The 144179-nt window shown below is 40.3% G+C and overlaps 1 long non-coding RNA gene across 1 annotated transcript; it reads right to left on the bottom strand.

Annotated features, from left to right (window-relative positions):
- Positions 1–11190: 11190 nt before the first annotated feature.
- LOC128194948 (uncharacterized) lies at positions 11191–13868 on the bottom strand. Its single transcript, XR_008246421.1, has 2 exons — positions 12926–13868; positions 11191–11930 (listed from the first exon to the last, which is right to left on the bottom strand). It is a non-coding gene; the product is annotated as an uncharacterized LOC128194948 (long non-coding RNA).
- Between the last annotated feature and the right edge of the window lie 130311 nt (positions 13869–144179).

Genomic DNA, 144179 nt, shown 5'->3' with positions numbered 1-144179 from the left:
TTTTTGCAATTATCAGCTAGAAAAAGTACTCAAACATTATGGAGTGAAACATAAGGTAGCTGCACCTTATCATCCACAAACCAATGGACAAGTTGAGGTATCTAACAGAGAAATAAAAAGGATCCTGGAAAAAACAGTGACTTCATCAAGAAAGGATTGGTCACTAAAGCTTGATGATGCTCTTTGGGCTTATAGGACGACAATGAAGACGTCTATGGGATTATCACTGTTTCAATTAGTCTATGGAAAAACATGTCATTTGCCAGTAGAGTTGGAGCATAAAGCGTTGTGGGCTTTGAAATTTTTGAATTTTGATCCTCATGAAACTCAAAGCACATGCAGAAGGCAGATTCTGGAGCTTGAAGAAATGTGATTACATGCATATGATTCATCCAAGGCTTATAAAGATAAGATTAAATTCTATCATGACAGGAAGCTGGTAAATAAAGTTTTTAATCCAGGACAACAGGTACTATTATTCAATTCAAGATTGAAGATATTCCCTGGGAAATTGAAGACAAAATGGTCAGGACCATTTGTAGTAAAAGGAGTGCATCCACATGGAGCAATTGAAATATTTAATCCAGTCGCTGATGATCCACAGAAAAGCTGGGTGGTGAATGGTCAACGTCTCAAGCCTTACTTAGGGGGAGAAGTGCAACAATTGTCCACAATGATGCAGTTGGTTGATCCTTGAGATTTTGGGTCAGGCTCATGACGTTAAACAAGCACTACCTGGGAGGCAACCCAGTTGATTGATTTTATCTGTATTTTTTGTTTTGATCTTGCTTTAGTTGCATAATAGGGTTGTGCATGACTGATCTGAGAATTTTATTGCAGGGAGCCAGTGAGAGGTATGTTTAGGACGCATTTAGGTTAAGCTAAGGAGAAGGAGAGCACTTCCCGTAAGTGCCGCTGAGCGGCAAACTACCGCTGAGTGGTAGTGTCGCAGACTAGGCTTAGGTTGCCCCTCAGCGGAACCCGAGCCCAATAGGGTATTTTTATACCCTAAGCTGTGCCTTGGCCTCTCCTTTTAGATTCTTCTCTGCACACACATTCCTACATACTTTTCCAAGGTTTTCTACAACTTTTCCCTCATCCCTTTTTGAGAAAATTTCTTTTCCACTCACTTTCTTACTTGTTGTCCATCTAAGTTTGGGGTTGGGAGAGAGCATCATTGATGGGGAGGAGTTTTTCAAAGCACTAGAGCAGGATTTGTTTTATCATTCATTTGTGTTTTTAGAATAGGGTTTGATGGACTCAATTGGGAACTGTATCTGTTATGATGGTTTGCTTATGATTGTTGTTGTTTGATAAGTAATGCCTGATGATGCTTTGATATGGATTGATTTTGAGATGTGTACATTACATGCTTATACAGGTGGTTCACAAGCTTTGTGAACAAATGCAAGTTATTGTGATTGTGATTGCGAGATTAAGCAGGATGTGTATGTCAAATGTTAATGAGCTTATATGTGAGGTTTTGAGCTCCAGAGTTTTTGTGAATGAATGCTATTACTTTGGAAGCATGAATAACTTTGCCCAAGTTTTCTATGATTGAATTACTTGTTTGTTTGCATTATATGATCAAGGCCGTTTGTTGGAAACCCTTATATTAGCCAAATTGCATGAAATAAGCCACTAAAAGAGAACAATATGTGTTCTATCCTTTGAACCCTTAGCCTTGAACATAAATTTAAAACCTTTGTTGAAAACTTTACCTTGAGTTAAGTAGAAAATATTTTGTGGTATTGACAAATGTTCAAGTTTGGGGTTGTTGGAAAATAGAAAGGGAATCTGAAAGCATTGAGCTAAGAGCTAAGAATTAAGTATGTGAAAAGAGAAAGAAAAAAAAAAGAGAAAGAAAAGAAAAGAAAAAGCAAAGCTCAATGCAAAGGAAAGTTGGGAAAGTGATAACAGTTGAAAAACTGTTATTTTCATGCTTAATATTGATACTAAAAGCAACCTTTAGACTTAAAAACTAGCTTGAAATCATGCAGTTTATCTATATTTTCATAAATAAGAGAGCTGGACAGGTTTATGCTTGATTTAAGTGTTTTTGTGCAGGTTTTGAGGTGAATTTAGTGAAAAGAGTGAAGAAGGAGAGAGATGACATTAGAAAAGACAAGAAAGAGTGCAAAAAGAGAAGTCGAAGGCACCGCTCAGCGGCATTTTACCGCTGAGCGGCACTCAGGAGGTTGCGGGAGTCACGCTGAGGGGCAAAATGGCCGCTGAGGGGAAGAAACGAGTCACGCAACCACCGCTGAGCGGTATTTACCGCTGAGCGGCACTTTTTGGGCTTGGGCTTTTGTAATCTTTTGTAACTCTAGAATAGTATATAAGGACTTGCACGTCCTAGGGTTAGGGATCTTTGGCAGAAACGAAGCAAACACTCTCTCTTCCACCCCTTTGAAGGAGGATCTTGGATGCTCAGGCTACCTCTTCACCTTTTTAGGGTTTATTCTTTCATTCTTTCATTGTTCATCTAGGTTCACCATGAATATGGTGAACTAAACCTTGTATGTTTGTTGGGGAATCAATGTAATCTCTTGAAGCTCTCATATATGGAATTTATGCTTGCATCTTAATCTAAGACTTATGCTTTCTTTCATCATTAGTTAGGGTTTTTCCTCTTTGCTTAATGCTTGCATTGTTTAACTCATTCTATTGCATGATTATTGGTTTTGTCGATACGGACACGTACGGGGAAGTCTAGATCCGGGGAATTTCTCCCAATATTATACTGACAATATTATATTGGTTGTCGTTAAGCTCCTGCACTCATGAACTAATCATTAGGAATGCTAGGAATTGTATGAACTATTTGATTAGGGAGAAGCCATCTAGAATGGTACTTTAGAGAGTGGCATTAACAATGATGATTTGAATGTTGAATTCCTAAAATGTATGAGAGTGGATGAGATGAAATTGACCCCCAACAACATATTCATTCATATAATCCATTGAAAGTGTTTATCTTTTGTCTTTGCCATTGATCAATTCATGCATACATGTTTAGTTTTCGTTTTGCATAATATAATCCAATTATTTCGTTTGTAAGTCTTAGCTAATCAACAAACCACACAACTAAACTAGGCCGTGAGTCCTTTGGGAAGAACGATACTTGGTCTTACCAAGTTTATTACTTGAACGATTCGGTCATACTTGCCGATTGTGAAACAAGTTTGTGACATCATATTTTGGTGCTTACAAATTTGTCCATCAAGTTTTTGGCGCCGTTGCCGGGGACTCGTGGTTTAACTGGTTAATTTGTGTGATTATTGATTATCTTTGACTTTTTGAATTTCTGTTTTTATTTTTTCTATTTTTATTTTATTTTATTTTATATTATTTTATTTTTCTGTTAGATTAGATTTTATTTTATTTTATCTTTTTAGATTAGGTTAGATCTTATTTTATTTTATTAGGTTAGGTTAGATTTTATTCTATCTTTTAGATTAGATTAGATTTTATTTTTTTTAGATTAGGTTTTATTTTATTCTATTTTATTTGATTCTATCTTCTAAATCTTTTTATCTTCTGAATTTATATCTTCTTCTATATCTTTTTGTGCTAACAAATCTTTTCTAGGGTTTTGTTTTCTTGTGTATGCAGGAAGCAATTCGAACTAGGAGTAAGAAAACAACAGAACCACTTTTTGAAGGTCTAGACGAGAGTAGAAGGAGGAGAAGAATCAGAACGTCCAGAGAACTTTTCCCTTCTCCAGAAACTCTCCTCCAATCATCACCACAAGGTTCTGTTCACAGCACAAGAAGTATGGAGAATAACAATGCTAGAAGAACTCTTGCAGATTACACTAATATTGCTGGACCTCGACACTTTAACAGCATAGCTAGACCTAGAGTCAATGCAGCCAACATGGAGGTCAAGCCAGCATTAATTCAACTGGTGAAGAGTAATCAATTTAATGGGTTATCTCACGAAAGCCCATATGAGCACCTTACAACTTTCAATGAGATCTGCAACACGGTCAAGATTAATGGGGTGCCAGACGAAGCTATCAAACTTAGTTTGTTTCCCTTCTCGTTGGGGGGCAATGCTAAGCTTTGGTTAAACTCTTTTCCAGAAGAAAGTTTCACAGAGTGGGAAGCAGTGGTCACAAAATTTCTAAACAAGTACTTTCCACAATCTAAGGTGACCAAAGGCAAGCAAGAGATTTCGTCTTTCAAGCAGGGCATGGAGGAGTCACTTGGGCATGCATGGGACAGGTATAAAAGCTTGTTACGCAAAACTCCCACGCATGGTTTTGAAGATCAAGAAGTAGTCTTAACTTTCCTTGGAGGGCTTGGTTCACAAACCAAGATGATGCTGGATGCTTCAGCAGGAGGCAATATTAAATGGAAGACTCCAGAGGAAGCAACTGAAATTATAGAAAACATGGCTACTAGTGACAATGAGCTACACAGTGAGAGAGGAGCTCCTATACAACAAAAAGGAGTGCTTCAATTACAAACACATGATGCCTTGCTAGCTCAGAACAAAATTCTAACTCAACAGCTGGAGACTCTGACTAAAACTTTGGCTCAATTACCTAAAGAGTTGAAATCTGCTGCACAGGTACAAACCCAGTTGTGCGAATTATGTGGAGGTGATCATGTCAATGGTCAGTGTGCTTTTCCAGTGGAAGCCGTGGAGGATGTTAATTTCATGGCTAATCAATTTCCATACCGTCAAGGGAATTATAATCAAGGGTGGAAACCACATCCAAGCATTGGCCAAGGACAAACTGGGCAAGCTAATCAATATAACAAGCAGCAGCAGCAACCAACCTTGTGGCAACAGTTATCTATGCTTAATGAAAGGCAAACAAGGTTGGAAGAAACTCTTAATCAATTCATACAGAAAACAGAATCTTCTCAAAAGAGCACTGAAGCTGCTATAAAGAATTGGGAGATTCAAATGGGTCAGATTACCAAGCGATTGGAAGAAAGACCAGATAGAAATTTTGGGGCTAATACTGAGGTTAACCCCAGAGAAGAGTGCAAAGTGGTAAAGAGTGTTAATGAAGAGATAATTGAGTTAGAAGAAGAAGAAATAGAAGAAAGAAGAGAAGTAGAAAGGAAGAACACTTTTCTTTTTCCAACAAATCAAGAGAAACAAATGGACTTCACAGAGTTATTCAGAATGGTGGATAATGACGCACCTTGGGAACAAATTCTACAGAAAATTGCAGTTTACACAAAATCAGATGAAGGAACGTCTACAAAGAAGAGACGTAGAGATGTTGAGGAAGAAAAGTGTATAACTGTTAAGCAAGAGTCATTCCCTCCTAAAGCACCAGATCTAGGTAGTTTTTCTATCCCTTGTACTATAGGGAAGAAAAAGGTAAAGAAAGCTCTCCTTGATTTAGGTTCAAGTGTTAACTTGATACCTTATTCTTTACTGGAGCAAATTGGCAATGTTAAAGTGAAACCTGTAAAGGTTAATCTAGTAATGGCCGATGGATCTTCAAAGGAGCCATGTGGGATTGCTGAGGACATTATAGTTTGTGTTGGCAAACTTCAGTTTTTAGCAGACTTTGTGGTGATGAAAATGGAGACTGAGAAGATACCTATTATACTTGGAAGACCGTTTATGAAAACGGCCAGGGCCATCATTGATGTACATGAAGGTATAGTAGTGCTTCAGGACAGAGAGGAGAGAGTGGTGGTGGATGTCTTCAAGGATGAAACGCAAGCAAAGGAGGAAGAGGCTAGTTATAAAGCTGCATTTCGAGATGCACCCATGACTAGAAGTCAAGATGAAAATCTTGAGGTTTCAGGTAACCACTGTTTGTTGTTTCAGGTACCCAAGGATGAAGAAGAAACTGGAAAAGGAGAAGAGATTCCTAGGGACTGGAAGAAAAGAAAACCCCAACTTGGCACACCTGTGAGACTCAAGAACAAGTTGTGGGTTGTGAAGGGCTTCAAAGAAAAGGAGATGATAGAGATAGAGTCTCCATATTCTAGAAGAACCAAAACAGTCCAAAGGAAGCAGTTGAGAAGTTGGTGGAAAGACTACATCAACTATACAGAAGATGGAACGTGAACTTTATTGGGTCAAGCTAATGACGTTAAAAGAGCGCTTGCTGGGAGGCAACCCAGTGATTGACAAACTTTTAAATTTTGATTTGGTTTAATTTGTGAATATTATTTTGTAAATATTTTGTTGAATTTAGCATCTACTGAAGGATGCTAGGTGGTTAAGTATCTACTGAAGGATACTAGGTTTGTAACACCTACTGATGGGTGTTGGTAAGAAATTTTGCACCTACTGATGGGTGCTAGTAAGTTTGAAACACCTACTGATGGGTGTTGGTGGATTTTGGGTCAGGCTCGTGACGTTAAACAAGCGCTACCTGGGAGGCAACCCAGTTGATTGTTTGTTTGTTTATTTTTAGTTTTTGCATAAGCATTTTTAACATTGAATTGCAGGGAACCTATGAGGGACATGTAGGGAAGGCACGTAGGTCACGAAAAGAAGGAGGGGAGCACTTCACGAAAGTGCCGCTGAGCGGTACTATCGCAGAGGGGCTTAAGTTCCCCTTAGCGGGACCCGAGCCCATTAGGGTATTTTTAATACCCCAAGCTGCGTTTTAGGGTTTATTTTCTGGCTTCTCTCTGCACAAACACTTCCACACATCTTCTCCTAGGTTTTCCACATCTTTTCACTCTTACCTCTTTAAAAAAAAAATCTCTTCCACTCACTTGCTCACTAGTTTTCCATCTAAGTTTGGGGTTGGGAGAGAGCATCATTGAAGGGGCTGATTTCTTCATTGAGGTTTACTAATGCTTAACAATGTATCTTTTGGTTTTGTGAATTATGTTTGATGCAGGGATGGCCTCCTCATTGGGCAAAAAGAATCAAGACTAGAAGATCCAAGAAGAGGAAGATACAGAGGAAAGCTCAGACTGATGAGGAGCTGAGATAGCATTTACTGATGAATGCTATCAAATGATTATGCTTTTGTGGTTTAAGTTTTCTGAACTTATTTGTTTTTGTTTTTAGATTAGGGTTTGATGTACTCTGTTGGAAACCTGGTTTGTGTGATGGTTTGCTATTAACTGTGATTGTTTGATAAGTAATGCTTGATGATGCTTATTGATTGATTGATGTTGAGATGATGTGCACATTAAAATGCTTATACAGGTGATTCACAAGCTTTGTGAACAAATGCATGATATCATGATTGTGATTGTGAAATTAAGCAGGATGTGTATGTCAAATGTGAATGAGCTTATATGTGAGGTTTTGAGCTCCAGAGTTTTTGATATGATTAAATGCTATTACTTTGAAAGCATGAATGATTTTGCCCAGGTTTTCTATGATTGAATCAATTGCTTGTTTTGCATCATGTGATCAAGGCCATTTGTTGGAACCCTTTTTATTGGCCAAATTCATAAAGTTAGCCCACTAAAAGAGAAAACTTTGTGTTATATCCTTTGAACCCTTAGCCTTGAACATACACTTGAAACCTTTGATTGAAAATCTTTACCTTGAGTTAAGTAGAAGATCTTGTATGGTATTGTTAAATGTTCAAGTTTGGGGTTGTTAGGAAAACATGAAAAGAAAAGCATTGAGCTAAGAGCTAAAAAGTAAGAATATGCAAAGAAAAAGAAAAGAAAAGAAAAAGAAGTAAAGCTCAATGCAAATGCAAAGGTAAAAGAAAGTTGGGAATGAATAAGATGATTGTGTTGTTATGATTCTCTTAACTCAAGGATTTTGTGATCCAGAAAAACCAATTTTCTTGTTAGCCCAGCCACATTATAAGCCATTGAAAAGTCCTTGTGATGATGCATGCTTGTGAATGTTTTTGGATTATGGTAAAATGAAAGGCAAAGTTGATTCATGTGACATTGTGATAGTGGAGTGAATGAGTGAAACACTTTACCTCTTATACACTTGTGTGTTGAGTGAAACACTTTACCTAGTGAGGAAATATTCCATAGACACATGAACATCCATGCTTAATTGATTGATCATTCATGAAAAATAGCATTTGTTGGAATTTAAATGACTTTGTGAACACTAAAGCATGAGCACATCTTGATTGAACTCTTGGTCATAAGTTTGAGTGAAGTTGTTACTTATCTTGAGAAAAGGATTGTGAATGAGTAAACCATCATATGAATTGGTTGGAGATGGAGTTACATTTTGTTTGCTTGAGGACAAGCAAAGTTCTAAGTTTGGGGTTGTGATAACAGTTGAAAAACTGTTATTTTCATGCTTAATATTGATACTAAAAGCAACCTTTAGACTTAAAAACTAGCTTGAAATCATGCAGTTTATCTATATTTTCATAAATAAGAGAGCTGGACAGGTTTATGCTTGATTTAAGTGTTTTTGTGCAGGTTTTGAGGTGAATTTAGTGAAAAGAGTGAAGAAGGAGAGAGATGACATTAGAAAAGACAAGAAAGAGTGCAAAAAGAGAAGTCGAAGGCACCGCTCAGCGGCATTTTACCGCTGAGCGGCACTCAGGAGGTTGCGGGAGTCACGCTGAGGGGCAAAATGGCCGCTGAGGGGAAGAAACGAGTCACGCAACCACCGCTGAGCGGTAAATAGCGCTGAGCGGCACTTTTTGGGCTTGGGCTTTTGTAATCTTTTGTAACTCTAGAATAGTATATAAGGACTTGCACGTCCTAGGGTTAGGGATCTTTGGCAGAAACGAAGCAAACACTCTCTCTTCCACCCCTTTGAAGGAGGATCTTGGATGCTCAGGCTACCTCTTCACCTTTTTAGGGTTTATTCTTTCATTCTTTCATTGTTCATCTAGGTTCACCATGAATATGGTGAACTAAACCTTGTATGTTTGTTGGGGAATCAATGTAATCTCTTGAAGCTCTCATATATGGAATTTATGCTTGCATCTTAATCTAAGACTTATGCTTTCTTTCATCATTAGTTAGGGTTTTTCCTCTTTGCTTAATGCTTGCATTGTTTAACTCATTCTATTGCATGATTATTGGTTTTGTCGATACGGACACGTACGGGGAAGTCTAGATCCGGGGAATTTCTCCCAATATTATACTGACAATATTATATTGGTTGTCGTTAAGCTCCTGCACTCATGAACTAATCATTAGGAATGCTAGGAATTGTATGAACTATTTGATTAGGGAGAAGCCATCTAGAATGGTACTTTAGAGAGTGGCATTAACAATGATGATTTGAATGTTGAATTCCTAAAATGTATGAGAGTGGATGAGATGAAATTGACCCCCAACAACATATTCATTCATATAATCCATTGAAAGTGTTTATCTTTTGTCTTTGCCATTGATCAATTCATGCATACATGTTTAGTTTTCGTTTTGCATAATATAATCCAATTATTTCGTTTGTAAGTCTTAGCTAATCAACAAACCACACAACTAAACTAGGCCGTGAGTCCTTTGGGAAGAACGATACTTGGTCTTACCAAGTTTATTACTTGAACGATTCGGTCATACTTGCCGATTGTGAAACAAGTTTGTGACATCATATTTTGGTGCTTACAAATTTGTCCATCAGGAAGTAAGAATGATTGTGTTTATATGATTCTCTTAACTCAAGGGTTTTGTGATCTAGAAAAACCAATTTTCTTGTTAGCCCAGCCACATTATAAGCCATTGAAAGTCCTTGTGATGATGCATGCTTGTGAATTTATTTGATTGTGGTTAAATGAAAGGCAAAATCAATTCATGTGACACCGTGATAGTAGAGCGAATGAGTGATTACCTCTTATACACTTGTGTTTGAGTGAAACACTTTACCTAGTGAGGAAATATTCCATGAGCACATGAACATCCATGCTTAGTTGATTGATCATTCATGAAAAATAGCATTTGTTGGATATTAAGTGATTTAGTGAACACCCAAAGCATGTGCATGTCTTGATTAAAATCTTTGTCATGAGTTTAATTGAAGTTTTTTTTACTTATCTTGAAAAGAGGATTTTTGAATGAGTGAACCATTGTATTGATTGGTAGAAGATTGAGTTACATTTTGTTTGCTTGAGGACAAGCAATGTTCTAAGTTTGGGGTTGTGATAACAGTTGAAAAATTGTTATTTTCATGCTTAAATTTGATACTAAACGCAACCTTGAACACTTAGAAACTAGCTTGAAATCATGCTTTTGGTCATATTTTTAGAAATAAGAGAGTTGGACAGGTTTATGCTTGATTTCAGTGTTTTATGCATGTTTTAAGGTGAATTTGGTGAAAGAAGTGAAGAAGGATAGAAATGGAATCAGAAAAGACATCAAAAAGTGCAAAAGGAGACGCCGCAACTACCGCTCAGCGGCAGTTTACCGCTGAGCGGCACTCAGAAACCCACGTTGGCTCCGCTGAGGGGTGAAAAGGCCGCTGAGGGAAGGAAACCAACTCGCGCACTTACCGCTGAGCGACATTATTTTGGGCTTGGGCCTAATTTTCTGTATTATTACGAACAATATATAAGCTTTAGGTGTTCCTAGGGTTTGTATCTTTGGCTGAGACGAAGCAAACACTCACCTTTCCACCCGTTGGAGGAAGATCTTGGATGCTTAGGCTACCTTCTCATCTTTCTAGGGTTTTATCTTTCATTCTTTCATTATTGTTCATCTAGTTTCACCATGAATATGGTGAACTAAACCTTGTATTGTTGTTGGGGAATCAATGTAGTCTTGTGAAACTCTCATATATGGAATTAATGTTTTAACATCTTACTTTAAATACATGCTTTCTTTCATCATTAGTTAGGGTTTTTCCTCTTCGCTTAATGCTTGCTTTGTTTAACTCATTCATTGCTATGATTATTGATTTTGTCGATATGGGAACGTACGGGGAGATCTAGATCCGGGGAATTTCTCCCAATAGCATATTGGTTGCCTTTAAGCTCCTGCACTTCAGAACTAATTACTAGGAATGCTAGGAATTGTATGAACTCGTAATTAAGGATAGGCCTTCTTGACAAGGTAATTTAGAGAGTGGCATTAACATTGATGAAAAGATTGATGAATTCCTAAAGTATATGAGAGTGGATAAGATGAAATTGATAACCCCAACAACATACTCATCCATATCATTCATTACGTGTTTGTTTTACTCTTTTTGTCATTGATCAAATTCATGCATACATGTTTAATTACTGTCTTTTGCATTAAAAACCTACAATCAATCATTCACAAGTCTTAAATAATGAACAAATCAGATAACTAACTAGGCCGTGAGTCCTTTGGGAAAACGATACTTGGTCTTACCTAGTTTTATTACTTGATACGATTCGGTCACACTTGCCGATTGTTAAACAAGTTTGTGGCGCCGTTTTTGGTGTTCATAAATTTGTCGTCACCCATCTCCTAAGTCAATGACACTAACTTCATCTGGAATCTGAACAGTCTGAAATGGTCTCTCTGAATCTTGAGACTATTCCTCAGTGAGTTGAGTGGCCATCTGCCCTATCTAATCAGTCAAACTCTGAATGACAGCTTGTGTTTCCTACTGAAACTCCATGTTCTCTTGCTTGAACTGAAGGTTTTGCATGGTCATCTGCTCTAATAACTTCTTCAATGTAAGCTCAGAAGTAGAAGGCTGAGGAGCTATTTCGGCAGGCTCATAAGACTGCAGCTGCTGTAGCTCCTGGACTGGTGGAGGCATAAAAGCATTCTGAGATGGTGCTTCCTGATATTGCTGTTGCTGTAGGGTACCCTACCATCCCAAGTTAGTGTCATTCCATCCAGGATTATTGTTGTAACCATACTGAGCAGGGAAGAATTCATCCAAGAACAATCGCTTAAGATCTTCCCAAGAAGTGATACACCCTAAAGGAAGACAATAAAGCCAATCCCTTGCTACTCCTTGTAATGATTGCGGAAATGCCTTTAAGAACATATCGTCATCCTGGACATGTGGAGGTTTCATTGAAGAGCACATGATGTGGAAGTCCTCCAAATGTTGATGTGGGCATTCACCTGCAAAACCATGAAACTTAGGCAGCAATTGTATCAGTCCAGTGTTAAGAACGCAGTGAACATCATCCTCAGTAGGTGGAACCGGCTCCTAAGGAGCACTCTCAGAAGTTGGGGAATGAGCCATAGTGATCTCAGCATAAAAATCAGCAGAATAAACATGAGGACTGTACTCAGAGTTAGTGCAGAAGGAGAATCATAATCAGAGGCACTGGCAGAATAAGCAGTATTCACAAAATCAAAATAGGTAGACATGGAACAAAGGAAATACTAAAAATTACGAAAGAAAGAAAACACAACACAATTAAACATGCAACACGCACACACAAAACAGAACATCACATCACAACACAACACACACTAACACAACGAAGACCTAAGACCGAACCGTTGGTCCCCAGCAGCGGCGCCAAAATTTGATGCGGTTGTCACGGCCCATCAAATTTGATGTGCATTAAAAATGCAGTATAGTGCTAGGAAGTAACTCCTAGGTCGTCTCTCAAGGACCAATTGTGGTTCAGGTAATACGTCGAACACATTAGAGGGAGGGTTTTGTGAAAGGTTTGTGATGCAATTGAACTAAAAAAAATGAAAATTAAACACAACTGAATATAAATGAAAGCATTAAAATGGAAACTACAACAGATAAATATCCAAACACATTCACCACCAAAAAGAAAAAAATCATTTCAACATAAAATATAAAATATTTTAAGACAAAAGAAATAAAAGAAAATAAAACTTCTCTACCGTGACCCATTCATCTACCAAAAGAAATTGAAATTGCAAATGCTTCTAAAAGTCCTCTTTGGCCGTGACACTTCCATGTGTTCCATTCAAAGAAAATTAAAATAAGTGAAATGCTTCCCCTGGTTCCTCTTTGGCCGTGACAGTACAACTATTCTCTAAAGAAAATAATAATTTCTCCTCCTCTAAACGTAACAAGCTGCCACCTATTAAACTAAATCCAAATGCTCTAAAGGGAAATCAATGATCACCGTGCTTGATTTCTAAAAGAAAGAGAAATCCCATTGCCTTTGCTCCTGGACGTGACTTCCCACCAACTTTCACTTAATCACTTCTTCATTTCTCAAAGAAAAGAAATCTCCAAAGCATTAAATCACCAAATGAAAATGATAAAGGCTTCTAGCATGCACACTATTCCAGCCGTGACACCACTCTCTCCCTCTCGGTGGCTGCTCGAACACATCTAAGCTCTCTCCCCAACGCTGCTTCGCTTCTCTTCCAGCAACCCGTGTAGCACCTCCGGATGTGACTTCTCCGCGCACAGCACCACTTCCAAAACAAGTGACGACTGGAGCTTAAATCCAAAGACTCCTCCCGTGCTGCTGCTGCCCAACACACGTACAGGCCGAGACACCACTTCTTTGGAATTCAACCGTAACCCTCCATTCTAGCACTCGTCTGGCTGTGCACTTGCTTCTATCCAAACTAATAAAATGAACTTCGCCCCCTCTAGGTTGCGGCTGGAGCTTGTCTTCACGTGCTGGACCGTGGAAGCTTGAAGACTGTACGTGGGTTGCTGCTGGACGTGTGCTGGATGCACCCCCCATTTTCGCTGGACGCTGCTTGCTATTAATTGCTCATGGTCGTGGTTGTTTGTGTGTTGTGCTCTGGATCACGCTGCTTTGCTGGATGCATTTTCTTTTTGGAGTTCCTTCCACGTGTTGCCTCCTGGACCAGGCCAAGTGCTTCTGCCACCACGTGTTGCTGGTGGGCTTCTCTACGCGCACCTTTTCTCCCATTCTCGGTGCTGCTGCTTCATGGACGCGTGGTGGACTTCCTCAAAAGCTATGGACCACGGACTAATCAAATTTCCAGACGCAACCCCCTCTTACGTGTGTTGCTGTTTCTGCTGGAGCACGCTACGTGTTGTCTTCACGTGGGCCTCTTGCTTCCTCTCCAACGTGCAACGCTGGATGGCTGCTCCTCTACGTGTTGGACCAGCTGTGTGTCACACCCTTCATTCAAGCTGTTGGACCGCGTTTCCCCATGGGCCGTGTGCTATTTGCTTCCAGCGCTCTACATCGTGTGCACCTCCCAAAGAAGCTCCCGAACATGTGATTCAATGTGGGCTGGTGTTGGATGCAATAATTGAATCATGTGATTCAAAGGGCCAAAGAGTAAAATCACCATAGTGTCCTCTTTCTAGTGCACACTTCTTTTATGAAGAGTCTTGAATTAAGTAACAACCTTCCAAATGTCCCAAATTGTATTTCCAAAATTTTTCTATAATTAATAAATCAAATAATTAGCCTCAGATAAATCAAATTAATTAAAATAAGAATTTCTGGTCAAATTAAGCACAATTAACAAAAACAGAAAAATATCACACATTTAAGCACAATTCCCTGATTAATTATAGCACAATAAACTAAGTGAAATCGAGAAAATATTGACTCATCAGTCCACTTCGCCCACTTCGTCCACTTCTCCACTTCGTCCACTTCGACCACTTCGTCCACTTCGTCCACTTCTCCACTTCGTCCACTTCGACCAATTCGACCACTTCGTCTACTTCCTCCACTTCCTCCACTACCTCCACGTCCTCCACTTGCTCCACTTCCGCCACTTCCTCCACTTTGTAAACTCCGTCCACTTTGTTAACTCCGTCCACTTCGTCCACTTTGTCCACTTCGTCCACTTTGTCCACTTCGTCCACTTCGTCCACTTCGTCCACTTCGTCAACTTCGTGGACTCGACCACATCCTCTACTTCGTCCACTTTAACCACTTTGTCCTAGTCGTCCATCGTCCACTTCGTCCAGTTCGTCCACTTCATCCACTTTGTCCACTTCTTCCAGTTCGACCACTTTGTCCACTTCGTCACCTCCACCACTTCGTCCACTTCGACCACTTTGTCCACTTCATCCACTTCCACCACTTCGTCCTATTCGTACACTTCGTCCACTTCAACCAGTTGGTCCACTTCGTCCACTTCTACCACTTCGTCCACTTTGTGAACTTCGTCCACTTCTACCACTTCGTCCACTTTGTGAACTTCGTCCACTTCGTCCAATTCGTCCACTTCATCCAATTCGTCCACGTCGTCCACTTCTTCCAGTTCGACGACTTTGTCCACTTCGTCACTTCTACCACTTCGACCACTTCATCCACTTTCACCACTTCGTCCTATTCGTCCACTTTGACCACTTCGTCCATTGTGTCCACTTCGTCCATTTTTAACACTTCTCCCACTTCGTCAACTTCGTCCACCTCGTCCACATCGTCCAAATCATCCACTTCCTCCACTTCATGAACTTCATCCACTTCGTCCACTTCAACCACTTCGTCCAACTCGTCCACTTCGCCCACTTCGTCCACTTCGTCCACTTCGTCCAATTCCTCCACTTCCTCCACTTCCTCCACGTCCTCAACATCCTCCACTTGCTCCACTTCCTCCACTTCGTCCACTTTGTAAACATCGTCCATTTCGTTCACTCCGTCCACTTCGTCCACTTCGTCGACTTCGACCACATCCTCTAGTTCGTCTACTTCGTCCACTTCATCCAATTTGTCCACTTCTTACAGTTCGATCACTTTGTGCACTTTGTCACTTCGTCCACTTCGTCCACTTCGACCACTTCGTCCTATTCGTATACTTCGTCCACTTCGACCACTTCTTCTAATTCGTCCAATTCGTCCAATTCAACCACTTCCTCCACTTCCTCCACTTCGTCAACTTCATCCACTTCGTCCACTTCGACCACTTCGTCCACTTCTTCCACTTTGTCCACTTCGTCCACTTCGTCAACTTCGTCCACTTCCTCCACTTCCTCCACTTCCTCCACTTCGTCAACTTCGTCCACTTCGTCCAGTTCGTCCACTTTGTGCACTTCGTCAACTTCGTCCACTACGTCCACTTCGTCCACTTCGTCAACTTCCTCCACTTCCTCCACGTCATCCAGTTCGTCCAGTTCGTCCACTTAGTCGACTTTGTCCAATTCGTCCAATTCGTCCACTTCGTCCATTTCGTCAACTTCGTCAACGTCGTCCACTTCGTCCACTTCGTCAACTTTCTCCACTGCCTCCACTTCCTCCACTTCCTCCACTTCCTGTTCTTCCACCACTTCGTCCACTTCGTTCACTTCGTCAACTTCGTCCACTTCATCCACTTCCTCCACTTCCTCCGCTTCATCCACTTCCTCCACTTCGTCCATTTCGTCGACTTCGTCCACTTCGTCAACTTCCTTCACTTCCTCCACTTCCTCCACTTTGTCCATTTCATCAACTTCGTCAATCTCGTCGACGTCGTCCACTTCATCCACTTCCTCAACTTCGTTCACTTCGTCCACTTCGTCCACTTCGTCCACTTCGTCTACTTCGTCCACTACGTCAACTTCGTCCACTTCGTCAACTTGGTCAACTTCCTCCACTTCCTCCACGTCATCCAGTTCGTCTAGTACGTCCACTTCGTCAGCGTCGTCAACTTCGTCAACTTGGTGCACTTCGTCAACTTCATCCACTTTGTCAACTTCGTCAACTTCCTCCACTTCCTCCACATCGTCCACTTCGCCATGTCCACTTCGTCCACTTCGTCAACTTCCTCAACTTCCTCCACTTCCTCCATTTAGTCCACTTCGTCGACTTCGTCCACTTTGTCTACTTCGTCCACTTCGTCCATTTCGTCGACTTCGTATACTTCGTCCACTTCCTTCACTTCGTCCACTTCGTCCACTTCCTCCACTTCGTCCACTTCCTCCACTTCGTCCATTTCGTCCACATTGTCCACTTCGTCCACTTCGTCCACTTCGTCTACTTCGTCAACTTCGTCCACTTCCTCCACTTCGTCCAATTCGTCCAATTCGTCCACTTCGTCCACTTCCTCCACTTCCTCCACTTCCTCCACTTCCTCCACTTCCTCCACTACGTCTACTTCGTCCACTTCGTCAACTTCCTCCACTTCCTCCACTTCCTCCACTTCCTCCACCTCCTCCACTTCCTCCACTTCCTCCACTTCGTCCACTTCCTCCACTTTGTCCACCTCGTCCACTTCGTCCACTTCCTCCACTTCCTCCACTTCCTCCACTACGTCCACTTCGTCAACGTCCTCCACTTCCTCCACTTCCTCCACTTCCTCCACCTCCTCCACTTCCTCCACTTCGCCCACTTCCTCCACTTTGTCCACCTCGTCCACTTGGTCCACTTTGTCCACTTCCTCCACTTCGTCAACTTCGCCCACTTCATCCAGTTCGTCCACTTCGTCCACTTCGTCCACTTCGTCCACTTCATCCACTTTGTCCACTTCGTCCAATTCGAACACTTCGCCAACTTCGTCAACTTCCTCCACTTCCTCCACTTCCTCCACGTCATCCAGTTCGTCCAGTTCGTCCACTTTGTCCAATTCGTCCAATTCGTCCAATTCGTCCACTTCGTCCACTTCGTCTACTTCGTCAACTTCGTCAACGTCGTCCACTTCGTCCCCTTCGTCCACCTCGTCCACTTCGTCCACATCTTCCACTTCGTCAACTTCGTCTACTTCGCCCACTTCGTCTTTTCGTGAACTTCGTCCACTTCCTCCACTTCCTCCACTTCGTCCACTTCGTCACCTTCGTCAACTTCGTCCACTTCCTCCACTTCGTCCACTTTGTCCACTTCCTCCACTTCGTCAACTTCGCCCACTTCATCCAGTTCGTCCACTTCTTCCACTTCGTCCACTTCATCCACTTCGTCCACTTCGTCCACTTCGTCCAATTCGAACACTTCGTCAACTTCCTCCACTTCCTCCACTTCCTCCACATCATCCAGTTCGTCCAGTTCGTCCACTTTGTCCAATTCGTCCAATTCGTCAGCTTCGTACATTTCGTCAACTTCGTCAACATCGTCCAGTTCATCCACTTCGTCTACTTCGTCCACTTCGCCAACTTCCTCCACTGCCTCCACTTCGTCCAATTCGTCCACTTCGTCCACTTCGTCAACTTCCTCAACTTCCTCCACTTCCTCCACTTCACCCACTTCCTGCACTTCGTCCACTTCGTCAACTTCCTCCACAACCTCCACTTCGTCCACATCGTCCACTTCGTCAACTTCCTCAACTTCCACCACTTCCTCCACTTCCTGCACTTCGTCCACTTCGTCCACTTCGTCAACTTCGTCAACTTCGTCCACTTCGTCCACTTCGTCCACTTCGTCAACTTCCTCCACCTCCTCCACTACGTCCACTTCGTCCACTTCGTCAACTTCCTCAACTTCCTCCACATCCTCCACTTCCTCCACTTCCTGCACTTCGTCCACTTCGTCAACTTCGTCCACTTCCTCCACTTCCTCCACTTCGTCGACCTCGTCCACTTCGTCCACTTCCTCCACTTCGTCGACCTCGTCCACTTCCTCCACTTCCTCCACTTCTTCCACTTCGTCCACTTCGCCCACTTCGTCCACTTCCTCCACTTCCTCCACTTCCTCCACTTGGTCCACTTCGTCCACTTCGTCAACTTCGTCCACTTCCTCCATTTCGTCCACTTTGTCCACTTCCTCCACTTCGTCAACTTCGCTCACTTCATCCACTTCGTCCACTTCATCCACTTCGTCCACTTCGTCCAATTCGAACACGTCGTCAACTTCCTCCACTTCCTCCACTTCCTCCACGTCATCGAGTTCGTCTAGTTCGTCCACTTTGTCCAATTCGTCCAATTCGTCCAATTCGTCCACTTCGTCTACTTCGTCAACTTCGTCAACGTCGTCCACTTCGTCCCCTTCGTCCACCTCGTCCACTTCGTCCACCTCTTCCACTTCGTCAACTTCGTCTACTTCGCCCACTTCGTCCACTTCGGGAACTTCGTCCACTTCCTCCACTTCCTCCACTTCCTCCACTTCGTCCACTTCGTCAACTTCGTCCAGTTCGTCCACTTCTTCCACTTCGTCCACTTCGTCCACTTCGTCCAATTCGAACACTTCGTCAACTTCCTCCACTTCCTCCACTTCCTCCACGTCATCCAGTTCGTCCAGTTCCCAGTTCGTCCAGTTCGTCCACTTCTTCCACTTTGTCCAATTCGTCCAATTCGTCCACTTCGTCCATTTCGTCAACTTCGTCAACGTCGTCCACTTCGTCCACTTCGTCCACTTCGTTTACTTCGTCCACTTCGTCAACTTCCTCAACTTCCTCCACTTCCTCCACTTCCTGCACTTCGTCCACTTCGTCAACTTCCTCCACTGCCTCCACTTCGTCCAATTCGTCCACTTCGTCAACTTCCTCAACTTCCTCCACTTCCTGCACTTCGTCCACTTCTCGCACTTCGTCCACTTCGTCCACTTCGTCCACTTCGTCAACTTCCTCCACTTCCTCCATTTAGTCCACTTCGTCGACTTCGTCCACTTTGTCTACTTCGTCCACTTCGTCCATTTCGTCGACTTCGTATACTTCGTCCACTTCCTTCACTTCGTCCACTTCCTCCACTTCGTCCACTTCGTCCACTTCCTCCACTTCGTCCACTTCGTCCACTTTGTCCACTTCGTCGACTTCGTCCACTTCGTCCACTTCATCCACTTCGTCTACTTCGTCAACTTCGTCCACTTCCTTCACTTCCTCCACTTCCTCCACTTCGTCCAATTCGTCCAATTCGTCCACATCGTCCACTTCCTCCACTTCCTCCACTTCCTCCACTTCCTCCATTTCCTCCACTTTGTCCACTTCCTCCACTACGTCTACTTCGTCCACTTCGTCAACTTCCTCCACTTCCTCCACTTCCTCCACCTCCTCCACTTCCTCCACTTCCTCCACTTCGTCCACTTCCTCCACTTTGTCCACCTCGTCCACTTCGTCCACTTCCTACACTTCCTCCACTTCCTCCACTACGTCCACTTCGTCAACGTCCTCCACTTCCTCCACTTCCTCCACCTCCTCCACTTCCTCCACTTCGCCCACTTCCTCCACTTTGTCCACCTCGTCCACTTGGTCCACTTCGTCCACTTTGTCCACTTCCTCCACTTCGTCAACTTCGCCCACTTCATCCAGTTCGTCCACTTCGTCCACTTCGTCCACTTCATCCACTTTGTCCACTTCGTCCAATTCGAACACTTCGCCAACTTCGTCAACTTCCTCCACTTCCTCCACGTCATCCAGTTCGTCCAGTTCGTCCACTTTGTCCAATTCGTCCAATTCGTCCAATTCGTCCACTTCGTCCACTTCGTCTACTTCGTCAACTTCGTCAACGTCGTCCACTTCGTCCCCTTCGTCCACCTCGTCCACTTCGTCCACATCTTCCACTTCGTCAACTTCGTCTACTTCGCCCACTTCGTCCACTTCGTGAACTTCGTCCACTTCGTCCACTTCCTCCACTTCGTCCACTTCCTCCACTTTGTCCACCTCGTCCACTTGGTCCACTTGGTCCACTTTGTCCACTTCCTCCACTTCGTCAACTTCGCCCACTTCATCCAGTTCGTCCACTTCGTCCACTTCGTCCACTTCGTCCACTTCATCCACTTTGTCCACTTCGTCCAATTCGAACACTTCGCCAACTTCGTCAACTTCCTCCACTTCCTCCACTTCCTCCACGTCATCCAGTTCGTCCAGTTCGTCCACTTTGTCCAATTCGTCCAATTCGTCCACTTCGTCCACTTCGTCTACTTCGTCAACTTCGTCAACGTCGTCCACTTCGTCCCCTTCGTCCACCTCGTCCACTTCGTCCACATCTTCCACTTCGTCAACTTCGTCTACTTCGCCCACTTCGTCCACTTCGTGAACTTCGTCCACTTCCTCCACTTCGTCCACTTCGTCCACTTCGTCAACTTCGTCCACTTCCTCCACTTCATCCACTTTGTCCACTTCCTCCACTTCGTCAACTTCGCCCACTTCATCCAGTTCCTCCACTTCTTCCACTTCGTCCACTTCGTCCACTTCATCCACTTCGTCCACTTCGTCCAATTCGAACACTTCGTCAACTTCCTCCACTTCCTCCACTTCCTCCACGTCATCGAGTTCGTCCAGTTCGTCCACTTTGTCCAATTCGTCCAATTCGTCCAATTCGTCCACTTCGTCCACTTCGTCTACTTCGTCAACTTCGTCAACGTCGTCCACTTCGTCCCCTTCGTCCACCTCGTCCACTTCGTCCACCTCTTCCACTTCGTCAACTTCGTCTACTTCGCCCACTTCGTCCACTTCGTCCACTTCGGGAACTTCGTCCACTTCCTCCACTTCCTCCACTTCGTCCACATCGTCAACTTCGTCTAGTTCGTCCACTTCTTCCACTTCGTCCACTTCGTCCCATTCGAACACTTCGTCAACTTCCTTCACTTCCTCCACTTCCTCCACGTCATCCAGTTCGTCCAGTTCCCAGTTCGTCCAGTTCGTCCACTTCTTCCACTTTGTCCAATTCGTCCAATTCGTCCACTTCGTCCATTTCGTCAACTTCGTCAACGTCGTCCAGTTCATCCACTTCGTCTACTTCGTCCACTTCGCCAACTTCCTCCACTGCCTCCACTTCGTCCAATTCGTCCACTTCGTCCACTTCGTCAACTTCCTCAACTTCCTCCACTTCCTCCACTTCACCCACTTCCTGCACTTCGTCCACTTCGTCAACTTCCTCCACAACCTCCACTTCGTCCACTTCCTCAACTTCCTCAACTTCCTCAACTTCCACCACTTCCTCCACTTCCTGCACTTCGTCCACTTCGTCCACTTCGTCCACTTCGTCCACTTCGTCAACTTCGTCCACTTCGTCCACTTCGTCCACTTCGTCAACTTCCTTCACCTCCTCCACTTCGTCCACTTCATCCATTTCGTAAACTTCCTCAACTTCCTCCACATCCTCTACTTCCTCCACTTCCTGCACTTCGTCCACTTCGTCAACTTCGTCCACTTCCTCCACTTCGTCGACCTCGTCCACTTCCTCCACTTCCTCCACTTCTTCCACTTCGTCCACTTCGCCAACTTCATCCACTTCCTCCACTTCCTCCACTTCCTCCACTTCCTCCACTTCCTCCACTTGGTCCACTTCGTCCACTTCGTCAACTTCGTCCACTTCCTCCACTTCGTCCACTTTGTCCACTTCCTCCACTTCGTCAACTTCGCTCACTTCATCCACTTCGTCCACTTCGTCCACTTCATCCACTTCGTCCACTTCGTCCAATTCGAACACTTCGTCAACTTCCTCCACTTCCTCCACTTCCTCCACGTCATCGAGTTCGTCCAGTTCGTCCACTTTGTCCAATTCGTCCAATTCGTCCAATTCGTCCACTTCGTCCACTTCGTCTACTGCGTCAACTTCGTCAACGTCGTCCACTTCGTCCCCTTCGTCCACCTCGTCCACTTCGTCCACCTCTTCCACTTCGTCAACTTCGTCTACTTCGCCCACTTCGTCCACTTCGGGAACTTCGTCCACTTCCTCCACTTCCTCCACTTCGTCAACTTCGTCCAGTTCGTCCACTTCTTCCACTTCGTCCACTTCGTCCCATTCGAACACTTCGTCAACTTCCTTCACTTCCTCCACTTCCTGCACGTCATCCAGTTCGTCCAGTTCCCAGTTCGTCCAGTTCGTCCACTTCTTCCACTTTGTCCAATTCGTCCAATTCGTCCACTTCGTCCATTTCGTCAACTTCGTCAACGTCGTCCACTTCGTCCACTTCGTCTACTTCGTCCACTTCGTCAACTTCCTCCACTGCCTCCACTTCGTCCAATTCGTCCACTTCGTCCACTTCGTCAACTTCCTCAACTTCCTCCACTGCCTCCACTTCCTGCACTTCGTCCACTTCGTCAACTTCCTCCACTGCCTCCACTTCGTCCACTTCGTCCACTTCCTGAACTTCCTCAACTTCCTCCACTTCCTGCACTTCGTCCACTTCCTGCACTTCGTCCACTTCGTCCACTTCGTCCACTTCGTCAACTTCGTCCACTTCGTCCACTTCGTCCACTTCGTCCACTTCGTCCACTTCGTCCACTTCGTCCACTTCGTCCACTTCGTCCACTTCCTCCACTTCGTTAACTTGCTCCACTACCTCCACTTCGTCCACTTCGTCCACTTCGTCCACTTTGTCCACTTCGTCAACTTCCTCAACTTCCTCCACATCCTCCACTTCCTCCACTTCCTGCACTTCGTCCACTTCGTCCACTTCGTGAACTTCGTCCACTTCCTCCACTTCCTCCACTTCGTCCACTTCGTCAACTTCGTCCACTTCCTCCACTTCGTCCACTTTGTCCACTTCCTCCACTTCGTCAACTTCGCCCACTTCATCCAGTTCGTCCACTTATTCCACTTCGTCCACTTCGTCCACTTCATCCACTTCGTCCAATTCGAACACTTCGTCAACTTCCTCCACTTCCTCCACATCATCCAGTTCGTCCAGTTCCCAGTTCCTCCAGTTCGTCCACTTTGTCCAATTCGTCTAATTCGTCAGCTTCGTCCATTTCGTCAACTTCGTCAACATCGTCCAGTTCATCCACTTCGTCTACTTCGTCCACTTCGCCAACTTCCTCCACTGCCTCCACTTCGTCCAATTCGTCCCCTTCGTCCACTTCGTCATCTTCCTCAACTTCCTCCACTTCCTCCACTTCACCCACTTCTTGCACTTCGTCCACTTCGTCAACTTCCTCCACTTCCTCCACTTCCTCCACGTCATCGAGTTCGTCCAGTTCGTCCACTTTGTCCAATTCGTCCAATTCGTCCAATTCGTCCACTTCGTCCACTTCGTCTACTTCGTCAACGTCGTCCACTTCGTCCCCTTCGTCCACCTCGTCCACTTCGTCCACCTCTTCGACTTCGTCAACTTCGTCTACTTCGCCCACTTCGTCCACTTTGTCCACTTCGTCCAATTCGAACACTTCGTCAACTTCCTCCACTTCCTCCACATCATCCAGTTCGTCCAGTTCCCAGTTCGTCCAGTTCGTCCACTTTGTCCAATTCGTCCAATTCGTCAGCTTCGTCCATTTCGTCAACTTCGTCAACATCGTCCAGTTCATCCACTTCGTCTACTTCGTCCACTTCGCCAACTTCCTCCACTGCCTCCACTTCGTCCAATTCGTCCACTTCGTCCACTTCGTCAACTTCCTCAACTTCCTCCACTTCCTCCACTTCACCCACTTCCTGCACTTCGTCCACTTCGTCAACTTCCTCCACAACCTCCACTTCGTCCACTTCGTCCACTTCGTCAACTTCCTCAACTTCCTCAACTTCCACCACTTCCTCCACTTCCTGCACTTCGTCCACTTCGTCCACTTCGTCCACTTCGTCAACTTTGTCCACTTCGTCCACTTCGTCCACTTCGTCAACTTCCTCCACCTCCTCCACTTCGTCCACTTCGTCCACTTCGTCAACTTCCTCAACTTCCTCCACATCATCCAGTTCCTCCACTTCCTGCACTTCGTCCACTTCGTCCACTTCGTCAACTTCGTCCACTTCCTCCACTTCCTCCACTTCTTCGACCTCGTCCACTTCCTCCACTTCTTCCACTTCGTCCACTTCGCCCACTTCGTCCACTTCGTCCACTTCCTCCACTTCCTCCACTTCCTCCACTTCCTCCACTTGGTCCACTTCGTCCACTTCGTCAACTTCGTCCACTTCCTCCACTTCCTCCACTTCGTCCACTTTGTCCACTTTGTCCACTTCCTCCACTTCGTCAACTTCGCCCACTTCATCCACTTCGTCCACTTCGTCCACTTCTTCCACTTCGTCCACTTCGTCCACTTCGTCCAATTCGAACACTTCGTCAACTTCCTCCACTTCCTCCACTTCCTCCACGTCATCGAGTTCGTCCAGTTCGTCCACTTTGTCCAATTCGTCCAATTCGTCCAATTCGTCCACTTCGTCCACTTCGTCTACTTCGTCAACTTCATCAACGTCGTCCACTTCGTCCCCTTCGTCCACCTCGTCCACTTCGTCCACCTCTTCCACTTCGTCAACTTCGTCTACTTCGCCCACTTCGTCCACTTCGTCCACTTCGGGAACTTCGTCCACTTCCTCCACTTCCTCCACTTCCTCCACTTCGTCCACTTCGTCAACTTCGTCCAATTCGTCCACTTCTTCCACTTCGTCCACTTCGTCCACTTCGTCCAATTCGAACACTTCGTCAACTTCGTCAACTTCCTCCACTTCCTCAACGTCATCCAGTTCGTCCAGTTCCCAGTTCGTCCAGTTCGTCCACTTCTTCCACTTTGTCCAATTCGTCCAATTCGTCCACTTCGTCCATTTCGTCAACTTCGTCAACGTCGTCCACTTCGTCCACTTCGTCCACTTCGTCTACTTCGTCCACTTCGTCAACTTCCTCCACTGCCTCCACTTCGTCCAATTCGTCGGCTTCGTCCACTTCGTCCACTTCGTCAACTTCGTCAACTTCCTCCACTTCCTCCACTTCCTGCACTTCGTCCACTTCGTCAACTTCCTCCACTGCCTCCACTTCGTCCACTTCGTCCACTTCGTCAACTTCCTCAACTTCCTCCACTTCCTGCACTTCGTCCACTTCCTGCACTTCGTCCACTTCGTCCACTTCGTCCACTTCGTCCAATTCGTCCACTTCGTCCACTTCGTCCACTTCGTCCACTTCGTCCACTTCGTTAACTTCCTCCACTGCCTCCACTTCGTCCACTTTGTCCACTTCGTCAACTTCCTCAACTTCCTCCACATCCTCCACTTCCTCCACTTCCTGCACTTCGTCCACTTCGTCCACTTCGTGAACTTCGTCCACTTCCTCCACTTCCTCCACTTCGTCCACTTCGTCAACTTCGTCCACTTCCTCCACTTCGTCCACTTTGTCCACTTCCTCCACTTCGTCAACTTCGCCCACTTCATCCAGTTCGTCCACTTCTTCCACTTCGTCCACTTCGTCCACTTCGTCCACTTCGTCCACTTCGTCAAATTCGAACACTTCGTCAACTTCCTCCACTTCCTCCACTTCCTCCACATCATCCAGTTCGTCCAGTTCCCAGTTCGTCCAGTTCGTCCACTTTGTCCAATTCGTCCAATTCGTCAGCTTCGTCCATTTCGTCAACTTCGTCAACATCGTCCAGTTCATCCACTTCGTCTACTTCGTCCACTTCGCCAACTTCCTCCACTGCCTCCACTTCGTCCAATTCGTCCACTTCGTCCACTTCGTCAACTTCCTCAACTTCCTCCACTTCCTCCACTTCACCCACTTCCTGCACTTCGTCCACTTCGTCAACTTCCTCCACTACCTCCACTTCGTCCACTTCGTCAACTTCCTCAACTTCCTCAACTTCCACCACTTCCTCCACTTCCTGCACTTCGTCCACTTCGTCCACTTCGTCCACTTCGTCAACTTCGTCCACTTCGTCCACTTCGTCAACTTCCTCCACTTCCTCCACTTCGTCCACTTCGTCCACTTCGTCCACTTCGTCCATTTCCTCCACTTCTTCCACTTCGTCCACTTCGCCCACTTCGTCCACTTCGTCCACTTCCTCCACTTCCTCCACTTCCTCCACTTGGTCCACTTCGTCCACTTCGTCAACTTCCTCCACTTCCTCCACTTCCTCCACTTCGTCCACTTTGTCCACTTTGTCCACTTCATCCACTTCGTCAACTTCGCCCAGTTCATCCACTTCGTCCACTTCTTCCACTTCATCCACTTCGTCCACTTCGTCCACTTCGTCCAATTCGAACACTTCGTCAACTTCCTGCACTTCCTCCACTTCCTCCACGTCATCGAGTTCGTCCAGTTCGTCCACTTTGTCCAATTCGTCCAATTCGTCCAATTCGTCCACTTCGTCCACTTCGTCTACTTCGTCAACTTCGTCAACGTCGTCCACTTCGTCCCCTTCGTCCACCTCGTCCACTTCGTCCCCTTCGTCCACCTCGTCCACTTCGTCCACCTCTTCCACTTCGTCAACTTCGTCTACTTCGCCCACTTCGTCCACTTCGTCCACTTCGGGAACTTCGTCCACTTCCTCCACTTCCTCGACTTCGTCCACTTCGTCAACTTCGTCCAGTTCGTCCACTTCTTCCACTTCCTCCACTTCGTCCACTTCGTCCAATTCGAACACTTCGTCAACTTCGTCAACTTCCTCCACTTCCTCCACTTCCTCCACGTCATCCAGTTCGTCCAGTTCCCAGTTTGTCCAGTTCGTCCACTTCTTCCACTTTGTCCAATTCGTCCAATTCGTCCACTTCGTCCATTTCGTGAACTTCGTCAACGTCGTCCACTTCGTCCACTTCGTCTACTTCGTCCACTTCGTCAACTTCCTCCACTGCCTCCACTTCGTCCAATTCGTCCACTTCGTCCACTTCGTCCACTTCGTCAACTTCCTCAACTTCCTCCACTTCCTCCACTTCCTGCACTTCGTCCACTTCGTCAACTTCCTCCACTTCGTCCACTTCGTCCACTTCGTCCACTTCGTCCACTTCGTCAACTTCCTCAACTTCCTCCACTTCCTGCCCTTCGTCCACTTCCTGCACTTCGTCCACTTCGTCTACTTCGTCCACTTCGTCAACTTCCTCCACTGCCTCCACTTCGTCCAATTCGTCGGCTTCGTCCACTTCGTCCACTTCGTCAACTTCCTCAACTTCCTCCACTTCCTCCACTTCCTGCACTTCGTCCACTTCGTCAACTTCCTCCACTGCCTCCACTTCGTCCACTTCGTCCACTTCGTCAACTTCCTCAACTTCCTCCACTTCCTGCACTTCGTCCACTTCGTCCACTTCGTCCACTTCGTCCACTTCGTCCAGTTCGTCCACTTCGTCCACTTCGTCCAATTCGTCCACTTCGTCCACTTCGTCCACTTCGTCCACTTCGTCCACTTCGTCCACTTCGTCCACTTCCTCCACTTCTTCCACTTCGTCCACTTCGCCCACTTCGTCCACTTCGTCCACTTCCTCCACTTCCTCCACTTCCTCCACTTGGTCCACTTCGTCAACTTCGTCCACTTCCTCCACTTCCTCCACTTCGTCCACTTTGTCCACTTTGTCCACTTCGTCCACTTCGTCAACTTCGCCCAGTTCATCCACTTCGTCCACTTCTTCCACTTCATCCACTTCGTCCACTTCGTCCACTTCGTCCAATTCGAACACTTCGTCAACTTCCTGCACTTCCTCCACTTCCTCCACGTCATCGAGTTCGTCCAGTTCGTCCACTTTGTCCAATTCGTCCAATTCGTCCAATTCGTCCACTTCGTCCACTTCGTCTACTTCGTCAACTTCGTCAACGTCGTCCACTTCGTCCCCTTCGTCCACCTCGTCCACTTCGTCCCCTTCGTCCACCTCGTCCACTTCGTCCACCTCTTCCACTTCGTCAACTTCGTCTACTTCGCCCACTTCGTCCACTTCGTCCACTTCGGGAACTTCGTCCACTTCCTCCACTTCCTCGACTTCGTCCACTTCGTCAACTTCGTCCAGTTCGTCCACTTCTTCCACTTCCTCCACTTCGTCCACTTCGTCCAATTCGAACACTTCGTCAACTTCGTCAACTTCCTCCACTTCCTCCACTTCCTCCACGTCATCCAGTTCGTCCAGTTCCCAGTTCGTCCAGTTCGTCCACTTCTTCCACTTTGTCCAATTCGTCCAATTCGTCCACTTCGTCCATTTCGTGAACTTCGTCAACGTCGTCCACTTCGTCCACTTCGTCTACTTCGTCCACTTCGTCAACTTCCTCCACTGCCTCCACTTCGTCCAATTCGTCCACTTCGTCCACTTCGTCCACTTCGTCAACTTCCTCAACTTCCTCCACTTCCTCCACTTCCTGCACTTCGTCCACTTCGTCAACTTCCTCCACTTCGTCCACTTCGTCCACTTCGTCCACTTCGTCCACTTCGTCCACTTCGTCAACTTCCTCAACTTCCTCCACTTCCTGCCCTTCGTCCACTTCCTGCACTTCGTCCACTTCGTCTACTTCGTCCACTTCGTCAACTTCCTCCACTGCCTCCACTTCGTCCAATTCGTCGGCTTCGTCCACTTCGTCCACTTCGTCAACTTCCTCAACTTCCTCCACTTCCTCCACTTCCTGCACTTCGTCCACTTCGTCAACTTCCTCCACTGCCTCCACTTCGTCCACTTCGTCCACTTCGTCAACTTCCTCAACTTCCTCCACTTCCTGCACTTCGTCCACTTCGTCCACTTCGTCCACTTCGTCCACTTCGTCCAGTTCGTCCACTTCGTCCACTTCGTCCAATTCGTCCACTTCGTCCACTTCGTCCACTTCGTCCACTTCGTCCACTTCGTCCACTTCGTCCACTTCCTCCACTTCTTCCACTTCGTCCACTTCGCCCACTTCGTCCACTTCGTCCACTTCCTCCACTTCCTCCACTTCCTCCACTTGGTCCACTTCGTCCACTTCGTCAACTTCGTCCACTTCCTCCACTTCCTCCACTTCGTCCACTTTGTCCACTTTGTCCACTTCATCCACTTCGTCAACTTCGCCCAGTTCATCCACTTCGTCCACTTCTTCCACTTCATCCACTTCGTCCACTTCGTCCACTTCGTCCAATTCGAACACTTCGTCAACTTCCTCCACTTCCTCCACTTCCTCCACGTCATCGAGTTCGTCCAGTTCGTCCACTTTGTCCAATTCGTCCAATTCGTCCAATTCGTCCACTTCGTCCACTTCGTCTACTTCGTCAACTTCGTCAACGTCGTCCACTTCGTCCCCTTCGTCCACCTCGTCCACTTCGTCCCCTTCGTCCACCTCGTCCACTTCGTCCACCTCTTCCACTTCGTCAACTTCGTCTACTTCGCCCACTTCGTCCACTTCGTCCACTTCGGGAACTTCGTCCACTTCCTCCACTTCCTCGACTTCGTCCACTTCGTCAACTTCGTCCAGTTCGTCCACTTCTTCCACTTCCTCCACTTCGTCCACTTCGTCCACTTCGTCCAATTCGAACACTTCGTCAACTTCCTCCACTTCCTCCACTTCCTCCACGTCATCCAGTTCGTCCAGTTCCCAGTTCGTCCAGTTCGTCCACTTCTTCCACTTTGTCCAATTCGTCCAATTCGTCCACTTCGTCCATTTCGTGAACTTCGTCAACGTCGTCCACTTCGTCCACTTCGTCTACTTCGTCCACTTCGTCAACTTCCTCCACTGCCTCCACTTCGTCCAATTCGTCCACTTCGTCCACTTCGTCCACTTCGTCCACTTCGTCAACTTCCTCAACTTCCTCCACTTCCTCCACTTCCTGCACTTCGTCCACTTCGTCAACTTCCTCCACTTCGTCCACTTCGTCCACTTCGTCCACTTCGTCAACTTCCTCAACTTCCTCCACTTCCTGCCCTTCGTCCACTTCCTGCACTTCGTCCACTTCGTCTACTTCGTCCACTTCGTCAACTTCCTCCACTGCCTCCACTTCGTCCAATTCGTCGGCTTCGTCCACTTCGTCCACTTCGTCAACTTCCTCAACTTCCTCCACTTCCTCCACTTCCTGCACTTCGTCCACTTCGTCAACTTCCTCCACTGCCTCCACTTCGTCCACTTCGTCCACTTCGTCAACTTCCTCAACTTCCTCCACTTCCTGCACTTCGTCCACTTCCTGCACTTCGTCCACTTCGTCCACTTCGTCCACTTCGTCCACTTCGTCCACTTCGTCCACTTCGTCCACTTCGTCCGCTTCGTCCGCTTCGTCCAATTCGTCCACTTCGTCCACTTCGTCCACTTCGTCCACTTCGTCCACTTCGTCCACTTCGTCCACTTCGTCAACTTCCTCAACTTCCTCCACTTCCTCCACTTCCTGCACTTCGTCCACTTCGTCAACTTCCTCCACTGCCTCCACTTCGTCCACTTCGTCCACTTCGTCAACTTCCTCAACTTCCTCCACTTCCTCCACTTCCTGCACTTCGTCCACTTCGTCCACTTCGTCCACTTCGTCCAGTTCGTCCACTTCGTCCACTTCGTCCAATTCGTCCACTTCGTCCACTTCGTCCACTTCGTCCACTTCGTCCACTTCGTCCACTTCGTCCACTTCCTCCACTTCTTCCACTTCGTCCACTTCGCCCACTTCGTCCACTTCGTCCACTTCCTCCACTTCCTCCACTTCCTCCACTTGGTCCACTTCGTCCACTTCGTCAACTTCGTCCACTTCCTCCACTTCCTCCACTTCGTCCACTTTGTCCACTTTGTCCACTTCGTCCACTTCGTCAACTTCGCCCAGTTCATCCACTTCGTCCACTTCTTCCACTTCATCCACTTCGTCCACTTCGTCCACTTCGTCCAATTCGAACACTTCGTCAACTTCCTGCACTTCCTCCACTTCCTCCACGTCATCGAGTTCGTCCAGTTCGTCCACTTTGTCCAATTCGTCCAATTCGTCCAATTCGTCCACTTCGTCCACTTCGTCTACTTCGTCAACTTCGTCAACGTCGTCCACTTCGTCCCCTTCGTCCACCTCGTCCACTTCGTCCCCTTCGTCCACCTCGTCCACTTCGTCCACCTCTTCCACTTCGTCAACTTCGTCTACTTCGCCCACTTCGTCCACTTCGTCCACTTCGGGAACTTCGTCCACTTCGTCCACTTCCTCGACTTCGTCCACTTCGTCAACTTCGTCCAGTTCGTCCACTTCTTCCACTTCCTCCACTTCGTCCACTTCGTCCAATTCGAACACTTCGTCAACTTCGTCAACTTCCTCCACTTCCTCCACTTCCTCCACGTCATCCAGTTCGTCCAGTTCCCAGTTCGTCCAGTTCGTCCACTTCTTCCACTTTGTCCAATTCGTCCAATTCGTCCACTTCGTCCATTTCGTGAACTTCGTCAACGTCGTCCACTTCGTCCACTTCGTCTACTTCGTCCACTTCGTCAACTTCCTCCACTGCCTCCACTTCGTCCAATTCGTCCACTTCGTCCACTTCGTCCACTTCGTCAACTTCCTCAACTTCCTCCACTTCCTCCACTTCCTGCACTTCGTCCACTTCGTCAACTTCCTCCACTTCGTCCACTTCGTCCACTTCGTCCACTTCGTCCACTTCGTCCACTTCGTCAACTTCCTCAACTTCCTCCACTTCCTGCCCTTCGTCCACTTCCTGCACTTCGTCCACTTCGTCTACTTCGTCCACTTCGTCAACTTCCTCCACTGCCTCCACTTCGTCCAATTCGTCGGCTTCGTCCACTTCGTCCACTTCGTCAACTTCCTCAACTTCCTCCACTTCCTCCACTTCCTGCACTTCGTCCACTTCGTCAACTTCCTCCACTGCCTCCACTTCGTCCACTTCGTCCACTTCGTCAACTTCCTCAACTTCCTCCACTTCCTGCACTTCGTCCACTTCGTCCACTTCGTCCACTTCGTCCACTTCGTCCAGTTCGTCCACTTCGTCCACTTCGTCCAATTCGTCCACTTCGTCCACTTCGTCCACTTCGTCCACTTCGTCCACTTCGTCCACTTCGTCCACTTCCTCCACTTCTTCCACTTCGTCCACTTCGCCCACTTCGTCCACTTCGTCCACTTCCTCCACTTCCTCCACTTCCTCCACTTGGTCCACTTCGTCCACTTCGTCAACTTCGTCCACTTCCTCCACTTCCTCCACTTCGTCCACTTTGTCCACTTTGTCCACTTCATCCACTTCGTCAACTTCGCCCAGTTCATCCACTTCGTCCACTTCTTCCACTTCATCCACTTCGTCCACTTCGTCCACTTCGTCCAATTCGAACACTTCGTCAACTTCCTCCACTTCCTCCACTTCCTCCACGTCATCGAGTTCGTCCAGTTCGTCCACTTTGTCCAATTCGTCCAATTCGTCCAATTCGTCCACTTCGTCCACTTCGTCTACTTCGTCAACTTCGTCAACGTCGTCCACTTCGTCCCCTTCGTCCACCTCGTCCACTTCGTCCCCTTCGTCCACCTCGTCCACTTCGTCCACCTCTTCCACTTCGTCAACTTCGTCTACTTCGCCCACTTCGTCCACTTCGTCCACTTCGGGAACTTCGTCCACTTCCTCCACTTCCTCGACTTCGTCCACTTCGTCAACTTCGTCCAGTTCGTCCACTTCTTCCACTTCCTCCACTTCGTCCACTTCGTCCACTTCGTCCAATTCGAACACTTCGTCAACTTCCTCCACTTCCTCCACTTCCTCCACGTCATCCAGTTCGTCCAGTTCCCAGTTCGTCCAGTTCGTCCACTTCTTCCACTTTGTCCAATTCGTCCAATTCGTCCACTTCGTCCATTTCGTGAACTTCGTCAACGTCGTCCACTTCGTCCACTTGGTCTACTTCGTCCACTTCGTCAACTTCCTCCACTGCCTCCACTTCGTCCAATTCGTCCACTTCGTCCACTTCGTCAACTTCCTCAACTTCCTCCACTTCCTCCACTTCCTGCACTTCGTCAACTTCCTCCACTTCGTCCACTTCGTCCACTTCGTCCACTTCGTCAACTTCCTCAACTTCCTCCACTTCCTGCCCTTCGTCCACTTCCTGCACTTCGTCCACTTCGTCTACTTCGTCCACTTCGTCAACTTCCTCCACTGCCTCCACTTCGTCCAATTCGTCGGCTTCGTCCACTTCGTCCACTTCGTCAACTTCCTCAACTTCCTCCACTTCCTCCACTTCCTGCACTTCGTCCACTTCGTCAACTTCCTCCACTGCCTCCACTTCGTCCACTTCGTCCACTTCGTCAACTTCCTCAACTTCCTCCACTTCCTGCACTTCGTCCACTTCGTCCACTTCGTCCACTTCGTCCACTTCGTCCAGTTCGTCCACTTCGTCCACTTCGTCCAATTCGTCCACTTCGTCCACTTCGTCCACTTCGTCCACTTCGTCCACTTCGTCCACTTCGTCCACTTCGTCCACTTCGTCCTCTTCGTCCACTTCCTCCACTTCTTCCACTTCGTCCACTTCGCCCACTTCGTCCACTTCGTCCACTTCCTCCACTTCCTCCACTTCCTCCACTTGGTCCACTTCGTCCACTTCGTCAACTTCGTCCACTTCCTCCACTTCCTCCACTTCGTCCACTTTGTCCACTTTGTCCACTTCATCCACTTCGTCAACTTCGCCCAGTTCATCCACTTCGTCCACTTCTTCCACTTCATCCACTTCGTCCACTTCGTCCACTTCGTCCAATTCGAACACTTCGTCAACTTCCTCCACTTCCTCCACTTCCTCCACGTCATCGAGTTCGTCCAGTTCGTCCACTTTGTCCAATTCGTCCAATTCGTCCAATTCGTCCACTTCGTCCACTTCGTCTACTTCGTCAACTTCGTCAACGTCGTCCACTTCGTCCCCTTCGTCCACCTCGTCCACTTCGTCCCCTTCGTCCACCTCGTCCACTTCGTCCACCTCTTCCACTTCGTCAACTTCGTCTACTTCGCGCACTTCGTCCACTTCGTCCACTTCGGGAACTTCGTCCACTTCCTCCACTTCCTCGACTTCGTCCACTTCGTCAACTTCGTCCAGTTCGTCCACTTCTTCCACTTCCTCCACTTCGTCCACTTCGTCCACTTCGTCCAATTCGAACACTTCGTCAACTTCGTCAACTTCCTCCACTTCCTCCACTTCCTCCACGTCATCCAGTTCGTCCAGTTCCCAGTTCGTCCAGTTCGTCCACTTCTTCCACTTTGTCCAATTCGTCCAATTCGTCCACTTCGTCCATTTCGTGAACTTCGTCAACGTCGTCCACTTCGTCCACTTCGTCTACTTCGTCCACTTCGTCAACTTCCTCCACTGCCTCCACTTCGTCCAATTCGTCCACTTCGTCCACTTCGTCCACTTCGTCCACTTCGTCAACTTCCTCAACTTCCTCCACTTCCTCCACTTCCTGCACTTCGTCCACTTCGTCAACTTCCTCCACTTCGTCCACTTCGTCCACTTCGTCCACTTCGTCAACTTCCTCAACTTCCTCCACTTCCTGCCCTTCGTCCACTTCCTGCACTTCGTCCACTTCGTCTACTTCGTCCACTTCGTCAACTTCCTCCACTGCCTCCACTTCGTCCAATTCGTCGGCTTCGTCCACTTCGTCCACTTCGTCAACTTCCTCAACTTCCTCCACTTCCTCCACTTCCTGCACTTCGTCCACTTCGTCAACTTCCTCCACTGCCTCCACTTCGTCCACTTCGTCCACTTCGTCAACTTCCTCAACTTCCTCCACTTCCTGCACTTCGTCCACTTCCTGCACTTCGTCCACTTCGTCCACTTCGTCCACTTCGTCCACTTCGTCCACTTCGTCCACTTCGTCCACTTCGTCCACTTCGTCCACTTCGTCCACTTCGTCCAATTCGTCCACTTCGTCCACTTCGTCCACTTCGTCCACTTCGTCCACTTCGTCCACTTCGTCCACTTCGTCCACTTCGTCAACTTCCTCCACCTCCTCCACTTCGTCCACTTCGTCCACTTCGTCCACTTCGTCCACTTCGTCCACTTCGTCCACTTCGCCCACTTCGTCCACTTCGTCCACTTCCTCCACTTCCTCCACTTGGTCCACTTCGTCCACTTCGTCAACTTCGTCCACTTCCTCCACTTCGTCCACTTTGTCCACTTTGTCCACTTCATCCACTTCGTCAACTTCGCCCAGTTCATCCACTTCGTCCACTTCTTCCACTTCATCCACTTCGTCCACTTCGTCCACTTCGTCCAATTCGAACACTTCGTCAACTTCCTCCACTTCCTCCACTTCCTCCACGTCATCGAGTTCGTCCAGTTCGTCCACTTTGTCCAATTCGTCCAATTCGTCCAATTCGTCCACTTCGTCCACTTCGTCTACTTCGTCAACTTCGTCAACGTCGTCCACTTCGTCCCCTTCGTCCACCTCGTCCACTTCGTCCCCTTCGTCCACCTCGCCCACTTCGTCCACCTCTTCCACTTCGTCAACTTCGTCCACTTCGTCCAATTCGAACACTTCGTCAACTTCGTCAACTTCTTCCACTTCCTCCACTTCCTCCACGTCATCCAGTTCGTCCAGTTCGTCCACTTCTTCCACTTTGTCCAATTCGTCCAATTCGTCCACTTCGTCCATTTCGTGAACTTCGTCAACGTCGTCCACTTCGTCCACTTCGTCTACTTCGTCCACTTCGTCAACTTCCTCCACTGCCTCCACTTCGTCCAATTCGTCCACTTCGTCCACTTCGTCAACTTCCTCAACTTCCTCCACTTCCTCCACTTCCTGCACTTCGTCCACTTCGTCAACTTCCTCCACTTCGTCCACTTCGTCCACTTCGTCCACTTCGTCCACTTCGTCAACTTCCTCAACTTCCTCCACTTCCTGCCCTTCGTCCACTTCCTGCACTTCGTCCACTTCGTCTACTTCGTCCACTTCGTCAACTTCCTCCACTGCCTCCACTTCGTCCAATTCGTCGGCTTCGTCCACTTCGTCCACTTCGTCAACTTCCTCAACTTCCTCCACTTCCTCCACTTCCTGCACTTCGTCCACTTCGTCAACTTCCTCCACTGCCTCCACTTCGTCCACTTCGTCAACTTCCTCAACTTCCTCCCCTTCCTGCACTTCGTCCACTTCCTGCACTTCGTCCACTTCGTCCACTTCGTCCAATTCGTCCACTTCGTCCACTTCGTCCACTTCGTCCAGTTCGTCCACTTCGTCCACTTCGTCCAATTCGTCCACTTCGTCCACTTCGTCCACTTCGTCCACTTCGTCCACTTCGTCCACTTCGTTAACTTCCTCCACTGCCTCCACTTCGTCCACTTTGTCCACTTCGTCAACTTCCTCAACTTCCTCCACATCCTCCACTTCCTCCACTTCCTGCACTTCGTCCACTTCGTCCACTTCGTGAACTTCGTCCACTTCCTCCACTTCCTCCACTTCATCCACTTCGTCAACTTCGTCCACTTCCTCCACTTCGTCCACTTTGTCCACTTCCTCCACTTCGTCAACTTCGCCCACTTCATCCAGTTCGTCCACTTCTTCCACTTCGTCCACTTCGTCCACTTCGTCCACTTCGTCCACTTCGTCCACTTCGTCCACTTCGTCAAATTCGAACACTTCGTCAACTTCCTCCACTTCCTCCACTTCCTCCACATCATGCAGTTCGTCCAGTTCCCAGTTCGTCCAGTTCGTCCACTTTGTCCAATTCGTCCAATTCGTCAGCTTCGTCCATTTCGTCAACTTCGTCAACATCGTCCAGTTCATCCACTTCGTCTACTTCGTCCACTTCGCCAACTTCCTCCACTGCCTCCACTTCGTCCAATTCGTCCACTTCGTCCACTTCGTCAACTTCCTCAACTTCCTCCACTTCCTCCACTTCACCCACTTCCTGCACTTCGTCCACTTCGTCAACTTCCTCCACTACCTCAACTTCGTCCACTTCGTCAACTTCCTCAACTTCCTCAACTTCCACCACTTCCTCCACTTCCTGCACTTCGTCCACTTCGTCCACTTCGTCCACTTCGTCAACTTCGTCCACTTCGTCCACTTCGTCAACTTCCTCCACCTCCTCCACTTCGTCCACTTCGTCCACTTCGTCCACTTCGTCCACTTCGTCCACTTCCTCCACTTCTTCCACTTCGTCCACTTCGCCCACTTCGTCCACTTCCTCCACTTCTTCCACTTCCTCCACTTCCTCCACTTGGTCCACTTCGTCCACTTCGTCAACTTCGTCCACTTCGTCCACTTCGTCCACTTTGTCCACTTTGTCCACTTTGTCCACTTCATCCACTTCGTGAACTTCGCCCAGTTCATCCACTTCGTCCACTTCTTCCACTTCATCCACTTCGTCCACTTCGTCCACTTCGTCCAATTCGAACACTTCGTCAACTTCCTCCACTTCCTCCACGTCATCGAGTTCGTCCAGTTCGTCCACTTTGTCCAATTCGTCCAATTCGTCCAATTCGTCCACTTCGTCCACTTCGTCTACTTCGTCAACTTCGTCAACGTCGTCCACTTCGTCCCCGTCGTCCACCTCGTCCACTTCGTCCCCTTCGTCCACCTCGTCCACTTCGTCCACCTCTTCCACTTCGTCAACTTCGTCTACTTCGCCCACTTCGTCCACTTCGTCCACTTCGGGAACTTCGTCCACTTCCTCCACTTCCTCGACTTCGTCCACTTCGTCAACTTCGTCCAGTTCGTCCACTTCTTCCACTTCGTCCACTTTGTCCACTTCGTCCACTTCGTGCACTTCGTCCAATTCGAACACTTCGTCAACTTCGTCAACTTCCTCCACTTCCTCCACTTCCTCCACGTCATCCAGTTCGTCCAGTTCCCAGTTCGTCCAGTTCGTCCACTTCTTCCACTTTGTCCAATTCGTCCACTTCGTCCATTTCGTGAACTTCGTCAACGTCGTCCACTTCGTCCACTTCGTCTACTTCGTCCACTTCGTCAACTTCCTCCACTGCCTCCACTGCGTCCAATTCGTCCACTTCGTCCACTTCGTCCACTTCGTCCACTTCCTCAACTTCCCCCACTTCCTCCACTTCCTGCACTTCGTCCACTTCGTCAACTTCCTCCACTTCGTCCACTTCGTCCACTTCGTCCACTTCGTCCACTTCGTCAACTTCCTCAACTTCCTCCACTTCCTGCCCTTCGTCCACTTCCTGCACTTCGTCCACTTCGTCCACTTCGTCCACTTCGTCCACTTCGTCCACTTCGTCCACTTCGTCCACTTCGTCCACTTCGTTAACTTCCTCCACTGCCTCCACTTCGTCCACTTCGTCCACTTCGTCCACTTCGTCCACTTCGTCCACTTCGTCCACTTCGTCCACTTCGTCCACTTCGTCAACTTCCTCAACTTCCTCCACATCCTCCACTTCCTCCACTTCCTGCACTTCGTCCACTTCGTCCACTTCGTCCACTTCCTCCACTTCCTCCACTTAGTCCACTTCGTCCATTTCGTCGACTTCGTCCACTTCTTCCACTTCATCCACTTCGTCCATGATGGAAACCCATTTAGGGCATTCCATTCAAAGGAGTATCAACTTAAGGTAAGGCTAAGAAAGGGAAGTGAAGATGGATTGTTAAAGACTCATTCTTGATTTTTCTTCTCTAATTCTTAGTAGGATTTTCTTTAATATACTTATACTTTGTTTTGTAGGAACTAATAAATCTTGGAGACCATGATTGAGCCATCCAAGAAGTTAAATCAATAGAGCCAATCAAAGGAGCCAAAAAAGGAGGTGCTTACGGAATGGAAAAATGCACCAGCATTTTCCACATGAATTGGCTGATTTGGAAGGAAGCATACACCTTGCTGGCTGAGCTGGAATGAAGCATGGACCTTGCTTGATAAAAATAAATGTGCCTTCTATGCTGAATAATTTGAATTTAGGAGGGAATTAAAATCAGAAATTAGGCTCCTCTTCACCTATAAATAAGAGGGCCTTTTCTTTGTATTTGCTCACTTTTGGATGTAATGAAATGCTGCAGAATTGTTTGCTCAGCCTCTTATATCCCTTAGTCACCTCTGAATTTCGAATTCAGATACTCCCCTCTAGCTTCCTTCCTTGGTACGAAGGCCTTCTGAGCTTGGAGGCATCATACACACACCACATCTTCATCCAAACTTTCATCAAACACTTTTCTGTGCCTCCATTTCACTGCACCAAATCTTATTCCGCTGTGCATTTGTTTCGAAGCTTCTTCTTGCGTGCTTAATGCTAGGAGAGGGTTCCATCAAGTGGTATCATGAGCTTAGGTCGTCCACGCACCAAGAGCTAAGCTATTCCTCTATCTTTGCACTCCATTTCTACATTCTGTTGTGCTCTCTGTTTCAGCTTTTCCAGTTTCTGTTTTGAGTATTTTTGTTGCTTCTGTTTTACTTTTTTCTAGTCATTAATTTCGTGTTTCCTGTTGTTGTGTTGTGTTTCCAGTGTTCATACATGTTTGTTACTCATTTTAAATGGTGAATCATTCTTTCTTATGTCTCTTCCAGCTTTAGAATTCAATTCCAGTATGTTAAAGTCATGTGCTCAAAATTCTGATGCAGTGTTTTAATTTGTCATTAAATCTGGTTTTCCTGCTTTGGTTTTTGGATGTGCTTGAGTTCAGATGAAAGTGAATTCATATATCAACCAAATAAGGCAATGAGAGCTTAATCTAGCCATGGTGATATGAGCAGAATCACTAAAACTCTGGTTCAAATTTCAAATCTGATTGAAAATTCATTTCTGGTTTAAGTTTTCTTTGAATCTGTTTTAAGTCTTTTAAGTCTGTTCTAATGCATTGTCCACCACTGTTTAGTGTTGTCTAAGGTTGCAAATGGTATGACAAACCATAACAAGCAATGAAATGCATCTAGCATAGCTTGGTTGCCTCATAAACCAGAAGAACCTACTGTTTTGGTCTTATTTCAAGCTTTTCACCGTGCTTAAAAATCCTTGGATGTCTAGTCTGAATTTAATTCATTCTAGCTGATAATTTCCAGCTTGATCTAGTGTATTAAGACTTCCTTGAGTTATTTTCATTGTTGCTATAGCTTTTGAATAAATCAAACTTGATTTTGGTGGATTGATGGGGTATTTTTCTACATAAATTGGCCATAACAAGGTCTGTTTTTGATTTCTGCTAATCCTGAGCTATTTGATAGCTTGAACAAGTTTAAAATGGTGTTTAAAAGTTGCTAGCAGATTTCAATTAGTAATATCTTGGCCTAAGTGCAGAGTTGTTTCTTAAACCATCATATTTTGAGTTAAATTAGGAAGTGGCAAGGTCAATCTGAGTAGCAATCTGTTTTTAACTCATTTCAGAGTTTGAACATGTTTCAAATCACTAATTAAAGTTGCTGAAGTGATTCATTTCGAGTTTAAGCCACTTCTCTGCAAATTTGAGTTTCAAACCACCAAAACCAAGCCAATTTTCTGGTGCAGTGTTGAAAACTGAATCTGTTTTGATGAATGTACTTTGAAATCCGATTTGGCTTGCTGCAATACCTGGTTCAGTGGTTAAAATTATAATTAAATGGTTAAAAGAAGCAAAGCAAAGTGTTAAAAGGGATTATGAACCGTGCAGCCTAGTCCAAACCCAAAAACACAAAATCTGGGTTTCTTTAAGGCATTTCATCGAACACCTTCTGTTTTTATCAAACAGTTTCGTGCTAATTGTCTTTCAACCTGTATTTTGAGTTTTCTTGCTTTCTTAATCTGTTCTAGCACCTTTATTAGGATCCATTTGAGTGCCTACTTCTGTTGTAAACCTATTTTTATTGCTTTTAAGTTTTTGGCCTCTTAAATTGTCAAGTTCAAGTCAAATTTTGGTGTTGAAACTGGTGCAGATTTTTTTTAATCTATATGGTGACTGTTTTGGATGATTGCAATGGTGTTGTGAAGTCCAATTGGAGCATTCAAGTTGCAGAATCCTTTCCCTACCAAGGTAGCATCTTAGGAAGTGGAGAGGAACCTGAATTTGTGAATTCAAGTGTGCTGTCCAGCAAACATTAATTGTATTTTTTTTCAGCAGCATAAAACACTTTTCTGCAGTGAGAATTTGAGTGAAAATTGGCAACTTCTATAACCAAATTTTGAGAGACCAGCTCCATATGAAAGTGAATGAGAAATTGAGTGTTTGGAACCTAAAAGAAGCTTGCTAGAGCACCTTGAAACAGTAAAGGAAGTGAGATTTGAGTGCATGCACATGAAGCCAAATAGCCTTGGCCGAGAGAAATACTACACTATTGTCCAATGCTGAAACAGTCCAGTTTCAGAATTTGATTTGTGTTATGCAATTAGCTTATATAGTTCTGATTTGAGAAACATTTTAAATGATTAAAAGGATTTTGAAACTTGTTGATTGAACTGGTTTTTACAATTGAAGGTGCAGATTTCAGTTTTTTTAAAAATTGTTCAAAACAGTTTTTATCACACCTTGTTAACCAATTCAGCTTTCTGAATTTTGGTGCAGTGTGGTGTTGTCTTCTAGACAATAACCTAGTTTTCATTCAGTTCTGTTTTGACCAGTTTGGTCCTTAAATTCAAGCTAATTCCATCATCAATTTTGGACCAATTGAATAAATTGATTTGCTGAACTGGAACATTAGATATTCTTGTTGGTTTGATATAACAGTACAGGTTTTCACTTGAAAGGTGTCTTATAGCTTGTGCAGCAGATTTTCAAAAACTGTTTTGGAGAGCTTTGTGAAGATCATTAAAAATAGCCAACACTGTTCCAGAAGCTTGAAACCTCTTTGAGCAAGGATTGAAGGGCTAAAGCACTAAGAGAGCAACAAAAACAAGTTTCAAATCAGTGCACATATGGATCAACATAGTAGTTTAGCTTGATTCTTTTGAGTTTTGAACTTGTAATATGTTTCCATTTTAGTTTTCAGTTTTGTTTGTAAAAGGCCATTTAAGACCAAGTGTTTGGAAGAGTCCTTGGTGCTCTCTCCAATCTTGGCAATTTTCTTTGTTTGCTTTGATAGTAGACGGTGAGTGTGTCTTGTTAGCCAAAGCTACAAGCCTCACCTAGGATTTCTTGTTTTATTTTCATGCTCTAAGATTTTTGTTCCATTAGAAGTATAGGTTTTTTATCTTTCATTTAGATTGTTTGAGTCCATTTTTAAAATTCAATAGTGAATCTTACTTTGAAAATGGTCAAGTAAGTAACCTTAGACATTCTGGCTAGGTAAGACTTGGTATTTAAGCGGCCTTTGGCTCACCTCTCTTACCTGGGAATTGTCTCTAGGTAAAATCTTAAACATTTTCAAACTAAGAATCCACTTTTGAAATTAAAAAGATGAATGAGGAAATCATGATCACCAAGAAAGAAATAGAAATGAGTGAGCTTAGGAACTTGTTTGCCCAATACATGAAAAATCAAAATGAAGGTGAACAAAAAGAAAGAAGGAAGGATGAAAGGTACAACCAAGCTAGGAAAGATATTCCATTCTTTGGTAGGGATATTAGTGCTTTAACATATTTAGCTTGGGAAAGAAAAATTGATAAAATACATCTTTTTCTTGCTAGAGATAGTGAATCTTTTGCTCTTAACATATATCTTTCTAGATTAGAAGAACATGCAAGTGAGTGGTGGAATCATAGGCAATATAGTGTCAAGAAAGGTAGAAAATCCTTCATTCATGCTTGGTATGAACTAAGAGCTTGCATGAGAAGAAATTTTGTTCCTCTTTCAGCCAAGAGAGACCTAGAATTAATGGGACACCTCATTCAAGAGGGAAAAACATTTATGAAAGGTCTAGATGGTTTCTCTAGAAGGGAAATTGAATTTAAAGAAAAACTTGAGAAACTCTTGGATAAGAGAAGAAAGAGAGAGACTAGAAGGAGAGAAGAGGAATTGAGAGAAAAGAGAAAGAGAGAAGAAGAGAAGAGAGCAGAAGATGAGAGAAGAGAAAAAGAAAAGAGAGAAAAGGAGCATTTGCTATTGATGGCAAATTCTACTCCTACAATTGAAAGGGAACCAAAAAGGGAAGGTTTCCAATCCTTTAACTCTTCTTCAATTATCTTTAAGTCTTTGCATGATAACTTCTCTTTTAAACCAATTGCCACACAAATTATCATTACACTACCCTCTTCAAAATATGGCAATTTAAATCTTGAGTTATTGTTACCCTTAGGGATACAAGAAACTCAAGATAAAAGAAAAGTGACTTGTGAAATAGGACTTTCAGATTTCTTTAAAACTATAAAACAAAGTCCTTATTCTAAAGTTACTTCCATAAAAAAATTCTTTCTTGGATTGATACTAATTGGAGATATATTTGATGCTTATTGTAGATATATTTTTGATCCAGGAGGAAAGTAACAAACCAAAGTTGTGCTTCTTTATATCTTCCCGATTTGAGGACAAATCGTTTTTCAAGAGGGAGGGTATGATGGAAACCCATTTAGGGCATTCCATTCAAAGGAGTATCAACTTAAGCTAAGGCTAAGAAAGGGAAGTGAAGATGGATTGTTAAAGACTCATTCTTGATTTTTCTTCTCTATATCTTAGTAGGATTTTCTTTAATATACTTATACTTTGTTTTGTAGGAACTAATAAATCTTGGAGACCATGATTGAGCCATCCAAGAAGTTAAATCAATAGAGCCAATCAAAGGAGCCAAAAAAGGAGGTGCTTACGGAATGGAAAAATGCACCAGCATTTTCCACGTGAATTGGCTGATTTGGAAGGAAGCATACACCTTGCTGGCTGAGCTGGAATGAAGCATGGACCTTGCTTGATAAAAATAAATGTGCCTTCTATGCTGAATAATTTGAATTTAGGAGGGAATTAAAATCAGAAATTAGGCTCCTCTTCATCTATAAATAAGAGGGCATTTTCTTTGTATTTGCTCACTTTTGGATGTAATGAAATGCTGCAGAATTGTTTGCTCAGCCTCTTATATCCCTTAGTCACCTCTGAATTTCGAATTCAGATACTCCCCTCTACCTTCCTTCCTTAGTACGAAGGCCTTCTAAGCTTGGAGGCATCATACACACACCACATCTTCATCCAAACTTTCATCAAACACTTTTCTGTGCCTCCATTTCACTGCACCAAATCTTATTCCGCTGTGCATCTGTTTCGAAGCTTCTTCTTGCGTGCTTAATGCTAGGAGAGGGTTCCATCAGTCCACTTCATCCACTTCCTCCACTTCATCCACTACGTCCACTTCGTCAACTTCGTCAACTTCCTCCACTTCGTCCACTTCGTCCACTTCATCCACTTCGTCCACTTCATCCACTTCGTCCATTTCGTCCACTTCGTCCCCTTCGTCCATCTCGTCGACATCGTCCACTTCCTCAACTTCGTCCACTTCCCCCACTTCGTAAACTTCATCCACTTCCTCCACTTCCTCCACATCCTCCACTTCGCCATGTCCACTTCGTCCACTTCGTCAACTTCGTCAACTTCCTCAACTTCCTCCACTTCCTCCATTTAGTCCACTTCGTCGACTTCGTCCACTTTGTCCACTTCGTCCATTTCGTCGAATTCGTCAACTTCGTCCACTTCCTCCACTTCTTCCATTTCGTCGACTTCGTCAACTTCGTCAATTTCGTGCACTTCGTCAACTTCGTCAACTTCCTCAACTTCCTCCACTTCGTAAACTTCGTCAACTTCCTCCACTTCCTCCACATCGTCCACTTCGCCATGTCCACTTCGTCCACTTCGTCAACTTCCTCAACTTCCTCCACTTCCTCCATTTAGTCCACTTCGTCCACTTTGTCCACTTCGTCGACTTCGTCCACTTCGTCCATTTCGTCGACTTCGTCAACTTCGTCCACTTCCTCCACTTCCTCCACTTCCTCCACTTCGTCCACTTTGTCGACTTCGTCCACTTAGTCCACTTCGTCAACTTCGTCCACTTCGTCAACTTCCTCCACTACCTCCACTTCCTCCACTTCCTCCACTTCCTCCACGTCATCCAGTTCGTCCAGTTCGTCCACTTGGTCAACTTCGTCAACTTCGTGCACTTCGTCAACTTCCTCCACTTCGTCAACTTCCTCCACTTCCTCCACTTCCTCCACATCGTCCACTTCGCCATGTCCACTTCGTCCACTTCGCCACTTCCTCAACTTCCTCCACTTCCTCCATTTAGTCCACTTCGTCGACTTCGTCCACTTCGTCCACTTCCTCCACTTCCTCCACTTCCTCCACTTCGTCCACTTCGTCCACTTTGTCGACTTCGTCCACTTCGTCCACTTCGTCAACTTCGTCAACTTCCTCCACTTCCTCCACTTCCTCCATTTCCTCCACTTCCTCCACGTCATCCAGTTCGTCCAGTTCGTCCACTTGGTCAACTTCGTCAACTTCGTGCACTTGGTCAACTTCGTCAACTTCGTGCACTTCGTCAACTTCCTCCACTTCGTCAACTTCCTCCACTTCCTCCACATCGTCCACTTCGCCATGTCCACTTCGTCCACTTCGCCACTTCCTCAACTTCCTCCACTTCCTCCATTTAGTCCACTTCGTCGACTTCGTCGACTTCGTCCATTTCGTAGACTTCGTCAACTTCGTCCACTTCGTCCACTTCGTCCATTTCGTCGACTTCGTCAACTTCGTCAACTTCGTGCACTTCGTCAACTTCCTCCACTTCGTCCACTTCGTAAACTTTGTCAACTTCCTCCACTTCCTCCACATCGTCCACTTCGCCATGTCCACTTCGTCAACTTCGTCAACTTCCTCAACTTCCTCCACTTCCTCCATTTAGTCCACTTCATCGACTTCGTCCACTTCGTCCACTTCCTCCACTTCGTCTACTTCGTCAACTTCGTCCACTTCCTCCACTTCGTCCACATCGTCCACTTCGTCTACTTCGTCCACTTCGTCCACTTCCTCCACTTCCTCCAGTTCCTCCTCTTCGTCCACTTTGTCCAGAAGGTCCACTTCGTCCGTCCACTTCGTCCACTTTGTCCACTTCCTCCACTTCGTAAACTTCGTCCACTTCGTCCAGTTCGTCCAGTTCGTCCGCTTCGTCCACTTCATCCACTTCGTCCAATTCGTCCACTTCGTCAACTTCGTCAACTTCCTCCACTTCCTCCACGTCATCCAGTTCGTCCAGTTCGTCCACTTCGTCCACTTCGTCCAGTTTGTCCAATTCGTCCAATTCGTCCACTTCGTCCATTTCGTCAACTTCGTCAACGTCGTCCACTTCGTCCACTTCGTCCACTTCGTCTACGTCGTCCACTTCGTCCACTTCGTCAACTTCCTCCACTGCATCCACTTCGTCCACTTTGTCCACTTAGTCCACTTCGTCCACTTCGTCCACTTCGTCAACTTCGTCAACTTCCTCCAGTTCCTCCACTTCCTGCACTTCGTCCACTTCCTCCACTTCGTCCACTCCGCCCACTTCGTCCACTTCGTCCACTTCGTCCATTTCGTCGACTTCGTCCACTTCATCCACTTCGTCCACTTCGTCCACTTTGTCCACTTTGTCTACTTCGTCCACTTCGTCAACTTGGTCAACTTCGACAACTTCCTCCACTTCTTCCACTTCGTCCATCTCGTCCACTTCGTCCACTTCCTCAACTTCGTCCACTTCCTCCACTTCGTAAACTTCGTCCATTTCGTCCACTTCGTCCACTTTGTCAACTTCGTCCACTTCTTCAACTTGGTCCACTTCCTCCACTTCCTCCACTTCCTCCACGTCCTCCAGTTCGTCTAGTTCGTCCAGTTCGTCTACTTCGACAACTTCGTGAACTTCCTCCACTTCCTCCATTTCCTCTACTTCCTCCACTTCATCCAGTTCGTCTAGTTCGTCCAGTTCGTCCAGTTCGTCCACTTTGTCCAATTCGTCCAATTCGTCCACTTTGTCAACTTCTTCAACTTCGTCCACTTCGTCAACTTCGTGCACTTCGTCAACTTCCTCCACTTCCTCCACTTCCTCCACTTCCTCCACTTCGTCCACTTTCTCCACTTCCTCAACTTCGTCAACGTCGTCCACTTCGTCCACTTCGTCCACTTCGTCCACTTCGTCTACGTCGTCCACTTCGTCAACTTCCTCCACTGCATGCACTTCGTCCACTTCGTCCACTTAGTCCACTTCGTCCACTTCGTCAACTTCGTCAACTTCCTCCACTTCCTCCACTTCCTGCACTTCGTCCACTTCCTCCACTTCATCCACTCCGCCCACTTCGTCCACTTCGTCCACTTCCTCCACTTCCTCCACTTCGTCCACTTCGTCCATTTCGTCTACTTCGTCCACTTTGTCCACTTTGTCTAATTCGTCCACTTCGTCAACTTCGTCAACTTCGACAACTTCCTCCACTTCGTCCACTTCGTCGACTTCGTCCACTTCGTCCATCTCGTCGACTTCGTCCACTTCCTCAACTTCGTCCACTTCGTCCACTTCCTCCACTTCGTCCACTTCGTAAACTTCGTCCATTTCGTCCACTTTGTCAACTTCGTCCACTTCTTCAACTTGGTCCACTTCCTCCACTTCCTCCACTTCCTCCACTTCCTCCACTTCCTCCACTTCCTCCACTTCCTCCACTTCCTCCACTTCCTCCACGTCCTCCAGTTCGTCCAGTTCGTCCACTTCGTCAACTTCGTCAACTTCCTCCACTTCGTCAACTTCCTCCATTTCCTCTACTTCCTCCACTTCATCCAGTTCGTCTAGTTCCTCCAGTTCGTCCACTTCGTCTACTTTGTCTAATTCTTCCAATTCGTCCACTTCGTCAACTTCGTCCACTTCGTCAACTTCGTGCACTTCGTCAACTTCCTCCACTTCCTCCACTTCCTCCACTTCCTCCACTTTCTCCACTTCCTCCACTTCCTCTACTTCCTCCACTTCGTCAACTCCATCAACTTCGTCAACTTCCTCCACTTCGTCCATTTCGTCCAGTTCGTCCACATTGTGCATCTCGTCGACTTCTTCCACTTCGTCGACTTCGTCCACTTCGTCGACTTCGTCCACTTCCTCAACTTCGTCCACTTCGTCCACTTCGTCCACTTCGTCCACTTCGTCCACTTCGTCCACTTCGTCCACTTCGTCTACTTCGTAAACTTCGTCCACTTCGTCCACTTCGCCCACTTCGTCCACTTCGTCCACTTCGTCTACTTCCTCCACTTCCTCCACTTCCTCCACTTCGTCCACTTCGTCCACTTCGTCAACTTCGTCCATTTCCTCCACTTCCTCCACTTCGTCCACTTCCTCCACTTTGTCAACTTCCTCCACTTCCTCCACGTCATCCAGTTCGTCTAGTTCGTCCAGTTCGTCCACTTCGTCGACTTTGTCCAATTCGTCCAATTCGTCCAATTCGTCCAATTTGTCCACTTCGTCCACCTCGTCCATTTCGTCAACTTCGTCAACGTCGTCCACTTCGTCTACTTCCTCCACTTCCTCCACTTCCTCCACTTCCTCCACTTCCTCCACTTCGTCCACTTCGTCAACTTCGTCCACTTCCTCCACTTCGTCCACTTCCTCCACTTTGTCAACTTCGTCCACTACGTCCACTCCGTCAACTTCCTCCACTTCCTCCACTTCCTCCACGTCATCCAGTTCGTCCACTTCGTCGACTTTGTCCAATTCGTCCTGTCAACACCCAATTTCGTCCGGGTTGATTAATAATTTTATTTTCATTATAAAGAAAAAATATAAAAAATATAAAATAAAAAAATAAAAAAAAAGGGGGAAGAAAAGACGTTCGGCCTTTGACTGTTGCTGTGACCGTTCGTCCTTAAACGGGATCCTTTAGGACGATCGGCATTTCTCAGCCCCAAGCGCTCGTCCTGATCCTTCCAACTTCGAAACGTTCGTCCTCGCCTTTATGCGACCGTTCGTCCTCGCACTTATGCGACCGTTCGTCCTCTGCCTTCCGGACCGTTCGTTTTTCCCTCTGCATGTAAACGTTCGTTCTTTATTGAATAATGTCACAGACGTTCGTCTCGGTCCTTTAGGACGTTCTTCCTTGGCCTCAACCGTTCGGTCATCCTCAATCGTTCACTATTAGACCGTTCGGCCATTTGTTCATTTAGGACGTTCATCCTCACCTTCAACCGTTCGGACATCCTCAAACGTTCACTATTCGACCGTTCGGCCATTCGTTCATTTTGGACGTTCGTCCTCGTCCTCAACCCTCAGCCTCGACCGTTCGGTCATGTTGTGTTATTGGACGTTCGGTCATGTAATGTTTTAGTGAACGTTCGGTCTTGTTTTGTGTTAGTGAGCGTTCGGTTTATATTGTTTAATGAGCGTTCGGTCATCACTTGAACGCTCGGTCCTTCATTTGAACGCTCGGTCTCAATGACGTTTGCCTTCAGCGTTCGTACTTTAGTGTTTATTTTCTTCCAGCGTTCGGTTTTGAACGCTCGTCCTGTGCCTTGTGCGGCCGCTCGCCCAATTCGTTCCTCCTCATCTACGCTCGTCCTCGTTATTCTACCGCTCGTCCTCGCTATCCTGGCGCTCGTCCTAATCACCTCCCCTTTCTACCGCTCGTCCACTATCCCCTTTTCTACCACTCGTCCAGGTAATTTCCCCCTACCGCTCGTCCTGATCACCCGTCTCTCGTCAGGGCCCCAGTAATGATTCCCAGAATCTTCCACCGGTCCATTTCTACCTTCCCCCATTTCACCAACCCTCCAATTAATGATTCCATTATCAACAGTCTGCCGACACTGATGAGCCAATGAAAGTTGCCGACACCTATGAGCCAATGAAAGCTGCCGACAAAGTTTGCTCCTTCTGCCAATTTAAGGAGCCCATCAACTTCACTGCAAAGGGGGGGATCTTCTGGATTTTTCTCTTCATTCATCATCCACCTCTGACCAGGGCCTTTGCCTCTCACGACGATCCCTTCATGGCACCACTGATCCCTCTCTGATCACCTTCATCCTTACACACGGCCAACACGTCATGACCATGGCCTAGGGACGTTGTCTCCCTCTGCTACTCTTGTCTGCAACCACCTAACCACACTTCCCTTTCACTCCCAATTCCTTACCTCCTCCAACATCCATCTCTTCATCCCTACGCCCACTGTTACTAGTAACTGCCCATCCTCCATATTCACACACAGCCAACATCATCACCTTCATCTCCAACACATCTCGCGGCCATCACCCTCACCCGTAACCATCCCAACTTGACTTCCATCACCCAAACATCAAGCCCCAACAACTCATGACCGCGACATAGGGGCACTGGCTCCCTCTCATCCGTAACATCCCAACCATATTTCCATTTTTTTTACCTCCAACACCTTATACCGAGGACATCCATCATTCATCTCTTACCAAACCCACCACCCAAAAGCATCATTATCCTGCCTCCACCGAAAGAACCCTTGATCATCTTCACCCCATTGAACTTAACAGAAACCAGTTTCCAGCACCCAAACACAAGTTCGACAGTGGCGGCCACGCGATGATGGTGGAGAGAGCTCGACGGAGAGCGAGGACCCTGACTCGGTGACAGCAGCAGCTGGCGCGCGACCGGCGAGGACCTTGGCAGCAGAGAATGGTGGAGGTGCGAGCAGCGGTGTCGCTGTCTATACTTCGCGGTGGCGGAGTTTATGCGCACCCAGGGAAGGACGCCACGATGAGTGGTGGTGCTTTCAGCACAGGCGACATCGCCGACAACCTTCCCGGCTGGCCAAAGAGCTGTGCGGCGGCGCTGGCTATGGAGCCGCCGTGGATGATGAAGAAACCCCAGCCTCCTTTGGTCCCATGCTGAAGAAGAAGAGATCTCTGAACAATGAAATGAAAGGCTCGACGTGGGCTGCTCCTTTCTTGCTGTTGAGGCGTAACTCCTATTCACACTCCCACAAATAACAAGAAAGGTACCTCGGGTCTGACAAGCAAACACCGGGACGCACCTCCAAATTTCATCTTTACACCCCTGGCAGATGCAAAAGAGTCCATTTTTTCTCCACACCTCTGGTTTTCATCTCTGCACCCCTATTCCTGTTGGGCTTGTTCTCTTGTTTTATTTTTCTATGCTTTTGTTTTGCCTTATTTTTATTTTATTATTTTGCTTTTTATTGCATGTAACTCTCTTTGTTTCCGTGGATTTGTTTGTTTCGTTTTATATAAAAATTATAAAAATTGTAAAAATAAAAAATATATATAAAACTTTAAAAAACATTTAATGTAATAAATATCGGTATAAGTACTCGTGCGATCGTACGCATCAGCCTAGTACTTATTGCCCAAATATAAAATAAATAAAAAGTCGTGTGAGTGCTCGTGCGATCGTACGCATCAGCCTAGTACTCATTACGCAAAACAATAAGAGGAAAAAGCCGTGTGAGTGCTCGTGCGATCGTACGCATCAGCCTAGTACTCATTACGCAAAACAATAAAAGGAACAAGCTGTGTGAGTGCTCGTGCGATCGTACGCATCAGCCTAGTACTCATTACGAAAAAAATATAAATATTATAATAAAAATACCAAAAACATATAAAATCATCAAAAACTAAAAAACATGCCTTTTTCAAAACTACAAACAATATCACCTTGCCAGAACTACGTGATCCTTGATTCTCCATCAAAAGTGGAGATACGTAGGAGCAAGGCTAGACCTTGTCAGGTTCACTTCCCAAAAATCCAAAATCATTTCCAAACAAATTTCTCAACAAATCCTTAAACAAAATTTTCAAGCAGTTTCAAACGAACTACGGAACCCTGATTTCTCATTCTGAATGAGAATACGTAGGAGCAAGGTCAATCCTTGTCGGGCCCAAAAACCTAAAAAATATTGTTTGTTTCTTTCGAGTTTTATTTCAAGGGAAAGTTAAACATTTTGAAAACCACATCCATATTTGCATATTTAATTAAAGGTACTGCCTTAAGGCAGGCGTTGTAGGGTGCTAATACCTTCCCTACACGTAACCGACTCCCGAACCAAGAATCTGGTTCTAATAGACCATGCCTTATCATTTTATGGTTTTTCCGTAGTTTTCCAGAATAAACTATGGTGGCGACTCCAATCTCTTTTTTCAAAAACCCGTTTCTTTTACGGATCGTCGTCCCGTCGCGATCCCGGTTGCGACAGATGGCGACTCCACTCGGGATATGAAAGAGAGTCAGGCCATTTAATTAGATAAGCGAATTCGATGTGGTTTTTCTTTGTGTTTTTATTCCCTTTGTCGTTATCTATGTTTAATATTTGGAATAATTGCATGTGAGTTTCTTTTACTTTTTATTTATGTTTGAAATAATTGTTTCTACTTATCTGTGTTTATTTTTGCAATTGTTGTTTTACAATATAATCTCCCTCCACACAATATGCATATCATGAGTAAGGCCCTATACCCGGGTCTGAGCGCAACTTAGAAATAGAGGGGTTGTGTAGCGGTGTCACTCTGGGATGTACTTCCTGTCTGGCTATCGTGAGAACTCCAGCTAGAGTCTGTTCTCTTCATTTGTGTCTCCACATCTAGTTGATTACTCTGACTGTTCTGGAGAGACAGTGGAAAGAGCCATAGCTCTGGTGGCCTTGATTTAAGAATTAGGAAACCATCCTGGTGAGTGCATGTATGTGGTCTTAGAACTTTAAGTACCATCCTTCGATTAAGACACGAAAGGGAGATCGTTTTGTCAATTCTTTTTCATCTTTTCTTTGTATACAGCAAATAAATGTACCTAAAAAATGTAAAAAATTTTAGAGCAATAAAAATGTACGTGTTCTGATTCATATGTATTTTGTTTCGCATTTATCTTGTTATCGAGTTCATGGAATAATTCTCAAGAAAATAAAATTGTCAAATAAAAAAATGCTTTTGAGGCAAAACAAAGATTTTTTGGTCCAATCGTTCAATTTAATTTTATCATTGATTTGAAATGTTCATCCAGCTTTCATGATATGAAAATGTTCAAGATCATTGTTTGACCACTGATCCATCGCCCATTTTCGTTCGTAAGAGAGGAATCATCAGATAAGGGGCTTTATTCGTAAATGATCGCAAGCAATTCTCACCAAAGTAAATAAAAAATAAAAATAGGGGCAATATTTTGTAAATTTTTCTTGTAATTTAAGATGTTTAGAAATAAAACAACCACGATTTATGTTTATGTGCGAACTTGTTTCGTAAAAATGTATCGTTTTTTTGGTACTGATTTTATTAAAAAAAAATGAAAAAAAATGTTCCATTTTTGTTAAAATAATTTGTGAAAATTAGTCACGGCTGAATTTTGTTTTTCATTAAACCATCTGGAAAATAAATGATGATAATTTGAAATGATTGAAAATATATTCCTTTGCTACTGGAAATTATATCATCTTTTGTAATCCAGTTTAGGGTCAAAAATAAAAAAAGGGCATATTAAAAAATAATAATAGAAAATATTTCAAATTACTTTGAACAAGGAGATTATTATGATTTTTGCATCTAATTTATGTAATAAAAAGAAAATTTGCAAAGAAAATGTTTTCGAAAAATATTTAGAAAATGAAGCATATTTAGATGAAATTTTGTCAACAAATTTTTAAGTAATTCAATCCATTTTTAGTTATTCAATAAAGTTCGCACACATTATAGATTGGTTGTTTGTTCTCTAAAGTTTTTAACTCAGAGGAAAATGTTTAAATGTGTAATAAGTTGCCCTGATGAAAAATAAAAAAGGTGTGTTAATAGATTTGCTTGCGGGCCATTTTTGGATTATTTTCTCAATGATCATCACTTTTCAAGGGTCCATCAAATTTATAGTCTGTTCACCGTGTCAGGGGCATTTTCTTATTTTGTACCCCATATTCCTTTGTCATCCGATGTATTTGTCATACTGGTTCAGAAACGTTTTTTTTTATCTTAAACCTTGTTTATCCTGTTGAAGCCCAAATCGTAATCCACTGCCAGTCTTAATCTCCCTGTCTTAACCTAAACCTTGTCATGTTCAGCCCATCATCTGTGCCTAAGCCTAAACATTGTCCAAATCGTTTTTGTTATCGTGTCCGTGTTCTAATCCAGCCATGTCAAGCCTGATTTTTGTTTTTAAACCTCTCTCTGTCTAAGCCTATTTTGGCTCTCATTAACATGTGTTATTCATTTTCATGGTCGTTAAGTGTCAATCTGATTTTCCATTTACATCCATTCAAGTCATGTTAAATTTGTGTAGGGGCATATTTCCGCGTTTGTCTTAATGTGAGTTCATATTGGTCAATTTTTAGTCTCTGGGCGCATAAGCTTTTCCAGATTAGGGGCAAATTCGTGTTCATGTCTGTTTATCAAAAAAAATGTTGAAGCAATTTTAAAATCTTGAACAATTTTATACATGATTATTCAGATGTTTTTTTCAAATTCAATGATAAATTAATTGTTTTCTTTCGGACCAAGTAAAAAAAAAGAGGACAATTTTGAGAAGAGTTCCATGAACCCAGATTGCATAATATGTGTAAATTAATTTGTGTATATTTTTGAACATGTACGTAAAACAAAAAAAAATATACATTTAATTTTGCATTACTACAAATAAAGGCCTTCAGGTGGCCGAAACATAAAAACCAAATTACAAAAAAAATAATAAAGAAAGAAAATTACAAAAAAAAAGAAAAAAATAATGTTTGCAGATCTATGGAGTTATTGTCTTCTGCCAGTATTCTCGAGTTTTGTAAGATGAAAGTCTGCACAAAACTTATTAGATATAAAAAAAAAAACAAAAATATAACAAAAAAAAACACATAATAATAAAGGAAACATTAAACATACATATTACGGAATTCGGCCAAGTTCGACCACTGACCGTAAAAAACAAAGAAAGAAAATAGAAAAAACAAAGGCAAATAAAGGATGTTCAGAGTTCGATCAATGCTGATCGTTAATATTACAGACCATGAAAATAAAAAAAAATAAATAAAAAATTCAACGAAAAAATTCCCGAGCTGGTTGTGGTGGTCTAAGGGAGAGCTCCGTCGAAGGAGCTCTGGTTCGGAAGGTGAGAAGCATGGGTGGAGCGATTTGTCGTTCGTCTCTGTCGTCGTCGATGATGATCGGAACGGGGAACAGGTCCAGCAGCCTCGGCGCCCTCATAATTACCCAATCGTACTCTTTCAAAAAAAAAAAAAAAAAAACTTTGTGTCAATAATAGAGACGGAAGAGTAAAATTCAAAAAAATAGAGGTGATCAGGTTTCTTACCATACATGTATAGCGGCAGTTGTGAAAAGAGAGTGCCAGTGGGGTCTATCTCCGCTTGCCAGCGCCTGACCCGATTGCCATGGTTGTTGAACCAGCAGTGCACGTTATATTCGCTGGCATCTCCGAAAGCCCTTAGTCGAGACGTAATCTCGACGACTTGGGCTCTGCTGGGATGTGTGACCCCGTAATTATAGATGTTGGTCATCATCTTGATCTGATCGTCAGTAGGACGCCACCGCGGACTGGTGTACCTCTCTATTTCCATCTCACTCATACTTCCTCTTGAAGTATTCTAAAGCGTAAAAATAAAAAAAATAAAAAATAAAAAGAACAAAAACAAAACAAAACAAACCATAAATAACAAAAATATTATGTTCATAGTCTAATGTCTTCTTCCATTGTGTTTCTTTTAAGCTAATTTTGTTCTTTGTATTGGGTCTTTCGAGTCTTATTGTCCAATTTGTGATCTGTTTCACGGTCCTCGCAAAGGGTCCTAAACGGATCTATGTCCATATTGTCCATGTCCAGTTCATACAAATAAAATCTTCTTGTCCATGTCCGGTTCATACAAATTCTCTTTTTAAGTTTTCTGTTTTTATGGGGTACGTGGCGTTGTTCTACCCGATTGTCTCTGTCATACCTTCAATCGAAGGGAGATTAACGTCTGGTTTCCAGCCGATATACCCCTTAGTTTAAGACAGTGTGTTCTTGTTTTTTTTTAAGTTAAGAAAGAAAAATAGAAGGTGAAGAGGAAAGCGAATAAAAGCAAAAAATAAAGAAGCGAGCATGAAATAAGGAAAAGAAAGCGAAAAGTAAAAAAAAAGTAAAGTGCATGAACGTAAAGAGCGAGAAGAATAAAAGACAAAGTAATGAAAAGTGCGAGTAAAGAGGTGAAGATGTAAAATTAAAGCATAACGAAAAGAGAAAGCGGAAAACAAAAACAGATAAAGGGAAGAGGGAAAGAAAGGCAGAGAAAGCGAAAAGGGGAAAGAAGAACAGAAAGCTGAAAGGGGAGGAAGAAAGGAAAAAGCATGAAGGAAAGAAAGAAGGAAAAAGGACTTACCCGGAAGAAGAAGGGCTTGCTTACAGAAGCTCGCCGGAAGACTCAGACGCCTTCGAAGGCACGCAGGTACAGAGCCTCTTCGTAGATTCCAAACGCTCAAGGAAGAGAGAGAAGAGAGAAAGGGAGAGCAAGAGAGAGAGTGGTCAGACTGAAATGTCGGCCTATGCGAAGGAGCGCTCGATTTATAGCCAAATTTTCCACTGTAGCCACAGTTTCGGTCGTTGCCACCGTCTGATGCCACAGTCCCGGTCTTTCTGAATTCAAAAAAAATTTGAAAATCTGAAAACGGATAAGGGTTTTGTTGGGTCAATCCGGCCCAATACAAGACTTCTTAGATGATCCGATTTCACCAAAAAATAATAAAACAAAATATAAAAAATGTGATAAATAGAAAATTTTCAAAAATAATAAATGGAGTGATGTAAAATTTGAAGTGTTCAAAATTGTTTTTCATTTGCATGATAAAGGACATTTTTCAGGTTCATTGGGCCTGATTGTCATGATAACCTTCTTTGAACCCAATTCTTCTGAAATACAAATTTGAGTGAAGAATTATTTTGGCATATCTGTAATTTCACATCACACTATTTTGTTTGATTTTATTCCTTCTTCTTCTACATTCTGAATAAATCTAAAAAATATTGAAAAAAGGGAACAGTGCTCGAGCCCATTAGGTCCAATGGCCTTCGTGGTTTTCTCTCAAGTCTACTTCTTTTGAAAATATGTCAAAAATATTTTGTTTACACATTTTTGCTGTTAAATGATGTATCATTCTGAGATTTGTCAAAAAAAAAAATTCAAGTTAGATTTCAATTTTTTTCAGTGTGATAGTAGGAATAGTTATCGTTGAGCCCATCTGGGCCCATTTTCAGTGTAATGTTTTGCTTAGTCTTGTTTTCTCAAAAAAAAAAAATTAAAATAAAAAATATTTCCCTCATCATGTTTCATAATTTTCACATAATGTCTAACTTCACTTTAAAACAAAAAAAAATAAAAATATTTTCATTTCCTTGTGTCGCACTCACATTTGGGTCCGTCTGGCCCGTTAAGCTGAGACTACCTTGCATTTGGTTCGATTTTTCTTCAGGTCCAAGCTTGACCTAGTTTTTTTTTGTAGTCTTGTAAAATAAAAGTCAATCCAAAAATCTCAAAAAAGTATCAAAGTGCAGATTTTCAACAACGTCTTTAGAGTACAATCTTCCAAGTTGTCATTTTCTTTGAATTTGTAGTAAAAAAAATATGAGTTTTTGAGCCCATTAGGCCCCTTGTCATATGTGGTTTCTCTTGAACCAGTGCATCTGAATTTCTGAAAAATTAAAAATACATGTTTATGTAGATTTTGTGTTTTCAATTCATAATTTCCCTTTTCATTTGTGTGAATAGTGTGCAAAAAATAAAAATAGAGGAATTCAGACCTTTGTCTGAAGATTTTGTCATGGGTGTAAAAAGAATATGTGTTGAGCCCATTGAGTCTAGTAGTTTTGCAAAATTTTCTTTAGTTCAATCTTGTGAAATCCTCTCATAACAAAAAATGAAAAAAATGAATTTCTTTTAGCTTATTCCATAAACTATGAAAAATGAAAAAAAATGTTTTCTTTGTCATCTTCTTGTGTCAAGTTCAACGGCTCAGGTCATCTGATACATTGGGTCAATGTGCCTGGTAAGTCCAACTTCCTTCTATGTTACTTCTCCTCAGGTCCGATCCGATCTGGATTTTCCTGTGTCGGAAAGTAAAAAAAAAAGATCGGTTCGGAGCCCATTGAGTCCAATTGTCCTTCTCTGTCAAAAAAAAAAAAACAAAAAGATTTCTTTCCGTAAATTGCATAATTTTCCTTGAGTAATATATTTGTCAAATAAAAAAAACAGCATAAGTGTGAAAGATACAAATTGTTAACAATGTGTTTTCAATACAGTCTTCCAAATTATCATGCATGGTTTTCTTGGAATTTGTTGTAAAAAAAAAATATAATAATTAAGAATTAAAGAAGTCCAGTTTCCATGCTAGGCCTGCAAGGCCCAGTTTCCACAAAGGCCAAAAATCTCAATTTCCACATTGGCCCAGTGATAACAGTTGAAAAACTGTTATTTTCATGCTTAAAATTGATACTAAAAGCAACCTTTAGACTTAGAAACTAGCTTGAAATCAATGCTTTTATCTATATTTTCAGAAATAAGAGAGCTGGACAGGTTTATGCTTGATTTGAGTGTTTTTGTGCAGGTTTTGAGGTGAATTTAGTGAAAGAAGTAAAGAAGGAGAGAAGTGGAATCATAAAAGGAAGCAAAGAGTGCAAAAAGAGAAGTCGAAGGCACCGCTCAGCGGCATTTTACCGCTGAGCGGCACTCAGGAGGTCACGGGAGGTCCGCTGAGGGGAAGAAAAGTGAAGCGAGGTTACCGCTGAGCGGCAATTTTTGGGCTTGGGCTTTTGTAATCTTTTGTAACTCTAGAATAGTATATAAGGACTTGCACGTCCTAGGGTTAGACATCTTTGGCAGAAACGAGGCAAACACTCTCTCTTCCACCCCTTTGAAGGAGGATCTTGGATGCTCAGGCTACCTCTTCACCTTTTCAGGGTTTATTCTTTCATTCTTTCATTGTTCATCTAGGTTCACCATGAATATGGTGAACTAAACCTTGTATGTTTGTTGGGGAATCAATGTAATCTCTTGAAGCTCTCATATATGGAATTTATGCTTGCATCTTAATCTAAGACTTATGCTTTCTTTCATCATTAGTTAGGGTTTTTCCTCTTTGCTCAATGCTTGCATTGTTTAACTCATTCTATTGCATGATTATTGGTTTTGTCGATACGGACACGTACGGGGAAGTCTAGATCCGGGGAATTTCTCCCAATGTTATATTGGTTGTCGTTAAGCTCCTGCGCTCATGAACTAATCATTAGGAATGCTAGGAATTGTATGAACTCGTGATTAGGGAGAAGCCATCTAAAATGGTACTTTAGAGAGTGGCATTAACAATGATGATTTGAATGTTGAATTCCTAAAATGTATGAGAGTGGATGAGATGAAATTGACCCCCAACAACATATTCATTCATATAATCCATTGAAAGTGTTTATCTTTAGTCTTTGCCATTGATCAAACTCCATGCATACATGTTTAGTTTTTCGTCTTGCATATAAAATCCAATTATTTTGTTTGTAAGTCTTAGCTAATCAACAAATCACATAACTAAACTAGGCCGTGAGTCCTTTGGGAAGAACGATACTTGGTCTTACCAAGTTTATTACTTGAACGATTCGGTCATACTTGCCGATTGAAAAACAAGTTTGTGACATCATATTTTGGTGCTCATAAATTTGTCCATCAAGTTTTTGGCGCCGTTGCCGGGGACTCGTGGTTTAACTGGTTAATTTGTGTGATTATTGATTATCTTTGACTTTAAATTTGAATTCCTGTTTTTATTTTTTCTGTTTTTATTTTATTTTATTTTATTTTTCTATTTTTATTTTATTTTATTTTTCTGTTTTTATTTTATTTTATTTTATTTTCTGTTTTTATTTTTATTTTATTTTATTCTCTGAATCTTATAACTTCTCCTATATCTTTTTGTGCTAACAATTGTTTTTAGGGTTTTGTGCCTAATGTCTGCAGAATGCAATTTGGTCAAGAATTTAACTATATGGGCACTCAATTCTACCAAAGTAATCTCAACCACTGGTGGGAACCTCACTCAAGCATGGATCAAAGCCAATTTTGGCAAGCTGCTGGACAATTTGAGAACCAACCACAACAACAATGGCAGCAACAACCTTTTCTATCAGGAAGTTTGGATAGGTTGGAGGACACCCTTCAACGATTTTTGAAAAATTCCGACTCTACTCAGAAAAGCATTGAAGAATCATTTAAAAGAATGGAGATGCAACTTCATTACATCATTCAGAGATTGAATGATGAGGTTAATACTGAAGTTAACCTTAAGGAGGAAGGGCAAATCATTATCACCGAAAGTGACAAGATTCTTGATAAGGAAAAATTAGAGGAAGATGAAGAAAGGGTAGAGAGAAAAGAGAAAGAAGAGTTGAGTGAGAAAAATAAAGATGAAGAAATAGAGAAAGAAGTGGTTGAGAGAGAAGAGAGAAAGAAGATTTGTGTGAAAATAAAGAAGTTGAAAAGAAAAAGAAAAGGGAAGAAAAAAATAAAAGAAAAGAAAAAGAGAAATTTTAGGGAGAGAAAAAGGAAGAAAAAGAAGATGAGAGGAAAGAAGAAGAAATCATATGAAAAATCCCATCCTCATCTAAAGAAGAATCATGGGAAGGAAAAGAAATTCAAGTGCTTTATGGAAATCTTCAAGAAATTGGAGATTAAAGTTCCTATGATTGAGACACTGCAACAGGTTCCTGGTTTGATCAAATTTCTGAAGAGGTTCAGTAGAAAGAAGAAAAAGAAGAAGGAACTCGAGCTTGGGTCAAGCTAATGACGTTAAAAGAGCGCTTGCTGGGAGGCAACCCAGTGATTTAAGAACTTTTGATTTTATTTTGGTTTTGTAATTTTTAAGTTGTGGACATTATTTTGTAATTATTTTGTTGGAGATAGCATCTACTGAAGGATGCTAGGTGGTTAAGTATCTACTGAAGGATACTATGGTTGTAACACCTACTGATGGGTGTTGGTAAGAAATTTTGCACCTACTGATGGGTGCTGGTAAGTTTGAAACACCTACTGATGGGTGTTGGTGGATTTTGGGTCAGGCTCGTGACGTTAAACAAGCGCTACCTGGGAGGCAACCCAGTTGATTGATTGTTTTTGTTTGTTTATTTTTAGTTAGGATTTGCATAAGCATTTTTAACATTGAATTGCAGGGAACCTATGAGGGACATGTAGGGAAGGCACGTAGGTCAAGAAAAGAAGGAGAGGAGCACTTCACGAAAGTGCCGCTGAGCGGCAATTACCGCTGAGCGGTACTATCGCCGATGGGCTTAAGTTCCCCTTAGCGGGACCCTAGCCCATTAGGGTATTTTTATACCCCAAGCTGCATTTTAGGGTTTATTTTCTGGCTTCTCTCTGCACAAACACTTCCACACACATTCTCTTAGGTTTTCCACATTTTTTCACTCTTCCCTCTTTAGAAAATCTCTCTTTCACTCACTTTTTCACTAGTGTGCCATCAAAGTTTGGGGTTGGAAGAGAGCATTCTAGTTTGGAAGCATTCTCATATCATCTAGCATCTCCACCCAAGTAAGTAAAATGCACTTGGTTCATTCTAGGGTTCTTGAATTTGAATGTGATTGTCAAAGCATGAATATTTAGAGGTTTTGATTTCTATGCATGATTTGATGATATATTTGATGCTTGAACCGATTAAACTGCATGATTATGAACTGGAAATATGAAAATTGCATTTGGGTGGAGTTAGGAAAGCTTTAAAACAAGATTTTCAAAAATCTGCAGAGTCACCGCTGAGCGGCATTTACCGCTGAGCGGCATTTACCGCTGAGCGGCATTTACCGCTGAGCGGCATTTACCGCTGAGCGGCATTTACCGCTGAGCGGCATTTACCGCTGAGCGGCACTCTGCCAGATTTGATTTTTCTGGTTTGTTGCGTGGCACTGGTGGCGCTGAGGGGAAATTCTGGCCCTCAGCGGTGGCTTAGCTTCAAAAGGAGTTGTGTTCTGTGTTTTACTAATGATTAACGTCATGTTCTGTGGTTTTGGTTTGTATTTTGAATGCAGGAATGGCATCCTCTTCAGGAAAGAGATTGAAAACCATGGCAACTAAGAGGAAAGAAAAGGAACCAGAGCAACCCCACTCTAGCAGGTTCCTCTCTAGGAAACATGAGAAGCACTTTAGGGTGGTTCAGGACAGGAGACTTCTAATGGAGAGAAAGGTTGGAATGATACCTAACTTTGCTCCTCAATTTGGAGAGCAAGTGTTAGGGAATGATTGGGGAAAGCTAGCCACTTATCCAGCACCTGCCAACATAGCTGTGGTCAAGGAATTCTACACCAATGCAAAGAAGATTGGTGATCATCCAGCTGGGAATTATTTGGGCTATGTCAGAGGCCATGCTATCAGGTTTGATCCTGATTCTATCAACAACTTCCTGGATACTGTGTGGGCTGGTGAGCAATGTCAGTTTGCTCTTAGCATGGAGGAAGGTGCTGACTTTGAGGATGTTGAGAGAGTACTGTGTATACCTGGAGGACACTTCCAAAGGAATAGATCTGGCGCAGTGGTTAATATTAGGAGGACGGATTTGACTCTTCTTGCAAAATATTGGATGGCATTTTCTCATGCCAACATTCAGCCATGTTCACATGTGTCAGATATTACTCTCAGCAGGGCACTATTCATCTACTGTGCTATCAGAAACTTGAATGTTAATATTGGGCAGGTAATAGCTGATGAAATCAGTGTATGTGCTAACACCTCAAACAACAAAGCACCACTAGGACATCCTTCTTTGATCACTCACCTTTGCAAGCAAGCTGGGGTGGACACTTCTGTTCCACCATTTGAGAGGCCAAGAAAAGCTATTGATGAGGCTTATTATAGACAGTACTGTGGAGGTGAGGATGCAGCTCAGCCAGTTCCACCACGCCATGCTCGTAGAGAGAGAGGGCCAGCACAGAGCCGGACATCTGCTGATGCGCATGAAGCAGAACCATTCCAGATGAGGGACATGTATATGTCTCTTATAGGTGCTCAGTTGCAGTCCCTTCACAGAGGGCAGGTGGCCACTGCTGAGATGATAGTGGGGATGTATGATAATCCTCCAGCCCACAGGTGGACTATGGATGAATTCCATAATGTCGTAGCTTGGCCAGAAGAACCAGTATATGGAGGAGGAGCTGGAGCAGCTGAAGCTTCAGCAAGAGTTATGGAAGAAGATGAAGCTGAGGAGGAAGATGCATTTGATGAAGATGAAGATGAGGAGGAAGAGGAAGATACAGAGGACAGCTCAGACTGATGAGGAGCTGAGATAGCATTTACTGATGAATGCTATCATATGATTATGCTTTTGCGGTTTAAGTTTTCTGAACTTATTTGTTTTCGGTTTTAGATTAGGGTTTGATGTACTCTCTTGAAAACCTGGTTTGTGTGATGGTTTGCTATTAACTGTGATTGTTTGATAAGTAATGTTTGATGATGCTTATTGATTGATTGATGTTGAGATGATGTGCACATTAAATGCTTATACAGGTGATTCACAAGCTTTGTGAACAAATGCAGGATATCATGATTGTGATTGTGAAATTAAGCAGGATGTGTATGTCAAATATGAATGAGCTTATATGTGAGGTTTTGAGCTCCAGAGTTGTTATTGTTGAATGCTATTATTTTGAAAGCATGAATGATTTTGCCCAGGTTTTCTATGATTGAATCAATTGCTTGTTTTGCATCATATGATCAAGGCCGTTTGTTGGAACCCTTTTTATTGGCCAAATTCATAAAGATTAGCCCACTAAAAGAGAAAACGTTGTGTTCTATCCTTTGAACCCTTAGCCTTGAACATACACTGAAAACCTTTGATTGAAAATCTTTACCTTGAGTTAAGTAGAAGATCTTGTATGGTATTGTTAAATGTTCAAGTTTGGGGTCATTGGGAAAACATGAAAAGAAAAGCATTGAGTTAAGAGCTAAAAAGTAAGAATATGCAAAGAAAAAAAGAAAGAAGCAAAGCTCAATGCAAATGCAAATGCAAATGCAAAGGTAAAAGAAAGTTGGGAATGAATAAGATGATTGTGTTGTTATGATTCTCTTAACTCAAGGATTTTGCGATCCAGAAAAACCAATTTTCTTGTTAGCCCAGCCACATTATAAGCCATTAAAAAGTCCTTGTGATGATGCATGCTTGTGAATGTTTTTGATTGTGGTAAAATGAAAGGCAAAGTTGATTCATGTGACATTGTGATAGTAGAGTGAATGAGTGATTACCTCTTATACACTTGTGTGTGAGTGAAACACTTTACCTGGTGAGGAAATATTCCATGAGCACATGAACATCCATGCTTAATTGATTGATCATTCATGAAAAATAACATTTGTTGGAATTAAATGATTTTGTGAATACTAAAGCATGTGCACATCTTGATTGAATCTTGGTCATAAGTTTGAGTGAAGTTATTACTTATCTTGAGAAAAGGATTTTGAATGAGTGAACCATCATATGAATTGGTTGGAGATGGAGTTACATTTTGTTTGCTTGAGGACAAGCAAAGTTCTAAGTTTGGGGTTGTGATAACAGTTGAAAAACTGTTATTTTCATGCTTAAAATTGATACTAAAAGCAACCTTTAGACTTAGAAACTAGCTTGAAATCAATGCTTTTATCTATATTTTCAGAAATAAGAGAGCTGGACAGGTTTATGCTTGATTTGAGTGTTTTTGTGCAGGTTTCGAGGTGAATTTAGTGAAAGAAGTAAAGAAGGAGAGAAGTGGAATCATAAAAGGAAGCAAAGAGTGCAAAAAGAGAAGTCGAAGGCACCGCTCAGCGGCATTTTACCGCTGAGCGGCACTCAGGAGGTCACGGGAGGTCTGCTGAGGGGCAAACTGGCCGCTGAGGGGAAGAAAAGTGAAGCGAGGTTACCGCTGAGCGGTATTTACCGCTGAGCGGCAATTTTTGGGCTTGGGCTTTTGTAATCTTTTGTAACTCTAGAATAGTATATAAGGACTTGCACGTCCTAGGGTTAGACATCTTTGGCAGAAACGAGGCAAACACTCTCTCTTCCACCCCTTTGAAGGAGGATCTTGGATGCTCAGGCTACCTCTTCACCTTTTCAGGGTTTATTCTTTCATTCTTTCATTGTTCATCTAGGTTCACCATGAATATGGTGAACTAAACCTTGTATGTTTGTTGGGGAATCAATGTAATCTCTTGAAGCTCTCATATATGGAATTTATGCTTGCATCTTAATCTAAGACTTATGCTTTCTTTCATCATTAGTTAGGGTTTTTCCTCTTTGCTCAATGCTTGCATTGTTTAACTCATTCTATTGCATGATTATTGGTTTTGTCGATACGGACACGTACGGGGAAGTCTAGATCCGGGGAATTTCTCCCAATGTTATATTGGTTGTCGTTAAGCTCCTGCGCTCATGAACTAATCATTAGGAATGCTAGGAATTGTATGAACTCGTGATTAGGGAGAAGCCATCTAGAATGATACTTTAGAGAGTGGCATTAACAATGATGATTTGAATGTTGAATTCCTAAAATGTATGAGAGTGGATGAGATGAAATTGACCCCCAACAACATATTCATTCATATAATCCATTGAAAGTGTTTATCTTTAGTCTTTGCCATTGATCAAACTCCATGCATACATGTTTAGTTTTTCGTCTTGCATATAAAATCCAATTATTTTGTTTGTAAGTCTTAGCTAATCAACAAATCACATAACTAAACTAGGCCGTGAGTCCTTTGGGAAGAACGATACTTGGTCTTACCAAGTTTATTACTTGAACGATTCGGTCATACTTGCCGATTGAAAAACAAGTTTGTGACATCATATTTTGGTGCTCATAAATTTGTCCATCACCCAGAAAGCCCATTTCCCATACTAGCTTGTGGAGCTCAATTTCCATACTGACCCGCAAGGTCCAGATTCCACAAAGGCCAAAAATCTCAATTTCCACATTGGCCCAGAAAGCCTATTTCCCATACTGGCCTGCAAAGCTCAGTTTCCATACTGACCCGCAAGGCCCAGATTCCACAAAGGCCAAAAATCTCAATTTCCACAATAGCTCTCAAAACCTATTTCCCATACTGGCCTGCAAAGCCCAGTTCCTATGCTGACCCGCAAGGCCTAGTTTCCATTGGCCAAGAAATCCCAATTTTTCCAATGGCTCACAAAGCCCATTTTCCACATCGGTCCGCAATGTCCAGTTGCTAGGCTGGTCCGCAAAGCCCAATTTTCAAAACAACAAAAAACAAAAAAATCTGTTTTTCAACTAGTATCATCATTTTCATTTCATATTACTTTTCTTCATGCATAAAACCAAAAAATACGCAAAAGTTGAGTCAATTATTTTCGATGCAAATCATCCATTTTATGAGATTTCAAAAAAAAAAAAAGTGTAATGGATGTCATAATCTCCTGTAGTCAAATGATCAAACCACATATTCTTAAGAGATATCTGTGCTTGCATTGCTTGAAAACATCATCCTTCAGCCCTCGCTAGACCAAAAATTAACTCAATCACGTTCTTGAGCCCAAATAATAAACACAGAGTTTCACACTGGGGCAGATTTTTCTGTTACTTCCACTAGCTTTCATTTGGGAGATCCTGAAATCCGTTATGAAAAAAAAAAAGAAAAGAAAAATGACTCTTGTTGAGATCATGTAGTCTTGTCTCCTAATTAATCTTTTGAAAATAAAACAACCAAAATTTGAAATGACGTGTGGCCATTTTTCTTCATCCAAAAAAAAACAAAAAATATATCCATTGATACCAAATTTGAGCCAATAAGAAATTTCTTTTCAAATTTACCCAAACAAGGGTTACCATCACAGTAGAAGTCAACTCAAATTGCAAAGGAACAGACTTAGTGATCAAATGAAGAGAGTTCATCAAAAGTAAAGCAAAAACGGAAAGAATCACAAAGTGATGACAAACAAAGAGAGAAGTTTGCAAATTAGCAAGGAAAGTCAAAACATATTTGACAAATAGCTGATACAAAGTGTAGATGGTAACTCTTGTTTCAAATAACCCCAAAAATTTATTTGAGCCTTTATATCCTTTCTTTCAATACCCTTCAGCCCAAGCCACATTACAAGCCCAATAAAAGTCCACACGGATTGAATAATGGTTGCTTAAATTTTCATAAAGCTTAATTTTCAGACAAGACAAAAATGACTAACAATGCAGTTGTAAAAAAAATGATGATGAAAATGAATGTCCTCGGAAGAAGGGAACTCCGTGTTGATCAATTATACAAAGGAAAATCAAGCCAATTGGGGCAATCCTTTCAAGCCAATCATTTCCATATCCATCACAAATTCATATCCCATTCAAACTCTTCCCCCGATTCCCAAACTAGGGGGCAACTTTGGGCAACTTTTTGAATTTCAATGTTTTGGCCCATTCAAAATATTGGGCAACTTTGTTAATCTCGCATTTGTTTCATCTGTATATTCAAAGTTCGTACCAGGACCGGGGCATCCCTTATTGGGCCTCTCAGATTTGTCCACACTATTTTCATAAATCCACCCTCAAACAGGGGCAGACACTTTAGGGCTTTGTATGATTTTGAGTCCATCTTATCATTCGTAAACCCAAAGTGGGGGGCAACCTCTTTTTGAACCTCACTTAATTGACTCATACCCGAAACTAGGGACAACTTTGTGATTTTCATGTGTTTTGACCCATTCAAAATATTGGGCGTCTTTGTTAATCTTTCATCTGAATATTCAAAGCTCATACAAAGACTGGGGCATCCCTTGTTGGGCCTCCCATGATTTTTGGTTCGCCCCGAACTTCAAAAATCCATCATCACCAAAATTGGGGCAATTTGTAAATCTCACATGATATTCTCACTCCCTGATTCATGACTTATTCCCTCACAATTCACAAATACATTTGTCCATACCTATCTTTTTACCATGCCCCCAAACTGGGGCAACTTCTGAGTATCTACGACTTCACATTGGCATTTGTAATTGTTTTAAGGAGTAAGAGGCCCAAGTAGCCAACCCGGTACTCTCCAAATGCTTCCACACATTTGTCCCAACCCTTGATATCAGGCATGCATACACTGATGTTTCAAAAGAAAATGTTGAACGCACAAGTTTGAACATTTAACTTTTAGAGTTTAACATCCATCGTAAAAATAAAATGAAGGTCTAAATCTTCATAAATTTGATGATTTCAAAGAAAACAAATTGACTCAGAAAAAAAAAAGTGTGTCATAGTTTCATAATCTTCCGGTAAAACAAAAAAATCACAACTCAACATCATGTACATATTTTCATCAACTTTGATTTTGTCTCCATGTATATTCATCAAATCTCCTTCCTTCAAAAAGACAAAAAAAAAATCATCATCAACATACAACAAAGTTTTCTCCTCAAATTTCAAAATTTACATCAACCATATTTCTCTTACATATCGAGATTTCGAATCCTTGTACAAAAATGCAACACTTTGTTTATTGATTTCAAAACTTTCAAAAAAAAATAAAAATCATCAGAGTCAATATCATGTACATATTTTCATCAACTTTGAATTTGTTTTCGTGAATATTCATCAAATCTTCTTCTTTCAAAAAGACAAAAAAAATCAACATGCATCAAAGCTTTCTCCTGTAATTTTCAAATTTACATCAACCATGTTTCTCATTTCAAAAAAATAAAAATGGACACTCATTTCTATCTCAAGAAATAAAAAAATCAAAAAAAAAAATCAAAATCAAAATCAAAATAAAATTTTTTTTCAACATCTCAAAATTGCAACAAAATCCAAATTTCAGATTCAAAACAATCAAACGATTTTACTTTCTATTTCGACCCTCTGCAAGGCAATGGTCAAATCCAACAATCAAACTCAAATCATTCACTTCCATAGGGTTGGTACACCCTCCACAAGGTTTCTACACCTCATCAACTTCATCCATAGGGTTGGTACACCCTCCACGAGGTTATTACACCTCATTCACTTCCACAGGGTTGGTACACCCTCCACGAGGTTTTTACACCTCATCAACTTCATCCATAGGGTTGGTACACCCTCCACGAGGTTATTACACCTCATTCACTTCCATAGGGTTGGTACACCCTCCACGAGGTTTCTACACCTCATCAACTTCATCCATAGGGTTGGTACACCCTCCACGAGGTTTTTACACCTCATTCACTTCTACAGGGTTACGATCACCCTCCACGAGGTTACGACACCTCATTCACTTCCACAGGGTTACGACACCCTCCACGAGGTTACGACACCTCATTCACTTCTACAGGGTTACGATCACCCTCCACGAGGTTACGACACCTCATTCACTTCCAAAGGGTTACGACACCCTCCACGAGGTTACGACACCTCATTCACTTCCACAAGGTTACGACACCCTCCACGAGGTTACGACACCTCATTCACTTCCACAGGGTTACGACACCCTCCACGAGGTTACGACACCTCATTCACTTCTACAGGGTTACGATCACCCTCCACGAGGTTACGACACCTCATTCACTTCCACAGGGTTACGACACCATCCACGAGGTTACGACACCTCATTCACTCTTCCATAGGGTTACGAGACCCTCCACGAGGTTATGACACCTCATTCACTTCCATAGGGTTACGACACCCTCCACGAGGTTACGACACCTCATTCACTTCCATAGGGTTACGACACCCTCCACGAGGTTATGACACCTCATTCACTTCCATAGGGTTACGACACCCTCCACGAGGTTATGACACCTCATTCACTTCCATAGGGTTACGACACCCTCCACGAGGTTATGACACCTCATTCACTTCCATAGGGTTACGACACCCTCCACGAGGTTATGACACCTCATTCACTTCCATAGGGTTACGACACCCTCCACGAGGTTACCACACTGATAACAGTTGAAAAACTGTTATTTTCATGCTTAAAATTGATACTAAAAGCAACCTTTAGACTTAGAAACTAGCTTGAAATCATACTTTTATCCATATTTTCAGAAATAAGAGAGTTGGACAGGTTTATGCTTGATTTCAGTGTTTTTATGCAGGTTTTAAGGTGAATTTAGTGAAAGAAGTGAAGAATGAGAGAGAGGGAATCAGAAAAGGAATCAAAGAGTGCAAAAGGAGAAGCCGAAGTCACCGCTCAACGGCATTTCACCGCTGAGCGGCACTTAAGAGGTTGCGGGAGGTCCGCTGAGGGGCAAAATGGCCGCTGTGGGGAGAAAACGAGACGCGCAATCACCGCTGAGCGGTATTTTACCGCTGAGCGGCACTTTAATGGGCTTGGGCTTGACTTTTTGTAATTTACGAATGGTATTTAAGCCTTAGGGTTTCCTAGGGTTAGGCATCTTTGGCAGAAACGAGGCAAACACTCTCTCTTCCACCCCTTTGAAGGAGGATCTTGGATGCTCAGGCTACCTCTTCACCTTTTTAGGGTTTATTCTTTCATACTTTCATTGTAATTCATCTAGGTTCACCATGAATATGGTGAACTAAACTTTGTATGTTTGTTGGGGAATCAATGTAATCTCTTGAAGCTCTCATATATGGAATTTATGCTTGCATCTTAATCTAAGATTTATGCTTTCTTTCATCATTAGTTAGGGTTTTTCCTCTTTGCTCAATGCTTGCATAGTTTAACTCATTCAATGCATGATTATTGGTTTTGTCGATACGGACACGTACGGGGAAGTCTAGATCCGGGGAATTTCTCCCAATATTATATTGGTTGTCGTTAAGCTCCTGCACTTATGAACTAATCATTAGGAATGCTAGGAATTGTATGAACTCGTGATTAGGGAGAAGCCATCTAGAATGGTACTTTAGAGAGTGGCATTAACAATGATGATTTGAATGTTGAATTCCTAAAATGTATGAGAGTGGATGAGATGAAATTGACCCCCAACAACATATTCATTCATATATTCCATTGAAAGTGTTTATCTTTTGTCTTTGCCATTGATCAAACTTCATGCATACATGTTTATTATTTTCGTCTTTTGCATAATATAATCCAAATATTTCGTTTGTAAGTCCTAGCTAATCAACAAATCACATAACTAAACTAGGCCGTGAGTCCTTTGGGAAGAACGATACTTGGTCTTACCAAGTTTATTACTTGAACGATTCGGTCATACTTGCCGATTGAAAAACAAGTTTGTGACATCATATTTTGGTGCTCATAAATTTGTCCATCAAGTTTTTGGCGCCGTTGCCGGGGACTCGTGGTTTAACTGGTTAATTTGTGTGATTATTGATTATCTTTGACTTTAATTTTGAATTTCTGTTTTTATATTTCTGTTTTTATTTTCTGTTTTTTTATTTTTTCGGTTTTTGTTTTAGATTAGATTAGATTTTATTTTTTATTTGATTAGAGTTTATTTTATTTTATTTTATCTTTTAGATTAGGTTAGATTTTATTTTTTTTTAGATTAGGTTTTATTTTATTCTATCTTATTTGATTCTATCTTCTAAATCTTTTTATCTTCTGAATATATATCTTCTTCTATATCTTTTTGTGCTAACAAATCTTTTCTAGGGTTTTGTTTTCTTGTGTATGCAGGAAGCAATTCGAACTAGGAGTAAGAAAACAACAGAACCTCTTCTTGAAGGTCTAGACGAGAGTAGAAGGAGGAGAAGAATCAGAACGTCTAGAGAACTTTTCCCTTCTCCAGAAACTCTCTTACAATCATCACCACAAGGTTCTGTTCATAGCACAGGAAGTATGGAGAACAATAATGCTAGAAGAACTCTTGCAGATTACACTAATATTGCTGGACCTCAACACTTTAACAGCATAGCTAGACCTAGAGTCAATGCAGCCAATATGGAGGTCAAACCAGCACTAATTCAACTGGTGAAGAGTAATCAATTTAATGGGTTATCTCATGAAAGCCCATATGAGCACCTTACTACCTTTAACGAGATTTGCAACACAGTCAAGATTAATGGGGTGCCAGACGAAGCTATCAAACTTAGCTTGTTTCCTTTCTCATTGGGAGGCAATGCTAAGCTTTGGTTGAATTCTTTTCCAGAAGAAAGTTTCACAGAGTGGGAAGCAGTGGTCACAAAATTTTTAAATAAATACTTCCCACAATCTAAGGTGACCAAAGGCAAGCAAGAGATTTCTTCATTCAAGCAGGGCATGGAAGAATCACTGGGGCATGCATGGGACAGGTATAAAAGCTTGTTACGTAAAACTCCCACGCATGGTTTTGAAGATCAAGAAGTAGTCTTAACTTTCCTTGGAGGGCTTGGTTCACAAACCAAGATGATGTTGGACGCCTCAGCAGGAGGCAATATTAAATGGAAGACTCCAGAGGAAGCAACTGAAATTATAGAAAACATGGCTACTAGTGACAATGAGCTGCACAGTGAGAGAGGAGCTCCTATGCAACAAAAAGGAGTTCTTCAATTACAAACACATGATGCCTTGCTAGCTCAGAATAAAATTCTAACTCAACAGCTGGAGACTCTGACTAAAACTTTGGCTCAATTACCTAAAGAGTTGAAATCTGCTGCACAGGTACAAACCCAGTTGTGTGAATTATGTGGAGGTGATCATGTCAATGGTCAGTGCGCTTTTCCAGTGGAAGCCGTGGAGGATGTTAATTTCATGGCTAATCAATTTCCATACCGTCAAGGGAATTATAATCAAGGGTGGAAACCACATCCAAGCATTGGCCAAGGACAAACTGGGCAAGCTAATCAATATAATAAGCAGCAGCAGCAACCAACCTTGTGGCAACAGTTATCTATGCTTAATGAAAGACAAACAAGGTTGGAAGAAACTCTTCAGCAATTCATACAGAAAACAGAATCTTCTCAAAAGAGCACTGAAGCTGCTATAAAGAATTGAGAGATTCAAATGGGTCAGATTACCAAGCAATTGGAAGAAAGGCCAAATAGAAATTTTGGGGCTAATACTGAGGTTAACCCCAGAGAAGAGTGCAAATTGGTAAAGAGTGTTAATGAAGAGATAATTGAGTTAGAAGAAGGAGAAACAGAAGAAAGAAGAGAAGTAGAAAGAAAGAACACTTTTCCTTTTCCAACAAATCAAGAGAAACAAATGGACTTCACAGAGTTATTCAGAATGGTGGATAATGACGCACCTTGGGAACAAATTCTACAGAAAATTGCAGTTTACACAAAATCAGATGAAGGAACCTCTACAAAGAAGAGACGGAGAGATGTTGAGGAAGAAAAGTGTATAACTGTTAAGAAAGAGTCATTCCCTCCTAAAGCACCAGATCCAGGTAGTTTTTCTATCCCTTGTACTATAGGGAAGAAAAAGGTAAAGAAAGCTCTCCTTGATTTAGGTTCAAGTGTTAACTTGATACCTTATTCGTTACTGGAGCAAATTGGCAATGTTAAAGTGAAACCTGTAAAGGTTAATCTAGTAATGGCCGATGGATCTTCAAAGGAGCCATGTAGGATTGTAGAGGACATTATAGTTTGTGTTGGCAAACTTCAGTTTTTAGCAGACTTTGTGGTGATGAGAATGGAGACCGAGAAGATACCTATCATACTTGGAAGACCGTTTATGAAAACGGCCAGGGCCATCATAGATGTACATGAAGGTATAATAGTGCTTCAGGACAGAGAGGAGAGAGTGGTGGTGGATGTCTTCAAAGATGAGACGCAAGCAAAGGAGGAAGAGGCTAGTTATAAAGCTGCATTTCGAGATGCACCCATGACTAGACATAAAGATGAAGATCTTGAGGTTTCAGATAACCATTGTTTATTGTTTCAGGTACCCAAGGAAGAGGAGATTGGAAGAGGAGAAGAAATTCCTAGAGACTGAAAGAAAAGAAGACTCCAACTTGGCACACCAGTAAGAATCAAGAACAAGTTGTGGGTTGTGAAGGGTTTTAAAGAGAAGGAGGTGATAGAGATAGAGTCTCCATATTCTAGAAGAACCAAGACAGTCCAAAGGAAGCAGTTGAGAAGTTGGTGGAATGATTACATCAACTATAAAGAAGATGGAACTTGAACTTTATTGGGTCAAGCTAATGACGTTAAAAGAGCGCTTGCTGGGAGGCAACCCAGTGATTTAAAAACTTTTGATTTTATTTTGTTTTTGTACCTTTTAATTTGTGGACATTATCTTGTAAATATTGTGTTGGATCCAGCATCTACTGAAGGATGCTAGAGGGTTAAGTATCTACTGAAGGATACTAGGTTGGTAACACCTATTGATGGGTGTTAGTGAGTAAATTTTGCACCTACTGATGGGTGTTGGTGGATTTTGGGTCAGGCTCGTGACGTTAAACAAGCGCTACCTGGGAGGCAACCCAGTTGATTGATTGTTTCTGTTTGATTATTTTAGTTAGGATTTGCATAAGCATTTTTTACATTGAATTGCAGGGAACCCAGGAGGGGCATGTAGGGAAGACACGAAGGAGAGGAGCACATCACGAAAGTGCCGCTGAGCGGTATTTTACCGCTGAGCGGTACTCTCGCAGATTGGGCTTTAGTTCCCCTTAGCGGGACCCGAGCCCATTAGGGTATTCTTAAACCCTAAATTGCGCAAATGCTTTTATTTTCAGGCTCTTCTCTGCACACACACTTCCACATACCTTTTCCAAGGTTCTCCACATCTTTTCCCTCTTCCTTCTTGAGAAAATCTCCCTTCCACTCACGTTCTCACTAGTTTTCCATCTAAGTTTGGGGTTGGGAGAGAGCATCATTGAAGGGGCTGATTTCTTCATTGTGGTTTACTAATGCTTAAAATGTATCTTTTGGTTTTGTGAATTATGTTTGATGCAGGGATGGCCTCCTCATCGGGCAAAAAGAATCAAGACTAGAAGATCCAGGAAGAGGAAGATACAGAGGACAACTCAGACTGATGAGGAGCTGAGATAGCATTTACTGATGAATGCTATCATATGATTATGCTTTTGTGGTTTAAGTTTTCTGAACTTTTTTGTTTTTGTTTTAGATTAGGATTTGATGTACTCTATTGAAAACCTGGTTTGTTATGATGGTTTGCTATTAACTGTGATTGTGTGATAAGTACTGCTTGATGATGCTTATTGATTGATTGATGTTGAGATAGATGTGCACATTAAAATGCTTATACAGGTGATTCACAAGCTTTGTGAACAAATGCATGATATTATGATTGTGATTGTGAGATTAAGCAGGATGTGTATGTCAAATGTGAATGAGCTTATATGTGAGGTTTTGAGCTCCAGAGTTTTTGGTATGATTGAATGCTATTACTTTGAAAGCATGAATGATTTTGCCCAGGTTTTCTATGATTGAATCAATTGCTTGTTTTGCATCATGTGATCAAGGCCATTTGTTGGAACCCTTTTTATTGGCCAAATTCATAAAGTTAGCTTACTAAAAGAGAACGCGTTGTGTTCTATCCGTTGAACCCTTAGCCTTGAACATACACTGAAAACCTTTGATTGAAAATCTTTACCTTGAGTTAAGTAGAAGATCTTGTATGGTATTGATAAATGTTCAAGTTTGGGGTTGTTGGGAAAACATGAAAAGAAAAGCATTGAGCTAAGAGCTAAAAAGTAAGAATATGCAAAGAAAAAGAAAAGAAAAGAAAAAGAAGTAAAGCTCAATGCAAATGCAAAGGTAAAAGAAAGTTGGGAATGAATAAGATGATTGTGTTGTTATGATTCTCTTAACTCAAGGATTTTGTGATCCAGAAAAACCAATTTTCTTGTTAGCCCAGCCACATTATAAGCCATTGAAAAGTCCTTGTGATGATGCATGCTTGTGAATGTTTTTGATTGTGGTAAAATGAAAGGCAAAGTTGATTCATGTAACATTGTGATAATGGAGTGAATGAGTGAAACACCTCACCTCTTATACACTTGTGTGTTGAGTGAAACACTTTACCTAGTGAGGAAATAGTCCATAAGCACATGAACATCCATGCTTAATTGATTGATCATTCATGAAAAATAGCATTTGTTGGAAATTAAATGACTTTGTGAACACTAAAGCATGTGCACATCTTGAATGAACTCTTGGTCATAAGTTTGAGTGAAGTTGTTATTTATCTTGAAAAAGAGGATTTTTGAATGAGTGAACCATCATATGAATTGGTTGGAGATTGAGTTACATTTTGTTTGCTTGAGGACAAGCAAAGTTCTAAGTTTGGGGTTGTGATAACAGTTGAAAAACTGTTATTTTCATGCTTAAAATTGATACTAAAAGCAACCTTTAGACTTAGAAACTAGCTTGAAATCATACTTTTATCCATATTTTCAGAAATAAGAGAGCTGGACAGGTTTATGCTTGATTTCAGTGTTTTTATGCAGGTTTTAAGGTGAATTTAGTGAAAGAAGTGAAGAATGAGAGAGAGGGAATCAGAAAAGGAATCAAAGAGTGCAAAAGGAGAAGCCGAAGTCACCGCTCAGCGGCATTTCACCGCTGAGCGGCACTTAAGAGGTTGTGGGAGGTCCGCTGAGGGGCAAAATGGCCGCTGTGGGGAGAAAACGAGACGCGCAATCACCGCTGAGCGGTATTTTACCGCTGAGCGGCACTTTAATGGGCTTGGGCTTGACTTTTTGTAATTTACGAATGGTATTTAAGCCTTAGGGTTTCCTAGGGTTAGGCATCTTTGGCAGAAACGAGGCAAACACTCTCTCTTCCACCCCTTTGAAGGAGGATCTTGGATGCTCAGGCTACCTCTTCACCTTTTTAGGGTTTATTCTTTCATACTTTCATTGTAATTCATCTAGGTTCACCATGAATATGGTGAACTAAACTTTGTATGTTTGTTGGGGAATCAATGTAATCTCTTGAAGCTCTCATATATGGAATTTATGCTTGCATCTTAATCTAAGATTTATGCTTTCTTTCATCATTAGTTAGGGTTTTTCCTCTTTGCTCAATGCTTGCATAGTTTAACTCATTCAATGCATGATTATTGGTTTTGTCGATACGGACACGTACGGGGAAGTCTAGATCCGGGGAATTTCTCCCAATATTATATTGGTTGTCGTTAAGCTCCTGCACTTATGAACTAATCATTAGGAATGCTAGGAATTGTATGAACTCGTGATTAGGGAGAAGCCATCTAGAATGGTACTTTAGAGAGTGGCATTAACAATGATGATTTGAATGTTGAATTCCTAAAATGTATGAGAGTGGATGAGATGAAATTGACCCCCAACAACATATTCATTCATATATTCCATTGAAAGTGTTTATCTTTTGTCTTTGCCATTGATCAAACTTCATGCATACATGTTTATTATTTTCGTCTTTTGCATAATATAATCCAAATATTTCGTTTGTAAGTCCTAGCTAATCAACAAATCACATAACTAAACTAGGCCGTGAGTCCTTTGGGAAGAACGATACTTGGTCTTACCAAGTTTATTACTTGAACGATTCGGTCATACTTGCCGATTGAAAAACAAGTTTGTGACATCATATTTTGGTGCTCATAAATTTGTCCATCAGACACCTCATTCACTTCCATAGGGTTACGACACCCTCCACGAGGTTATGACACCTCATTCACTTCCATAGGGTTACGACACCCTCCACGAGGTTATGACACCTCATTCACTTATCCATAGGGTTGACACCCTCCACGAGGTTTTGACACCTCATCGACTTCATCCATAAGGTTGGTACACCCTCCACGAGGTTGTTACACCTCATTTCTCTCAGTTTTGTTCATTTTTATTTTTATTTTTTTTAAAAAAAAAAATTCTGTTTATTCCTTGTTCATTTTGAAATCCGGACGAAATTAGTGTTTCTTTCTTTACTTAGCTTTTACTCCAATAATACGAAAATTCAAAATTTTAATATTATTCAGTAATATTTAAGTAAAGAGGGGCAGCTGTCAACACCCAATTTCGTCCGGATAAATATAATTGATCAGAAAAATAATAATAATAATAAATAATAAAAAATAAACCAAAATGAAAAATACTATTTATTTTACTTTTTGCACCCCCAAATTTTCTTTTAAACACTTAATCCAATGGCCCAAAATAATCTCATTTTTTTTACTTCCTCACCACCCATCTTTTCTTATCACACCCCATTCTCCACATCACCATCCACCTCACCCTCCACATCATCTACCTTTTTCATTTACTTTTTCCACATCATTTCCATATTAATTTTATATATCAACTTTTCTAATTATTCCACTTACATTTTTTAATTATATCTTCTCCATCAACATTTTTTATTATCCATTTTTCTCCACCTTATTTTTCCACCCACTTTTTATATTATTTCTTTCACTTATTTTCCACATTAACTTTTACTATTCACTATATTTTATTTCACCTAATTTCTCCACCAACTTTTTATATTATTTCTTCCACTTAATTTCCATACCTAATTTCTCCACCATTCTTTTTATATTATTTCTTTCACTTATTTTCCACATTAACTTTTACTATTCACTATATTTTATTTCACCTAATTTCTCCACCAACTTTTTATATTATTTCTTCCACTTAATTTCCATACCTAATTTCTCCACCATTTTTTTTATATTATTTCTTTCACTTATTTTCCACATTAACTTTTACTATTCACTATATTTTATTTTACCTACTTTCTCCACCAACTTTTTATATTATTTCTTTCACTTAATTTCCATACCTAATTTCTCCACCACCTTTTTATATTATTTCTTTCACTTAATTTTCATACCTAATTTCTCCACCAACTTTTATATTATTTCTTTCACTTATTTTCCACATTAACTTTTTCTATTCATCTTTTTTTTTATTATATTTTATTTCATCTAAATTTTCCACCAACTTATTATATTATTTTTATTCATCAACTTTCTTCATCCTTAACTCTATAAATACCTACATTCTCTTCACTTCACACACACAAAAAAATTACATAAGATCCATCTCTTCTCTCTCAAAATCTCTTCATTCCATCCCAAAACTCTACTTCATTTTTCTCTCACATTTTACTATTTCCTAATCCCTCTATACATAGTAAATCCCATACCACATTTCTACTACAAATTCATCTTCTTCACCATCAATCTACCTCTTCTCACAACTTATTACAAGCAAAATCTTGCTTCATCTTTCAAATCTTTAACAAGGTACACATTTTCTTTTCATTCTACTTATATTCATTTTGATCATTTTTTAGTTTATAAATTTATCCTATTTTCTACCACAATTTTATCCTATGCTTTTTGATATTTTTACGTCATAGATATTTCAACTCCTCTCTCTTTCTTAATAAAAATAAAAATAAAAAATATAAAACTTTAAAAAAACATGTAATAATAAATATCGGTATGAGTACTTGTGCGATCGTACGCATCAGCCTAGTACTCGTTACCCAAAATATAAAATAAACAAAAAAAGCCGTATGAGTGCTCGTGCGATCGTACGCATCAGCCTAGTACTCAATACGCAAAACAATAAAAAACAAAGAAAAAGCCGTGTGAGTGCTCGTGCGATCGTACGCATCAGCCTAGTGCTCATTACGCAAAAAAAATCTAAATATTACATAAGAAAATACCAAAAAATATAAAAATCTTCAAAAACTAAAAACATCCACATTTTCAAAATACAAACAATATCGCCTTGCCAGAACTACGTGATCCTTGATTCTCCATCAAAAGTGGAGATACGTAGGAGCAAGGCCAGACCTTGTCAGGTTCACTTTCCCAAAAATCCAAAATCATTTCAAAACAAATCTCTCAAACAATTTTCTCAAACAGTTCCAAAAAGAACTACGTAACCCTGATTTCTCATTCTGAATGAGAATACGTAGGAGCAAGGTCAATCCTTGTCGGGCCCAAAAAACTAAAAAATATTGTTTGTTTCTTTAGAGTTTTATTTTAGGGGATAGTCAAACATTTTGAAAACCACATCCATATTCGCGTATTTAGTTAAAGGTATTGCCTTAAGGCAGGCGTTGTAGGGTGCTAATACCTTCCCTACACGTAACCGACTCCCGAACCAAGAATCTGGTTCTAATTGACCATGCCTTATCATTTTATGGTTTTTCCGTAGTTTTCCAGAATAAACTATGGTGGCGACTCCAAAATCTCTTTTTCAAAACACCCGTTTTCTCTTTCGGATCGTCGTCCCGTCGCGATTTCGGTTGCGACACGTCCAATTCGTCCAATTCGTCCAATTCGTCCACTTCGTCCATTTCGTCAACTTCGTCAACGTCGTCCACTTCGTCCACTTCGTCAACTTCCTCCACTGCCTCCACTTCGTCCACTTCGTCCACTTCGTCAACTTCCTCAACTTCCTCCACTTCCTGCACTTCGTCCACTTCGTCCACTTTGTCAACTTTGTCCACTTCCTCCACTTCTTCCACTTCCTCCACTTCCTCCACTTCCTCCACTTCGTCCACTTCGTCCATTTCGTCGACATCGTCCACTTCGTCCACTTCGTCCACTTCGTCAACTTCGTCCACTTCGTCCACTTCGTCCACTTCGTCCACTTCGTCCATTTCGTCCACTTCGTCCATCTCGTCGACTTCGTCCACTTCGTCAACTTCGTCCACTTCCTCCACTTCCTCCACTTCGTAAACTTCGTCCACTTCGTAAACTTTGTCCATTTCGTCCACTTCGTCAACTTCGTCCACTTCGTCAACTTCCTCTACTTCCTCCACTTCCTCTACTTCCTCCACCTCCTCCACGTCATCCAGTTTGTCCAGTTCGTCCACTTTGTCAACTTCGTCAACTTCATCAACTTCCTCCACTTCGTTCACTTCGTCAACTTCGTCAACTTCCTCCACTTCCTCCACTTCCTCCACTTCCTCCACTTCCTCCACTTCATCCAGTTCGTCTAGTTCGTCCACTTCGTCCACTTTGTCCAATTTGTCCACTTTGTCAACTTCGTTAACTTCGTCCATGTCGCAACCGGAATCGCGACGGGACGACGATCAAAAAAAGAAAACGGGTTTGAAAAAGAGAATTGAAGTCGCCACCATAGGTTATTATGGAAAACTACGGAAAAACCATAAAATAATAAGACACGGTCCGCGAAAACCTGATTCTGGGTTCGGGAGTCGGTTACGCGTAGGGAAGGTGTTAGCAGCCTACAACGCCTGCGCTAAGGCAGTACCTTTAACTAAATGCACGAATATGATGTGGTTTTCAAAAATGTTTAACTATCCCCTAAAATAACCCCAAAGAAACAAAATAGTTTTTTTAGTTTTTTGGGCCCGAGAAGGATTGACCTTGCTCCTACGTATTCTCCTTTAGAATGAGAAATCAGGGTTACGTAGTTCTTTTGGAAACTGCTTGAAAATTTTGTTTGATGAATTGTTTGAGAAATTTGTTTGAGAAATTGATTATGGATAAATTCGGATTTTTGGGGAAGTGAACCTGACAAGGACTAGCATTGCTCCTAAGTATCTCTACTCTTGATGGAGAATCAAGGATCACGTAGTTCTGGTTAAAAGATTGTTTTTGTTTGAAAATGTGGATGTTTTTAGTTTTTGAAGGTTTTTTTTTTATATTTGTTTTTGACATTTTCGAGAAAAAGAAGGTAATGAGTACTAGGCCGACGCGAACGGTCACACGAGTACTCATACCTTTAGAATGGTATTTAAATATTTTTAATTATTTTTTAAAAGAGAAATAATGATATTAAGCACTACGACGATGCAAAACGAAAACTGGATTCGACCATTGCCTAGCAGAGGGTCAAAAGATAGAAGAGAACCGGGTTCGACCATTGCGTAGCAGAGGGTCAATATCGCAGAAGAAAACTTAAATTCGACCATTTCCAAGCAGAGGGCCGTTAGAAAAACAAAAATCTGGACTTGACCATTGCCTTGCAAAGGGCCAATATCGCAGAACAACAACCTGGATTTGACCATTGCCTTGTAGAGGGTCAATATCGCAGAAGAAAACTTAAATTCGACCATTGCCAAGCAGAGGGCTGATATCGCAAAAACAATAAATTGGAATTTGGTCATTGCCTAGCAGAGGACCACAACACGAAACGAAAACCTGGATTCGACCATTGCTTGGCAGAAGGCCGATATCGCAGAACAACAAGCTGGATTTGACCATTGCCGAGCAGAGGGCCAATGTCGAAGAAGAAAACTAAGGGTGCTAGATAAAACTAGGCTTAGGGCGCCAGGCAAAACTGGGCTTTGGGGCCAGGTGAGCTGGGCTTTGTGGGCCAGTATGGAAACTAGGTTTTGGGGCCAATGTGAAAATTTGGCTTTGTGGGCCAGTGTGTGATGGACAAATTTATGAACACCGAAATACGGCGTCACAAACTTGTTTTACAATCGGCAAGTATGACCGAATCGTTTCAATCTCCCAAAGGACTCACGGCCTAGTTCAGTTATGTGATTCGTTGATTAGCTAAGACTTAAGAACGAAATAATTGGATTTTACTATGCAAAAGACGAAAATAAACATGTATGCATGAGGTTGATCAATGGCTAAAACAAAATACAAACACTTTCAATGGAATATATGGATGAGTATGTTGTTGGGGTTTATCAATTTCATCTTATCCACTCTCATATATTTTAGGAATTCAACATTCAATTCATCATTGTTAATGCCACTCTCTAAATTACCTTTCAAGAAGGCTTCTCCCTAATTACGAGTTCATACGATTCCTAGCATTCCTAATAATTAGTTCATTCAGCGCAGGAGCTTAACGGCAACCAATATACTATTGGGAGAAATTCCCCAGATCTAGACTTCCTCGTACGTTTCCGTATCGACAAAATCAATAATCATGCAGTGAATGAGTTAAACAAAGCAAGCATTGAGCAAAGAAGAAAAACCCTAACTAATTATGAAAGAAAGCATAGGTCTTAAATATAAGATGTAAAAACAAATTCCATATATGAGAGTTTCATAAGACTACATTGATTCCCCAACAACAATACAAGGTTTAGTTCACCATATTCATGGTGAAACTAGATGAACAATAATGAAATAAGGAAAGATAAAACCCTAAAAAGGTAAGAGGTAGCTTGAGCATCCAAGATCCTCCTTCAAAGGGGTGGAAGAGAGAGTGTTTGCTTCGTTTCTGCCAAAGATACAAACCCTAGGACGTCCTAAAGCTTATATACTATTCTAAAATAACATAAAATTTAGGCCCAAGCCCATAAGTGTGCCGCTCAGCGGTAAACTACCGCTCAGCGGTAAGTGCGCGAGCTCGGTTCTTCCCCTCAGTGGCCATTTTGCCCCTCAGCGGATCCCCCGTGAACTCCTGAGTGCCGCTCAGCGGTAAACTGCCGCTGAGCGGTAGTTGCGGCTCCTCCTTTTGCACTTTTTGATGTCTTTTCTGATTCCCTTTCTCTCCTTCTTCACTTCTATCACCAAATTCACCTTAAAACCTGCACAAAAACACTGAAATCAAGCATAAACCTGTCCAGCTCTCTTATTTATGAAAATATGAATAAAAGCATGATTTCAAGCTAGTTTCTAAGGGTTAAAGGTTGCTTTTAGTATCAATTTCAAGCATAAAAATAACAGTTTTTCAATTGTTATCACAACCCCAAACTTAGAAATTTGCTTGTCCTCAAGCAAACAAGATGTAGCTCAATCTTCTACCAATTCATATGATGGTTCACTCATTCAAAATCTACTTTTCAAGATAAGGAAAGACTTCAATCAAACTTATGACCAATATTTCAATCAAGATGTGCACATGCTTTAGTGTTCACAAAGTTATTTAATATCTAACAAATGCTATTTTTCATGAATGATCAATCAATTAAGCATGGATGTTCATGTGCTCATGGAATACTTCCTCACCAGGTAAAGTGTTTCACTCACACTCAAGTGTATAAGAGGTAATCACTCATTCACTCCACTATCACAATGTCACATGAATCAACTTTGCCTTTCATTTAACCACAATCAAAAACATTAACAAGCATGCATCATCATAAGGACTTTTCAATGGCTTATAACGTGGCTAGGCTAACAAGAAAATTGGTTTTTCTGGATCACAAAATCCTTGAGTTAAGAGAATCATAACAACATAATTATTCTTATTTTTCCCAACTTTCTTTTGCATTGAGCTTTGCTTTTTCTTTTCTTGTCTTGTCTTTTTAATTTTCTTTTTATATTCTTAGCTCTTAGCTCAATGCTTTTCCTTTTTCATGCTTTCCCAACAACCCCAAACTTGAACATTTAACAATACCACACAAGATTTTCTACTTAACTCAAGGTAAAGCTTTTCAACAAGGGTTTTCAATTTATGTTCAAGGCTAAGGGTTCAAAGGATAGAACACAAAGTGTTCTCTTTTAATGGGCTAACTTTATGAATTTGGCCAATAAAAAGGGTCCAACAAACGACCTTGATCATATGATGCAAAACAAGCAATTGATTCAATCATAGAAAACCTGGGCAAAATCATTCATGCTTTCAAAGTAATAGCATTCAATCATAACAACTCTGGAGCTCAAAACCTCACATATAAGCTCATTCACATTTGACATACACATCCTGCTTAATATCACAATCACAATCATAATATCCTGCATTTGTTCACAAAGCTTGTGAATCACCTGAATAAGCATGTAATTGCACATCTCAACATCAATCCATATCAAATCATCATCCAAGCATTACTTATCAAACAATCACAGTCAATAGCAAACCATCATAACAAACCAGGTTTCCAATAGAGTACATCAACCTTAATCTAAAACAAAAGTAAATAAGTTCAGAACACTAAACCAAACAAAAGCATAAGTTCTGCTCTAATTATGATAGCATTCATCAGTAAATGCTATCTCAATCTCCTCATCAATCTGAGCTATCATCTGTATCCTCCTCTTCTTGGATCTTATAGTCTTGATTCTTTTTGCCCGATGAGGAGGCCATCCCTGCATCAAACATAATTCACAAAACCAAAAGATACATTGTTAAGCATTAGTAAACCACAATGAAGAAATCAGCCCCTTCAATGATGCTCTCTCCCAACCCCAAACTTAGATGGAAAACTAGTGAGAAAGTGAGTGAAAGGGAGATTTTCTCAAGAGGGAAGAGGGAAAAGATGTGGAGAACCTTTGAAAAGGTATGTAGGAGTGTGTGTGCAAAGAAGATTCTGAAAAGCAAACTAAAACGCAGCTTGGGGTATAAAAATACCCTAATGGGCTCGGGTTCCACTAAGGGGCAACCTAAGCCCAGTCTGCGATACTACCGCTCAGCGGCACTTTCGTGAAGTGCTCTTCTTCTTTCTAGCTTAACCTAGGTGCCTCCTACTCATGCCCCTCATTGGTTCCCTGCAATTAAATTCTCAGATCACTCATGCAAATTCCTATCATGCAACTAAAGCAGAACAAACAAAAATACAGAAAAATCAATCAACTGGGTTGCCTCCCAGGTAGCACTTGTTTAACGTCACGAGCCTGACCCAAAATCCTCCAGCACCCTTCAGTAGATGCAAATCTTTCTTACCAACACCCATCAGTAGTTGTATACAAACATAGTATCCTTCAGTAGATACTCTTCCGCCTAACATCCATCAGTAGATGTAAACCCTGTAACAAACTTATAACAAAAACAAAAATACCCAAAAGTTCAAAATTACATCACCAAATCAAAAATTAAAAGTTTTTAAATCACTGGGTTGCCTCCCAGCAAGCGCTCTTTTAACGCCACTAGCTTGACCCAATAAAGCTCATGTTCTGTCTTCTTTTTCTTCTTTCTACTGAACTTCTTCAGAAATTTGATCAAACCAGGAACCTGTTGCAATGTCTCAATCATAGGAACTTTAATCTCCAATTTCTTGAAGATTTCCATAAAGCGCTCAAATTCCTTCTTCCTATGATACTTCTTTGGATGGGGACGAGATTTTTCATATGATTCTTTCTTTTTTCCTCTCGTCCTCTTTCTCTTTTCTCTCACTTTCTTTTTTTCTTTTCTTTTTCTACTTACCTTCTTAATCTTCACACAAATTTTCTCTTTTTCTTTCTCTTCTCTCTCTTTTCTCTCTTCTTTTTCCAACTCAACTTTTTCAACATTTACACTCACTAGCTCTTGACACTCTTCCCTAGGGTTAACCTTAGTATTAGCCCCAAAATCCGTGTCAGGCCTTTCTTCCAACTGCTTGGTAATCTGCCCCATTTGAATCTTCAAGTTCTTAATAGCAGCTTCAGTGCTCATTTGAGAAGATTCAGTTTTCTGTATAAATTGATTAAGAGTTTCTTCCATCTTTATGAACCTTTCATTAAATGCAGCAAACTGTTGCCATAAAGTTGGTTGTTGTTGTTGCTTGTTGAATTGCCCATTTTGTCCAGCCTGCCCATTCTGCCCTTGACCAATGCTTGGGTGTGGTTTCCACCCTTGATTGAATTTCTCCTAACTGTATGGAAATTGATTGGCCATGAAGTTAACATCCTCTAAAGCTTCTGTTGGAAAGGCGCATTGACCATTGATATGATCACCTCCACATAATTCACACAACTGTGATTGAACCTGTGCAATAGTCTTTAACTCTTCTGGCAGTTGTTCAAGTATCTTTGAGAGATTCTCCAATTTTTGAGTTATTAACTTGTTCTGAGCTATCAAGGCATAATTGGATTGCAACTGTAGAACTCCTTTTTGTTGAATAGGAGCTCCTCTTTCACTGTTCCACTTATTGTCATTAGTAGTCATGTTTTCAATTATTTCTGTGGCTTCCTCTAGAGTCTTCCATTTGATATTGCCTCCAGCTGAGGCGTCAAGCATCATCATGGTTTGTGAACCAAGACCTCCAAGGAAGATTAGGACTACTTCTCCTTCGTCAAATCCATGCGTGGGAGTCTTTCTTAATAGGCTTTTGTACCTGTCCCATGCGTGACCTAGTGTTTCCTCCATGCCTTGTCTAAATGAAGAGATCTCTTGCTTCCCTTTGTTGATTTTAAAGCTTTGTTGCTGCCATTGTTTTTGTGGCTGATTCTCAAATTGTCCGGCAGCTTGCCAAAATTGGCTTTGATCCATGCTTGAGTGAGGTTCCCACCAGTGGTTGAGATTACTTTGGTAGAATTGAGTGCCCATATAGTTAAAGTCTTGACCAAATTGCATTCTGCAGACATTAGGCACAAAACACTAAAAACAATTGTTAGCACAAAAAGATATAAAAGAAGATATAAGCTCAGAGATAAGAAGATGAAATAAAAACACAAAACAGAAAAATAAAAACAGAAAAATAAAATAAAATAAAATAAAAACCAAAAAATAAAATAAAATAAAATAAAAACAGAAAAAAATAAACAGAAAATAAAAATTCGAAATTTAAATTAAAAATTCAAAAACAAGTCAAAGATAATCAATAATCAAACAAATAAACTAGTTAAACCACGAGTCCTCGGCAACGGCGCAAAAAACTTGATGGACAAATTTATGAACACCGATATACGGCGTCACAAACTTGTTTTACAATCGGCAAGTATGACCGAATCGTTTCAATTAATAAACTTGGTAAGACCAAGTATCGTTCTCCCAAAGGACTCACGGCCTAGTTCAGTTATGTGATTCGTTGATTAGCTAAGACTTAAGAACGAAATAATTGGATTTTACTATGCAAAAGACGAAAATAAACATGTATGCATGAGGTTGATCAATGGCTAAAACAAAATACAAACACTTTCAATGGAATATATGGATGAGTATGTTGTTGGGGTTTATCAATTTCATCTTATCCACTCTCATATATTTTAGGAATTCAACATTCAATTCATCATTGTTAATGCCACTCTCTAAATTACCTTTCAAGAAGGCTTCTCCCTAATTACGAGTTCATACGATTCCTAACATTCCTAATAATTAGTTCATTCAGCGCAGGAGCTTAACGGCAACCAATATACTATTGGGAGAAATTCCCCAGATCTAGACTTCCTCGTACGTTTCCGTATCGACAAAATCAATAATTATGCAGTGAATGAGTTAAACAAAGCAAGCATTGAGCAAAGAAGAAAAACCCTAACTAATGATGAAAGAAAGCATAGATCTTAAATATAAGATGTAAAAAAAAATTCCATATATGAGAGTTTCATAAGACTACATTGATTCCCCAACAACAATACAAGGTTTAGTTCACCATATTCATGGTGAAACTAGATGAACAATAATGAAATAAGGAAAGATAAAACCCTAAAAAGGTGAAGAGGTAGCCTGAGCATCCAAGATCCTCCTTCAAAGGGGTGGAAGAGAGAGTGTTTGCTTCGTTTCTGTCAAAGATACAAACCCTAGGACGTCCTAAAGCTTATATACTATTCTAAAATTACAGAAAATTTAGGCCCAAGCCCATAAGTGTGCCGCTCAACGGTAAACTACCGCTCAGCGGTAAGTGCGCGAGCTCGGTTCTTCCCCTCAGCGGCCATTTTTCCCCTCAGCGGATCCCCCGTGAACTCCTGAGTGCCGCTCAGCGGTAAACTGCCGCTGAGCGGTAGTTGCGGCTCCTCCTTTTACACTTTTTGATGTCTTTCTGATTCCCTTTCTCTCCTTCTTCACTTCTTTCACCAAATTCACCTTAAAACCTGCACAAAAACACTGAAATCAAACATAAACCTGTCCAGCTCTCTTATTTATGAAAATATGAATAAAAGTTTTTCAATTTCAAGCTAGTACACTGAAATCAAGCTAGTTTCTAAGGGTTAAAGGTTGCTTTTAGTATCAATTTCAAGCATAAAAATAACAGTTTTTCAACTGTTATCAGTGTGGAAATTGGGCTTGGGGTCTAGTGTGGAAACTGGGCTTTGGGGGCCAGTGTGGAAACTGGGCTTGGGGGCCTGTGTGGAAACGGGCTTTGGGGGCCAGTGTGGAAACTGGGCTTGTGGGCCAGTGTAGCAACTGGGCTTTGGGGCCAGTTTGAAAATTGGGCTTCGGGGCCTAGTGTGGAAATTGGGCTTTGGGGGCCAATGTGGAAACTGGGCTTTGGGGGCCAGTGTGGAAACTAGGCTTGTGGGCCAGTGTAGAAATTGGGCTTTGGGGCCAGTTTGAAAATTGGGCTTTGGGGCCTAGTGTGGAAATTGGGCTTTAGGGGCCAATGTGGAAACTTGGCTTTGGGGCTAGTGTGGAAACTAGGCTTCAGGGCCAGTATAGAAGTTGGACTTTGTGGGCCAGTGTAGAAACTGGGCTTTGGGGGCCAGCGTGAAAACTGGGCTTTCAAATTTTTGAATTCTAGTAATTTGTAATTTTGTGAAATTTTTTTTTGTAATTTTTGATAGAAATTTGATTTTTGAAAAGGCATTAGTGATTATTCCCAAAGAAAGGATCCTGATATGAGGATAAGAGAAACAAGGTGTAAAGACCATGGTAGAATGTTGAAACCCTAACTTACAAGCAGTGAACAGGGTGAAAAGATGTTGGTGTCAAAACCCCAAATGAGAGGAAAAAACATGATCAACAAGAAACAACATGACTTGAAGAGAAGACCATAATGTTATTCTTTTTGTATTTTTGAAGAATGATTCGACAACCATTCATATGAAGGAAGAGGGTTTTGATCTGAAAGATTTTCTTTTGATGGATGGATGCACATATGAAAAACATTTGCTTTGTTTTGTGTTTTATCTCTTTTTTTTTGCTTGAGTCATTCATCTTACTTGCAATCATCATCAAACTGATCTTTATTTTCAATGTTTTGTGAAAGTGAGAAATGTCATGCATTCGAGGTCTAATGTTTGATATGATTACATTTTGACTTTTTCTTTCGTGACATCAGTGCACGCATGCTTGAGTTCATAGACTAGTGAAAAATGGAAGACATATTTAGAAGGGTTTGAAGAAGACTGGGACAGTCATGCGGACACGTCATTCCTTCTACAATCCTCAAAAGGATATGTAGTATGTGTGTGCCAAAGCAAAACACGAGATACCTAAAAGTTGCCCCGGTTTGGTGTTAGGGAAAATGGCCATGGGGATTGGATCTATGAACAACAGGGTGAAGAGTTCAAGTTAGATTCGCAAAGTTGCCCCAGTCTTGAGGTTATGGGTTGCTGAATTTCAAGGCGAAGACACATGGTGAGATCCACAAAGCTGCCCTAGTTTTTTGGCCCGGGGTTCAGTTTGGAAGAGGTAGTGGGCACGAAAAGGATCGGCTAAAGGAATGACCTCAATGGGTTTAATTTTCTTTTGCATGCCGTTGGCTGGTTGGCAAGGAGATCCCCTCTTCCTGAGACATTACTTCTTTCTCTTGTTTTCAATCATTCATTTTCAACCTTTTTTTTATTTTTTTTTTACCACACATTGAAAGTCACTTCGCCTTATCGCAAAATTAAGCTTTATGAAAATTTGAGCAATCATTATTCAATCTGCGTGGACTTTAATAGGCTTGTAACGCGGCTAAGGGCTAAAGGTATTGAAAAAAGATATAAAGGCTCAAATGAATGTTTGTCGACTATATTATTTGGGAACAAGGGTTGTCATTTGGCATTGTGTCAACTATTTGACCTTTTGAGCACTTTGTTTTCTCTTGAACTCCATTTTTCACATTTTTTTATCATCACTTTGTGATTTTTTTGTTCTTTTTGTTTTTTCTTTGTTCACTCTTCTTGATGAAATTTCTTCGTTTGATCATTGAGTACTCTTCATATGCATAATGAGTTGACTCCTACCTGATGACAACCCTTGCTTGGGGATAATTTTGAAAAAGGATTTATTTTTGGCTCAAACGGGGTGACAATGGATATATTTTTTGCTTTTTTTTTTTGGATAAAGAAAGGAGGCCACACATCATTTTGAAATTTGATTGCCTTATTTTCAAGAGATTAACTCTACGATTAGATGACCTCAACGTGAGTTGTTTTTTTTTTCTTCTCTTTTTTCTTTCTAGACTGCGCTTTCGGGTTTTCAATCTAGTGGGCTTATTCTCTTTTTGAAAGTTCTTCTGTTTGTCTCAATGGATTCAGGGATCACCCAACTAGCGCAAGCGAGGAAAATTTTGGCCAGGCCAATCTGCCCTAGTGTAAAGGATTTTGTTACTGAGGGTAGTGACAGTGTTTGTTGGGAAAATCCTTTATTTTAGAGAAAGTGAAGGGTGAAGGCTTTTAAGCAACACGTGCACAAACATCTCGAAAGGAAACATCAAATTGTTATTTTTAGACACTTGACCTCAGAAAAACTTGACATTCCAATTTTCTTTTTGATTATTCATCATTTTTTCCTTTTTTCTATTTTCGAAAAAAAACAAGAGTTTGACGATTCACAAGAAAGACAAGTGACTCAAGATTTCCTTCATTTTTTTTTTGTTTTTTCAATTTCGTTTTCTTTTTTTTCCGTAATACCTTTTCAGGACTCGATTTCCAGCACTACTTGGAGAAACCCTATAGTGAATGTTCACATTGCAAGTCATGAATGAAAGTGCAATATCAAAGCGCATACTTCCCTGGTAGCAAGACACTTCACAACATCAAATTCACTTATACAATGACTTATGCTTTCTTATGTAGTCTTAAAGCCCACTTCATTTCTTCATGGCATTTGTAGTAGCATTCTCAAGCCTTGCCTTAGTGTCTAGTTGACTTTCTTCATACTTTAATCATCTTGAATGAATCAAAGTTTGCCTTTGCGCTTGAACCAGCAACACTTTTGGTGGAATGACCGATAGCCCCTTCATGATAATCACCTTTTGTATATGATGCATCACGAGTCTTGCGGAAATGAGGCTTTACAGGCTTCATGTAACAAGTAAAGACCAAGTTTTTTATGCAGGAGACTTGGAAGAAACGTTCCATAAGTCAAAAGGTTAGGAGTGAAACTCATAAGCCCTTTGTCTTGATAAACATGTTTGCCTAACAGTTTGGTGGGAAGTTGAGTTTGGGTCGAGTCCAATTTTGTCTCAAAGCAGTTTCAAAGGGTAGGCCAACGGTATTTGAGCAGTGGGATGTGATTGAGCTCTTTCTTCTCTCCTTATCCCAATCTTAGACCAGACTTGTTCACATTTGCCATCATGGTAGTATCGTGTCGGATTTTTCCTCACATTAACGTCAATTCTTTCTCCAAGTATCCTCAAGTCTGCAAAGTTTGAGGAAATACTGCTCATCATATGCTCATAGAAGGGTGATTGTAAAGTTTTTAAGATCATGACAACCATTTCCGTGTCACTCATAGGATACCCTACTTGAGCAGCAATCTCTTTCCACCCTTGGGCGTACTCTTTGAACGATTTGAACTCCCTCATCACGCTCTACAATTGCAATCTATCAGGTGCTACATCTAGATTGTACTTGTACTGCCTCAAGAAAGCATCCACCAGATCCTCCCAAGACCGGATGCACGAAGATTCACGATGAGTGCCCCAGTTTGGCGCCATGCCAACCAAACCATCTTGGGAAAATTGAATTAGCAACTTTTCATCACATGCGTGAACAACCATTTTCTTCCCATATGTCATGAGATGGGTCTTAAGACAAATGGTCTCTCTTTTTCATCTATACTTTGGGAGGTATTGATGACAAATTTATGAACACCGAAATACGGCGCCACAAACTTGTTTTACAATCGGCAAGTGTGACCGAATCGTTTCAAGTAATAAACTCGGTAAGACAAAGTATCGTTCTCCCAAAGGACTCACGGCCTAGTTTAGTTATGTGATTCGTTGATTATTTAAGACTTAAGAACGAAATAAGTGGAGTTTAATATGCAAAACAGAAAATAAACATGTATGCATGAATTTGATCAATGGCTAAAACAAAATACAAACACTTCAATGGAATATATGGATGAGTATGTTGTTGGGGTTATCAATTTCATCTTATCCACTCTCATATACTTTAGGAATTCAACATTCTTTTCATCATTGTTAATGCCACTCTCTAAATTACCTTGCAAGAAGGCCTATCCCTAATTACGAGTTCATACGATTCCTAGCATTCCTAATAATTAGTTCTTTTAGTGCAGTAGCTTAACGGCAACCAATATACTATTGGGAGAAATTCCCCGGATCTAGACTTTCCCGTACGTTCCCGTATCCACAAAATCACTAATCATGCATTGAATGAGTTAAACAAAGCAAGCATTGAGCAAAGAGGAAAAACCCTAACTAATGATGAAAGAAAGCATAAGTCTTAAATATAAGATGTAAAAACAAATTCCATATATAAGAGTTTCACAAGACTACATTGATTCCCCAACAACAATACAAGGTTTAGTTCACCATATTCATGTTGAAACTAGATGAATAATAATGAAAGAGTGAAAGATAAAACCGTAGAAAGGTGAAGAGGTAGCCTGAGCATCCAAGATCCTCCTTAAAAGGGGTGGAAGAGAGAGTGTTTGCTTCGTTTCTGCCAAAGATACAAACCCTAGGACGTGCAAGTCCTTAAATAGGGCATAAAAATAACATAAAACAAGTCCAAGCCCATAAAAACAAGAGAAACCCGGTCCAAGCCCACTTAGAATGGCGCTCAGCGGTATTTTACCGCTGAGCGGTAATACCGCATGATCCATTTTGCCCCCAGCTGCTGTTTTTGCCCCTCAGCGGTGATTTTGGCACCTGAAAAGTGCCGCTCAGCGGTATTTTACCGCTCAGCGCCACTCGGTCACACTTTTTCTGCGTTCTGGTTGATTTTTCAACATTCTGGTTGATTGGTTGACTTTTCTGGTTGACTGGTTGACTGGATGACTTTTCTGGTTTCTGGTTGACTTTTCAGCACTCCAATCATTCGGTACTTCAATTCTTCTTTCAAATCATTCAATTAGCCTACAAAATCAAGGGAATCTTGCACAAAACCATTAAATTCACTTTCAACTCTCTTATTCACAAAACTAAAGCAAAAATATGAGTTCAAGCTAGTTTCTAAGTCTTAAAGGTTGCTTTTAGTATCAATTTTAAGCATAAAAATAACGGTTTTTCAACCGTTATCAGGTATCACCACATCTGGGACTAAGCATAGCCCTACAACATTTTCAAACTTAAGGCTTCCTCCAACTTCTATGACTCTCGCCCTTTTCTAGCATTTGCAATTTACGTCTGTCAGCCTCAACATCCATTGGCGTAACGACATAAGGAGAAGATTTCAACTCGGGTTGCTTTGTTATTGTCTTGCTTACTACACTAGGCTAAATCATTTCTGTAGGGACCATGAAAGTGGTTGCCCTAAGCTTGTTTCTTCCTTCAACTGCGTTATGTTCTGCCTTTTGAGTGTGAAATTGTCTCGAGTCCACTTCCAAGGATGTAGTGTAATTCTAGGGAAGACCATAAGGAGGGAAAGTGATACAAGAAGGCCTAGCACCATTGGACCTATCACAAGAGGGATGATCAAGAAGCTACAAGATGAGTACTCTCCCAAAGGCCAAACCCTCTTTGCTATCTTTGGATGGAAGATTGGAGACCTAGAAGATGCTTTTAAGATGCCAAAACATGGAGAAGGGTAAAAGTGGACTTTGGCACATGGGGGTGTGTGCGTATAGTAGCCTAAAGGGTAGTATTAGATTATTTCAAATCCTTATGCGCATATGTAATAAGCCACGTGAATAATATGGCTTCTAGAAAAACCATCACATTTTGCACATGTGGGTAAGGTGGCACTTGATCCGTATTTTGTGGATCTCCTTACCCCACATACATTGCATTGCATGAAGTTGAGAGTTAGGTATATAAGCTACTGAGATAAGCATGTATTTCACTTTTGGAAATATATAGAAGATGAATTCTGCACTTTGCAATTTTCTCTCATCCGAAAGTCATCTCTACTTGCTTGCTTTTCCATTGCTATCTTCTTCCATTGTGGAAGCCGCCTGAGATAGTCTACCATTCCCTCAAGCAAACTTCCATTTCACCTCACCATAATCACTTCAATCCGCTACATACATTTCACTCAGTCCAGCCAAAACAGAGAGCCTTCTCGGCTACAACTGATCCAGCACTGCACCAAGCTTTTCTTGATTGTTCCATTGATTCTTCAGTTGCAGCAGAGCTGGTTGCTTCCTCCAGTCTCACGGATCTGCTCCTATGCATCCTCCTTGATGCATCAAGTGGTATCATGAGCCTAGGTTCAAGTTAGAACCGTGAGATAAGTCCAGATTTCTTTCATTTCTTTGTTGTCAAAAATTTCCTGGTTGTTCTTGATGTTTTCTGAAAATTCTGCACTGTTTTCATCAATCATTGTTGTGTCTAGGATCTACTCTTACTTTCATTGGATACTAGCTGTCTTTGCTTGAGTGTTCCTTCATTTTATTCGGCTGTTATTGGTTGTTTGAGTCTATTTTACTATTTAAACATCATTTCTGGTTTTGTCTTAAGTCTTGTTAGTTACTTTGCTGTTTTTGTTATCAAATCTGGTTTTGAACCAAATTTTACCAAAAATATGAGTTGTTTGAATGTGACTACACCAATTAAGAGCAATGAATACTTCAGAAATGAGCTCAGGTGTTTAGATCTACCATTCAAACTCAAATCTGTGCAGGTTGTTCAAATCTGACAGCATTTCAGTTTCTGTTTTCTTTTGTGTTGCATTGCCACTGGTCTTATGGTCATTTACTGTTCTATTGAACAGCAGTTGAGTGATCCATTGTCTGAACCATTTGGAAGATGAAATGAGTTGATTCCAAATAGTTTGTCATATGGCAAGAGTGTCCAAGCATTTAGCCGAGATGCATGTGTTTTCCTTGAAGGAATTCATCCTAATTGTGTGTGGTTAGTATTAGATCATTGCTAACCATCCTCAACACTGAATTTCTGCATTTGTGCAACTTTCAAATACCATTTCTAACTCCTCTTTGCTGTTTTCAAATCAGAATTGCTTTTGAATCAGAATTTGACCATGCTAGTTGTTAAATTTAGCTGAAATCTGGTACTACAGTAGTGATTTTCTGTTTTATATAGTTTTGATGCATCCAATTAGTTCCAACAAGTCATAATTCATCATCAAAACATGTTTGAATCATTGGAAAATAACTAGGTGCAGTACTGTTCATTTGGTATATTTTACTGCATTGAAAAATTGACTCTGCTGCTGGTTTTTGTCAATTTCTGCACTGTATTACTTTGCTTGATTCATCACATTTAGATGCAGCAAAAGCCATGGTCCATTTAGAATATCAAGATAACAATTCAAAAGAGATATTACATATGTTAAAAGGCACTTAGGACCATTGCATCATCAGTTTCGAAAGTTTGAAGTGTATAGTAGTGTTGCTGTAAAAAAAAAAAAAAAAAACTGGTGCAACTCATTCAGGCATTTCATCAAACAGTTTTGACAATTTTCAATGCATAGCCAATTCGTGTGTGATTCTGATTTAAAGTCTTTTCTTGTGTTTAAATCTGATCTAGAACCCTTCTTAGGATCTATTTGAGGTGCCACCGTGTTTGAAAACATTTTCATTGCTTGATTTTCGAATTTTTCTACATTCTGCACACCAACTGTTTGAAAAATTTCCTGGTGTTGCTGTCTTTTGGTTGTGAAAAATTACAGCACTTGAAGTGATATTTTCAGTGATTAATTGGCTTGTTGGGTAGGTGGTTTATACCTCAGGAGGTGTATCACAATTGGAAGCATCAAAGAAGGTTCAATGAAGAGGAGCAAAGACAAGAAGATGGTACTTGGGATGGAAAAACCGTGACAATTCTACACTTCCAAAATGTGCTGCAGCAAGTGCTAAAACAGCAGCCAGCAGAATTGTTGCTGCAGAGTTGTGTTCTTGAGTGATCACTTGCAGTTGAGAGGATTGGTGTGAATTAAGCATAGTTCACTCTTTGTTTTAAGAAGCCAAAGCTGCACACACTCCTATTCGCACTTGATACATGGACATCGAATCCCTCCATCAAGGCCATAATATTGATATCGTCGGGCCGTCTCCACGAACTCTTCAACTCCGATGACAAAAGATTCCTTCAAACCTCTCCTTCCACTATAACAACGATCGTACATCCATCCACGATGGTTGGGAAAATGGGCCATGTTCTGTGACAAGCCAAACAAATAAAAACTTAGCCAAAACAACAACAGTCCATGTGACATAAGTAATAAACCTATTACTACTCAAGTCGAACATGGAAGGCAATTTGAACACTATGGTCATAGGCATTCAATAAGGGCATGCAAAGAAAAGTCCTCAGTATTGAAATGCCTTAGAGCTCTGTATTAAAGTTGGAGGAGACAACTTATTACTAATGAAGTTCTCTTCTCTAGAGTACTTCCGAATATTTTGTAGGTTCTAAGTGTTTAGTGTATTTTTACCCTTCTCATTGCATTGAGAATGTGTGTAGTACCATAGGTATTTAAATGACTACTTCAATACATCAAGTTATAGCCTAATAAATGAAATACAAGGTAAATGAACATACCATATAGACATCAACATAATTTAGGCAATCAAATTTCTATAAAAGCATGGATATATACTACATTCTAACTATGGATATAGTTAGGCAGTTTGAAAATTCTAACCATTCACGTCCACAATGGAAGCAGCTCCAAAAATGTGTTGATTTTAATACAATTATTACATGGATTTTATCTATTCCAGCACAAAAGAAAGAGTTCACGGCCTAGGAGCATTGTTTACATTTATTGCTGGAAAACACGGCCACTTGGTTGCAAAGGATAATTCATATTTGAAGGAGTTACACGCTGCAGTAGTTTGGAGAGAGCAACACTTCATCTTTGTTCAGTTTTTAGAGAGTCACGGCCCCACCCAAAAGAAAATGCAGCAGCTGCCACCTAAAGAGGAAACCATCTTTCACACTTCCAGCAAGTGAAGTTCACGGTTTTGGAATTAATTTTGGTCCAGCCTAGAAAGGTGCACACGTGAAAGGCTATACTTCCACGGACCAGCAAGGCAAAAGAGAAGAGTGAAGGCTGATTATTTTGTTGGAAGAAGGTGCATCACACCAGCAACAGTGAAGAGGGTGTCTCGGCCTTGTTGGAAGAGAAGAGAAGAGAATAGGGACGTGTTGGAGCAGCTGAGTTTGAAGAAGAAGAAGTTCAGCAGCGGGAAGAAGAACATAACGTCCAACTTGAAGCCACCTTCACGGTGCATTGAAGGTTCACTTTGCTAGAGAATAGAAGTGGCACACATGTTGTTGAGGAAGTGGAGTCCAGCAAGTGCAGCAAGCATAAGAGGTGCACAGAGAATGAATGGTTCACGGCAAATGAAACAGGTCCAGCAGCTTGGTTGAGCACTTCACGGTGGTTGCTGGAAAAGAAGAAGAAAAGCGTCCAAGGGCAGCATGATATCCAGCACGTTGAGAGGAAGAAACACACACGAAAAAGCATCACCATCCAGCATGCACAACAGAGGAAGCTACAACAGTTTGAAGTGGGAGCCCACCTATTTTCTTGGCACATCTAGGAGTGAAGAAAGTCTTCAAGCTATGGAGACAAAAGACAAAACCTTGCTGGAGACAAGGAAGGCTTACGGGAGTAGGTTCTCAATTTGGGCTATAAAATGGCAGCAGCAGAGCAGAGAAAAATCATTTGATTTTAGATTAGAATTTAGGGAGTAGTTTTAGGACAGCAGCCACGTTTTATTTCCTGGAGTTCATTTTTCCTCCCCCCCTTTGGGGAGGTTTGGGTTTTGTCTGTTTCAATTTTCTAGTTTCAATGTATTGAATTTTAATTGATGTTAATGGTAATTTCCAGTTTTTGTTATGCTAAAAATTTCAGTTGTGCATTTTAGTTCTATCAAATCCTTCTACATCAAGTAGTAAGATTAACGGTAAATCAATCCTAAGTTCAGTAATGTGAGACTTCACTCACACTCATACACTATAATTTGTTCTTACAAGGGATTTCCAACACTTTTTTCTAACCATTATGGGATCACTCAAAGTATGACAAAAAGGTAATGAATTTGGAAATGAAACTTTACTTTAGCATGTCAAGAAGAAGATGGAATTTTCTAAGACTAGCTACTAAAACACAACTTACAAAAACATTGATTCAGTTTAGCCATTACCTTGAGATTAGAGAGACCAATCACACAAGCACAGTCCACTACTTTACCACCAGCAAGTTCTACAATTGAAAGCAAACTTAACCATTTTAGGAACAACAACAAAAAATGGGGGTTAATTCAAAAAGCTTTTTTTTATATATATTTAAACATGCTTTAGTAGATAGTAACCCAACCACTTAATAAGGATTTTAACTGTAGATACTTGTCACTTGTTGATATTTGTCATTCCAAATACATAATTTCAATTAATCTATGTTGTATCAGAACTACTGTTACATTGATTGGGTAAAAGCGTAGAAAGGTATGTGAAATATGAACAAGAGTCCATTAGTTTTCCTTAACCACCGATTGAAAAAAATTAAAGTTACTTCTCCTCAAGTTAAAAAAATTGAAGAAATTATGAGATAACTTTGTTAAACTAAGTTAATCTTGTAATGTTTTTTGTGTCTTGTACATCATCATTTTGTCCAAAATTGTATCAATTATTTGTATTAAAAGAATTAGATTATTGAGGTACTATTATTATTAAACAGAGAAATAGCCATGACATGAATGAAATATGCAGCAAAAAGAGAAGGAGCAAAATTGCATTTCTGTGTTTCACTTTCCATCATACAGAAAACTAACAATTCTAAATATCATACAAACATTACCCAGAAGCAAATTTCAGCAATCACGACTTTATGAAAGAAAGTCTCTCTAGAAAGTGGCTAAAATTTTCATCAGTATCCAACATGGTAATTCTTACGTATTTTGGACTCACCCCAAAGTGTTTTGCACTTCTAGTTAAGATGTTGCGTGCTCGAAGGAAGCTTTCGCAGTCTTCCACGTTTCCCTCACACTTTAACCACACAAAAGCTGTCAAATCATCAAATATGCATAAAACATAAACAATGTATTGATGTAAATTGAAGTTAATTACGGATACACTTTTCTTAAAAGCTAATCACAAACAAAATCACTAAACAAGTAACTGAAAACCATACTGAGAAAGACGAAATGAATGCATGAAATTAAATTTGTGATGAATTGAGCAAGTAAGTACCTGGTTGATGCTCCAAGACCTGATTCAAAAAAGTGCAGAATGATTGTGAAAATTTAGGCAAACTGAACAACTCACTATGCTCCACCACCAGCTGCAAGAGCAAATCACCTACAAGTCTTATTGCTGCTGATAGGCATCACTTTCCAGACCAAATCAATGCACTAGAACAAGTACCAAGAGAGTGAGGTGTTGGGTTAACTTCAACAACACTTTTAAACCATTCAATCAATATCAAACTTCATTTCTAATAAACACTTTTAAGTAATTAAAAACCACATAAGCTCTACAACCATACAATTCAAATAAGTAATGAGAATTAAAAATGAGAATCAATTATCAGTAAGGATTGTCACATTCTTTTGGTGCAGGGAGAGTAACTAAAGCTCTTCTTCCTCTGCTCCAACTCTCCACTTCACTAAGGATTGTCACATTCTTTCTTTCACAATGAAGAAAGCATCAATTAATCTCTGCCAAAGCAATGAAACTAGACAAGTTGTTATCACTTCTCTTCCTCTGGTTGCATAGATTTTTACTTATGAATACATATGTCTACTTTCACTAAATCCAAATAAAAAAACAAAGTCCTGTAGACTAGTTGCCTTTCAATATATATATATATATATATATATATATATATATATATATATATATCTCCATAACTTTTCAACCAACGAAAACACCATTGGTTGCTTAACTAATAGAACAAAACCTCTTCCTAAAATGACATACAATTCTTACTACCCTTGTGCATGTTATGTTCTCTACTTGAGTGCATAGAATATGTATAAACATTTTTCTGGACTAATCTTAATTGCTCAACTTCCTGCATTTGGTAATCTTTTATGAAATAACTTTTATGAAGTTTGTACTAATTTAATCCATAATGGGATCTCTAACATTCTTCGTATATATGAATATTCTTATTAGGCAAGGGCTATCAATTTGATGCACTGTATATGGCCTAAATTTTCAGTGAGGAACAATGCACCATCACACTTCAACCTAATATCTCTTCCTTCCACAAAAACATTACATTCTCTTCATAAAAACTTCATAATTCATATAAATCATTCATATTATTGTGATGTGCACTATATGAAGCTGAGAAAGAGCCAATTGGCAAGAAATGCAAGACACAGGAGTTGAAACGAAACATAACCTAACTGTTAATGGGGACCAGCTAGCTAGGGAAGCCATGCGAGGTCAATATTACAGAGATACAAGGGTAGTGCTTGTGACCCATTGTGAAAGGACGTGCCTTTTCTAGTTCATCTAATTATTCAGAATTGGCATGTGTGTTGACTAGAGAAAACCCTTGTCTGAAGTGGGACAAAGTGCAACGCAAACACAAATCTGATTCTCTATTTCTCTTTCACTCCACAGTGTTAACTATTTTTCATTTGGGACCATTTTTAACATGTTGTAATTCACTTCTGGAAGTAATTAATTATTAATCACCTAATTTGTTTTCAAAACAGAACTTTAATATTTTTCATAAGAAAAACAAACTAGCATCCATTCTGACAGTGAGGTATACATAGATAGAATAAATGGCATTAATTTAAGTAAACCCATAATTCAAAAAAAGTAATTAAGAAAGTGGAAGAAGAATATGTATGTTAAATAAACTACCGTAGAATCTAGCGCTTTATGCGAAATGATAAGGTTTTAGGCATGTTAGTGGAAATACCAAAAGTGAAATGACATCAAAATATTAAAGACAATACATCCCGGGAGAGAAGAACTTAATTCACATTCTTTCAGGCTTTTAATGTTCTCCATTCCACATCCATCTGTTTCATTGTTCTACGTATTCCATACACAAATTTTCACTCCTTCTAAAAATCTTTATTTCTGTTTTCTTCACTGTTTTCACCTTTGTATCGGCATGCATTTCATCATGTGCCAAACCATTATATTGGCATTACAATTCAAGCCACACATATAAATAAAAAAACTCTTTATGCCACTCTTTTCTATCCACACAGCTAGATAAGATATGTTCTTTGCCATATAACTAAATATAAATATATATCCTCTATATATTGCTGCCACACCTCTCGGTTCCCATTAAAATTTATAGAATATTTTTTCGTGGTCACACCATCGGTTATTTCTTAGATTTCTATTTCGTTACAATGTGCAGAATGACTCAAAAGAATGAAATAGAACAAACAGGGCAGCCACCAAAAGCAATACACACATATTCAGGTTAACTCACACATGCATCACAAACAGAGCAGCCACCAAAAGGAACATAATTTCAAGCAATAATTTGAACCAATAACTCACCTCTACGGTAGCGACAACCCTCTGATACCCTCTGTCGCGCAACCCTTCTCACGCAACGACAGCTACTTCATCACACAACCCCTGGATTAGCCTCCCTTGGCAACTACAAGCTCTGCCCACGCCGCGACACCAACCCTGACGCAGCGACAACACCTCCTGACGCCGCCAAACCACCATCGTAAAGAAACACGAGCTCGACAGGTTCAGAATCAATGGCAATGATGTTTCGGATTGTGAACGACAGAGGGAGAGGTAGAGATTAGGGTAGGGGAGAGTGGAAAGCGGGGATGGGAGTGAAAGTTTGGGAGAAGCTTTCCTGGAAAGTATTTGGGAAAATGGAAGAGGGAAATCCCAAATTCAGATTTTATTAAGTGAATGCATATACCGACGGCCAAAAGCCTTCGGTAAATCCTTTGTGTAATACCGAAGGGCAAAAGCCTTCGGTAATGACCAACTTTAATGACCGTCGGGCAATCCTTCGGTATTATCATTTTTACCGAGGGGCAAGAGGCCTTCGGTAATAATCCTTCGGTAATCAATGAATTTCTAGTAATGAGAGAGAAGAGAAAAAAGAAGAGAAAATTTGTGTGAAGATTGAGAAGGTGAGTAGAAAAAGAAAAGAAAAAAAGAAAGTGAGAGAAAAGAGAAAGAGGACGAGAGGAAAAAAGAAAGAATCATATGAAAAACCTCGTCCCCATCCAAAGAAGTATCATAGGAAGAAGGAATTTGAGCGCTTTATGGAAATCTTCAAGAAATTGGAGATTAAAGTTCCTATGATTGCGACCTTGCAACATGTTCCTGGTTTGATCAAATTTCTGAAGAAGTTCAGTAGAAAGAAGAAAAAAAAAGAAGAAAGAACATGAGCTTGGGTCAAGCTAGTGACGTTAAAAGAGCGCTTGCTGGGAGGCAACCCAGTGTGATTTAAGAACTTTTTAATTTTTGTTTTGGTGATGTAATTTTGAACTTTTGGGTATTTTTGTTTTTGTTACAGGGTTTACATCTACTGATGGATGTTAGGCGGAAGAGTATCTACTGAAGGTTACTATGTTTGTATACACCTGCTGATGGGTGTTGGTAAGAAAGATTTGCATCTACTGAAGGGTGCTGGAGGATTTTGGGTCAGGCTCGTGACGTTAAACAAGCGCTACCTGGGAGGCAACCTAGTTGATTAACTTTTCTGTATAATTTTTGTTTTGATCCTGTTGCATAATAGGGTTGTGCATGATTGATTTGAGAATTTTATTGCAGGGAGCCAGTAAGGGGTATGTTTAGGATGCATCTAGGTCAAGCTAAGAAGGAGAGCACTTCCCGCAAGTGTCGTTGAGCGGCAAACTACCGCTGAGCGGTAGTGTCGCAGAAGGGGCTTGGGTTGCCCCTCAGCGGGACCCGAGCCCATTAGGGGTATTTTTATACCCTAAGCTGTGCCTTGGACTCTCTTTTAGATTTTTCTCTGCACACACACTCCTGCATACGTTTCCAAAGTTTTCTACAACTTTTCCCTCACCCCTTTTGAGAAAATTTCTTTTCCACTCACTTTCTTTCTTGTTGTTCATCTAAGTTTGGGGTTGGGAGAGAGCATCATTGATGGGGCTGAGTTTTTCAAAGCACTAAAGCAGGATTTGTCTTATTTATCTATGTGTGTTTTTGTTAGGGTTTGATGTACTCAATTGGAAACTTTATCTGTTATGATGGTTTGCTGATAATTGTGATTTTTTGATAAGTAATACTTGAATGATGCTTTGATATAGATTGATGGTGAGATGTGCACATTACATGCTTATACAGGTGGTTCACAAGCTTTGTGAACAAATGCAAGTTATTGTGATTGTGATTGTGATATTGAGTAGGATGTGTATGTCAAATATGAATGAGCTTATATGTGAGGTTTTGAGCTCCAGAGTTTTTGTGATTGAGTGATATTACTTTGAAAGTATGAACGACTTTGCCCAGGTTTGCTATGATTGAATTACTTGCTTGTTTGCATTATATGATCAAGGTCGTTTCTTGGTAACCCTTATATTAGCCAAATTGCATGAAATAAGCCACAAAAGAGAACACTATGTGTTCTATCATTTGAACCCTTAACCTTGAACATAAATTTAAAACCCTTGTTGAAAACTTTACCTTGAGTTAAGTAGAAAATATTTTGTAGTATTGACAAATGTTCAAGTTTGGGGTTGTTGGAAAATAGAAAGGGAAATTGAAAGCATTGAGCTAAGAGCTAAGAAATAAGAATGTGAAAGGAAAAAGCAAAAGAAAAAGAGAAAGAAAGGAAAAGAAAAGCAAAGCTCAATGCAAAGGAAAGTTGGGAAAGTAAGAATGATTGTGTTTATATGATTCTCTTAACTCAAGGGTTTTGTGATCTAGAAAAACCAATTTTCTTGTTAGCCCAGCCTCATTATAAGCCATTGAAAAAGTCCTTGTGATGATGCATGCTTGTAAATGTATTTGATTGTAGTTAAATGAAAGGCAAAGTCAATTCTTGTGACATTGTGGTAGTAGAGTGAATGAGTGATTACCTCTTATACACTTGTTTTTGAGTGAAACACTTTACCTAGTGAGGAAATATTCCATGAGCACATGAACATCCATGCTTAGTTGATTGATCATTCATGAAAAATAGCATTTGTTGGATATTAAGTGATTTTGTGAACACCCAAAGCATGTGCACATCTTGATTGAAATCTTTGTCATGAGTTTGATTGAAGTTTTTATTTATCTTGAAAAGAGGATTTTTGAAGGAGTGAACCATTATATTGATTGGTAGAAGATTGAGTTACATTTTGTTTGCTTGAGGACAAGCAAAGTTCTAAGTTTGGGCTTGTGATAACAGTTGAAAAACTGTTATTTTCATGCTTAAATTTGATACTAAAAGCAACCTTTAACACTTAGAAACTAGCTTGAAATCATGTTTTTGGTTATATTTTCAGAAATAAGAGAGCTGGACAGGTTTATGCTTGATTTCAGTGTTTTAAGCAGGTTTTAAGGTGAATTTGGTGAAAGAAGTGAAGAAGAACAGGAATGGAATCAGAAAAGACATCAAAAAGGGCAAAAGGAGAAACCGCAACCACCGCTCAGCGGCAGTTTACCGCTGAGCGGCACTCAAAAACTCGCGTTGGCTCCGCTGAGGGGTGAAATGGCCGCTGAGGGGAAGAATCGAGCTTGCGCACTTACCGTTGAGCGACACTTTTATGGGCTTGGGCCTATATTTCTGTAATTTACGAATAGTATATAAGCTTTAGGGTTTCCTAGGGTTTGTATCTTTGGCTGGGAGGAAGCAGAAACACACTTTTCACCCCTTGGGGGTAGATTAGGAGATGGTGACGGCTCTCCTCTTCTCTTTCTAGGGTTTTTCTATCTCTTCCATTCTTTCATTATTGTTCATCTAGTTTCACCATGAATATGGTGAACTAAACCTTGTATTATTGTTGGGGAATCAATGTAATCTTGTGAAACTCTCATATATGGAATTAGTGTTTAAACATCTTATTTGAGATACATGCTTTCTTTCATCATTAGTTAGGGTTTTTCCTCTTTGCTCAAAGCATGCATTATTTAACTCATTCATTGTCATGATCATTGATTTTGTCGATATGGGAACGTACGGGGAAGTCTAGATCCGGGGAATTTCTCCCAATAGCATATTGGTTGCCTTTAAGCTCCTGCACTTCAGAACTAATTACTAGGAATGCTAGGAATTGTATGAACTCGTAATTAAGGATAGGCCTTCTTGACAAGGTAATTTAGAGAGTGGCATTAACATTGATGAAAAGATTGATGAATTCCTAAAGTATATGAGAGTGGATAAGATGAAATTGATAACCCCAACAACATACTCATCCATATAATTCATTCCGTGTTTGTTTTACTCTTTTTGCCATTGATCACATTCATGCATACATGTTTAATTACTGTCTTTTGCATTTAAACCTACAATCAATCGTTCACAAGTCTTAAATAATCAAGAAATCAGATAACTAACTAGGCCGTGAGTCCTTTGGGAAAATGATACTTGGTCTTACCGAGTTTTATTACTTGAACGATTCGGTCACACTTGCCGATTGTAAAACAAGTTTGTGGCGCCGTTTTCGGTGTTCATAAATTTGTCATCATCGGGTACTTGTCAAAGACATTCTGACGCTCAAGTTAGTATTTTAGCCGATCGGTCGTCATAGTAAAGTCTTAAATTCACAATAAATGTAATCACCTACCTTCTTACCTCAGAATTTTATTTATAAGTTTCGAGATGGACTTATGATTAGCAGTATTGTAATCACGGGTCAATGTCTAATAAGTAAGATTTAATTGTAGGTTTGATAAGTGATTGTCCCTAAGGTTTCTTATGGTTTATGACCGTATAGTCATTCCATTTTCCTAATTAATCAATCTTAGTCCTGACTCGTACGAGTGTACGGTACAGTAATCAACATATAAATACGTATTAGAAGGAGTATTATGGCGTGATAGTAGTAATACTCATACAAGATTTATTCTTTTCTTAAACTTCTTTTTCAATTTTACCATTATTTTAAATTAAAATACTTATATTTATATTTTTACCTTTTAAATACCTATTAATTTAAAGGTTTAATTGCTTGCATTGTCCACAGTTTGGCTGCAACGTGTCAAGTTAGTCCATCTTTTTAAAAAAGTTTCAATTACGTCCAAACTTGGTTTAAAAGTGTCAATTTTGTCCAAACGTATGTAAAATTTGCTTCAATCAAGTCCCTTCCGTTAAATCCACATAAACGTTTATGTGGATTTAACGGAAGGGACTTGATTGAAGCAAATTTTACATACGTTTGGACAAAATTGACACTTTTAAACCAAGTTTGGACGTAATTGAAACTTTTTTAAAAAGATGGACTAACTTGACACGTTGCAGCCAAACTGTGGACAATGCAAGCAATTAAACCTAATTTAAATATAATTATTTTATAAATTAAAAATTATTTTTTTTTAAGTTACTATTCATTTTACAATAAAAAAAAGTGATATATGTGTTTTTATTACGTCATCATGAAAGTAATTACCGAAACATATAAAAGGATACATGGAAAAACATAAATAAGATAGAAAATGACAAAGCAATATAATTCATTTTACTCAAAGATTCTTTATAATATTTTGTATTCAACAATTAAATTTTATATTTTAGTTTAATATCTTAAATAAATATATTATTGTTATTATAATTTGTTTATGCAAAAATTTTCGAGACCGAGAGACTAACCTGTTGATGTGTTTTTCCCGCTTTTGAGCGCCTGGATCGCCTACCTTTCTTCAATCTGGAACGCTCGGTCACCTTCAATCTACTGTTGTTGCCCGATCGGTATTGGTGTGAACCGGTCGGTCTTCTTCTGGACGAGGAGGGAGATACCCGCAAAAGGCACTCTGATGCCCAAGTTAGGCGTGTGATTTGAATCGTGTTGGCTCTTAATTGAATGCTTAGTGAACGATTATCACTATTTGAGTATTTGAGAATGGGTTGAGTATGAGTGAAACGTATTGGAGTATGAATTGAGTGTGAATAGAACGTACCTGGCTTTCGGCCCTGACTTTGTATTTATAATTTACCTCATGGATCCTAAGCTTATACAAGCCCAATAAAATATAAACAGAATAAGATATAAACAGATTACCTGAAAATCCGGTTGGTTGTTTATAACCTGCTTATCAATATCTTTAATTAGATATTCTTTGATTTTAGCACCTGCTTACCGTTCGGTCTACCCTAGGTACGATACATATGCCCTCCAAGTCCGAGTTAAGCGTTCGGCTTTAGCCGTAGTTAACTATAGGACTTATGAGTTTGAGGGAGGTTGTTTTTAGTCGTTGTTCACCTGTGGCGGGATTTATGAGTTCTCCTTTCGAACCTTGCCATGTACCGAGCGGTAAATGATGAGAGTCCTTTTTAGAACTTTTTCCCATTTGATCAGTGACTGATATTATCCAGCTTACCTGTTCTGAGGGAAAATAACAACTGAATATGAACTGTCAAAAGAATGTAAAACCACTAGACTAAGCTATTTTATAAGGTCGAATAGCCAAGCAGGGGAGACCGCTCGGTTAAAGATGCCCGAATGAGAGTGACTGTTCCTTAGCTCTTTGTTTTTGGCCTAGGACTTCCTGGATAACTTCTCAATAGATGAGAGTGACCATCCGTGGCCCAGGAGTTCCTGGAGAACTTCCCAGTAGACGAGAGTGACCGTTTGTGGCTTAGGAGTTCCTGGAGAAATTCCCAGTAGACGAGAGTTATCGTCCGTGGCCCAGGAGTTCCTGAAGAACTACCCAGTAGATGTGAGTGATCGTCCGTGGCCCAGGAGTTCCTGAAGAACTTCCCAGTAGACGATAATGACAGTCCGTGGCCTAAGAGTTCTTGGCGAATCTCCCAGTAGACGTGAGTGACTGTTCGTGGCCTAGGAGTTCCTGAAGAATCTCCTAGTAGACGAAATCTGTGAGGCTGAGCAGCTGAATGCCTGAACACTTGACACCATGGAGGACGAACGGTAGAGGCCGAGTGGCCGAATACCTGTGAGAGTTGATGGTCGAGTACCTGTGAGGCCGAACGGCCGAATACCTGAATACTTGAGGCCACGGAAGGCCGAACAGTAGAGGCCGGATGGCCGAGCACCTGTGAGGCCAGATGGCCGAGCGTTAGAGGCCGAATGGCCAAGCACCTGTGAGGCCGGATGGCCGAGCACCTGTGAGGCCGGATGGCCGAGCACTTGTGGCTGGATGGCCGAGCACCTGTGGCCAGATGGCTGAGTGTTAAAGGCCGAATGGCCGAGCATCTGTGAGGTCGGACGATCGAGCACCTATGAGGCCGGATGACCGATCGTTAGTGGCCGAATGGCCGAGCACTTATTAGGCCGGATGGCCGAGCACCCGTGAGGCCGTCAAGCGTTAGCCGAATGGCCGAGCACCTATGAGGTCGGATGGCCGAGCACCTGTGAGGTCGGATGGCCGGGCAACTGTGAGGTCGGATGGCCGAGCACCTAAGGCCGGATGGCTGAGTGTTAGAGGTTGAATGGCTGAGCATCTGTGAGGCCGGACAGTCGAGCACTTGTGAGGCCAGATGACGGAGCACCTGTAAGGCCGGATTGTAGAGCGTTAGAGGCCGGATGGCCGAGCACTTGTGAGGCTGGATGGCCGAGCACTTGTGAGGCTAAATGACTGGATTCCTATGAGACCGAACGACTTAATACCTACGAGGCCAAATGGCCGAATTCCTATGACATGGTTGAACACTTGATGCCAAATTTGGCTAAGTGGTGAGTGCATCATTGGACCCTTAATAAATCTTGAACAATATTACAATATGGAATTAAGATATTTAAATTAAATCATGTAAATTAAATAATAAAATGAATCTATATGAAAATAATTATCTGTAAAACCGTAGAAGCTTGTTGACGTTGATGCTGAGACTGCATCCTTGTCTGGTTGCTTGTGGTTATAAGGGATGCCCCTCGGCCCCACAGTGGGCGCCATAATGTTTCTGCAAATATTTTTGTGACCGAGAGACTAACCTGTTGACGTGTCTTTCCCGCTTCCGAACGCCTGGATCGCTTGCCTTTCTTCAATCTGGACTGCTCGGTCACCTTATATCTACTGTTGTTGCCCAATCGGTATTGGTGTGGACCGATCGGTCTCCTTCTGGACGAAGGGGAAGGTACCTGCAAAAGACACTCTAACGCCCGAGTTAGGCGTGTGATTTGAAGAGTGTTGGCTCTTAATTGAATGCTTAGTGAACGATTGTCACTATTTGAGTTTTTGAGAATGGGTTGAGTATGAGTGAAACGTATTGGAGTATGAATTGAGCGTGAATAGAACGTATCTAGCTTTCGACCCTGGCTTTGTATTTATAATTTACCTCATGGATCCTAAGCTGATACAAACCCAATAAGATATAAACAAAATAAGATATAAACAGATTACCTGAAAATCCGGTTGGTTATTTATAACCTGTTTATCAATATCTGTAATTAGATATTCTTTGATTTTAGCACCTGCTGGACTATTGGCCCAATAATAGCTTAAGCGTTGGCTCAATTACGGCCCAATCTTTGACCCGGTTAACCGTAGCGGATGAATCCAACGACCCTGAGTGGATGGACCGAACGGTGCTTAATGCTCACTGTTCGGTCTACCGTAGGTACTATACATAATTTTTGTTACAATTATAAAATTTATGTATTTACAAAAGGTGGGTGCCAAAATAATATTTTCATTTATTAATTAATAAAACTGATTTACAAAAACAATTTACTTCCTAGAATTAAATAACTTATCTTTTAGTCAAATATATAATGAATCTATTCTCATGGATGAAGTTGAATTGATGTTTTTTAATTTAATATGAGAGACAGGATTAACTTAGCTTTTCATTACACATCTCATGTTAATGAGCTACAGTCCCACAAGGAATTTTCCCTTTCATTCTTTTTCTATTTATTTTTTTCTTTTTATGAATTCTAATTTAATGCAACTTTTTGCAATTTCCAAACCGTTATGATTTGTTTATCTTATATTTCATTTTGTATCAAATTACTTATTATATTATGCTTCTCTCTTTTTCTATACCTAAATGCGAAGTATTTTTCATTAAAATATTTGAATCAGATAATGAATTAGAGGGTATATAAATATATATATATATATATATATATATAAATATATATATATAAATAAATAGGTTTAATGTCTCGGTAGGTTTTTATTTTTGTTTAGAATCTCAAATAGATCTTTTTCTTTCTCGGCATCTCAATTGGGTCCTTGTTTTCGTAAAATTGAAACAATTAGAGGCTTACCGTCAAATTGGACAAATGACCGTTTAAGTTTGGATTACGTGGCATGCTCAGTGTATGGATTAATTAGACATGGCATTAAAAACGAGTTTGAATTGATTTTTTTTATTAAAAATAGATTACACAAATGTTAAATCAAATGTAGTCAAGGGCAAATTGGGTAAAATAAAAAATTTAAGTGCAGCCTTGCAATTGAGAAATCTAAATCACATTTGGGGAAAAAAAATTGGGCTCCGAATTAGGGTTCATGGGAGAGAAAGAGCACGCCGAGATTGGGGCTCCATAGCAGAAGAATCCCAACTCAAGTTTCAAAATCAAATTGGGATTTCGGGTGGAACGCGCGACACAAGATAAAAAACAAGATCGATCCCAGCCTCACCTTCCGCCGCTTCTGCCGCGAGGGGATCTGCGGCTCTTGCGCCATGAACATTGACGGCTCAAGCGGAAGAACCCGCCGCCGGTGCCAGGGAAGTAGATCCTGTAGAGCAAGAGGGACCACGAAAAGCTCGACGGGATGTACGAGTGCATTTTGTGCACCTACTGTAGCACATCCTACCCTAGCTACTGGTGGAACCCCGAGTCATATCTCAGACCCACTACTGGTGCATTCTACTCTACTGTAACACATCCTGTATTCGAGTTTGGGAATTGTTTTTGGAGCTGGTTCTATGGTTTGGGAGTGTCGTGTGATTCAATGACAATAGTGGAAACTATTTTGTTCTACATGTGTGAAGTCAGTTACCAAAAAACAAAAGATCTCTTGAAAACTTGAATACTAATTGCTGAGTTCTTGTGAAACTATGCAAATCAGGCATTGATATATTTTTTTTATTGTGATACTGTAAAAACCATTTTGTTTGTCCAGTAGGGCATCCTTCTCAGTTGCTGTTTGGTTTGACTTTTAGCTTTTAGAGCTTTTCAATTGTAAAGTTTACTCCTGCAATCTTCTTTCCTGCAATCTTCTTTCCTGCAATCTTCTTTCCCAATCTGATTTCAAAAGTTCACACCATCAATCAGTCGTAGATACTCTATCACGAAAAACGACATTGGAGTTTTGATGTCACCACACATTACATGTCGAAGATAAACAAACTTCTACATTTGATTATCCATCTCTTCCAATCGAACAAAAACACACTTCTTTTTCTCCCACAAACCCTAATACGAAGCCCAATTGATTTTTCCCAATTTGATTTCTATTTCGCAATTGCAGAGATAAGACTGATCTTAATTTTATTTGTTTTACCTACTTTGTCCTTAATTAAATTTGATTTCTCCTTTCTGCACTCCAATTTTTAATACAAAATACACTTCATACACGTTTTTAATGCCACGTCATTTTAAATAATACCTTCAACATGCCACGTAAGACCATTTTAAACGTCGTTTGATCAATGTGACGAAAAACCTTTATTTGATTTAATTTTACAAAAATAAGAACCTAATTGAGACACCAGAAAGAAAATGACCTATTTGAGATTTTGGAAAAAATAAAAACCTACCAAAACATTAAATATATATATATATATATATATATATATATATATATATATATATATATATATATATATATATATACATGTTACGAAACATCACCATTCAATTAAAATAAAAACAATTACAAAACTTTAAATTAATACATAAATTTATTTAATATTTTTTACTTTTATAAAATTTTTTAAAACAATAGAATTATATAAATTCTACGTAGTTGACATGATACTTGAATTTAATTTATAAGAATATTTTTAAAATAATAATATTGATAAGTGAAATTTATTTATTTTTAACTTTTTAAATATAAACTTAAGTTAATTTCAAGTTCTTCATAATTTATATATTTTTAATTGAATCTTTACTAATTTTATTTTATCTTATTGAATAATCAAAATTTTAATATCTTTCAGTTAAGTTTTTATGTTTAAATTTTTGATAGTGACTTGATTGTTATTTATTATGTCATTTTAGTTATCTTTAAAAAAATAAAATTTGAATGATTAATGTAATAGTAATATTACAATTAATATAAACAATCAATCAATGGCTTTTCTTATTTTGATTGAAAGATAATGCGTTTGTAATTCTTTTCCAGTGTTTCTTATGCAACAATCAAAACATTTTTTTAGATCATCACTATGGATAGAATTATATATGCGCACTTGATGAGTGCATATTTATGTCCAATTTTAAGTGAATTTGTGATGATTGGAATTTTTAGGTTTGAGAATTAAAGAGACGTAAACAGTGAGTTTTAGCGCATAAATTATTTTTGGATGTTCTAATGTTTATTTGTGCAGCTGAGAATATAAGTTATATTGGTTCAAATGACAATTCAAGGCCCAAAATCAGATTTTATTTGCAAAATAATATACAAATGGGCCAAAATGGCAGACTTTATCCTTACACCCCGTAAAATCCCTACATACACTCCTATTTCTGAAATAGGCCAAAGTCCAAGCCCAAACACTAAGCCATTTCTACTACACCTCCCTAAGTTTCCTATACACACCCCTCCTAAGCTAGACTCCATCAGATCATGCCACGTGTCCAAATCCTTCCCACACAGATCTAGCCAACCACATCTCGCCACCTCAGCCCTAACCCATGAGCATCATCTTCCACCTTCTCCAACAGAACCCTAGCCGCCACCAGCTTCACGCCGCGCCGCTCCGTCACCGGACAGCCACTGGCGTGCTGCCACCGTAAGCCCAACGCCACTGCCGTGCCGCCGTTACCACCACGCCGCGACCTCCGTTCATCTTCTCCCTTCTCGAAACCAAATCGCGCCACCATCTCCATGCCGCCGTGAAGCCGCCGCGCACTCCTCCTCCTTCATCACGAAGTTCCCCATCATCGCCGCAACCAAGCGCCGCCAGCAGCACCACCATGAGAGCACTCTCTCGTTCACGCAAGAGTCACCGCACCGTTGCTGCGACCACCACTCCTGCCACCGTAGCGCCTCCCCTCCATCAACACTGACCTCCATCACCTCGCGAGCTTCCTTGGCGCTGCCATCCAAGCTTCGCTCATCTTCAAACCTACACTCAGAAAAACCACAGAAATCGCAGCAAAGCTTCTCCTTTCTCGCCGGACAGCCACCACCATTCACGCTCATCACCATTAAGACAAGACGCAAGTTCTCCATGACCGCCGCGACACCCACGCTTCTCGCGACCTTCTTCCACGGCCACCGTCATCTTCCTCGCGGGTTCGCCAATCTCGAACCATCCATCATCTTCACTACAGCACCACCGCAAAACCCAAAAACCCAGTAAAGTGCCGCAAGCATCTCGGAACCTAATCGCACCTCCATCAACGCCAATCTCCATCCACCATTACCGTAGCACCATGGAACCTGCATCAAAGCCAGATCTGCAAGAAAAGAAACCAAACAATCTAGCAGGCCGAAGCCTCCATGGTCTCGTGCAGTGAAGAATGGGTTCTCTCTTTCGCGGTAGCGACAAGCCCTTTCCCCCAATTTGCAAAACCCTAATTTTGGGTGGGAAAGGGCTGACACGTGGCATGTCGCGCCCTTCCTCAGTCAAAGCTGGTCAACACTGCTTAAGTCTGGTCAAAGCTGGTCAACAGGGGTTCTGGTGCAATTTTGGAGAATTCAATTGGGACTAAAGTACATATAGAGGAAATTTCAGGGCATTTGTGCAATTTTGGAAAGTCAGAAAAGATAAAAAATAATATTCAGTTGTTGAATTAATTTAATTTGGGAATATCGACAGAAAATATCTTCCAAATAATGTTATAATTATTTAAATCTTTTAGTTATTTGAAAGATATAAGATAAAAGATTTTATCAACTGAATATTCAGAGTCCAAGCCCAATCAAGCCTATTTAAAGAGACCCAGGGGACTTCACTTCATTAATTCATTCTCTCATACTCCTCTCACTTTTCTTTCATCTTGTATTCAACTCCATTCATGGAGAGCTAAGCATCTAGGGCTATTCTGCTGTAATTCCATTATGGATTTTGAGGTTAGATTGAGTTAATGCAATTGTTTACTTTGGTTATTGATTTAAGTGGTTCTCTCTATGTCTTTCATCTTTCTATCTTGTTAAAAGCAAAGATTTTTGCATCATAATGTGTTTGAATCTACATGCATATTGATTATATGAGTTTTAGGGTTTCTAGGTTTAAATTGAGAATCTACTTTGATTTAATTTAGGAACTTTCATATGATTAAATGGTTTTTACTATCAATTGAGAATGTACTTTGATTGATTAGTAATAATTTCAAGGTTTAATCCTTTTCGACATCCCTATTTATGTACGAATGTCTCAATTGGGTCCTCGTTTTCTAAAGTGTATCAAAATAGTCCCTAATTTTGAAAATTGATATCAATTGAGTCCTTTCCGTTAAGTTGGCTGGACGGCGTTAAAAAAATTGATGAGTGGATGCTGAGATGACGAACGAACGCTCGTCCATCAGCGAACGAACGCTCGTCGACCACCGAACGAACGGTCGTCCAGTGTGGAACGAACGGTCGTCCAGTGTGGAACGAACGGTCGTCCAGCAGTAAGAGGTCGACGAGCGTTCGTTCTCTGGTGGACGAGCGTTCGTTCGCTGATGGACGAGCGTTCGTTCGCTGGTGGACGAGCGCTCGTTCGTCATCTCAGCATCCACTCATCAATTTTTTTAACGCCGTCCAACCAACTTAACGGAAAGGACTCAATTGATATCAATTTTCAAAATTAGGGACCATTTTGATACACTTTAAAAAACGAGGACCCAATTGAGACATTCGTACATAAATAGGGATGTCGAAAAGGATTAAACCTAATTTCAACTATAATCAATTGAGAATTTACTTTGATTGATTAGCTTTTAATTTGGTTAGGAGATTTAAGAATAGACATGATTAAACACAATAGAATTTGATTGAGAATGTACTTTGGTTGAATTTATTGTGAATAATCTAGAAAGGTTTTGCATTTGATTGAGAATTTACTTTGGTTAAATGCATGATCGCCCTGAAATTAATTAAGAATGTACTTTAATTAATTTGAAACTTAAACAATAATCAATTGAACAATTATCTGTGAATAACCGATGATGAATCTATCTTGGAAAAGCAGTGGAATTAGCCTATTTCATCATAACTGTTTTTAAGTTTCTTATTTATTCTTTAAACACTCTTCAACCATTACTTTTATTCATAAGCATTGCATAACATTCGTAAGAGTCAGATATTCGAAAGCAATTCCGTGTTCGTTGGGAGACGACTTAGGGTTACTTTAGCCCTATCTACCTTCTTGAATACTACTTGGCAATACTGAAGTTGCCTTGAAAAGTAGTATTAATTTGATAGCTTCAACCACAGCTTATCAGCACTTTATTAACTTTTTCCACTTTTTTCTTCCCGGTTGAATCTTTGTTTTCGAAAGTCTTGTTCCGAGAGAAGTTCTCCCCGCAGAGAATGAAGTTGGCCCTCTACCTATCAAGTATAGAAAGTGGGTCTTTGATTATCCATTATATTTTTAATAAAATGTAATAAAATTTACTTATTAATCACAACTCATCTTATATTAATCATAAGACATTATATATATTTTACCACATGTAGATAAGTAAACAAAAAGAGAAGTTAAATAGTAGTCACATTACACTTAATAACAAAAATTAAATGAAAAACATAATTAAAAAAATATAAGAGTTAAAATATTTAAAATAATAGAGTTTATTAAATTTATTTGAAATTTTTTTAAAAAGTAAATTTAATTAAAGAACATATGTAAAATTTCAGAAAATGCTATTTTAGAAGTGATAATAGTTTAAAAATAGTGAGACTCCATTATTTTAATATTAAATATTTTAGTTATACATAGTTTTGTTATAAACAAGGTTCATTATTTTAAAACGTACCATCTCTAGAAACCACTGATAACAGTTGAAAAACTGTTATTTTTATACTTAATTTTGACATCTAAAACACCCTTTATGACTTAGAATCTAGTTTAAAATCATATTTTTGCTTAAGTTGTGGAAATAAGAGAGTTGAATGGGTTTTATGCTTGGTTTTCCTTGTTTCGGCAGGAATTTAAAAGAATTGGATGAAAGAAGTTGAAGTAGCAAGGAGTTGGACTCAGGAAAGGAAGGAAAAGTGCACAATTCAAGTATCGTAGTCACCGTTGAGCGCCAAGCTTGCTTGTTGAGTACACTGTGTCGCGCTTAAGCGTCACCGCTGAGGGCTAATTCTGAGTGCCGCACTCACCGCTCAACGCCATTTTACCGCTAAGCACCATTAACTTGGGCTTTGGCCAATTTTATGTAATTTTAATAAACTATATAAGGGTTTAGTCGACCTAAGGTTGAGATCTTTGGACAGAAAGAGGCGAAGTTACACTCCTTTCACCCCTTGGAGGCGGATTTTGGATGCGGAAGCTCCAATCTTCAACTTTTAGGGTTCTATCTTTCATTCTTTTCATTATTTTCATCTAGTTTCACCATGTCTATGGTGAACTAAACCTCCATTGTTGTTGGGGAAACGATGTAATCCTTTGAAACTCTCATGTATTGAATTGATTCTTGATTATATATGCTTTATTTCATTAATTGTTAGGGTTTTTTCTCTATACTCTATGCATACTTTGTTTAACTCATTCAATTGCATGATCTTTGATTTTGTCGATATGGACACATATAGGGAAATCTAGAATTGGGGAAATTGTCTCAGAAGCAATATTACCTAGACATAATAGGAGAATCGCTTGCCTTTAAGCTTCTGTGTGAATGTAATCCATGAATAATTGCTAGGGCGACAAAACATTGTAAACTAGTCATTAGGAGTAGGATTTCTTCACCGAGACATAGGGATTAAGGTAAATTAGAAAGTGACATTAACATTAATGAAGAAAGATGAATTCATGAATACATAAGAGTGGATAGGATAAGTCGGAAACCCCAACAACATTTGATTGAAAATCCCTTAGCCATGGTCAAGCACTTTCAAGAGTTATAGTGATCCTTGAAGATGGTGACTCTACCTTGTGGACCAACTTTGGAGCCATCATGAAGCATGGATTGAAGAGTAGTGTAGGAATTTAGGCCATTGTATTAGGCCATGTAGTGTAGGTTTGTTTAAGGCTTGTATTAAGGCCTAAGTAGCATAGGATTTTCCTTAAAAGTTAGACATCCAAACCAAGTGGAAAGTTTGTGCCATGTGTCATGCTTCCATTGGAGAAGATTTACTTTTTAAAAGGTAGCCACATGACACCTTAGGAGTGGAGAGTTATGCTTTTAGTAGTGACCACATGGCACTCTAGGAATAGAGATGATTGTGTTTTGTGAGTGGTCACATGTCCTCCCATCATTGGAGAGGATTTGTAGACACTTGCCCACTCCTTAGAAGGCCTCATTTTTGGCCAATGAGAGCAAAGGTGCGAGATCATGCTTTTAGGGTTAGAAGGAGACATCCTTGACCTATAAATAGAATTGTCTCCACCCTTGTATTGCATCTTGGAATTAAGTAATGTTATGTTGCCAAAATATGACCATACTCTTCCTTGATCAAGACTAGAACAACCCTAGAGGCCCTTCTAGTCACCTTCCTCCTTGAGTTGGCCTAACCTCTCTTAGAGCCACCAAACACTACACCACCACCACCACCACCACCATATCTCCTAGAGGCTTTGAGCTTCTACACCATTCATACATTAGCTGATCATCCTTGGACCACATTTACCACCACAATTCCGCACCATTCATCCAAGGAACACCCCTCCATGCACATCTCCTAGCTTTGGCCCAACCTAGCCAAGGAGATTGCCATCATTTGGTATCAAGAGCTTTGGTTCTTCAAGGGTTAAGTCTTTCGGTCCTTATCTATCCTTTATTGTTCCATGTTGTTGATGTTATTTCCCTACTTGTCTTGTTGTGTTTTTTTTTTCATCTATCATTAGTTATGGTAGCAAACTGTGACGATTTTCAAACTTAAATTGCATCTAGCTCAGTTGTCCAAAAAATACGTAAAAATATTGAAATGAAAGCCCTTTGAGTCTAGTTTCTAAAAAAAAAAGAATCACTTCATTTGGAATTATGTGCCGAAAGTTATAAGTAAAACACTCAGCAAAGGTCAAAGCTGCCAGGATGTTCTCGTTAGCGTTTTTCTTGTTCATTTTTTGGTAGTTTTGGCTACTTTGGTGTGTTACCAATAAGGAGTATTGGTAAAACCTGAAGATGTGGTTTGATGATGCTGCAACTTATAGATTTTGGATGTAGTAGGAAAATATTTAAAAAAAGCAACTTGTAGATTTTGAATGTAGTAGGAAAATGTTAAACATTGTAATTTTTACTAGTATAATCGATTATGATTAAGCAATAATCGATTATCACAAGTCATACTTGAATAATCGATTATCACTTCATATAATCGATTATCACTTTTTTGAAAACTCTGTCATGGACTTGAATAATCGATTATCACTTACAATAATCGATTCATGGCAGTTGGGAGCTGACCTTTGGCATTCAGTGTACTTGGCTATATAATTTGATTTGGAGAAATCAGAAGGTAACGTTTTTTGAACTGAGAAAGCTTAGAACATTGTGTGTCAGAGGAACGTTCTTAGAGAGCTTTTTGTTCATTGTTCCCTTGCTTGGTCTTGTGAAAGGAGAGGCTTGTGTATCGTGTGTCGATAGTCGGAGTAGACTCTCTTCAAGTTAGCAAGGTACTCTGCCTGGTCTTGTGAAAGGAGAAGCTTGCGAATCGTTGGTCGATTGCCGGAGCGGTTCTCTTCAAGTTGGTAGAGTGGTTCTTTTCGTTTTATTCCTGTTCATTTGATTGTAATCTTTTAAACCATATTTTGTGGAACTGTTAATCACTATTTATAGTGATTAACGACTGAACATAGATTCTGTTGAATCGAACCAGTATAAAAATATCTGTGTGATTTTTCTATTCCCTACACTCATATTATTTTACGTATATCAACTGTTTGATTAATTTTCTGAAAGAAAATTATTTTTACTAAAAGGACCAAATTAATTTTAATTGTGATCGAACACGCTTTCCGCTCTCTGAGTTTTAATTCCGCTGTGCTATACTCTTTGAAAAATACCCCCTCTGATACCAACAATTGGTATCAGAGCTTGCTTTGATAGTTTTTCAAAAACAATATTTGCGAAAATGGCCGGTCACAATCAAAACCATGTATATGCTGAGGGTGCTTCCATTAACAGACCTCCATTGTTTACTGGTGATAACTATGCTTTTTGGAAAGTGAGAATGGAGATTTTTATGGGGTCTGTTGATAGAGGTATCTGGGAAGCTGTACAAAATGGCCCTTATATTCCTTTGAATACTGTTGATGGTGTAGAGACTGAAAAACCTTATTTTAATTGGACTGCTGAAGAAAATAGACGAGCTCAGTTTGATATTAAAGCTCGCAATATAATTTCATCTGCTGTTGTACTTGATGAATTTTATAAAATTTCAGTGTGTAAGACAGCACAGGAAATGTGGGAAGTCCTCAGAGTCACTCATGAAGGAATAGAGGACGTGAAGCGCGCTAGGAAGAACACTCTCATTCAGGAATATGAGATGTTCAGAATGTGATGGACAAATTTGTAAGCACCAAAATATGATGTCACAAACTTGTTTCACAATCGGCAAGTATGACCGAATCGTTCAAGTAATAAACTTGGTAAGACCAAGTATCGTTCTTCCCAAAGGACTCACGGCCTAGTTTAGTTGTGTGGTTTGTTGATTAGCTAAGACTTACAAACGAAATAATTGGATTATATTATGCAAGACGAAAACTAAACATGTATGCATGAATTGATCAATGGCAAAGACTAAAGATAAACACTTTCAATGGATTATATGAATGAATATGTTGTTGGGGGTCAATTTCATCTCATCCACTCTCATACATTTTAGGATTTCAACATTCAAATCATCATTGTTAATGCCACTCTCTAAAGTACCATTCTAGATGGCTTCTCCCTAATCAAATAGTTCATACAATTCCTAGCATTCCTAATGATTAGTTCATGAGCGCAGGAGCTTAACGACAACCAATATAATATTGTCAGTATAATATTGGGAGAAATTCCCCGGATCTAGACTTCCCCGTACGTGTCCGTATCGACAAAACCAATAATCATGCAATAGAATGAGTTAAACAATGCAAGCATTAAGCAAAGAGGAAAAACCCTAACTAATGATGAAAGAAAGCATAAGTCTTAGATTAAGATGCAAGCATAAATTCCATATATGAGAGCTTCAAGAGATTACATTGATTCCCCAACAAACATACAAGGTTTAGTTCACCATATTCATGGTGAACCTAGATGAACAATGAAAGAATGAAAGAATAAACCCTAAAAAGGTGAAGAGGTAGCCTGAACATCCAAGATCCTCCTTCAAAGGGGTGGAAGAGAGAGTGTTTGCCTCGTTTTTGCCAAAGATGTCTAACCCTAGGACGTGCAAGTCCTTATATACTATTCTAGAGTTACAAAAGATTACAAAAGCCCAAGCCCAAAAAGTGCCGCTCAGCGCTATTTACCGCTCAGCGGTGGTTGCGTGACTCGTTTCTTCCCCTCAGCGGCCATTTTGCCCCTCAGCGTGACTCCCGCAACCTCCTGAGTGCCGCTCAGCGGTAAAATGCCGCTGAGCGGTGCCTTCGACTTCTCTTTTTGCACTCTTTGCTTCCTTTTATGATTCCACTTCTCTCCTTCTTTACTTCTTTCACTAAATTCACCTCAAAACCTGCACAAAAACACTCAAATCAAGCATAAACCTGTCCAGCTCTCTTATTTCTGAAAATATAGATAAAAGCATTGATTTCAAGCTAGTTTCTAAGTCTAAAGGTTGCTTTTAATATCAATTTTAAGCATGAAAATAACAGTTTTTCAACTGTTATCACAACCCCAAACTTAGAACTTTGCTTGTCCTCAAGCAAACAAAATGTAACTCCATCTCCAACCAATTCATATGATGGTTCACTCATTCAAAATCCTCTTTTCAAGATAAGTAATAACTTCATTCAAACTTAAGACCAAGAGTTCAATCATAATGTGCACATGCTTTAGTATTCACAAAGTCATTTAATTCCAACAAATGCTATTTTTCATGAATGATCAATCAATTAAGCATGGATGTTCATGTGTTTATGAAATATTTCCTAACTAGGTAAAGTGTTTCACTCAACACACAAGTGTATAAGAGGTATAGTGTTTCGCTCATTCACTCCACTATCACAATGTCACATGAATCAACTTTGCCTTTCATTTTACCACAATCAAAAACATTCACAAGCATGCATCATCACAAGGACTTTTTAATGGCTTATAATGTGGCTGGGCTAACAAGAAAATTGGTTTTTCTGGATCACAAAATCCTTGAGTTAAGAGAATCAACACAATCATCTTATTCATTCCCAACTTGCCTTTGCATTTGCATTGAGCTTTACTTCTTTTTCTTTTCTTTTCTTTTTCTTTGCATATTCTTACTTTTTAGCTCTTAGCTCAATGCTTTTCTTTTCATGTTTTCCTAACAACCCCAAACTTGAACATTTAACAATACCATACAAGATCTTCTACTTAACTCAAGGTAAAGATTTTCAATCAAAGGTTTCAAGTGTATGTTCAAGGCTAAGGGTTCAAAGGATATAACACAAAGTTTTCTCTTTTAGTGGGCTAACTTTATGAATTTGGCCAATAAAAAGGGTTCCAACAAATGGCCTTGATCACATGATGCAAAACAAGCAATTGATTCAATCATAGAAAACCTGGGCAAAATCATTCATGCTTTCAAAGTAATAGCATTTAATCATATCAAAAACTCTGGAGCTCAAAACCTCACATATAAGCTCATTCACATTTGACATACACATCCTGCTTAATTTCACAATCACAATCATGATATCATGCATTTGTTCACAAAGCTTGTGAATCACCTGTATAAGCATTTTAATGTGCACATCATCTCAACATCAATCAATCAATAAGCATCATCAAGCATTACTTATCAAACAATCACAGTTAATAGCAAACCATCACACAAGCCAGGTTTCCAACAGAGTACATCAAACCCTAATCTAAAAACAAAAACAAATAAGTTCAGAAAACTTAAACCACAAAAGCATAATCATTTGATAGCATTCATCAGTAAATGCTATCTCAGCTCCTCATCAGTCTGAGCTGTCCTCTGTATCTTCCTCTTCTTGGATCTTCTAGTCTTGATTCTTTTTGCCCGATGAGGAGGCCATCCCTGCATCAAACATAATTCACAAAACCAAAAGATACATTGTTAAGCATTAGTAAACCACAATGAAGAAATCAGCCCCTTCAATGATGCTCTCTCCCAACCCCAAACTTAGATGGAAAACTAGTGAACAAGTGAGTGGAAGAGATTTTTTTCTTAAGAGGTAAGAGTGAAAAGATGTGGAAAACCTAGGAGAATGTGTGTGGAAGTGTTTGTGCAAAGAGAAGCCAGAAAATAAACCCTAAAACGCAGCTTGGGGTATAAAAATACCCTAATGGGCTCGGGTCCCGCTAAGGGGAACTTAAGCCCCTCTGCGATAGTACCGCTCAGCGGCACTTTCGTGAAGTGCTCCCCTCCTTCTTTTCTTGACCTACGTGCCTTCCCTACATGTCCCTCATAGGTTCCCTGCAATTCAATGTTGAAAATGCTTATGCAAATCCTAACTAAAAACAAACAAAAACAATCAATCAACTGGGTTGCCTCCCAGGTAGCGCTTGTTTAACGTCACGAGCCTGACCCAAAATCACCAACACCCATCAGTAGGTGTTTCAAACTTACCAGCACCCATCAGTAGGTGCAAAATTTCTTACCAACACCCATCAGTAGGTGTTACAACATAGTATCCCTCAGTAGATACTTAACCACCTAGCATCCTTCAGTAGATGCTATCTCCAACAAACTAGTTACAAAATAAAGTCCACAACTTAAAAATTACAAAACCAAAATAAAATCAAAAGTTCTTAAATCACTGGGTTGCCTCCCAGCAAGCGCTCTTTTAACGTCATTAGCTTGACCCAAACTCGAGTTCCTTCTTCTTTTTCTTCTTTCTACTGAACTTCTTCAGAAATTTGATCAAACCAGGAACCTGTTGCAGTGTCTCAATCATAGGAACTTTAATCTCCAATTTCTTGAAGATTTCCATAAAGCACTTGAACTTCTTTTCCTTCCTATGATTCTTCTTTAGATGAGGATGTGATTTTTCATATGATTTCTTCTTCTTTCCTCTCATCTTCTTTTTCTTCCTTTTTCTCTCCCTCAATTTTCTCTTTTTCTTTTCTTTTATTTTTTTCTTCCCTTTTCTTTTTCTTTTCAACTTCTTTATTTTCACACAAATCTTCTTTCTCTCTTCTCTCTCAACCACTTCGTTCTCTTTTTCTTCATCTTTATTTTTCTCACTCAACTCTTCTTTCTCTTTTCTCTCTACCCTTTCTTCATCTTCCTCTAATTTTTCCTTATCAAGAATCTTGTCACTTTCGGTGATAATGATTTGCCCTTCCTCCTTAAGGTTAACTTCAGTATTAACCTCATCATTCAATCTCTGACTGATGTAATGAAGTTGCATCTCCATTCTTTTAAATGATTCTTCAATGCTTTTCTGAGTAGAGTCGGAATTTTTCAAAAATCGTTGAAGGGTGTCCTCCAACCTATCCAAACTTCCTGATAGAAAGGGTTGTTGCTGCCATTGTTGTTGTGGTTGGTTCTCAAATTGTCCGGCAGCTTGCCAAAATTGGCTTTGATCCATGCTTGAGTGAGGTTCCCACCATTGGTTGAGATTACTTTGGTAGAATTGAGTGCCCATATAGTTAAATTCTTGACCAAATTGCATTCTGCAGACATTAGGCACAAAACTCTAGGAAATATTTGTTAGCACAAAAGATATAGAAGAAGATATATATTCAGAAGATAAAAAGATTTAAAAGATAGAATCAAATAAAACCTAATCTAAAAAAAAATAAAATCTAACCTAATCTAAAAGATAGAATAAAATAAAATCTAATCTAAAAAATAAAATCTAACCTAATCAAATAAAATAAAATAAAATAAAAACAGAAAAAATAAAAACAGAAAAAATAAAAACAGAAATTCAAAAAGTCAAAGATAATCAATTATCACACAAATTAACCAGTTAAACCACGAGTCCCCGGCAACGGCGCCAAAAACTTGATGGACAAATTTGTAAGCACCAAAATATGATGTCACAAACTTGTTTCACAATCGGCAAGTATGACCAAATCGTTCAAGTAATAAACTTGGTAAGACCAAGTATCGTTCTTCCCAAAGGACTCACGGCCTAGTTTAGTTGTGTGGTTTGTTGATTAGCTAAGACTTACAAACGAAATAATTGGATTATATTATGCAAGACGAAAACTAAACATGTATGCATGAATTGATCAATGGCAAAGACTAAAGATAAACACTTTCAATGGATTATATGAATGAATATGTTGTTGGGGGTCAATTTCATCTCATCCACTCTCATACATTTTAGGATTTCAACATTCAAATCATCATTGTTAATGCCACTCTCTAAAGTACCATTCTAGATGGCTTCTCCCTAATCAAATAGTTCATACAATTCCTAGCATTCCTAATGATTAGTTCATGAGCGCAGGAGCTTAACGACAACCAATATAATATTGTCAGTATAATATTGGGAGAAATTCCCCGGATCTAGACTTCCCCGTACGTGTCCGTATCGACAAAACCAATAATCATGCAATAGAATGAGTTAAACAATGCAAGCATTAAGCAAAGAGGAAAAACCCTAACTAATGATGAAAGAAAGCATAAGTCTTAGATTAAGATGCAAGCATAAATTCCATATATGAGAGCTTCAAGAGATTACATTGATTCCCCAACAAACATACAAGGTTTAGTTCACCATATTCATGGTGAACCTAGATGAACAATGAAAGAATGAAAGAATAAACCCTAAAAAGGTGAAGAGGTAGCCTGAGCATCCAAGATCCTCCTTCAAAGGGGTGGAAGAGAGAGTGTTTGCCTCGTTTTTGCCAAAGATGTCTAACCCTAGGACGTGCAAGTCCTTATATACTATTCTAGAGTTACAAAAGATTACAAAAGCCCAAGCCCAAAAAGTGCCGCTCAGCGCTATTTACCGCTCAACGGTGGTTGCGTGACTCGTTTCTTCCCCTCAGCGGCCATTTTGCCCCTCAGCGTGACTCCCGCAACCTCCTGAGTGCCGCTCAGCGGTAAAATGCCGCTGAGCGGTGCCTTCGACTTCTCTTTTTGCACTCTTTGCTTCCTTTTATGATTCCACTTCTCTCCTTCTTTACTTCTTTCACTAAATTCACCTCAAAACCTGCACAAAAACACTCAAATCAAGCATAAACCTGTCCAGCTCTCTTATTTCTGAAAATATAGATAAAAGCATTGATTTCAAGCTAGTTTCTAAGTCTAAAGGTTGCTTTTAATATCAATTTTAAGCATGAAAATAACAGTTTTTCAACTGTTATCAGAATGCAACCTGGAGAAACGATCTCTGACGTTCAAAAACGATTCACTCATATTGTGAATCATTTAACAGGGTTGGGTAAGACTTTTGATACTGATGAACTTAATGTGAAAATTCTGAAATCTCTGGACAAGTCTTGGCAACCAAAGGCGACTACCATCTCGGAGTCTCAAAATCTTAGTCAGATGTCAATGCCAATCTTGTTTGGAAAGCTCCGTGAGCATGAACTTGAGCTGAGGAGATTGACTGTTGAAGAGGATCAAGGCAAAAGGAAAACTCTAGCTTTCAAGTCTGAAATATCTAAAGGAAAAAGCTCTAAGAGGATCGAAGAAGATGATTCTGATGATGAAGAAAACATGAGCTTGATGATAAAGAAATTTGAAAAGTTCATGAAAGCAAAGGGAAAGGACAAGTTTCACAAAGATAGGAAAGAAAGTCAAGAATCTCCATCAAACGTAAAGTGCTTCGGTTGTGGAGAAAGAGGGCACGTAAAATCTGAGTGTCCAAAAAGCAAGAAAAGTGAAGACAAGAAGGAAAGAAAATTTCAAAGGAAAAAGAAAGCATACATAGCTTGGGAGGATAATGCCTCTAGCTCAACGAGTTCAAGTGACATAGAAGAAGAAGCCAATCTATGCCTTATGGCAGATTCTGAAGAAATTGGAAGTCAAGTAAGCGATTCCAGCTTTGAATCTAGTGAATTAGATTTACAAAAAGCTTTCTTTGAATTGATGAATGAATCTGAGAAACTTAATGCTGCTCATAAAAATTTAAAAAAAGAACATAATGAATTGAAGTTAAAATATGATAAACTGCTTGATGATGAAGTTGTTCTAAGAAATAGAGTTAATACCTTAGAAATTAAATTATCAGATGCAAATGCTACTGTTGAACCTGTTGAATGCTTGTCATGCAAAAGTTATATGTTTGATATTGATATACTTGAAAACTTACTTGCTAAGGCAACTAAAGCTAATTCACATGCTAAAACAAACCTTAATAAGAGCAATGGAAACATGCATCAAAATTTTAAATCCAAGGTAAGAAGAACTCAAAAAATTTGGGTTGTTAAAGGAACTTTTATTAAAAATAAAATTAGTGATGTATGTTGCTTTTACTGTATGAAGCATGGTCACACATCAAAGAAATGCAATATCAAACATGTTGGTGTTCCAAGTGGCAAATATGCTTGGGTTAAAGCTGTGAGATGATGTAAACTTGCAAAAACTAACCCCAAGGACCCATATTGAGATTGGGGACCTAAAATTCTTGCTAACTTGTTTTGTAGGATCAATCTAAGTCCAAGAAGTCACTGTGGTATCTTGACAGTGGTTGCTCAAGACACATGACTGGTGACAAGAAAAGATTCATCTCTTTTGAGAAGAAGAAGCAAGGATTTGTAACATATGGGGATAACAACAAAGGCAGAATAATGGGTACTGGAAACATTGGAGGAGGAAACACTTTGACAATAAAAGACATCTTATACGTTGAAGGCCTCAAACATAATCTTCTAAGCATAAGCCAACTATGCGACAAAGGTTTCAAGGTAACTTTTGAGAGTGACAAATGTACTGTTTATTTTAAAAATTCTACTGAAATTGCTTTGCAAGGTGTTAGGCATAATAACATATATTTGATTGATATTGAGAGTGCATCTAGTCATAGTATAACATGCTTAGTTGCTAAAGAAGAAAATCCATGGCTATGGCACAAAAGAGCTGCACATATTCACATGCAACACTTAAATAAATTAATCTCTAAGGATCTTGTGATTGGTTTGCCTAAACTAAAATTTGAGAAAGATAAACTTTGTTCTACATGTCAAAAGGGTAAACAAACCAAATCTTCATTTTCATCTAAAAGCATGATTTCAACATCAAAACCTTTAGAACTTTTGCATATGGACTTGTTTGGTCCATCTAGAATTAAAAGTTTTGGTGGAAACTACTATGCTCTTGTAATTGTTGATGATTACTCTAGATTTACTTGGACTTTCTTTTTAACTCTGAAAAGTGAAGCTTTCAAAGCATTTAAAACTTTTGCTAAACGTATTCAAAATGAAAAAGATTTGAAAATCAAAACTTTGAGAAGTGATCATGGTGGTGAATTTGAAAATGAGTTGTTTGGAAAATTTTGTGAAGAATTTGGCATTGCACATAATTTTTCTGCACCTAGAACTCCCCAACAGAATGGTGTTGTTGAAAGGAAAAATAGATCATTAGAAGAATTAGCTAGAATGCTTATGAATGAATTTAATGTGCCAAAATACTTTTGGGCTGATGTAGTAAGTACTGCTTGTTATGTGTTAAATAGGATGCTTATTAGGCCAATTCTAAAATTAACTCCATATGAACTATTGAATGGTAGAAAACCAAATATATCTCATTTGAAAATTTTTGGATGCAAATGCTTTGTCTTAAATAATGGAAAAGATAATCTTGGAAAATTTGATGCAAAATCTAATGAAGCAATTTTTCTAGGATATTCTTTGACTAGCAAAGCTTATAGAGTGTTCAATAGAAGAACACTGATAATTGAAGAATCAATGCATGTTGTCTTTGATGAGATTGTAGACCTTGAGGTAAACCTCTTGAGTCAAATAGACCCATTGTAGGTGATGAGGATTACTTAAGAGAAGCCCTTGAGGAGATGTATCTAAATGAAAATTATCCTCCGGGGCTTCAAGAAACACCCCAAGTCGTTGATTCCAAAAGCTATCAACAACCAAGAGGACTATCTTTGGACAACATCAAAGGAGATATATCAAAAGGGGTAACTACTAGACATAATTTAAATAATTTTTGTCTAACTGTTGCTTTTGTGTCTCAGGTAGAACCTAAAAATATAAAGGGTGCTCTTCAAGATGACAAGTGGTGCATTGCTATGCAAGAAGAGCTAAATCAATTTGAAAGGAATGATGTTTGGGAACTTATTTCAAAACAAGAAGAATTCCAAGTCATAGGAACAAAATGGGTATTCAGGAACAAGCTTGATGAGGATGGAAACATCACAAAGAATAAAGCAAGGCTAGTTGCTAAGGGATACTGTCAAGAGGAAGGTATAAATTATGATGAAACGTATGCACCGGTAGCCAGGTTAGAAGCAATTAGATTATTACTTGCATATGCATCTTTGATGAAATTTAAACTATATCATATGGATGTAAAAAGTGCTTTCTTAAATTGTTTTATAAAAGAAGAAGTGTATGTTAGTCAACCTCCTGGCTTTGAAGATTTTAAATTTCCTGATCATGTTTACAAGTTGAAAAAGGCCCTTTATGGTCTTAAACAAGCACCTAGGTCTTGGTATGAAAGACTTAGTACCTTTTTAATTGAAAATGAATTTTCTAGAGGAAAGGTTGATTCAACCTTATTCATTAAGAAAGTAGGAAAACACATTTTAATCGTGCAAGTTTATGTAGATAATATCATTTTTGGGTCAACTGATGATTCTTTGTGTGAAGAGTTTGCAAAAATAATGCAAGGTGAATTTGAGATGTCTATGATGGGTGAGTTAAACTTTTTCTTAGGACTACAGATAAAACAAATGAATGGTGGAACATTCATCTCCCAAACTAAATACTGTAGAGAAATTCTTAGGAAATTTGGTATGGATAGTTGCAAGGAAGCTAGTACACCCATGGGTACTTCATGTTATTTAGATAAGGATGAAATTGGAATAGGAGTGTTAGACATATCTTAGAATCAAAATCTATGCAAATTTTTGCATTTTTCGTAAACTTAACGCTTAATAATCGATTATCACTAAGTTATAATCGATTATTCATGCATAAAATTCAATTCTGGAAAATCTTGAGCAGATAATCGATTATCATTATGCATAATCGATTATCATGCAATTCTGGGCAGTAATTATTGAACTGATAATCGATTATCACGAGCCATAATCGATTATCGCGCTGACAGTTTCAAAAATAGAGCCGTTGGAGCATCCCATAACGGCTATAAACGGCCATAAACGGCTAGTTTTTCCATTTTTCTTATAAATAGCCCCCCATAATCGATTATTAGACACTCCTTTGCACCCAAATACTGCTGAAATCAAATCTAGAGCTCAAATCTTCTTCATTTCTCTTCACCTTCTCAAAATCTCATTTTCCCATTCTTCCTCCATGGCTGACTCAAGAAGGAACCGTCGCAGAACAGCTGGAGCCTCCTCTTCTTCTCAACCACGTCTTGCAAACATAGATGGATGGATTTCAGATCAAGGGAAACATGCAGACTTTGTTAATTCTTGACAAGAAAGGAAGATCATGGCGGTAAAGTTTATTCGTCTTGACTTTTTCCGCTTCTATGGCTTTCAATTTCCAAACACTTTTGCTGAGCAGGTGATAGCTGACGGCTTGAGCTGAATCCGGAGACGACGTGAAATCTGGATTTGATCGAGATGAAGTACCGAGAAGCAGCTGAAGAAACGATTTGACCCGTGAATCCTCAGATTCTGCCAAGGAGAAACAGATGAGGCAGCAGAAGAATTAGGAACCCTAGGATTGGAGGTTTGTTCGGTAGAAAACCTAAGGTTTGATGCGGAAGCGGATTTGAACGGTGGAGACGTGATTTTAATCGGCGAGAAAGGTGAGGATAGGCGGTGACAATGTGGCTCGTGGTGTAGGAGCTCTTTCCCGAGAGTGAAGTAGATGAAAACTTCGCGAAATGAAGATGTGGTATTGTGCTGAGGGAAACTCGCGAGGGAATAAGCTTGCGTGGCAGCGATGGCGTAAGCAATCCACGCGGCTGAGGTAGAGTGGAATAAAAATGGTTGCGTGGTGGAGGTAAGAGAGATCTGAAGTGTAAATGGAAAATGAAAGATGCAGTGTGAATGGAAGGTGGCTAGAGGAGATCCTTTGGGATTCTCTAGCTTGACTTTCAAGGGAATTAAATTCTGGAGTTCTCTCTACAGAAAGTTTAATTCATTATTCTCAAAAGTATCTTACAAGAGGTGGTGACATGGCTATATATAGGACTAAAAGTCCCTCCTATCTAGCACATGCCTAACACCTTTTACACATGTTTTAATAAAAGTAAAAGAAATACTACACTAAACTAATTGGGCTTAGGCCCCGTTTATCATCCCCTCCCCCTTGGAAAGGATTTGTCCTCAAATCTGATGGTGCTTCTGAAGACTTATTTTTGTTGGCTTCACAAGGGTTCCTCCTGGGTCAAATATCCATCTGCAATAAACATCAAACATATCTCTAATTAGTTTTCTTTGACCCAATAATATATATAAAAGACTATGTGTAGAAGAAGGTTTCCTAATTTTAAAATTTTTAATGTTAATATAACAAAGAAACCTTTCTTCATTTGAAGTTTTATTTGTATCTTGAGTTATTGGTAGCCATAAAGGTAACCATAACCCAAGTTGTGACTTTGCATGTGTTGATAGTGATGACATTTTTAAAGATGGAGTGGCAAAGTCTTTGAAAGAAAAGTGAAATTTGGAAAATTCAAATATAAATGGAGAAAAGTGATAGGATAGAAAACCTCCCCTTAAGAGTCTAGCTTCTAGGGTAGGAGGAGATGTGACCCTTAGTTGCTTTTTCTTTTCTTCCATTTCTATTCTTTCAACTTCTTCCTTTTCTCTTCTTTGTGCTTCTTTTCTCTCTTTCTCTCTTCTTTTCTCTTCTTCTCTTCTTTCTCTTCTTTCTCTTTCTTCCTCTTCTCTTCTTTCTTTTTCTCTTCTCTCTTTTTCTCTTTTCTCTCTTACTTCTTGCTTTTGTTTTTCTCTTTTTAATCTCTCAATTCTATATTTGCTTGTCTCTTCCCATAGCCTCTTACGTTTTTCTAGAAACTCACTTTCCCTACGAGAGTACCCACTTATATTTTGAATGAATGACTCACCTTTTCTAATAAGCTCTCTCATAAGTTCTAAGTTTCTTTCAATTTCTCGAGGCACAAACTTTCTTTTCATACAAGCTTTCAATTCATTCCAATCATGAATGGGATATTTTCTACCTATCTTAACATGATATTGCCTATCATCCCACCACTCTCTTGCATGCTTTTTAAAACTAGAAGTGTAAAGACTAAGAATATAAGATTCATTATCTCTAGAATAGAAGGATTCAGATTTACTTTTGCTCACCATGAATGAATGCATGTCATCAATTTCCTTTTCCCAAGCTAGGTATGTTAATGCACCAATATCATCACCAAAGAATGGAATACTTTCACTAGCTTGTTTATACAAATCATCTTCAATCCTATCAAATTCATAAGATGAACAAGACTTCCTTCTAGCTTTATCATGTGCTCTTTTGATGTCTTTGTAAATAAGTTGCTTATCAACATTAAAATTCCTAGAAGACCTATATGGATAACAAGACATCTTTGTTTCTAAAAGTTTTTCTAGTGTAAAAGATTTACAAGATTCACACTTAGACAAGTCCCAGGTAAGAGAGGTGAGTCATGAAGACTGCTTAAGTACCAAGTCTTGCCTTGCCAGAAATGTCTTAGGTTACTACTAGTTATCCTTTAAACTAAAATCACTTTTAAAATCAAAGAACACAACTCACAAACAATCACAACAATTAAACACTAAAAGACGAGACTTTTCGGACTCTAATGTGACAAGGCTTAGAGTTTAATCCCTTTTAGCCTAAATCACCCTAAATGTAAGACACTAAAATTTAAACACAAACAAGAAAAGTTTTGCCAAGAGTTGAAAGAGCACCAAGGACTCTTCCAAGACACTTGGACTTTGAATGGCCTTTTACAATGAAATTAAAAGAAAGCTAACACAAAAACCTATTACACATAAAAATGAAGAAAACAACTACAAAAGATTCAAACAGCTGCACGGTCTAGTCCAAACAGTCCATTGCTGCATGTTTTTCTTCAAAGCCTTTATACGCACATAGACTTATTGCTTCTGGATAACTTTGGGGTCTCCTAGCTCTTGGTTTCAACTACTTGATGCAGAGAAAGGTTCCTATTGACTGTCCAGTACAATGTGTTGCACAGAGAAAACCTGCACAAATATTCATACCAACATCAACAATTTACACATTACAATTAATTACAAACCATGACAAGAACAGTTCAATCAAAGCATAAGCCATTTAGAGTAAAAGAAACTCCCTTCAGTTCAAAACTTCCACAGGAAGTGCTTAGGTTGTTGTTTTCTCAATGAACATCTGCTCAAACTAAACTCTCAAACATCAGCTCTGCACACATAAATCTCAACAAAATCCAGCAACAAAAATCCAGCAAGTGCAGCAAAGGGACAGTGAACTAGATTCAGATTAGATGTAATTCAATGCAGAAACTAACCACCTAATTAATTCAACTGCCAAGTCAGAACTGGAATTTAGGTGCTTTCATCACTTCTTAAAACTAGAGGATGCATTGGCAATTAAAAACAATTTGATGCACAACTGATTATGACAAGAGCAGCCTTTTCAGCAAATCAATGAATTACACTAGGCAGAAACAATGGACCAAACCAGTCAAGAACAATGTCCTAAACTAATTCAGAAATCAGTGGACCATGCTAATCAAATTAATTGACAAAGAGTAATGTGAGGCAAATCAGAAATTGACAGTTTTAAAACAGTGTTGTTGCACTTCCAGAAATGCTCATAAAACAATCAGCACCTTATTTGCAATTCTTATGCATGTACCAAATTCCCATATGTCTTATCAAATAATATTCAGCATTCACATTCAAAACAATTAATATACCAATGATTTCAGTAAACAACTTAAAATCTAAAATGAATGCAACAGAATGCAATAATCAGATTCCATGCAAGAAAACTTTCTCTCTTGGTCCAATGGATTGCATTCCAGCTTAATCAATCTCACTTTCCTGCACAAGTAAACCGTCAGCACACAGTTAAGTAAAACTGATTCTCTCATACAAATGTGCCAAGGAAGTGGCCTAAGTCAGCCTTACTAAGCTCACAGCACTTAGGTTTCTCTTTAAAACATTTTAAGGCACTCAAATGAAATTTTCAGTCTAAGCCAGAGAATCCTGTGGATCACCACCACCTAATATGCTACCATTCACACTTACCTTCTTTCAAATCCCAAAAACCAGGATGGAATCAGATTTCTCAATCAGGAAAATGGCTAGGCTAAATAAGGTAAAGTGAAGGACAAAACAAATCACAAGGTAATGGAATGACAAAAAAAAACAACAGAGCAACTGACTTGAGATCAGATTAATAAAGCAAAGAAAAAAAATCCAATTATGAGTCAGCAGAACAGAATGCACATGCATTGAGACAAAAACCAGGAAAGTCAATCAAGACAAACAAGAAACAAGGTAATGAATAAGGTGAGCACACAAACAGAACCTAACAAGGGATCTAGAACAGATTGAGAAAACAAATAAAAAAAAATGCAGTAAGGAATTGCAGAACTGGTTGGTGAACACAGGTTTCAGATGCAAAATTGAACTTGTCCAATAGCTATTTTTAGCAATTTCAATTCTAGACACAATTACACACTGAAATCCATTCGAACAAGTTTAATGATGCTTGTTTTGATCATTCAAGGCCAGTTTACACAATTTCATAGGCTTTTACTCAAATTCACATGTTCAGTTCCTTGTTTTTCTTTTCAGAATTTGCCTCTTTTGAACCGATTTACTCAACTCATGCCTTTATTTCGTTTTGGACCAAAACAGTGATTAACAAGCATTGAAACAACTTAGTTCTGCAGTTTAGAAATTTTAAAAATGGTTTGCAAAGACTCTAGGATTAAATACACAAAATTCCAGCAATGATCTACTACTGAAATGAACAACAACAAAACAAATGACTCAAGCAAGGAAATATGCAGTTCGGCCTACTGGTTGCAAGTAATCTCTGTTGTGATTTTCACACTAACAACCAAGCTAATGCTGAGCATATCACGACTTTTCTGGTTGGCACTTTGTTACTAGTCATCTCAGCATTCCAGCTCAATTTTAAAAGTGCAGAATAGCTTCAATGTTCAGATTCAACAACTTATTAAAACTAGAAGTTCACAACAGAAAATTCAAATCAGATCTGCTGCTCATTTCATGCATCCGAGCTCTCAGTATTGAATGTCATAGCTCATACGGTATGCACATTGAACATACAATCAGATCACCACAAACACAACTCAATTAAGAAGTACAACTTGAAGTTATGAACAAGAAAAATCAACTAACATGACAACTATGACAATACATAATTGATGCTCAAAATAAAATGACTCAAACAAAATTTTGGACCGATTAAGATGAGGAAAAGACTCAAAGTAAAGCTGGCACACACAAATTGACTCAACCAGAACCTAATGAACAGATCAACACCAAAACACATGAATCAACACAAGATAGAGAAGGAATCATAATGAAAAACACGAATATTGAAGAGATTCAACAAGAATGAATAAGACAAAGTAAAATACTCAAGACATTGCATGAATGATAATCAACAACACAAAAAAAAAATTTAAAAACAACCAAACGCACAGATTGAATCTCAAGAATAGAGAACAGATCGAGAACGAAAATTTGAGAATCGATGAAAAGTAAAACTCATATCAGAGAGAGACGAGATACTTAGCTCAAGCGGACGCGCCTAACCTAGGCTCTGAATACCACTTGATAGCTGACGGCTTGAGCTGAATCCGGAGACGACGTGAAATCTAGATTTGATCGAGATGAAGTACCGAGAAGCAGCTGAAGAAACGATTTGACCCGTGAATCCTCAGATTTTGCCAAGGAGAAACAGATGAGGCAGCGGAAGAATTAGGAACCCTAGGATTGGAGGTTTGTTCGGTAGAAAATCTAAGGTTTGATGCGGAAGCGGATTTGAACGGTGGAGACGTGATTTTAATCGGCGAGAAAGGTGAGGATAGGCGGTGACAATGTGGCTCGTGGTGTAGGAGCTCTTTCTCGAGAGTGAAGTAGATGAAGACTTCGCGAAATGAAGATGTGGTATTGTGCTGAGGGAAACTCGCGAGGGAATAAGCTTGCGTGGCAGCGATGGCGTAAGCAATCCACGCGGCTGAGGTAGAGTGGAATAAAAATGGTTGCGTGGTGGAGGTAAGAGAGATCTGAAGTGTAAATGGAAAATGAAAGATGCAGTGTGAATGGAAGGTGGCTAGAGGAGATCCTTTGGGATTCTCTAGCTTGACTTTCAAGGGAATTAAATTCTGGAGTTCTCTCTACAGAAAGTTTAATTCATTATTCTCAAAAGTATCTTACAAGAGGTGGTGACATGGCTATATATAGGACTAAAAGTCCCTCCTATCTAGCACATGCCTAACACCTTTTACACATGTTTTAATAAAAGTAAAAGAAATACTACTCTAAACTAATTGGGCTTAGGCCCCGTCTATCAGCAGGGGTTAACGCATCTGTTAGAACAAAAAGGATGCATTTATCTTGATCTTATATGAGTCTTCTACTTCAACTTGTGCTATCGAGATGGGATAATATCTACTAAGGTCAAGGGAGTACGCATCATTTTTGATGATGACGTATGGACCAATGTTGCTCAACTTCCCATCTGGGATGATGCTGTCAAAGTCCATTTAGGACTTGAAGATTTCAACAGGATGATGACTTTTCAATCCTTCCTGCGTCATCCTGAACGAAAAACCAATAGAAAGCAATTACTGGTTGGAGGTTTTAAAGTTGAAGAAAGGATGATCCACTACTTGATTGTCTGGATTTTATGTCCTAGAGCAACCAACCATGCTTAATGCTCTGAGCAGGATTTACTTCTGTTGTATGGGATTCTAAATCACATACACATCGACTGGCCTGCTCTCATTGCTGACACAATGGTAAAAGCCAAGAAATCCCATTCATATCAATTTCCCTATGCTCTGCTTATTTCTAGGATTTTAGAATTCAAAGGTGTACCTGTTGAAGGAGAACTCATTCAAACTATTGAAGCTGTGGGATCAGAAATTGGAGATACTACCTTTCGTCAAATGGGATTCATTACTAGAGGCAGAGTCCTTATTCACAAAGATGATGACCATCCTGATGTAGATGAAGATGATGACATGGACACTCATGGCTGACCCAATAAGTGCTGTTGCTCCGTCTGATGCTGGACCATCCAACATACCCTCCTCTTCCTCAACCTCTATGGAAGAACATTTTGCAAGGTTATCTAAACAGTTGGAGGATATGAGTCTTGCACAAAAGACTCACTTTGAGGAGATTTATGAGTGGTAGTGATCTGTTGATGAGTACATGGTTGATCAATTTCTTGATCTTGATGTTCGCCTATCTAACATCGAGGGTCATCTTAATATCCCACCTCCTGAACGTTCTCCTAGTCCTGAATTCTAGGTTTTAGGCCTCTAAGTTTGATTGTTATGTTATTTTCTTTATGGTATTTAGTTTCTTAATCTTTATGAATTTCATGTAATTCCTTTCTGTTCTTAATATAATGAGCTTTTATTTTGTGCATATATTCCATTTTTGAGGGGGAGCTGATATTAAGGGGGAGGTTATTACATTATTCTTTTTGCTTATGATCAAAAAGGGGGAGAAGAAATATAAGGGGAGGATTAAAGAAAAAAATAGTTTTTAATTGTACAGGTACTGCTAACTCTGTGGTTGTCCATTAGTTTATATATGTTGCAGGTAAACCTGAGTTGCTTTTAAAAAGAGAGTTTTTGATCATCATCAAAAAAAGGGAGATTGTTACCAATAAGGAGTATTGGTAAAACCTGAAGATGTGTTTTGATGATGCTGCAACTTATAGATTTTGGATGTAGTAGGAAAATATTTAAAAAGCAACTTATAGATTTTGAATGTAGTAGGAAAATGTTAAACATTGTAATTTTTACTAGTATAATCGATTATGGTTAAGCAATAATCGATTATCACAAGTCATACTTGAATAATCGATTATCACTTCATATAATCGATTATCACTTTTTTGAAAACTCTGTAATGGACTTGAATAATCGATTATCACTTACAATAATCGATTATTCATGGCAGTTGGGAGCTGACCTTTGGCATTTAGTGTACTTGGCTATATAATTTGATTTGGAGAAATCAGAAGGTCACGTTTTTTGAACTGAGAAAGCTTAGAACACTGTGTGTCAAAGGAACGTTCTTAGAGAGCTTTTTGTTCATTGTTCCCTTGCTTGGTCTTGTGAAAGGAGAGGCTCGCGTATCGTGTGTCGATATTCGGAGCAGGCGCTCTTCAAGTTAGTAAGGTACTCTGCCTGGTCTTATGAAAGGAGAAGCTTGCGAATCGTTGGTCGATTGCCGGAGCGGTTCTCTTCAAGTTGGTAGAGTGGTTCTTTTCGTTTTATTCCTGTTCATTTGATTGTAATCTGTTAAACCATTTTTAGTGGAACTGTTAATCACTATTTATAGTGATTAACGACTGGACGTAGATTCTGTTGAATCGAACCAGTATAAAAATATCTGTGTGATTTTTCTATTCCCTACACTCATATTATTTTACGTATATCAACTGTTTGATTAATTTTCTGAAAGAAAATTATTTTTACTAAAAGGACCAAATTAATTTTAATTGTGATCGAACATGCTTTCCGCTCTCTGAGTTTTAATTCCGCTGCGCTATACTCTTCGAAAAATACCTCTTCCGATACCAACATGGTGTGCCTTTTCTTTTTTTTTGAGTCATTCCTTACTGTTTTGTTTGGTCAATATATGTTTCCTTGAGTATTTTTAAGTTTCAAATCAATCCATGTTGTCTAGAGTCATGTTTAGTCCTTTACATGTCTTTACTTCCATGTTTAACCTTTGAAAAATCACCAAAAATACATGTTTGAGTAAATTTCAAAACTGTTTCATTGGAGTACCTTTGAGTGCTTTTTCTTTGCATATTTGAGTTCATACTTGTTGTTAGATCATGAACAAGTTTATAGAGTTAGGTTTCCATTATGTCACTTTTTGTGTTTCATGCTATATTTGATTCTAGTAGGTTTTCTTCATTTTGGTGCTATAAGCTTGTATGAACTTGAAGCTCCTTGTAACATTCCAGATTTGAGATCTGATTTGGTGTGTGTTTGTGCTAAAAATTTCAAAAAAAAAAAAACAAAAGAGACAAAAGGTATAAAAGAAAAAGTAGACAAAAAGTACAAAAAGTAAAAGCAAAAAGTAAAAGTAAAAGCACATGCATGTACCATCTTTAACCAACTTTGTGTGAGCACTTTGATGTTGATTTGGGAGCTGAAACTCATGTCCCTAGCTGCTGTTCCAGCAACCATGATGACCCAAAAAGGTTGCCTTAGTGCACCATTTGGTCTAGCCTGCAAAAGAACAAAAGCACCTTGTAAATTTCTAGTAGCTTTGGTTTTTTGTAATCCATTCTAGTGCCTTTCTTTAGGTAACTCTTTTTGTTGTGCTAACCTTTCTTTCTTACCATTTAATTACTTGATTGTCTTCTAAGAATTCACGGTTTTGTCAAAGTAAAACTCCTTTTGAAGAGCCTTTGTTCATTTTAGACCTTTTCTTGCTTTTTCCTTGGACTCCTTTTGGCTTTAGTGGTGTTAACTTGTGGTATAGGTCTTTGGATGGTAAAAAAACGTGAGGATCATGGGGATAATAGCCGAAAACAGTGAGCAACATCCAAAGGTGAAGGAGGCCTTGAAGGGAAGCTTAAAGTCTTGGTCTAAAACACAAAATAAGAGAGTATACACTTGGTGAGAAAGAGAGATTTGTGTGTATTTTCTCTGAATTGTAAAATTGTAGTTGTTTTCCTTTTTTTACTTGTATTTTTGACTTGTTAGGGGTTTGTCCTAACAAGATCATTGGACATTTATTATTTAAGCGAAATTTGTAGTTGGTGGGTAAAAGGGAAGCAAAGTTCCTTCTAATTCACCATTAGGCCGCATAGTTTAGATTTATTGTTTTCCTTACTTTGGTAGTTTAGTGTGTCTTTACTTTAATTTCACTTTTTGTTCCTTTTGAAAAGTTTGGTGTAAGAGTACCTAAGATAAAAGTGATAAGGAGTTGGACTCAGGAAAGGAAGTAAAAGTGCACCTCGCAATCACCGTTAAGTGGAACTTTTACCGCTGAGCGGCATTCTGAAGCACCACAGTCACCGCTGAGGCTCAAAACTGCAACTAAGCGCCATTTAGAAGAACCGCACTTACCGTTGAGCGCTAAAAGTGCAGTTGAGCACCATTTAATTGGGCTTGGGCCTATTTTCTGTAATTTTTAATAATCTATATAAGGGTTTAGTTGACCTAGGGTTGGTATCTTTGGACAAAAAGAGGCGAAATCACACTTTCTTCACCCCTTGGAGGCGGATTTTGGATGCGGAAGCTCCTTTCTTCAAATTCTATGGTTATATCTTTCATTCTTTCATTGTTTTTCATCTAGTTTCACCATGTCTATGGTGAACTAAACCTCCATTGTTGTTGGGGAACCGATGTAATCCTTTGAAACTCTTATGTATTGAATTGGTTCTATATTTTATATGCTTTGCTTCATTAATTGTTAGAGTTTTTCCTCTATACTCTACGAATGCTTTTTTTAACTCATTCAATTGCATGATCTTTGATTTTGTCGATACGGACATATACGGGGAAATCTAGAACTAGGGAAATTCTCCCGAAAGCAATATTACCTAGACATATGAATAGGAGGATCGGTTGCCTTTAAGCTTCTGTGCGAATGTAATGCAGGAATAATTGCTAGGGAGACAAGACATTGTAAACTAGTGATTAGGAGTAGGCTTTCTTCACCGAGACATCGTGTTTAAGGTAAATTAGAAAGTGGCATTAACATTAATGAAGAAAGATGAATTCGTGAATACATGAGATTGGATAGGATATGTCGGAAACCCCAACAACATAATCATTCCATATTTTATATCAATCACCTTCGCATCTTTCAATCCAATTGATCAACACATGCATTCATATTTATTTTTCAGTATTTGCATCTAAACCTAAAAGAATTTATTTTCAAGTCTTATTTAATCAAGAAATTACATAACTGTTTAGGCCTTGAGTCTCTTGGGAAATGATACTTGACCTTACCATTTATTATTACTTGATACGATTCGGTTCACTTGCCGAAATGTTAACAAGTTTTTGGCGTCGTTGCTAGGGACTCGTGGTTTAACTATTCTATTTGTATGATTATTGATTAGCCTTGACTTGATTGTTATCTTTTTATTTTATCTTTTTATTTTTTTTATCTTTTTGTGCTAACAAATGTTTTCTAGGATTTTGTGCGTAATGCTTCCAGGATGCAATTCAAAAAAGAATTTAACTATATGGGCACTCAATTCTACCAAGGTAATCTCAACCACTGAAGGGAATCTCACTCAAGCATGGATGGAAGTCAATTTGGGCAAGATGCCAAACAATTTTATAGGCTGCAACAACAACAATGGCAGCAACAACCCTCTCTATTAGAAAGAATGGAAAAGATGGATGACGTCTTTCAATAATTTATGCAAGAGTCCATCTCTACTCAGAAAAGCATTGAAGCATCATGTAAAAGGATGGAGATGCAAATTGGTCACTTAATTGAGAGATTGGAAGATTTTGGGGTTGAAACTGAAGTTAACCCTAGGGAGGAATGTCAAGCCATTATCACTGGAAGTGACAAGACTTTAGATGAGAAAAAGATAGAGAGAAAAGGAAAAGAAGAGTTGAGTGAAAAAGATAAAGATGTAGAAAAAGAAAGAGAAGTGGTTGAGAGAGAAAAGAGAAAGAAAATTTGTGTGAAGATTAAGAAAGTGAGTGGAAAAAGAGAAGGGGAAAAGAATTGAGAGAAAAGAAAAAGAGGACGAGAGGAAAAAAAAGAGATTCATATGAAAACCCCTTCCTCATCTAAAGAAGTATCATATGAAGGAGAAGGAATTTGAGCGCTTTATGGAAATCTTCAAGAAATTGGAGATTAAAGTTCCTAATATTGAGACATTGAAACAGGTTCTTGGTTTTATCAAATTCTTGAAGAAATTCAGCAAAAAGAAGAAAAAAAAAAGAATATCCCGAAAGGAGAACACCAACATTGAAGAAGGAACTTGAGCTTTATTGGGTCAAGCTAGTGACGTTAAAAGAGCGCTTGCTGGGAGGCAACCCAGTGGTTTAAGAACTTTAATTTTTGGTTTGGTGATGTAATTGTGAACTTTTGGTATTTTTGTTATAAGTTTATTACAGGGTTTTCATCTACTGATGGATGTTAGGTGGAAGAGTATCTACTGAAGGATACTATATTCGTATACACCTACTGATGGGTGTTGGGAAGAAAGACTTGAACCTACTGAAGGATGCTGGAGGATTTTGGGTCAGACTCGTGACGTTAAACAATCGCTACCTAAGAGGCAACCCAGTTGATTGAATTTATCTTTGTTTGTTTGTTTTGATTCTGCTTTAGTTGCATTATAGGGATTGAATGTTTGAGTGATGTGAGAGAATAAATGCATTGGGTAAGAGAGAGGCATTGGTAAAGGACACTTAGGGCAAGCTAGGAAGAAGGAGACTTGGTGCTGCAAATGCCGCTCAACGGTATTACCGCTGAGCGCGAACGCTGTAGTTTTGCTGACTAAGCTTGTTTTAATTGGGCTCAGCGGGGTGATGAACAAATCTTTAATCCTCAAAAACGGAGTCAAAAACTTGTTAAACCCTCGACAAGTGTAACAGAATCGTATCAAATAATAAACCTGGTAAGACCAAGTATCGTTCTCCCAAAAGACTCACGGCCTAGATAGTTGTGTGGTTTGTTGATTAGCTAAGACTTGTAAAACCGATTGATTAAGATTTAAATGAAAATACTTAAAAGTAAATATGTATGCATGAATTGATCAATGGTAAGAAGAAACAAAACACGTGAATTGAAATATATGGATGATTATGTTGTTGGGGTTTATCAATTTCATCCTTATCTACTCTCATGTATTCAAGAATTCATCTTTCTTCATTAATTGTTAATGCCACTTTCTAAATTACCTTAAACCCGATGTCTCGGCGAAGAAAGCCTAATCATAATCACTAGTTTACAATGTCTTGTCTCCCTAGCAATTAATCATGCATTATAGTGAACAGAAGCTTAAAGGCAACCAACCATCATACTCCTATGTCTAGGTTTATACTACTATTGGGAGAGATTCCCCAGATCTAGATTTCCCTGTATGTGTCCATATCGACAAAATCAATGATCATGACATCGAATGAGTTAAACAATACATGCTTTGAGCAAAGAGGAAAAGCCCTAACAATTAATGAAAGAAAGCATGTATCTTAAAGAAGATTTTGAAGAACAAATTCCATACATGAGAGTTTCAAAAGGATTACATTGATTCCCCAACAACAATAAATGTTTAGTTCACCATATTCATGGTGAAACTAGATGAAATACAATGAAAGAGTGAAAAGATAGAACCCTAGAAAGTGAGAAAGGAGCCTTAGCATCCCAAATCCTCCTCCAAGGGGTGAAAGAGTGTGTTTCTGCTTCGTCCCAGCCAAAGATCATTTACCTAGGTTAACTAAAACCTTATATAGTATTCTAAAAATTACAGAAAAGTGAGCCCAAGCCCATAAAAGTGGCGCTCAACGGTAAATATCGCTCAGCGGCAACAACACGTCTTCTATTATGTCCCTCAACTGCATTTTTACCCCTCAACGGTGCCAACGGGTCCTTGAAAGTGCCGCTCAACGGTAATTGGCGCTAAGCGGTACTTGCGGCTTCTCTTCTTTTGCATATTTTGTGCCCTTTTCTGATTCCATCTCTGTCCCACTTCACTTCTTTCATCAAATTCATCTTAAAAACTTGGAGAAACACGGAAATTAAGCATAAAACCTGTCCACCTCTCTTATTTCCAAAAACATAAGCAAAAGTATGATTCCAAGCTAGTTTCTAGTCATAAAGGTTGTTTCTTATATCAATTTTAAGTATAAAAATAACAGTTTTTCAACTGTTATCA

Source organism: Vigna angularis, chromosome 1, assembly GCF_016808095.1.
Source record: "Vigna angularis cultivar LongXiaoDou No.4 chromosome 1, ASM1680809v1, whole genome shotgun sequence".
Taxonomy (NCBI): Eukaryota; Viridiplantae; Streptophyta; class Magnoliopsida; order Fabales; family Fabaceae; genus Vigna; species Vigna angularis.
This window is presented reverse-complemented; position numbering and strand designations above follow the sequence as displayed.